Source organism: Choloepus didactylus (genome assembly GCF_015220235.1).
Source record: "Choloepus didactylus isolate mChoDid1 chromosome 11 unlocalized genomic scaffold, mChoDid1.pri SUPER_11_unloc1, whole genome shotgun sequence".
Taxonomy (NCBI): domain Eukaryota; kingdom Metazoa; phylum Chordata; class Mammalia; order Pilosa; family Megalonychidae; genus Choloepus; species Choloepus didactylus.
The window spans coordinates 4235109-4357004 of NW_023637577.1; the positions used below are offsets into that span (position 1 = coordinate 4235109).

General features: G+C 41.2%; 3 protein-coding genes across 20 annotated transcripts; 2 read left to right on the forward strand and 1 right to left on the reverse strand.

Annotated features, from left to right (window-relative positions):
- Positions 1-308: 308 nt before the first annotated feature.
- Positions 309-1286, forward strand: LOC119524405 (olfactory receptor 2L2-like). The gene has a single exon (XM_037823029.1). It carries the CDS (start codon positions 309-311, stop codon positions 1284-1286), a length of 978 nt encoding a protein of 325 aa, XP_037678957.1.
- Positions 1287-13301: 12015 nt separating this feature from the next.
- On the reverse strand, positions 13302-98140 carry LOC119524375 (olfactory receptor 2T33-like). Of its 13 annotated transcripts, XM_037822994.1 has the most exons (7): positions 97833-98139; positions 57217-57341; positions 36230-36363; positions 35201-35295; positions 31533-31628; positions 16410-16528; positions 13302-14334 (listed from the first exon to the last, which is right to left on the reverse strand). In XM_037822994.1, the coding sequence occupies exon 7, from the start codon at positions 14241-14243 to the stop codon at positions 13410-13412; it is 834 nt and encodes a 277-aa protein (XP_037678922.1). In that variant the 5' UTR covers positions 14244-14334; positions 16410-16528; positions 31533-31628; positions 35201-35295; positions 36230-36363; positions 57217-57341; positions 97833-98139; the 3' UTR covers positions 13302-13409. The 13 variants fall into 13 exon arrangements, 12 of the variants coding, with proteins under 12 accessions (XP_037678922.1, XP_037678925.1, XP_037678924.1 ...); XM_037822997.1 differs by lacking the exon at positions 16410-16528; XM_037822996.1 differs by lacking the exon at positions 31533-31628 and having other exon boundaries at positions 35179-35295.
- Positions 98141-98188: 48 nt separating this feature from the next.
- CLK4 (CDC like kinase 4) lies at positions 98189-120434 on the forward strand. 6 transcript variants are annotated; one of them, XM_037822990.1, is made up of 14 exons: positions 103027-103166; positions 104072-104154; positions 106347-106405; positions 107546-107768; positions 108868-108958; positions 109363-109429; positions 112884-113000; positions 113091-113257; positions 113462-113556; positions 113809-113938; positions 116573-116655; positions 118940-119019; positions 119776-119866; positions 119955-120434. In XM_037822990.1, the coding sequence occupies exons 3-14, from the start codon at positions 106353-106355 to the stop codon at positions 120093-120095; spliced, it is 1338 nt and encodes a 445-aa protein (XP_037678918.1). In that variant the 5' UTR covers positions 103027-103166; positions 104072-104154; positions 106347-106352; the 3' UTR covers positions 120096-120434. The 6 variants fall into 6 exon arrangements, with proteins under 6 accessions (XP_037678914.1, XP_037678919.1, XP_037678918.1 ...); XM_037822986.1 differs by lacking the exons at positions 104072-104154; positions 106347-106405 and adding an exon at positions 98189-98335 and having other exon boundaries at positions 103006-103166; XM_037822991.1 differs by lacking the exons at positions 104072-104154; positions 106347-106405; positions 119955-120434 and adding exons at positions 98189-98335; positions 118271-118314 and having other exon boundaries at positions 103006-103166.
- The last annotated feature ends 1462 nt before the right edge of the window (positions 120435-121896 follow it).

The following is a 121896-nucleotide window of genomic DNA, read 5'->3' on the forward strand; positions in this document are numbered from 1 at the left end:
GTCTCAATATGAGAACACTATTATTACCATCATTTTAAAGATTAAAACAGGTGCATAAAAATTAACTAATTTGCTCAGGACAGAGGGCTAGTTTACATTGAAACTTGATACTCTATGACTGAAATCCTTGACCTTTGTAATGCACTACACTATTTAAATACTAAAAAAATGTGTCTAGTCTAATACCTGGGTTTGACATAGAAATGCAGTAGGCTTTGATAAATGTATTTAAGAAGAATATCCAATAATAAGTGTCCATCCCTCACACTCTAACTGGTTTCCCAGGCTGTCTCAACTCTCACTTCAGCATGAGAAGAGGAAATGACACATCAACCACAGATCTCATTATCCTTGGACTCTTTCCTGATATGAGATATGTCAGCTTCCTTATCTCCATCATTTTCCTGAGCTACATCATTGCCCTCACTGGAAACTCCATCCTGATCCTAGTAATTTGGATGGAGTCCCAACTTCACACTCCCATGTACTTGCTTCTCAGCCATCTTTCTGCTATGGATTTAGTTCTCATCTCTAACACCATCCCTAAGATGGTCATTGACTTCTGGGTGCAGAGGAGAACCATCTCACAGATTGGCTGTGGAATACAGATGCTGGTGTATGTTGCCATGGCAGGTTCTGAATGTCTCCTCTTGACTCTGATGTCCTATGATCGCTATGTTGCCATCTGCAACCCACTGAGGTACTCGGTCATCATGAATTCCAGAGTCTGCCTGCAGATGTCTACTCTCTCCTGGGTGCTGGGGTTCCTAAATTCCTTGGCCCACACTGTGTATACCATGCACTTTCCACTCTGTGACTCCAGAGAGATTCACCACTTCTTCTGTGAGGTCCCAGCTATCCTGAAACTCTCCTGTGAGGATACCTCTACATATGAGATGATTATGTTTGTCACAGGAGTTGTGTTCATCCTCATCCCCTTTGGGATTATTCTGACCTCCTACAGCCTCATTTTCTTGCATGTCTTTCATATGCATTCACCTGAAGGGTGGAACAAAGCCTTGGCCACCTGCTCCTCCCACCTCACAGTTGTAAGCCTCTACTTGGGTTCAGGTGTCTTTCTCCTTATGATACCTCCCAAACTGTATTCAGCACAGCAAAGCCAGGCTGTCTCCCTTTTCTACAACACCCTCACCCCCATGTTGAACCCCATCATCTACAGCCTGCGGAACAAAGAAGTGTTGGGGGCTCTGAGGAATGTGCTGAGGATGGGTGTCAGTTCTCAAATTGCAGCCAGAAGACTTCAGAATTGTAACAGTATGTTTTAGCCAAGTCTTTCACAGATAGGTTTGATAGAATAATAGAATACTCAGGTAAACTTTTATTTAAAATCCTGAAAATCACTGGCTCTCAAATTAGGAATCACAGTGACAGATACAGGATACTGTTGTATTCAATAACATGCAAATATGGGAATCACAAGAAGATTTAGCCAACAAATGGCATGGTCAAGGAAATAATTCACAAGGATCACACCTTTATTTTGAAATGCAGTTATTTCATTTTAATTAATCTGCTTTCCATACTAACTGGGTAATTATATATTTAGGATACATAATCATAATTCAAAATTCTATAACCCACTCGGAATTAATTACTTTCAAATTTTGGAATACATACTTCCAATCAGGTTTGTGTTTCTGCATGTAGATATAAGTATAAATATTTGCACAACATGAATATATGCATTTATATGTATATATGTATGTTAGGGGTGTGTGTGTGTTTATATTAAGTGAATATGTACAGGATAAAGTTTGGAAAAGTGAAGGAGACAAAATTATCCAACAGAATGATAGTTTTTATACTCTATTTTTTGACTGGCCAATATTTTGTTAATAGCTACCTGTAAATATTTTAAACTCTCCCTCATTGCTGAAGGACAGTTTTGCTGGATATAGCCAGGTTCTTGGTCCACAGTTTTTCTCTTTCAGTACCTTGAATATATCACACCACTTTCTTCTTGCCTCCGTGGTTTCTACTGAGAAATCCAAGCATAGTCTTATTGAGCTTCCTTTGTATGTGATTGATTGATTTCCTCTTGTTGCTTTCAGAATTCACTCTTTGTCTTTGACATTTGGAATCTAATTAGTAAGTGCCTTGGAGTGGGTCTCTTTGGATCATCTTTGGGGTATGCTGCACTTCGTAGACCTGTAATTTTATGTATTTCATAAGAGTTTGGAAATTTTCATTGATTATTTCCTCTATTAGACTTTCTGCCCTTTTTGTCTTCTCTACTCTTTCTGGGACATCTAAAACATGTAGTTTCATGTGCTTCATGTTGTCATTTGTTTCTCTCAGACCCTGTTCATATTTTTTCATTCTTTTCCCTATCTCTTCTTTTGTGTGTAGTATTCCAGATTTCCTGTCACCTAATTCAGTAATTGTTTTTCTGCCCCTCCAACTCTGTTGTTGATTGCTTCCATTGTCTTTTTCATGTCTTCTATTGTGTGTTTCATTCTTATAAATTCTGCCATTTATTTTTTCAAGCTTCTGAATTCTTCCTTATGGTCACCCAGTGTCTTCTTTATATACTTCATCTCTTTTGTCACATTTTCTTTCAACTCATTGATTTGATTAAGAAGATTTGATTAATTAGTTGTTTCAACTCTGGAATTTCAGAGTTGAAACTTTGTTCCTTTGACTGGGCCATATCTTCAAGTTTCCTTGTGTGGCTCATGAGTTTTTGCTGTCTAGGCATCCGATTTTCTCAATTAGTTTATTCTGGAGGTTGTTTTCTCATTTTTGCCTTGGGTTTTCTTTGATCTCAATATTTCTTGCTTTCTCTTGCTGGCTGGTTGTCAGACTGGTTTTTCCACAGTCTTCTCCAAAAATCAGACTGCCACTGTGGTGAGCTGAAACTGCAAGGTGAGCTGACATTGCAGGATTCCTATGCCTTCACTTTGCCAGCTCAAATCTGGCTTGATGTTGTGCTATACCTGTGGCCAAATACTCCCTCAGCTGCCCCAGTACTCCAGACATCCACAAGGTAAGGAAGTGGCTGCCAGCTGCTACTTCCCTCAAGGGTGGGGAAGGGTTTCAGACCGAGGGCTGGAAACACAATGTCCACATTTGTCAGTCTCTTTGTCCCTCACTGACCTGGGGGTTGAATTGTTCTCTCCTATACCCCAGGTTTTTAAACAGTGGGATATGTCTCACTGCTGTGATAGATTTCAAAATCAGTGTCCCTGGTGAGAGATTTCCCATCTGTTATTCTGTGCCTTTCCCACACTAAGCCCAAGTGTGTGTGTGTGTGTGTGTGGAGGGGGGATTAGCTGGTCTGGGACACACTATTCCTACCTAGTATTTCTCTTGCTTCAATTTGACATCTGCAGGGTCTTTATCCAGTCTATATCTTCCTCCAGAAATTCAAACAATTCAGAATCATCCTTTTATCATTGAACCTCTGGAGAGTTGTCAGCAGCTGTTTATGTTGTTATGTTGATGATGTCACTCTTAAAATGCACTTTTACAATTGGTTTTCAACTCTGATTAGATTAAAGCACCAATTCTCTGTTTCCAATATTCAAGATGGCACTGATAGTACATGGTGTGAGTTAGCAATACAGATACAGAAAATATCAACTTTTGATTCTCCTAATCTCACTTTTACATGAAGCAAGCTCCTGACAATTCTTCCAGAATTTTCCCCTTATCCATTTTTAAAGTTGTTCCAACATACTTGGTATTTGCAAACTCAGCAGCACCCCACAACTCTGTTACCAAAATCTATTCCAGTTTCCTAATGCTGCCATTATAAAAAATACCAGAAATGGATTGCCTTTTATAAACGGGATTTATTAAGTTACAAATTTACAGTTCTAAGACCATTAAATTGTCCAAACTAAGGCATGAACAAGAGGATACTTTCACTAAAGAATGGTCAATGGCATCCAGAACATCCCTGTCAGCTGGGAAGACACATGGCTGGAGTCTGTTTTCCTTTGTTCCCAGGTTGTCTTTCAAAATGACTTTCTCCAAAAGGTCTCTCTCAGCTGCTATGAGCTCCTTCCACCTGTGAGGTCTCTCACAGGACTCTGGTGATTTGATTAAGACCTGCCCTGAATGGGTGGAGCATACTTCCATGGAAATTATTTAATCAGAGTTCTCACCCACAGTTGAGTGTGTCACATTTCCATGGAAACATTCAATCAAAACTTTCCACCCAAGAAGAATGGATTAAAAATCATGGTGTTTTGTGGTGGACATGGTTCTAGTTTGCTAATGCTGCCAGAATGCAAAACACCAGAGATAGATTGGCTTTTATAAAAGGGGGTTTATTTGGTTGAACAGTTACAGTTTTAAGGCTGTAGAGTGTCCAAGGTAACATATCAGCAGTTGAGTACCTTCACTGGAGGATGGCCAATGATGTCTGGAAAACCTCTGTTAGCTGGGAAGGCATGTGGCTGGAGTCTGCTCCAAAGTTCTAGTTTCAAAATGGCTTTCTCACAGGACATTCCTCTCTTGGCTGCAGTTACTCAAAAATGTCACTCTTAGTTGCTCTTGGGGTGTTTCTCCTCTCTTTAGCTTCTCTGGAGCAAGAGTCTGCTTTCAACAGCCATCTCCAAAATGTCTCTCATCTGTAGCTCCTCTCTCAGCTTCTGTGCATTCTTCAAAGTGTCCCTTTTGGCTGTAGCAAGCTCTCTCCTTCTGTCTGAGCTTATATAATGCTCTAGTAAACTAATCAAGGCCCATGCTGAATGGGTGAGGCCACACCTCCATGGAAACTATCCAATCAAAGCCATCACCCACAGTTGGGTGGGTCCCATCTCCATGGAAACACTCAAAGAGTTACAATCTGATTAACACTGATACATCTGCCCATACAAGATTACATTCAAGATGATGGCATTTAGGGAGACATAATACATTCAATCCAACACAGACTTAATATATCCAACCAGTACATCTGGGGAAAAAATTGTCCAGAGACTCATGGGAAGGCAAAAATGAAGCTCTTCTGTATAAGCACTGAAAATAAATGCAACTATTCCTTTTCTTTCCTGTGACAATTTGAGACTGTTGTGTACCTCAGGAAAGACTATGTTGTTTCAACTCACTCTGGGGGGTGCAGATTTATTATGGATGAGGTGTTTTGATTAAGTTGTTTCCATGGAGCCATGTGCCACCGAACTGTGGATGACACTTTTATTTAGATTATTTCCATGGAGATGTGGCCCCACCCATTTCAGGTGGGTCTTGATTAGTGTACTGAAGTCCTTAAGAGAGCTCAGGGGCTGACACAGTCCCAGACACTTAGAGATGCAGACAGAAAGATGGTTGGAGATGCTAAACTAAGAGATGAAGCCCAGAGTTTTCCCTGGAGAAGCTAAGAGAGGACCCACAGTTGCTTAGAGAGTAACACTCTGAGAGAACAAGCAAGGATGCACAGGAGCTGAGAAAGAGAAGCTAAGAGAGACAGAAGCCCAGAGACATTTTGCAAAAGCCATTTTGAAACCAGAATCCTGCTGGAAATAGGGACCAGCAGACTCTAGTCATGTGCCTACCCCACTGACAGAAGTGTTTGGACACCATTAGCCTTTCTTCAGTGAAGGTATCCTCTTGTTGATGCTTCAGTTTGGATGCTTTTATGGCCCTAGAAAACAATTTGCAACCCTTTATAAATGTCAATCCATTTCTAGTATTTAGCATAATAAGATCTGTGTGTCTTTTTATTATTATGGATGTCTATTATATTCTTATTATTTATATTATATTATTTTTTAAATATATTCTTATTCTTATTTTATTCTTATATTATTATTATGGGTGTCTTATTATATTCTGGCTGTCTTATTATTATTCTTTCCCTATTTTTCTCTCCCCAGTCTCTCTCTTCTGCTCACTGGGATTACACAGCAAATAAGCTCCCTGTATATATTTCCTTGAATCAGGATCTGTTTTGGGGATAAATCCACACAAGTTCATATGGCGACTTAATGAATACTATTACTTCATCAGATATTCTCATGTACTTTTAAATGATTCAGCATATCTATCCTGAATTATATCCAATCTACTCATAGGAGTGGCATACTTTTGCCCACATATCTTTAGGATAATTGACCTTAAAAACCTTGTGGGATGACCCTAAGTTTACCAAAGTATTAGTAATACATAATTTTAATAGTTTCCACTTGGTGTCCTCCACTATGAGAGCTTTTATGCCACAGATCAAAGACACAATCTAGGAGCTGTTCCAACTGGCAAGTATATTAGGTCCAATTACAGACCAAGGGAGAGGGGAAATGACCACCGAGTGGGCTCATAGACACAGTGGGCTGCATAACAATAGACTTTAGACAAAATTTCATTCATCTGGCCATTAACTCCCCACTGCAAGTTTCCACTCTACCTGGACAACTTGATGATGCTTTGGATCTCTGCTTATCTATGTCATCTCAAGCCCTGTGTCTAATAGTACATGAAATGTCTGGGTGTCCCTCATTCTCCAGAGCACAGTCACCCCAGTAAATTCCTCTAGGTCCATTTTGGGAAGGTCTAAGGGGGTGACCAAGTATACACTTGCCACAGTGTTTTAGTCCTAAGGATCCAACCACTTCTTGAAACAATGTGTTCTGAATCTAAACATTGCTTCATGACTGGGAAAAGTGTAAGGGATTATGACTTTCTACAGTGTCTACAACTTATCCTCTACCTCTTCCATTTGTCCTTTTGTGGTTGTAGATGTTAACTAGTGTCTTTATTGGCTTCATGCCTATTTAGCCCCTAAGATTTTTTTATATTCATATAGAATTTTATTTGCTGACCTCTTTGAAACATTCCAAAATTCATAAAGGCCAATGGAACTTTCCATGCTAAAATGTTGCTCAACATGACTAATTTCTAACAAAAAATATTTTAATGTATAGTGCTTTCATTTTACTTTTGAGGAATCAACAGGTGAAAATGACATTTAGGTGGTAAAACTCAGGTTACAAATACAAGATAAATATCAAATAATATCATATTTCTGATTTAGTGGAAAACTTAACAGTTTTGAGTCATGCTTAACACCTGGTTAAATAAAGAGATAATGGGCAGGGATGTCACAGAGGTATGCAAAGATTTTAACAGTTCAAATAATCCTTAGCTGTTCTGAGAAATTACAGATACGATATACGTAGTAAATATTTCTCTAATATGGTGATTTCAGTCACTAGTGACCATCATTCAGTTAATGCATTCAAAGTAATTGCAGTTATTTTTGAGTACTGAAAACTGGTTTCAAAAAATTATAACTCAGGGAGCCAAGAATACTACAAATACCTTACATTCAAAAATACAGTTTAAATTTGGGAAGTTTAAGTTAAGGAATACTTGTAATTCTTAGTTACCTTTAGATATTATTGAGACTACACTACCTCCTTAATTTGGTGTATTACTATGCATAGTTAATCTCAGTTACCATGTTATATATTTACTAGTCATCAACAGCACAAATTTTTATGCTCCAAAAGAATTATCCATCTAGTAAAATGGCTATATTTAATTTTCTTTTAAAGACAGACGAACTAAATTGGAGGAAGATTGGCTTCTTTTAATATCTTTTACAAATTACTGATACAAATTCACCAAAGAAGTAATTATATATTTTGCTTAACATCAAATAGTCTGCAGAAAGTTTCTGAGGTAGATATATGTCATGTTAAATTTCCAAAAATAAATACAGGCTTTCTAACTGAAAGTACCTACATTCCTAGCCCTCTAAAGTAAACAAACAAACAAAAACTACAAAAAATGATCTCTTGGCTTTTGAATATCCCATTTAGTTACACAAAGTGTTTTCTGTCCCAAGACTTCCTCAAATTCAAAAAAATATTTATTTACTTCATGAAAACATGACAGTCTTCATTTCAAACCATTCACTCAGTTTCCATGGCTCTCATAAGTCATATTTGTTGACTGTGGAATTTCTCAATCTTCTTTACATCTTGAGCTTGGTCTGTTCTATACACCAAACAAACTAAATCATCTGTTCTGTTAATACACAGACTCCCATCATAATGCCTATATTTGAGAACCACACGTGCCTTCATAGTGTCTGTGAGGTAGAGCTTCTTGGCCATGAGGGTGAAGCCCTCCCAGGTTTGGTGCTGCAGCATTGTGGGCACAGGATGGACAGGAAGGGGCAAGAGAGACAAGGCCACATGAACCTGCACACCCACCTACCTGCCTCCTGCAGCCACCAGACTCCGGAGTCAGCCCCTAGGATTTGAAGCCCTATTGGTTGTCTCCACAACTGCTATGGATCAAGTCCTGTTGTGATATATTTGGCTTTGATGCCTGGGTTAAGGAAGTTCAAGTCTACTCATTCTGGTAGTCAAATAGTGCCCTTTGGCTTCTGCATGGATCCAGCATCCTGTGGATATTAAAGAGAGCAGCTATGTTTGTACTTCTCCTATGATCAGTCCTAATCCACAGAGGAAGCCACCACTGACCTTCCTAGTGAGCCTGGGGCCCCTTTCACCAATGCATTCCTAATGGTCACAGTGAATGATGTGTGCTCTGGGTTCTCCCATAGAACATGGTCAGGTGATGAGACTCTTACTTGTGTAATATAAAAATTGCTAAATTCTCACTATCATCTTCTGGAGAAATAGTCAATTCTACCTCACAGAGCTTTGGCCATCATATTTTCTAGGCTTCTGAGAGCTGCCTTGATGTTCATTTGACATGTGGTCCTTAACTGGGTTCTAAATCCCATATCCTGAGAAAGTGCTTGCTCAGTCCAAAATTCTGCTTAAAAATGTTTGCTGATCCAGTCTTGCATTCAGGTCACCTTAATAAAGCACCCTTGAATTCACCCCAAGGATAATTCCCTGGACTTTACTGGCACATTCTGGCCAATTCTCAAGAATGATGGATGGTCTCATTCCTCCCCTATTAGATTTTTTTTTATTTTGAAATAAATTCAAACTTACAGGAACAGTAGCAAAAATAATACAAACCCCATACAAAGAAATCCAGCATACCCCAACCCCACTCCACCGATACCCAGATCTACCAAATTTAATATTTTGTCACTTTACCATTCCTTTCTTTCCCTCTCTCCCTCCCTCCCTATCCATCATCCATCATCTATTGCTCTGTCTTCTGAACATGAGAGCAAGTTGCACACATCCTTGAACAAATAATATAATTCACATATGCATTTCCTATGAACAAGAATATTCATTTATGTAATCACATGAAGTGTAGTTAAGAAGTTCAAGAAATTTAACATTGATATAAAGTTTACATTCTATATTTCATTTTTTTCTTATGTCCCAATTGTGTCCTTTTGAGCCTTTTCTCCTCTATTCTTAGATCTCACCCAGGATCATTTATGGCATGTAATTGTCATTATCTATTTAGACTGTCTTTTTTTTCAATTATGGAAACATATCCACAGCATAAATCTTCCCATTCCAACCCCTCCCAAGCATTCCATTTAGTGGGATTAATCACATTCACAATATTGCAATACCATCACCTTCCCACCTTCCATTACTAGAAATTTCCCTTCATTCCAAACAGAAATCCTACACTCATTTCTTATTAACTCCCCATTGCCCCTCCCCCACTTCTTGTAACCCATACTCTACTTTTCATCTCCATGATCATATTCTCTGATACTTTCTTTGTGTTTACCATTCCCCTGTTAGATTTAACATCTTCCCATGTTATTCTGGGACTTAACTTTTGTGTATGACTTAGCAGCAAGGAGACGGACATCACTTCAGGTTTTTATCTGTTGGTTTGTAGGCAAGAGTCCTCTACAGCATTTTCTACCATGGTAGACGTGCTCATCAATGTTAGGGAAGGATGAGCCATCTCTGTAAGAGCTGAGGGTTTGGGAAATTCCATAAAGTCAAGATATCCCAGGTCATCCATTAAGATGTCTGCATTATATATTCCATGTTCTTGGGTTTTTCCATGGTTAGGTCCTAACATTAGCAACAAATATACCCATACTGAGCATTCTAACACAGACTAGAGCTCAGTGACTTCATGAAGACATTGGACTCATGTTTAGTTATTCTTCTCTTCCACTAGGGGATATAAAGGACTCTTAGTGAGCTACCAAAGACCCTGTGGTTCTCACACGTATCCATTAACTGCTTATAAGAAGCCTTCAGTGGCTCATTATTCTTCTTCAGGATATCATAAAACTGAGCAGTAACCATCTAAATATGCTGCCTTCCTTTGTAAATATTGGTCCCCGCATATAATTCAAGTATCTGAATCATTACATGTGTGGTGGTGTTTTTTTGCTGAGATATTTTTCCAGGTCACCATGAGTAAAATCTTTAGCAATTAGGCCACCACCTTATGTGAGGGTCCTTCCATGCCCCTACTGTCAGTTAGCATGTCCTTGTCACTCAGCTGCTGGTGAGGGTGCTCACCCCAGACTCCCAGATTTTATTACCTTACATTCTTAAGGGTAGCACTTCTTTTAATCCATGTCTTCTAAGAAACAGACAAGATAAGATTAGACTTGCAAGAGATTTGTTGGGGGTTTGGACTCTAATAAGGGGAAAAAAGAGAAAGGATCCAGAATTGGCAAGTAGACTATGATGTAGGCAAAAATCAAGTTAATGAGAAATGGAAGGGGGATAGACAGAGTCCCAGGCTGCAGTGAAGTGCTCAGAATGTTTTGTCCAGGGAGATGGGGAATTCAGAGCTAAATTCACATTTTAAAGGAGTCCTAGGTCTCTGAACAAATAGCATCCCTTTCACATTCAGTCACTAGATTAAAGTGGCGTGCACAAAGTGTGGTCTCCAAGGAATGTAGTGATGGGTTCAGAGATGAAGCCTTGTGTTATTTACACTTTCTATTATGGGAGATATAAGTGCTGCATTTTCATGGCCAGGATGGGATCCATATATATATCAGGTTTAGAGTTGAAAAGTTTTGTAAGGTGGAATTGAAGCAAAAGCCTTACTCACATAAGCTTGTCATATGTTAAAAGACACACAGTTATGCCAGTGGGTTCTAGATTGTCCTTTTTCTTCAGTGACTCATGTACAGCTCTTCTCTATTAATTTCCCACTAGTATTAGTGGTCCCAGGCTACTAGGAGTCAGTAACTACAAAGAAACTTGATTTACTACCTTTATAATTGTTCAAACACCACATATATAGATATTTTGTGTTCTGCATCTGACAGTGTCAACATGTGCAGTCCTTGAGGATCTGAGTTTGCTTACCTTTTTAATGCTGACTCTTGGTCATTGAGAGTAATTTTCTTGCATGTTTGGTGATCTGGAATTATGAGTATGGGGTCCAGTGTGGCCTCAATTGAGGATTTAGAGGATTTATTGCAGAGAGGATTTAGTTTCTGCATATGCTTATGCCAATTTCCACGGGCTGCCATGAATCTGAAATCACTTTAACCCACTTTTTTGAGACTTTGTTTTGGCCTACTTTACCTTACAAAAATGGATGGCATTATAAACATTATTTTGCTTTTCTTACTCAACACAACTCATGGAAATCTGGTGCACTGGCAGTTTCCTAATGGGTTATTTGTAATGACTTTATAATGTTCCTTGCTATGGATATCATTTTTCTTTTGATTGGCTTCCAATTTATTTCCAAGTATTCTCTGCTAACATCACTGCTACAATATTCTGCCCTTTAAGGACAGATTTAATGAAGTTAAAGTGCTGACTCAGAGTGTACATGATTTGTGTTTCTTTTCTCCTATTAATTTAAATAGAAACTGCCATTTAGTTTTTCATTTGAAAAACATTAACTAACTACTTTTCTGTCCAAGATAATTTTATAGGTGCTAAAATAGAACAGTTAGTAAGCTCAGACTTCCTCTCATGGAATTTAAATCACCATATACTTACTCCATAATTCTGTGTCCTTTTTTATCCCAACACCAATATCTACAGAATATTATCTAATCATCTATCAGCATTAGGTGTCATTACACCTTTGACAGTGAAGATTGGCTACGTTATGATGCGCTAACAAACAAACCCTCAAATCTCAGAAGATTAAATAAGAAGAATTTATTTCTCCTTATGTGACATCCATACCAAGTTCAAATTAATTTCACCACAGGACCCAGAGTGAGGGAATATCCACCTACCTGAAATTGTCAGTCATTTTGGCAAAGCTCTCAAGAAGGGTTTCATATCAGTTATCAAACCTCAACAGAGCCATGTTACTGCTGGATACAGATATTGCAACTATACTTTAAGTTTTTATCAATCATACACATATAGTCTTTCATCTTGACTTCTATTTCCATGCTACTTTCAATGTCTTTGACTACAGTTATGTACTTTTCCCCTCTGTTTGGAAATATGTATATACACTGATATTTCTGGAATCACATTCTTGCTACTTATGATTCAGGTGAAAGAGAGGATCACCATTCCCATAGTTGGGAAATTCCAGGAAACTCCCAGATTAGGCTCATGAACTCAATACCTGATTTAGATGACTATAGCTGGGGTCAGAGGTTAGTAGAGTGTTGTATTTTTTTATTTTTAAATAGATCCATGCAGATGTGGAAAGAATCTATTCTCCAAAGTAAAGTATTCTGTGGTCCCAGAAGAGAACCTCTAGGATAGCATGCAGAGCAGATAAAAAGGAAGAGTTACCATATAAACAAAAATAAAGGAACAGTAAAATCATCATCCATAATGTAGGATATCTCATGCAAATAGTTCATGTTATGTATTGAAATTAGTCATGTATTTAACCTGCCTATTTTATTTGACATAATAGCATTAGCATTCTGCTATCTACATAAAGAAAATTATTCTTTAATAATACTCTATTTCACAATTAATAACAGGTCTTTTAGTTTTCCTTTTTTTAATTTGGCTATTATATACTGATATTATATTCTGCTGAGATTAAAACATTTTTCAAAAATGTGTCCATTATATTGTTTCCCAATGCAAAAATTCATGGTCAAATAATTATTAGCTGAAATAATGTATATTATCTGATAATTTACAAGCTAGGATATTTTATTAACCTTTTGTGTAGGAATTTTTATGTGCCCTTTTAAAATTTAAATACACTTGGGAGAGACAAAGTGCTAACAATACATCCCATCAGCTTCTGAAGTTTTAAACTCAGAATAAACATATTTAAAGAATGGTAAAAAATGAATGTAACAGAAATTTTTAAAATCATTTCTTACTAAAATATATGAACATTAATTTCACTTAGTAAAAAGTATGTGACATTTGTGTAGACTACAAACCATACCCAATCAAATCATATTAGACCACAGATATTTAGGGACAGAGAACTGAAAGATCAGAGGTATATATTGATATGTCAAACACTACAAAATATTCATTAGATGTGGTGAAATGAAAAGATTGGGAGTTTTAATTTTAGAAATGACACTTTTCCCATATCTTCCTAAATGCCCCCTAAACATCCTTGTTTTTCAGGCTATAATTAAAGGGGTTCAACGTAGAGGTGATAATTGAAAATAACACTGATACAGCCTTGTCTTGATTGGAGCTGTGTGAGGAGCCAGGAGTCATGTAGGTGAAGATGGCTGGTCCATAAAAGAGACTCACAACCATCAGGTGGGAGGAGCAGGTGGCCAGTGCTTTGTTCCTCCCCTTGGGGGAATTCATGTGGAGGACAGTGAAGAAGATGAGGGAGTAGGAGGAAAAGATGATAGCAAAAGGAATGAGGAGTAGCACAATGCCTGTCACAAGCATTGCCAACTTATACACATAAGTATCCTCACAAAAGAAACTCAAGATAGTCATTATTTCACAGAAAAAATGTTCTATCTCTTTGGGGCCACACTTAGGTAAGTGCATGGTGTATGCAGTCTGGACTAGAGCATTTAGGGCACCCCCAGCCCAGGACCCCAGGACCATCATCAGGCAGACCCTGTGGTTCCTGATGACTCGGTATCTCAGTGGGTAGCAGATGGCCACATAGCGATCCCAGGACATGAGAGTCAGGAGAATGCACTCAGCTCCCCCCAGCATCTGATATAAAAACATCTGTGTCCCACAGCCTGTGTTTGAGATGTTTTTCTTCCCTGAGAGAAAGTCAATGGCCATCTTGGGGACAGTGGTGGAGATGAGGAGCAAGTCAATGAGGGACAGCTGGCTGAGAAGGAAGTACATGGGCGTATGGAGCTGGGAATCCACCAGGATGAGGAGAATCAGGGTGGAATTCCCTGTGAGGGCAGCAACACAGATGAAGATGATCACAGCAATGAGGATGTCAGCGAGTTTCATGCTGGGCAGAGTCCCAGGAGAATAAAATCCATTCCTGTGGTCTCATTCTTTCCCATCATCAATTAAATCCAACTGCTTCAATTGAAAGGTACTAGGTAAGGAAAAGAAAAGCACCAATAATGAATTATAACTTAATTTATTATTTGTTTTCTTTATGTAAGTTTCAAATCCACTCTATGGAAATATCATTTCAGTGTATTATTAGAATTCTCAAGGTTAGCAATGTATCAGTTACATTTATATCTTTAATACAGGGTGAAAACCACAAAGAACATACAAATGTAAAAGTCATTTACTATAAACTATGTATTAAACTTGTTATATTTTTACCAACAAACTTCATTCCCTCAAAATGACTGTTCTAAATCCACTCCTGATTGCTGATTACACTTTGAACAGAGACTGATTTTTTCCCCCCTCAGGCCACTTGGCCCTGGAAAAAAATGTTCATTACAGTCCTCTCATCCTTACAGTTGAGTGTGGGCATATTTTCCCCTCCTATCTCTAGCAAGCTTGGAGGACAAGTGCTGACCATTGTGGGGCTTCATTGTGGAAGGAGTGTAGACAAGGAAACTACCATCATTATTTGTTATTTGTGCATGAACTCAGTTTTGTTTACATGGGTCAAGCACTAAACTTTGTGTGTTTTTTTATTATAGCAACTAGTGTGATCATAATACATAACATATGTGAGAGAATATATTTTACCCTGAAAAGGTACATGTGTGTGTGAGTGACTGTGACAATTATTTTAGCTTAAAATCAAATATGAATTCTTTCACTCAGTTTGCTATCACTGATGCCACCTTTTATCCCAGATTCAGCATCACGGAAGCAGACTTTTAATCTACCTCCCATATTAATCATTAATTTGCCTCCCACTTTCCAGGCTTTGCTGGTGTGCCTGGACTTGTGGTACCTGCCCACTATTTTCTACATCTTCACTGGCCGGACGTGCTCATCCGTGGTGTATCTTTTGTAAATTACCTAGATTGATTGACACCTGCTTGTGCAGTGAGTGCAACTCTACACTCATCAATGTGCAGATCATTCATCCATAAAAGAACATGTAAGTGAACAAGTTGACCTCGAGGCATTGCCTGCAGGTTGTTGGCTCTGATTTATACAAAGAGACATTAATACGACATTTAGCCTGGCACCCTAGATGAGAAAAGGGAAGTGTTAAGAATCAGAAAAGGATATGGATTGCTGGCTTAATTACAATTCAGTACATCTATTGAACAATCTTAAATTAATTGCTACTCATTTGGTCAAAATAAAATATCTTTCTCGTATCTATTTTTATATTTTATTGTTTTATCCACTGTCTTTCCTAACTTTCAACATATTTCTCCTTTCTTTTATATATTTCTGTAAAAATACAATATTATGAATACACAGAAAAACACCAATCAAAAGATGATGAAAATGTTCTGGAAACAGATAGTGATAGTGTTTGCACAACATCGTGATGGGCTGCAGCTATTAGTTTAGTCATAGAGAAGTCATAAATAATGTAGCAAGGTTGAATACAGTCCTAATCAAATGTATGCTTATCAATATGATGTAATGGCTAAACTAATTAATAGACTAAAATACAAAAACTATATTAACAAGTTAGAGACAAGTAATAGTAATCTCTTTCTAATTTTTAGTCTTTATACAAGTAAAAATATGTTATATTGCTCTTACAAAAATCATACCAACCAATGAAAGTACAACAAAGCTTTAGAGCATATGCATGACAATACACTCTCAACTCCACCAAGCTGACCCTTGGTTTATAATTCACTACTGCAGGTTTTTGTTGCCGAGAAGATGGGGTTCCCCATTCCCCAGATCTCAAGCTTGGCCAATAGTTTTCTGCGGGTAGGGCAGGTCAACATTTCCCATCACACCCCAGCTCCATGTTTCAGAAGCTCTACTCTAGGCAAAGGCACCAAAGACACCAGACTCACTTTTCTTCCACTTATAAGGTGAAATCTCTACCAAATCAAAGCAGAATTAGATGCTGAACACCTTTTGCATTCCTTTGCTTGTCATTCTAATATTCCATACCAGTAGAGGCAAGTTGAGAATTCAAGGTCCTAGCACTTTTGCCCAGCATCCATTTCATAGAGCAATGTTGTCACTCTGAAAGTAACTGTATGCTGTCTCCACACTCACCTCCAGAGAAGTGGTACAAAGCTTTTGCCTCAGTGGATAGGCTTAAGGTAAGAACAGGGAGTTCTGTGCTCTCCCAGAGAAGTGTATACTCCTTATTTGAAGTGTATGATAATTCAAACCTAAGGGTGCCACGAATAAAAGTATGGTTATTGTGGATAACAATTTTATAGTTTGGTTAAAAATTTGAGATGACTAGTATTCACATTTATCTGTATTTAAAACAAAACAAAATAATACAAAAAATTAAAAGCTTGTTAGAGACATACCATGTAGTGAAATGTTCTTTATTCAATTACACAATCACTACCCTTACCATATTTTAATGGGTTAAAACTGAAAATCATTATGAAGACTGAGACATAATGATAAACCATTCAAATGCTTTCCCACTTCCACTCATAAACAGCTAATGAACAGGGCTTCACTATTGGTAACAGAAGATCGCTACTGAAGTGTGAAAGAGGGATTTCATCTAAGAAGGTCTTAGGAAATGCAAAGACAACATTGAGAGACAAAAACAAGATGATTATAGAATTTGGAACACTCTGGAATAGTTATAGAAAATGTTAAATGCTATCAATATCCTTGCCAGATTAACAACAAGAAAACCTTCATATTAAAGGTCTATTTAACTCAATAACTGTTTCCCAATGCATCATGATTGGCTTTTGTCTTAGTTTACTACAGATGCTATGACAATACTACACAATGAGCTGGCATATAAACAAAAATTTATTAGTTCAATTTTAGAGGCCAGAATTCCAAAATCAAGGAGTCCAAATGGTGATGGTTTCAGCAAGAACTGAAGTGATAGCCAATGTTTCCCCACAACTGGGCCATAGGGACCAAACTCTTTGAGTACCAAGAGCTCCAAGCCTTTTCTCAGAACTCTGCTCCACAGGTCTGCCATAAAGTCATTTTTCCTTTGCTTTTTTCTATCTCTATCCCTTTCAGTCCATACTGGCAACAATCCTTTGCATAAAAATTCTGAAAATCCTTCATGGTTCTAATGAAAATTTTAATGGGTCCAAGCCATTGGACCAAAGGATCTTTCAAAGATCCTTCCTTGACAATTATATTTCCAATTCTGACTTCCTTTGAGAAGTTTGTCAGTCTTCAGAAGCCTTATACTAAATCTTCTTAGCAAACAGATATTCAGCCATACCCTTGCATTGTTATCCATTATCTGGGAACTCCCCTCCCAGACAGTCAGGGAAAGCCCTTATACAGTCACATCTTTCCAAGCAGCAGATTAGTGAAGCCATTATATGTGCTGCAATTTAAATCAATATGGGGTTCTTAAAATCACATGTGTACAACTTTCATCACCTCAAAATCATCTCATGGCATCCTTGGCTTTGTGATTCCTCAAGGTTTATATAAATTAGTTCAGAAAAAGTGTAGTGATGGTGTAGAACACTGCTACCACTTTGTCCTGTTCAATGGAGCATAAAGAGTGTGCTCTCATATAGGTGGAAAAAAATCATTCCATAGAATATACTTGCCAAAGCCAGGTGGGAGGAAAAAGTAAAGATAGACTTTTCTATACTTTATTTGAGCTCATCTGGAACACTACGTTGAACACATGGGAATAAGAAGCTAGAAAGTCCATGAATGATAGCAGCAAAATAAAGAGTCCACTCAAGAAGGTGTGTATAAATATACTGGGAACAGAACTGACACCAATGTCAATAGGGAGATGGAAATTCGTGAAAATAAAAAAATGGTTAATGAGCCAAGTCCTATAAAATACTAATTGAAATACATAAAAATTATGTATTAAAAATTTGATGGAGCCCACATATTTATGTCAATGAACAAACACTTCATTTTGCTTATGAGTACAGGATAGCATAAAGAGGGACAGACGGCTAAATATCAATCACAAGGCATGAAACCAAGAAGTGTTTTAATCCCACCAATGCCCAAAAATGAAGATGTTTAAATATGAAAATAATGGTCTTATTATATGAAAGAAAGTTTCCCTCTTGGGTACAGTGGTGGAGATGTACATCATGCTAATAAAGGAGAGCTGACTGTGTAGAAACTACATTGGAGTGTGGAGTTCAGTGTCCATTTGGAAGAGTTGAATTGGTAGGCTATTTTGCACCTGGATGACTGAAAAGAGGATGACAATAGCAAGAAAGAGGAAAATGTTCATTTGGCCATATTGAAAATGACCAAGGTGTATAGGATCTATCCCAAATTTTAGATTTTCTGCCTTCATGTTTCAAATAAAAATATCAAAAGTGGATAATTCCATGTAATAACATTGACTGTCCTTTTAAATTCAATTATATTGAGATATATTCACATACCATGCAGTCATATAAAGCATACATTCACAGTACCATAATATAGTTGTGCGCACATCACCAAAATTAATTTTTGAACATTCTCATTACCACACACAGAAAAATAATAAGAATAAAAATTAAAGCGAAAAAAACTTTTAAAGTAAAAAAGAACTTGGGTGCCTTTTTCCCCCATTTTTCTACTCATCCATCCATCCATCCATACACTGGACAAAGGGGAGTGTGGTCAATATATCTTCCCCAATCACATTGTCACCCATCATAATCTACATTTTTATACAATCTTCTTCAAGATTCAAGGGTTCTGGGTAGTAGTTTGATAGTTTCAGGTATTTCCTGCTAGGTAGTTCAATTTATTAGAACCTAAAACGGGTTGTCTATATTGTGATTAAGAGTGCTCACCAGAGGGGACTCTCAGCTCCTTTTGGAATATCTCTGCCACTGAAGCTTATTTTATTTCCTTTCATATCCCCCATTTCGGTCAAGAAGGTGTTCTACATCCCATGATTCCAGGTCTAGATTCCTCCCCAAGGGTCATTTTCCATGGTGCCAGGGAGATTTACTCCCCTGGGTGTCAGATCCCATGTAGGGGGGAGGGCAGTGATTTCACCTGCCAAGTGGGCTTAGCTAGAGAGTGAGGGACACATCTGAGCAACAAAGACATTCAGGAGGAGACACTTAAGCATAATTATAGGCAGGCCTAGCCTCTCCTTTACAGAAACAGTCTTCCCAAGTTCAAGTCCCATGATAGAGAGCTCAGCCCATAAAGCCACCAGTCCCTCATATCTGTGAGCACATTAGCAGCCATCAAGGTGGGGAAGCCCAACACCCCTGCATTCTACACCAGCTCCTCAGGGGAGAGCTACATATTGTTTTCATTGTTTTCTTTTAATTAACTCTTTTTTAAATTAACTAATAACTGTATAAAAATTTTTTAAAAACATGCAAAAAGACATTTCAAACAAGCCATAACAGGAGAGTAAGAAAAAGACAACTAACCTAAAATAACTATTTTACTTCCACATTGTTCCTACTCTACCCCAAGAAAATAACCTAACATAGGAACATTTCTGTGAACTTGTTCCTACCATATCCACCAGAAATTAACAAACTATAGTCATTCGTGGGCATTCCCAGAATTTAAATTTACCCACAATAGTTTATCTGTTCTTATTGGGTTATCATTCCCCCTTCATTAATTCCTCTCTATTGCTATGTCCCCTACATTCTACATTATAAACCACTAGTTTTACATTTTTCAATATTCACATTAGTGGTAGCATATAATATGTTTCTTTTTGTGCCTGGCTTATTTCACTCAGCATTATGTCTTCAAGGTTCATCCATGTTGTCATACGTTTCACATCTTTCCTTCTTACTGCCATGTAATATGCCGTTGTATGTATATACCACATTTTATACATACACTCATCTGTTGAAGGACATTTGGGTTGTTTCCATCTCTTGGAAATTGTGAATAATGCTGCTAAGACTGTTGGTGTGCAAATATCTGTTCATGTCACTGCTTTCAGATCTTCCAGGTATATACTGAGAAGTTCATTTGCTGGATTGAGGGGTAACTCTATATCTAGTTTTCTAAGAAGTGCCAGACTGACTTCCAGAGTGGCAGAAACTTTTTACAGTCCAACCAACAATGAATAAAAATTCCAGTTTCTCCACATCCTCTCCAGCATTTGTAGTTTCCTGTTTGTTTAATGGCAGCCATTCTAATTGGTATGAGATGATATCTCATTCTGGTGTTAATTTGCAACTCTCTAAGAGCTAGTGAAGCTGAATATTTTTTCATATGTTTCTTGGCCATTTGTATTTCCTCTTCAGAGAACTGTCTTTTCATAACTTTTGCCCCTTTTATAATTGGGCTATCTGTATTATTGTCATTGAGTTGTAAGATTACTTTATACATGCAAGATATCAGTCTTTTGTCAAACACATGGTTTCCAAATATTTTTTTCCCGTTGAGTTGGCTGCCTCATCCCTTTTGCCATATTCCTTTGAGGTACAGAAACTTCTATGCTTAAGGAGTTCCCATTTATCTACTTTTCCCTTGGTTGCTTGTGCTTTGGGTGTAAGGTCTAGTAAGTGGCCACCTAATACAAGGTTTTGAAGATGTTTCCTTTCATTATCTTCTAGGAGTTTTACAGTACTCTTTTAAATTGAGGTCTTTGATCCACTTTGAGTTAATTTTTGTGTAGTGTGTGTGGTAGGAGTCTTCTTTCATTCTTTTGGATATGGATATCCAGCTCTCTCAGACCCATTTGTTGAAAAGACTGTTGTGTCCCTGTTCAGTGGTTTTCGGGGCCTTATCAAAGATCAGTCAACCATAGATCTGGGGATCTATCTCCAAATTCACAATTTGATTCCATTGATCAATAAGTCTATCTTTATGCCAGTACCATGCTGTTTTGACAACTGTGGTTATATAATAAACTTCAAAGTCAGGGAGGGTAAGTCCTCCCACTTTGCTTTTCTTTTTTAGAGTGGCTTTAGCAATTTGAGGCATCTTCCCTTTCCAAATAAATTTGATAACTATCTTTTCCAAGTCTGCAAAGTAGGTTGTTGGAATTTTTATTAGGATTGCATTGAATCTCTAGATAAATTTGGGTAGAATTGACATCTTAACTACATTTAGCCTTTAGCCTTCCTATCCATGAGCATGGAATATTTTTCCATCTTTTAAGGACCCTTTCTATTTCTTTTAGTACAGTTATGCAATTTTCTTTGTATAAGTCCTTTAAATATTTGGTTAAGTTTATTCCTAGGTACTCAATTTTTTTGGTTGCTATTGAAAATGATATCTTTCTCTTGACTATCTCTTCACTTTGTTCATTTCTAGCACATAGAACATTACTAACTTATGTGCATTAATCTTGTATCCCTCTAATTTGCTAAATTTGTTTATTAGCTCTACTAGCTGTATCATCAATTTCTCAGGGTTTCCAGATATAAGATCATATCATCTACACATACTGACAGTTTTACTTCTTCCTTTCCAATTTGGGTGCCTTTTATTTCTTTGTCGTGCTGGATTGCCCTGGCTAATACTTCTAGCACAGTACTGAATAACAGTGGTGACAGCAGGCATCGTTGTCTCATTCCTGATCTTTGAGGGAAGGCTTTCTGTCTCTCAACATTGAGTACTATTCCAGTTGTTGCTTTTTCATATATGCTCTTTATCATATTGAACAAGTTTTCCTCAATTCCTACCTTTTGAACTGTTTTTATCAAAAGGGATGTTGGATTTTGTCAAATGCATTTTCAGCATCTATTGAGATGATAATTTGATATTTCTCTTTTGAATTGTTAATGTGTGGTAATACATTGATGGATTTTCTTATGTTGAACCATCCTTGCAGGCCTGGAATGAACCCAACTTGGTCATGGTGTATGATTTTTTTAATGTGTCTTTGGGTTTGATTTGCAAGTGTTTTGTTGAGAATTTTTGCATCTATATTCATTAGGGAGATTGGCCTGTAGTTTTCCTTTTTCGTAGCATCTTTACCTTGTTTTGGTATTAGATTGATGTTAGCTGCATAAAATGTCTTAGGTTGTATTCCATTTTCTTCAATGTTTTGAAAGAGTTTAAGTAAGATTAGTGTCAGTTGTTTTTTTTTGGAAAGTTTGGTAGAATTCCCCTGTGAAGCCATCTGGCCCTTGGCATTTATTTGTGGGAAGCTTTTTGATGACTGATTGGATCTCTTTGGTTGTGATTGGTTGGTTGAGGTCTTCTATTTCTTCTCTGGTCGGTCTAGGTTGTTCATATGCTTCCAGAAAATTTTCCATTTCCCCTATATTATCCAGTTTGTTGGCTTATGGTTGCTCATAGTATCCTCATAATTTTTTTTTTAATTTCTTTGGGATCTGCAGCAATGTCCCCTCTCTCATTCATTATTTTATTTATGTGGGTCTTCTTTCTTTTTGATTTTGTCACTCTAGCTAGGGGCTTGTCAAACTTGCTGAGATTCTCGAACAAACTTTTGGTGTTATTTATTCTCTCTATTGTTTTTTATTCTCTAGGTCATTTATTTCTGCTTTAATCCTTATTTGTTTTCTTCTACTTGGTTTAGGATTGGTTTGCTGTTAATTTTCTAGGTTCTTCATTTGCTCAATTAGTTCTTTGTTTTAGCTCTTTCTTCCTTTTTGATGTATGCGTTTAGTGCTGTGAATTTCCCCCTCAGTATCACTTTTGCTGCATCCCATAGGTTTTGATATGCTGTGCTCTCATTTTCATTCATCTCTATATATTTAGCAATTTGTCTTGCTATTTCATCTTTAACCCACTGATTGGGAATGTGTTGTTTAACCTCTAGGTATTTGTGAATTTTCTGTCTGTGATGGTTATTGATTTCTAATTGTATTCCATTGTGTCCAAAGAATATGCTTTGAATAATTTCATTTTTTTTAATTTATTGAGGCTTGTTTTATGTCCCAGCATATGATCTATTCTGGAGAAAGTTCCCTTAGCACTAGAGAAGAACGTCTATCCTGGTTATTTGGGATGTATTGCTCTATAGAATTCTGTTAAATCAAATTCATTTATCAGATTGTTTAGGTTTTCAATTTCCTTGTTGGTTGTCTGGTTAACCTATAGGAGACAGTGATGTGTTGAAATCTCCCACAATTATTGGGGAAACATCAATTGCTTCATTTAATTTTGCCAGTGTTTTTCTCATGTATTTTGTGGCACTTGATTAGGTGCACAAATATTTATGATTGTTATTTCTTCTTGTTGAATTGCCCCTTTTATTAGCATATAGTGCACTTCTTTTTCTCTCATAACATCCTTGCATTTAAAGTCTATTTTATCTGAGATTGATATTGCTACTCCTGCTTTCTTCTGGCTGTAGCTTGCATGAAATATTTCTTTCCATCCTTTCACTTTCAATATTTTTGTGTCCCTGTGTCTAAGATGAGACTCTTTTATGCAACATATTGATGGTTCATATTTTTTGATCCATTCTGTCAATCTATATCTTCTAATTGCATAGTTTAATCCATTTACATTCAACATTATTAATATTAAGCTATTCCTTGAATCAGCCATCCTGTCCTTTGTTCTGTCAGATAGATTTTTCCCTCTCTCACTTAATGTCCTTTAATGTACCCCCATACTGAATCTCTTTAGTACTGAATCTTTCTCCATCTCTGTCTCTCCTTTCTTTGTTTTTCTGTTGGTATGGCTCCCTTTAGTATCTCAAGTAGGGCAGGTTTTTTGTTTGCAACTTCTCTCTGCATTTGTTTGTCTGTGACAAATTTAAGCTCTCCCTCAAATTTGAAGGAGAACTTTGCTGGATAAAGAATTCTGGGTTGGCAATTTTTCTCTCTCACAATTTTAAATATGTCATGCCATTGCCTTTTTGCCTTCATGTTGGCTGTTGTGTAGTCACTACTTAGTCTTATGCTGTTACCTTTGTAAGTGGTGAGCTGCTTTTTTCTTGCTTCTTTCAGGTCTTTCTCCTCTTTGTTATTTGGCCATCTGATCAGAATATGTCTCAGAGTGGGTTTATTTGGATTGTTTCTATTTTGGAGTTCACTGGGAATTTATGATTTGTGTAGTTATGGTATTTAGAAGTTTTGGAAAGTTTTCCCCAACAATTTCTTTGAATACTCTTCCTAGACCTTTACCCTTCTCTTTCCCTTCTAGAAGACCAATGACTATTATATTTGGACATTTTATATTATCTATCATATCCCTGAGGTCATTATGATTTTTAAAAATTTTTCCCCCATTCTTTCTTTTGTTCTTTCATTTTTGATTCTGTCATCCTTCAGGTCAGTGATTCGCTGTTCAACTTCCTGTAGTCTTCTACTGTGAGTATACAGAATCTTTTTTATTTGGTTGACAGTTTCTTTGATTTCCATAAGATGTTCTATTTTTTATTTACTCTTGCAATGTCTTCTTTATCCCTTTCTATCTATCTTGTGTCATGGTTTCATTGTTTGTCTTTAGTACTTTGATTAATTTCTCCAAGAACTGTTTCTCCTCCGATCTTTTGATTTGGGTGTTTGGTTTTGGGTTATCTATATCATCTGGTTTTTTCACATGGTTTATAACTTTCTGTTGTTTTTGGCCTCTTGTCATTTGCTTAACTTGATAGGGTTCTTTTAGGATATGTACAAACACTTATCTCTAATTTGTCAGATCTACAGCTTCATGGAGTACACTTTAACTAACCAGCAGGTGACATCCACGAGCCACCTATCCCCCTCAAGCCAGTTCTCCCCAACTTTGTCTTTCTGGTGAGTGGGGGTCTGTGTCTTTTGGGGCTCCAGTTTGTGCACCAAGTTTGCATGTGTAGTTTGTGCTGTCTGCCCTGAATGTGAGGCATGTGTCTGAACACATAGGGAGAGAGTGCATCTTTAATAATCAAATCTCCCAGATGTTCCTGGAGATTTAGAGCTGTTGCAATAGTCTAATCCTTCACTTCAGTCTCACCACAGTTTGTCTGTGCCACTAACCCACAAGTCCTTGGTATTGGCATATGGTCCCTGGGACTTGTGAGTGGATCTCTGTTCCAAACTGTGTTTTCCTAGGGCCTCTGCTGAGGGAAGGCTTGCTATGTCACAGGTGAGCACCATCCCCCAAGGGAAGTTCTGGGCCACAGGGCCATGTAGGGTCTTTCCCAGCCTGCTGAAGGGATGGCTGAGTTGGGCATGTTAATTTCCCCCTTTCCACACAGCTCTGCCTTGCCAGCATTGGGACAATTAGCTGCAGGTGCACAAAAGGCTATTGTCCCTGCCAGATATTGTGGCATATGCCTGTGTTGCTGGAAAAACTTCCCATCACAGTGCGTTGTTTGGGGCAGCTCTGGGCTGTGGCACTGGCTCCAGACAGGGGCATTTGCAGCCCAGCAGGAAGACGGCTCTGAGGTAATGCCTTCCTTTTCTTGTGACGATATCATGTTTAGCAAATTTTCTCAGCCAGTGGGCTTATTGTTTTGTCCCTCAGAGCTATCTTAGCTGTGTGCTTGCCTAGACCCAAATTGCAAGTCTTTGAGGCTTTCTGTAATGGGCTTTTTAGAGTAATTGTTTCAGAAAAAGAAAGATAGAAAACAGAATTGCCCCCCTTGCAGATATACTTGGCTATTGAAATGCTCAGAGACAAGAAGATTTGGGCCATTAAGGAACAATGAAGAAAGCAGAGAAACTGGCTCTTCAGACAAGGGTCCTCACCCTCTGAATTTACATATACACCTGATTCTGTTTGAGCCTGCCCTTCTTAGTTTTATGTTCACTGGAACTCTAGAAATTCTCTGTTTCTATTTTGGGGTTTTTTTTTCTGTTTTGCTAGCCCTATATCCTCTCCACTGAGCTAACTGCTCCCAGATTCTCCAGTGTCTGGTCTATGTTTGGAGTTTTGGATCAGGAGTCTGAGTTTTCTTTCAGAGCTTCAACTGTAGTTCTCCATCCTGGTTCCCAGCACCAATGGCCCCTCCTCCCATGGGACTAGGCCTGTCAGGGAGGGGCACAGGTCCCCTGGCTATGACAACTTCCAGATTTCGCTAACCTCAGCTGTTCCATGCATTTGTGAGTGTTGTATGATGTATGCCCAAGTCAAATTGCTCTGTGGTGTCTGGTCCATGCATTTTCTGGCTTTCTACCTACTGCCCTGGAGGAGTAACTAAAACTCACAACTCAGCACTCTGCCTTCTTGCCCCACCCTCCTTACTGAATGTCTTAATAATTATTCTGGAATGTAATGCTTGAAGAATTTGTTGCAGTTCCTTGTGTATATTTTCAGTGTTTGTGAGGTGGTCTTGTATGTGATTGATGTCTATGGGGTATTTGTAACTATATGTTCATTTATGTAAATGCAGTTCACAAAGTATGTATTCTTGGACATGTGGAAAATTTATAACATGTATTGGAAAATACATGTTACAGGTACAGGTTTTGTGGCTCCTATGAAATTGTCTAACATGGGTGTACTGTGGTTGTGGAACTGCATGTAGGTCAATTATGGGGTGGTGCATGAGATAAATCTTTGTGTACTTGACGGTTTTAGAGAGTTGTGGGTATGTAGGTTATTTAGGGTGAGTATAGCAGTAGTGCATTTATTGTACATGTTTGTATTCAAGCAAATGTTAGGTGTGAATGCAGTGGTAAGAGAAGGATATGAGTACTCAGAATGGGAGATTTTGAGTGTAAATATTTAGATATAAGAGGCAGTATGACTGTATACTTTAGTGTATGGGCAAGATTGGGAATGTGTGTCAAGAATATGTGAGGGGTTGTGTGCTCTAGAGATATGTAGGGTATCTTGTATATGTAGAGTAGGAATTGACGGTCCTGCTCAAGGTACACATCCATCCAGTGCACATATTCCTATGAAAGAGGGACAGTTTTGTTGATGCTTCTGCATAGAAACATGGGATCAATGTTGGTGCTTATCTGTCTCCAGCTCTACTTTCAGTAACATTAGGTTGGTAGCTTGAAATCAGCTACGGTGGGAATATTTATTCCACAAACTTATCTCCTGGAGAGCAGATTACCTTTATTATACATTCACCTGAGAACCACTGTGTATGATTGTGGGAGTGAGGCTATGTTTCTGATCAGGATGTATGCATACAGCAAGAACATACAGGCAATATTGTAGCAGCTGAATTGGCAATTCTAAGTGAATTACAGTGGGTTTTGTAGGTTTTCTTTCCTTGTATGTGTGCATCCTTCAAACTTTGTTCATTCTGAATTATGGGTTTGCTCCTGATCAGGTTGGTCCATACTTTAGGGTGGAAGAGCCACCTTAAATCCTGATAATTTCCCACTGTTCCCCAAGCAGATGGGTCCAGGTATGTTAGTGTCTGTCTTAGGCAGGTGGATGTTCCATCCACAACTGTATGGGCCTGACATTGTTGGACCTAAGATGAGTGCAGTTGTTGGCAATATATATGTGTAGCAGAACTTCACAGGTACATTGTTCACGGGCCAATTAAACAGGAGGCTTCCTGAACAGGAGAACAGATAGGTCAAGTCATTTTCCAGGCAAGAAACCATGTGCCATTGGCTTCTCAGTGACACAAGTGGTGGACAAGGTTACAGTCCACTAAGTTTCCTAATTGGTAAATCTGAAAAGTCATGAGACCCCCATACCCATCACCTGCTCCCTGTGTATATTGGGTAACAAACAGTTCAGCTGTATCACCATTCCTCAATGAACCCATCTATGTGGAATCTAGAGGCATCAGGGGGAGACAGGATCTCTTGTTTCAGTGAACTGACATTTAGGGAACTGAGCCTCTGTCCCTAAGGTAGAGCTAGAGAATTATGATGGCTGAGATCTGGTGACACTGCAGAGGTCCAGCTGAGGAGATAAGGTTTTGAAACTCCTGAACCACTGATACCAGGACTGTTTCTTATCTAAGGCTTAGAATGTTCTTAGTCTTGGGAACCTCATCTCAGCTTCTAGCTTTCCTGATGGGGTTACTGGACCTCCTCTATTTTCCCTACTTCACATGGAGCTGAATCTCTTTGGAGAGTGCCAAGTGATGGTGGACTCCATCTGACCTCAGACCTGTATCCTGCCACCCTGAGACCCAGTGAAGGATTTCTGTAACTAGCTCAATTTTTTGAGTCTCCCTATGGTCCTTTGTCCCTTGGGATGATCCTCCTGACAGCAAAGACTCTGGCATCCCTTCCTTGAATTCTCAAATAAATGCTTCCATTTGGGATATTGATTCATTGTTGCACTCAGTTCCCCCTTCATATTCTAACTCTAAATTAATGGCAATGTGCTGTACTAATTATACAGTGTTGGTTGACTAAATGGTGTTCTGCTTTCTTTTACATTTTTCATATTTTTAAAGCATTTTTATTGAGAAATATTCACATGCCAGATAGTCATCCAAAGTGTACAATTAATGGTTCAGTGTCATCGTACAGTTGTGTGTTCATCACCACAATCAATTTTTGAGCATTTTCATTACTCCAGAAAAAAATCAAATTAAGAATAAAAATCAAATTAAGAATAAAAATAAAAAAGGAACATCCAAAACCTCCCCTACCCCTTATCCCCTGTATTTTCCATTTAATTTTTGTTTTTGTTTTCTCTTTCAAAAGTCCATACCTTGGATAAAGTGAGTGTCAGTTGTAAGATTTTCACAATTACACAGTAACACTGTAATAGCTATATAGTTTTATAATCATCTTCAAGAATCAAGGCTACTGGATTAGATTCAACTATTTCAGGTATTTCTATCTAGCTATTCCAATAAACTAAAATTTGCAAAGGTATATATATAGCATAAGAATAACCTCCAGAATAACCTCTTGACATTGAAATCTCTCAGCTAGTGAAACTCTATTCTGTTTCAAGTTTCTTCCCCCTTTTCATCCAAGAAGACTTTCTAAATTCTACAATGCCAGGACCAGGCTCATCCCCATGAGTCAGGTCCCATGTTGTTAGAGAGATTTAAACAACTGGGAGTCATTTCCTATGTAGTGGGGAGGGTAATGAATTCACTGACATTGTCTGCCTAGAGACAGAGGCCACATTTGAGCAACAAAAGAGGTTCTCTGGGAGTGGCTCTTAGGCATAGTCATAAGTAGCCTCAGATTTTCTTTTGCAGAAAAATGTTTCATAAGGGAGGCCTGAAGATTGGGGCTTGCCCTATTAAATTGGCAGTCCCCAATGCTTGTGAAACTATCAGGAATACCCCAGGTGGGAAATTTTAATATTTCCAATTTTTCATCAATCCATCAAAGGGGCTTTGCAAATACTTTTTATTTTCTGCCCAAGACATCACATTAACCTTAACAAACCAACAAGATCTTATTCCCTGTTCAAGGTTCCATGTAATTATGGTGTTCAAATAAAGTGACCATACAAGTTAAATTAGGCAGTGTGCTACAGAAAATATAAATTTTGCACAAAATACATATCTCTTCCTTTGATCTCGCACAGAAATTGAAATCTGAAAACACTGTCAATATCATCCTTTACACTTTAGTCTGATTTGCCTTAGTCCTAACTCAATCAGCTTCATTCATAACTCTAATTGAAGTGTGATCTCTTTTTCGGTTTTTTTAAAACAGTTACTTTATGCGGAAATGACTTTCATAGCTGCAGAACTATAGCTCCAAGTTCATGGTGTCACACAGGTACCCAAATTTCCATGGAACAACCAGGTTATACACAAAGTACCTGACATCTCAGAATTTAGAAATAACTGTAACAACTCAGGAATAGATGTGACTGCTGTAGGAGCTTACAATCTAGGAGGCTTTACAGTAAGGCTTCCCCTGATAACCTGTGCATTTGAATTCAATTCTCAGGGTTTGCACATTATATTTGATTCATATAATGAGGCTTTGTATTAGTCTTTCATGTCTGGTTTATTTCACTCAGCATACTGTTATCAAAATTCATTCATCTAATTCCTGACTCACAACTTCATTCCTCCTTGCAGCTATTCACTATTCCACTGTATGCATACAACACAGTTTGCCCTTCCATTCATCAATTGATATAACCTTAGGCCATCTCCATCCATTGCAAATGGTGAATACTTCTACCATAAACACCAGTGTGAACATGTCCATTCATGTCCCTGCTTTCAGTTCTTCTAAGTTTATACCTAATAGTGGGGCTGCAGGATCCTCCACCCTTCCTCCACTGTTGAGAGAAAACAAGACTGAATCAAACAGCGCAAACCAACCTTTAGGGACTGCTGGCTTTGCACAACAATTTAAGTCCTGACAAGTTTTGTCTTTAGATGCCCAATGCATCTTTCAGCCTCATGCAGAAATTAAAAGTTAATCCCAACCCACTTTACTCTCCCTCTTTATAAAAAAAAAATATTTCTTGACTTTGCAGCCAGGATAGCTGCAGAGTTTACTACAGGGAGATTCTGACAGTGAACAATGGGCAAGACACGTGATGTCAAGGAAAGTTGAGAGACTACAAAGCCAAGTGCAACTTGGAGAGCTTAAAACCCATGACACCATGACCACTACTTATATATCTTGTATCTTGAAAGCTGACAGAGAGAGTAATGACTTAAAAGGCTGTTGTGCTTTTCATTTTTCACAAAGCTCTCTGCCATGCAAACCTGGGCCTGAAAATAACTGTGCCTGATGCATCTGGCAGCTTCTCAGTGGGTTTCTTTGAAAATTTTCTCTGTAATATCAACATGATTCATTTTGTTGAATGTCCAGGATGATGCTGGAGGAAAGACAGAAGACATGCCAAAATCAAAATTTTTAGAAATTCCATGGCCATTGGAGAAATATTTGATAGTCTCTTTTACTGAGAGAGAATTTTAAAACAGAAAGGCACAAACAGGGAGAAACTTGATAACTCCTATGAAATGTTTCAGTGTCTCTTTGTGCAAAACATCATAGCCATAGTAAAAAATATAGTCGATTGTTTCATTTACTATTCTAAGAGGCTATTGTAAAAGGGAAGGCATGATGACAAAAAGTATTATGAATGATATTAAATGGTAATCATCACTGTTTGTGCAAAGCACAATTGCTAAAGGGAAAATAATTTACCAAAACATGATTTGGAGAACACATTTTAGATGCAAAGCACATGGTAAACATTGCCATAAAAAATAAAGTAGTTTCACTAAATAAAATATTCGAATTTCAACAACTACTGATAAAGTCCAAATGGTGGGGAAAATGCCCTGAAATTAAGATTTTAGACCATTCCAGAGGTTACCATGGGGAAAGTCTTACTCATATGTCTGTATATATGGTCACATGTGTCAATATATAGGGAAAGTTATGTCTGCCCAGTGGGCGCATCACTGGCAATACCCGTAGCTTTCCCAGTAAGCAGTACCTCCAAACTTTTAGCTGCCAGGCTGTACAGTCCAACTAACCATTCGATTTCCAACTGTACACTCTCTGACACTGAGAAACATTGCTCCAGTTTTCTCTGCAATAGAGAAAAAATGTAAACAGCCTAAATGTGCAGCAATGCTTTAAACTGAAGACTGTATTGCAGTTCATAGGTGCAAACTAGCTATATTACTCAGGGTTCTCTAGGGAAACAGAATCAACAGCAGATACCTATAAATATGGGATTTTATAAAATTATTTCATGCAACTGTGGAGATGCACAAGTCCAAATTCTGTAGGGCAGGCTGTGAGCTGTCCTCTCCTATGAAGTTCTTCAATGAACTCCCCAGGAGAGGCTGGCTGGCTGAAGAAGAAATGATAGTTCTTTCTCTTCTTCCTTCAAAGTCAACAACTGATTGGATTAAATCCAGCTGATTGAATTCTCTCACTGCAGAAGACACTCCCTTTGTTGATGCAATCAGCCACAGATGTAATCAATTGACTGATGATTTAATAAACCAGCCTTCTGGTTTATTAACCAGCCACAAATGTCCTTGAAGTAATGGTTAGGCCATTGCTTGCTTGACCAGACACCTGGGCACCACCATCTGGCCAAATTGGCACATGAACCCAACCATCACACTACTTATGTATTTGTCAACAAGAATAAATCTAAGAAGCATATATTTAAGTTAAACAAAAGCTAAGTAGCAAAAGCACATGCAAATATGTGTGTGAAGGATGATATATTATGATAAATTTGAAATCAAACAAGTATTTTACTTCCTTTAGGATCCATCCATGCATACATTTTAAGATTATTAAAATATTGATGGAAAAGGTACACACCAACATCAGGAAAGTGACAGTATATATTGGGATTATTGGTTGTAAAATTTTTGGATATATTTATGTAAAAAAATGATTTGAAGGAAAAGCAGCCTGATCTTATTCTCTGCACAATTTAATGTTTGAAATGCTTTATTAATCCTCTAAAATTATACCTAGAATGGGCAGGACTTGTTGAGAGAAAGCTTAAAATATTGTTGAAAAAAAATAGAAATAAAAGGGAAGTATGAAGATGATAGATATAGATAAAATTATAGACAGATAGGAAAGCTCTATATTGTAAATATGACAGATCTTCTCAAATCAAAGTCAATATAATCCTAAATGCTATATTAACCCTATCTTTTTATAAATCAACAAGCTATTTTAAAATTTATGAGGTCCAGAATATCTGAGAAAATTTTGAAATTGAAGAATAAACAGATGAAAATAGCACAAACTGCAAAATATATAACAGTTAAGTCTTGTGGGTATTGGCAAGAATTCAGTAAATACATCAGTGTTATTCTGAAATTACTATTGACACCATTTTCAAAAAGACAGGATAAGAAAGATATTATTGGCCAAAGAAAGAGAGACAAAATAAATCAAACAGCAAATTTAAAAAAGACAGAACATGCAGTAAGGTCAGCTCATAAAATGCAAAGTGAATTAAGAACATTTACTCCCCTCAAGCTCCATGGCAAAATGCATCAGAGATGACTGAGAAATTCTTGCATCAGAGATTTTGGCTTTTCAATTTGCATTACAAATTACCACATGCTGAGCGGCTTGAAATAACACCCTTACTTTAGCTCAGAGTTTCTATGGTCAGGGGCTCAGGCAAAACTAAGCTGGATCCTGTTGCACGACTTCAGTGATGGTGTCACTGCATAGAAAAGCTTGAGTGAGGATGGGTCCAGTTTCAGAAATTCATCTCCTTCGATGGTGGGACAGGGGCTGTGACCTGGAGGCCTCTCTTTGCAAACAGTAGCCACACAAAATCTGCAAACTCACAGTGTGGCCACGTGCTTCTCCAAAGTCAGCAAAGGAGAAAGGGAGGAGGACTCTAGAGTGAGCATGTTAGCAAGCTAGGATCTCATACTAGGTAATGATCACAGAACAGGCATCCTACCATCACTGTCATAAAATGTGACTGCTTCAAGGGAGTGGCATGCCAGAGCCTTTGCCGTATTTGTAATTGTTTCCCAGTCTTTTTTATAGGTTATTTTTACTTGGTGGAAGACAGTATGGTGGATTCTACTTTATATACATTTTCTTGTACTGTGTGTTTTTGAGAAATTTGAAACCATTAAAAACTTCTGAACAGTTCCAGATATTGCCAAAATCCTTAGCACAAATATTCAGCTACAGAATATAACCAGCTCTATGTGTGTCCTGTGAAAATAGCAAGCATATGATGCTACTAGATCCCTTTTAATTACTATATGAATACATGTGCTGGTTTGAATGTATTTTGTCCCCCAAAATGCCATTATCTTTGATGCAATCTTGTGTGGTGTCGGAAATAAAGCGGTACCTGTAAGGGAATAAACGCTCACTTGGTTTTGGAGGAGAAAAGAATTTATTTACGATCTTGCAAGATAGGGCGTCCAGCCAAACACGTGGAAGGCTGGTGCCCCAGAGAAAGAGAATGGCGATCTTTAAATCTCCTACTCCTAATTCGCAAGTCCCTCCCCTGTTTTCCCATTGACTGGGTACTACAGAGGTTACAGCCTATCCGAAAACACTAACTAATTCATCTTTTGAGATTTTAATTTGTACAGCCAATCCCAGAGAGCCAACTAGCTCATTATTGAGATTTTGAACTGATCAGCCTATCCTAGACAGTTCATTTAGTTTAAAAAAAAATTTTTCTTTTTGCTGTGAGTTCCCACCTCTGATTTTACCTCATATTTCTTTACATTCCAGTAACCATGGTTACTTTTTCATATAAGGGGCTGGCAGATTCTTTCTTCTCTTCATCTCGGGGCTTGTTTAAACTGGTTTTGCCTCCATTTCCCTTATTCCATGCTGTCTCTATGTGAAAACTAAACTTATTCCTTTCTTACATGTGGGCAGATGTATTATTGTTGATTAGGTTGTGTTCTTTGATTGAGTGTACCCCAGTCATTAGTACAAAAAAAATACGTTCCATGAAATTATCTTTCACTTTACTAAAATATGATCATTTACTTGGGACAACTAATGCTTGGAATACTTCTAATATTTGTTTTCTGATGTGTGGAAGTATCAGAGCCGAGATTTTTGAAACCATCTAAGTAATACCAATATTTCAGTCTTTGCCAAGAGAAAATAATCCTTCCCTATTGATTGCCATGGTTTCCTTAAGCAAATCTGATTTACTATTATAATAGTGATGCTCATGTAATAAGTAATACTCCCAATTTTTTCTTTTAAAAAACATGCAATCCATGTAACATTAAGAGGTAAATATGTTACAATGTGCAATTTCTGGACAAGGAATGACTGTTTTCAGAGCTTTCTGGGAAAATAAACCAAAAATACTGATAACGGCATTTACGATCTGTTTTATTACTGACGAGCTACAACTAAAATTCAAACAATAGATAGTTTATGCATGTCATATTTATCAAAAAATCAAAAACATTATGAGTTTACCTAAAGAAACTAAGGAAAAGATGTGAAGAAGATAAATGAGCACAGCCTAGGTCCTCAAGGTTATACTATGATAACAGGATTTTAAACATGAAAGGCATGCACATGCAATTTCTATGAGCATTTCTTACATTAAAAAAGATGAATTCCAAAGCACATGTCAGCTAGCTCAGCCCTACCTTGTCAAAGATGCATATTCACCTGAAAAGAAGCTGCATTTGCTAAAATGCATCTGCTGAAGAATCGTGCTGTCCAAGATTGGGCCCTCACTCTGGCTGATTTGTTCAAGGTCTGGGCTATTAAAAGAGAAACATAAAACCATGGACTTTTAAAAACTAAATATTTTGTACAGTGGACTATAGAAAAAATGATCCTAAGCATACCATGTTCTAAACCTCCAGAGACTAACATAACTTCATTATTTATAAATAGTGAAAATATAAAGGATCCATAGAAATTAAGAGTTGTATTGAGTATAGACTTTTACTTTAACAGTCACTCAAGGTGCTCTTAACATCCATATGAGAAAAGCAAGTTATTTTCCTCACATATTTTGGCAATGGATTCAAAAGCAAAAGTAGCAGGGCTATTGAATTCCATGAAACTTGTTTTTACTTTGAAGCAAAATTGTTCAATATCTTTATTGTAATTGCACTCATATATTGCCAGGAATACATTTACAGCAACTCAACAATAGTGATCGCAACAAAAGTAAGGTAAATAGGTTCACAAAGCACCTGATTTCCTTGATAAGAAAGTTTTCCTAGCAGAAATTCAAACTGCACTTCAAATCTGAGTATATAGGCTCAACCATTACTAACTTATCTGCTTTCCTGCTTCCAAAATTGTGCTGACATCTACAGTCTATGGTACTCTCCTCTTCTGTGTTTTGGTTGTTTGTGGTCTCTGCTTTTAACAAATTATTTATTATTTAGTGCTGGACTTAGAAGAAATCCCACTGCCCCATGCGGTCCAGGCGCTAGGGCCCCGCGGGCTCCTCGGCAGCCTCCCGCCTCCTCCTGAACCCCCCGCTGGCTGCTGGGAAAGGGCAGCCATAACCTCGGGGAAAACCCGACCTTTAAGGCCCAGGGCCCTCAGGGACCGGGGCATACGCCTTTATTCTCTATATAACTGATATATAAAACTGGGCGGGAGCAGCAGGACCCTGCTAAGAGGCCATCAATCCCTCCCCCAGCACTAATGTCCAAGAGCCCAAGGAGCTGTACTCACGTGACTCCCTTCAGGGAACGTTCCCAACTGGCACCTGGAGCCATTGGAGGGCTGGAGGGCGGGGGCCCCGCCCCCAGGGGCGTGCACGCGTGGGCGGGGCCAGGTCCTGCAACGACCGGTTCCTGGAAAGAGGTCTGCCGGAAAGGCGGGAAATGGAGCCTCAGGAAGGTGCAGTGATGGGGCTTCCGGGGCAGGTGATGCCTCAGCTCCTGGACCCCCCACAGCCATCCATCCCTCCGTAAAAGGGCTTGCAAGAAAAGATCATTTGTGATTTTTATAATTAGAAAACTGCAGAGCAGCTCTCTACACTTAGGATCCTCAGTGTTTTGGAAGAGGTCTCTCCTAAGGCAGTGTCCTCAGATTGGAAGTATTGCTGATACACGCCTGGATTGCATTTATTTTTTTCTCATACGTGGCCTTTCAGAAATCACTAATAGTTTCATAGCATACAGGGATCTCATGTAATATTTGGGTCACATATACAAAATATTATTTGTGGTTAACTGAATTCCAAATTTAACTGAGCATGATGTATTTTTCTTTCTTAACTTTGACAGCATTATTCTTAGGCATACCATAAAATCTAAAGAAATAGTGTGCTTGCTCATTTTAGCGATTGATCCTAACAAAATAAGGATATTACCAACCTACCAGTACAAAGACAGTAATCCCAATAAACTTGATAATAGAAAATGTAGAAACACATACTGTTTTCATAAGTAATAAAGGTGAAAAAGGTTATTTAAAATGAACTTACATTATATTTGCTTTCAGTTACATGAAATCTCTCTGAGACAATTAAAAAGAAGCAATTAACCTTGTGTCCTCTGGTGAGAACAGGGTTGCCAGTGGAAAGGGGCAGGGGAAGACATATCACTGCATATTCCATTTTGCAAAATTGACTTTCAAAGCATGCAAAGGTGTCCTATTTAAAAAAGAAAATTAAAATCTTTTAAAGGTAAAATTTAAATATTTAACAACAAAATAATACAAGGAAAAAAGCTATGATTTTTCCTATAATCCATAAGAAAACATGCATTTACCAGATTGTGTTCTGCTTTAAGTTCAGTAAATGAAGTTATTGAAGTAAATGGAAAACCTAGCACTATAGTTGAAGAGCAGTGTGTGTACGTGGCCATAAAATGAAGTTTACTGATGAAGAATCCAAGCATGATGAATCTGAGAATCTGTTGCTGTGAACCTGAGAAAGAATCCTCAAATGGCCCTAAAGAGGTACGTATCAACTGTGCTGTACAATTGTACTTTGAAGGGAACACCTACATTTTGCCCACCTGTCAGAGTCAGTCAGGAAATGTCTCCCCTCCCCCACCTGCCCTCTGCCCATCCTCCACTGTAGAATGTCGAGTCCTACATTCTAATCCTGTTTAGATACAAATTTCCTATCCTTACTCAGATTCATGAGAATCTGTTGGAAGGAGGATCACTCTCTGAGTCCTGAAATTGAAACTTTGTGTACCTGGAGCCTACCAGACACCAGTGGTCAGTGCCCACACATGTGCTGGTGACTTCAGAAGGAGGTAGGAATGTAGGAGAGTGGGGATGTTGCTAGAGTTTCTTCAACTTCTTCAAATGTCATTTCTCAACTCTAGGAAACTTCAAAATCAACCCATCCTCTTGGGAAAAACTTGAGCTGAATTCGAGGAAGGAGACAGCACTGGAGCAAGGTGCTATCCCCAGGGGGGTTGCGGTAAGGTTAGAAACATGATGCTGGCAGGTGAGAAAGATGTCTCTTTACAGTTGGATCTTGATTTCTGAGCAGAACTACTTTGGCTATAGACAAGGAGATAGATTGCCTCTAGAATAGAGAAAAGCCACAGGAAAGTTTTCAACAGTAGTGGGATATGTCGTGTGGGGGCATAGGGAGGCTTGGCTAGGCCCTGAGTCATTTCTTTAGGAACCTGGAAATTCTTGTATGACTTTAATTGAAGCATATGAACCGGAGTAAATGAGATCTCCATTCTGAATGGTACTCAGAAGCCATTGAACTAGGAAACTATTCAGAGGGGTTATCTTGGCCATGTCAGTAGGGAAAGATTCTCAAGGTGAGCTGGCTTGGAAGTTACTTTAACTGCCACAGCCCAGGGTCTCTAAGCTCCTACCAGTCCTGAGATATATTCACTTTAAATCCAGGAAGATGTTTTCTTTCATTCAAATGGGATATGGCAGTTGGGTATCTTCAATTTGCATTAAAAGAGGTCAGGCTTACCCAAACTGTGGATTCTTAGATCTTCAGAACAATGTCAGCTAGTCCAAAACTTCATGGTGAACCCTCAGCCCTGCATTTTTTCTTTTTTACATTTTTATTTTGAAATATCACATATGTATAGAACAGTGATAACTTTTCAAAGTATGATATAACATGTAGTTTATAGATAATTACAACAAACGGTATGGGTTACAATTCTACAATTTCACTTATTTCCTATTGTGAACTATAACATTTATAAAGAGGTGATAACTTTCAAAGTACAATTTAATGAGTACATGTAGAGAAAATTTCAGACTCTTACGGGTTACAGTTCCAGAATTTCTTTTCCTTCCTTCTAGCTATTCTAATAACCTAACAACTAACATATATACAAATGTTATATATAACCAACATCTTATTTTATATATAAAATCAATAGGGGGATATTTCCTATCCCAGAAGTTTCCTCATCCCTGTGCCTGCACACTTCTTGAAGTTCAGAGTTCTGATTTGCCAAGGAATAAAAGACTATCCCTGAGATCCTCAACACTGTAGCCTTTTGGCTACTCCATTCACCCATTTCCTTGTGTCCACAGAATCTCCAGTGCGCATACCAGACATGATGACAAAAGGATCCTCCATGTATCCTTTCACTGCACAGCTGCTCCCCTTACCCACTCCTGGCCCACCACACCCACCTCCCTTGGGGCAGTGTCCATCCCCTGTCTTGAATCCATCTTCCCCTCCTGGCAGCTCCCTGGTGCTGCCTGCATTCCCCAGGACACTGTTGGTGACAGGAGATGGGGGTCCTCTCAACAGTGGGCTTGCAGCCAACAAGGCCATTGTCCAAGTCAGGAAACAATGGGGATCAGCTGAGCTCCCTCAAACTCCGACCTTAGTCCTTCCTCAGATCCCCCATATTTCCAGTGCTCCAGGGATCCTCTGTGGGGGTGTTCAGCAGCCCCCTCCAGGGATCTTGACAGCCTCTGCTGTGGAGCCCCTTATCCCTGACAAGGCTGTGGGGGACACACAGGCTGCTGAGGGAGGTTGGTCCCCAGGCCTTCGTCCTCAGGCTCCACCAGCAGCCTCCCAGCTGACCCCCTTTGTTCCTCCACAGAATGCTTTCTCCATGCCACAGGAGATATCCATGGAGGAAGTCCCTGCCTCCACCAAAAGGAAGACAACTGTGGATGATGCCTGCCAACCTGGGAGTGCTTACGAGAACGTCCAACATTCGCAGCACTTCAAGTCCATGACCCATGTCCTGAATGACGAAGCTATTTCTTGCTTTTGCATGTGAGTAACTTCATTTTAGGGACATATTGATTGTCCTGGATTATTCCAATAAGGAGAGCTTGAGAACTGACAACTGTGATTAGGGCATTAGGGAACAACTGAAGAAAGGTCAAGAGGGCAAAGGGACATGCTGGGTGAAGATACATTCTCAATACCTTTACACAGGGATCCAAGTTTATAACTTACTTTCATGTGCCACACCTCAGTTGATCCTTACCACACTATTTAGAGTGTACATCCAGCCTTTAGTTTTCTATCATTATCCTAATAATCATTTATATGAGACAAAAATCAGAGCAGTTTCCCATGATACAGTGAGGAACAATTCTTTGAATTGAGGTGTCTAGGTAGAAACATCACCCTCTTCCCATTGTATTTTACCTTCCAGCACAAGACTTGAGCTTGTGTTTCCCAGGTGAAGTCAAATGCCCTGGAGAGAGGAAGGGTGCAAGGACCAGGCAGAGACTTTATTTTCCCTAGCCTCACTGTTCCAATTAGATCCAGAAGGTGGTAGAACACGTACACTCAAGTGCTTGGGCTCCCCTCCATTTGTAATCCTGGAGAGGTTATCTCACTGCATAGCATCATCTATAAGGGGTCTATCATATTTAATTCAGAGGATTGCTGATAGAATTCCATAAAGTAACATATGAAATCCTTGGTTGCCTGGACTACACATGCAACGGTCCATTAGGGGACATCTACTTTTTTTATTAGTAGTCTATAATAATTTTTGTAATTGTTATTATTATCATTATTATTTTGAAAGGACAAGGAAGTAGGCAAAACACCTCACAGAATACTTTTATACTAGTAAAGAGTGAGAGTGGATGCTTCAACAAGGAGTCTAGGACCATGGGCTGATTTGAATGTGAGGCAGAGATAGTGGTGGTTTTGGAATTTTATCTTTTTCCCAACTAGTTTGGCCAACATTTTCTACTCTGCACCAACCCCAGTAATTATGTGTGAACCACTGTCAGCACATGTCAGTTCTACAAGACAGTTGCTTTTCTTTCACATTATGAACCCCAATAAAAGAATTCCCTGATCCAGGGGATATTTTAATGGGATCCCCGAAAATTCCATTTCCAGACAGTCTTAATGATTCCACACATTCTTGAACTTTCAGGACTTTCTCCATTGAAATGGGCTCTGATAACCTTTGTTTCAGGCTGTGTAATCATTCTCCTCACACCCATGGCACTGGGTTTTGTTTCCCAAAGTATAATACCTCACCCTCAGAATCATCCAGGAAGTTTCTTAAATTGCTCACCTTTTGGAGCTCTGTGAATGGCACCTAGAAATCTGCTTTTAATGCACCCGCCTGAGTTAATCCATACCCAAAGATAATGAAGGCTCAAAGGCAAATCAGAATATACAACAAGTCTTTCCTTTGAGCTGGTGTTTCATAAAATGAATCCTAGTCTTGCTATATGATCTCTGACAGGGATGATGTGAGGCAGAAGTACTTAAAATCCCAGAGTAAACATTGGATGTCAACCATGTAGGGCAGACGACAGATTACATGTGATGTGGAGCATGTGATCCTCTAAGGCAACTGTATCCAAACCAAGGTTTCGAACCAGTTCTTGACAAATTCACTGTGGTGTGCTTAGTTCTCCAACTCTCCTTGCCCCAGCATCGTAACACACAGAGTCCAGCAACCACCCACTTCACCATCTCACTGCGGTCGCGGTTACTGCTTCTGGGGGGAGTGGCGGCCGGTAGCAGAGCCCTCAGCTCTCGGGGCTGCTTAAAGGGTACCGGCGGCGGGGGCTCTTTCCCGGAGGCGAGGGCGAGGCGGAGGACTTGGCCAGGTCCTCGGCGGGAGGCGTACAAGGTGTGGAGGGCGGCGATAAGGACAAAACACTCTTCATCCAGTAGGAGTATGCGCCAAAGAGAGAGATTATTTAGGGGTGATTACAGGTTATATAGGCTGGTAAGAAGGGTAGGGCTGGAAAGGAGGTGAAGTAGCCTTAAATGGCAATACTGAAGGGAGAGGGGCTAGGATTGGTTCTGAGAGGACGCAGGAGCCGTTGCAGCAGGCGGGAGTTGTTCTGGCCACGGTGCATGCGCGCTGGCGGTGGCAGGAGTGGCCTTGGCACAGGGGAGTGTGCGGGCAAGATAAGGAAGTGGGGAAAGGGCGGTTGGGAGAAAGGCGGTTCCCTCCGGCAAGCCTCCCCTGCCCGTGACATTTTGGGTGAGGAAAAGGGAGCTGCCTTGACCTCGCTCCCCAGGCTCGGGGGGGCTGCAGAGGGCACTAACGCCCGTACCCACTACCCTCCCCAGGGGGTGATATCAGGTCCCCTGGCCCAGGCCTGGTAAGTCGAGGTACAAGCTCAGTCACCCGCAATTCCCCTTTCTTTTCTAATTAGAGGAAGAGGCTTTACCGGAGAGGCCCGCTAAGGGTGAGGGAAGGGGGAGGTCAGGGAAGGGAAAAAGGGGTTGACGGTGGCTCAGCGAGGCTGGAGCTCAGTGTTGGTGTGGTGCCCGGGCGCTTGACAATGGCTTCGCTGCAGCGGGCTGGGCGAAGGTGAGGGGTTTAAAGTTCAGGGGTTCAGAGAAGCTGGAACTCGAGGTGAGAGCGATGTTCAGGTGATTGAGAAGGGCCTCGCGGTCGGCGAGTTGGCCGGTGGCGTTGAGGTCGTGGAGGGTTGGCTGTTATCTTGGAGTGGGGGGCGTCAGAGGTGGCGAGTCGCTGATACTGGATTTGCACGAACGAGGAAAAAATGGCATCCGTTTGTTTCCTTACAAGCTGGACAATTTTGCGGATGAGGCAGGGTCCTAAGATGAGAGCTAGAATAATTATTAATAAGGGGCCAAGAAAAGGAAGGATGTATGGGAGGATGGGAGTGAAAAAACTGGACCAATAACTGGTGGCTTCACGATCTCTTTTACGCTTTTCTAGTCCCTCTCGGACCCTTTTCAGGCTGTCCTCGACAAGACCTGTGGAATTGGCATATACACAGCACTCTTCTCCCAGGGCGGCGCAGAGGCCTCCTTCTTTGAGGAGGAGAAGATCAAGACCTCGGCGGTTTTGGAGCACTACCTCAGAGAGGGAATTGACAGAATTTTTTAGATGGTAAATAGCGTTTTGTAAGTGACGAATGTCTTCGTCAACAGCCGCCCTGAGGTGAGTTAGGGCGGAGCCTTGACTGGCTAGTGCAGCGATTCCGGTGCCAGTGCCGGCAAGACCTAGGAGGGAGGCAATTGTGAGGGCGGTGATGGGCTCTCGCTTTTGCAGAAGGGCAGGAGCTGCAGTTTTTTCTAGACGGAGGAAGAAGTCTTCTTCGCTGTGGTATAAGACCCTAGGGATAAGGACAATTAGGAGGCAGGTTTCTTTATATTCACTGATGATATTCGTGCTGAGACAGGGGGTAAGTCCTGTAGAGGAGCAGAGCCATTGGGAGGAGTTATGAGGAATGAGAAATTTTGCCGAGCTGCTGGGAGATGAGTAGCTGGCACAGGCAGTGAGGTCGGGAGAGTTACTGGAGCGAGGGCGGATGCACTTTCCCGTATAGGAGACTGAATGAAAGGTCAGGGGGACGGCAGAGGTATTCCAATTGCATTCCAAGGGGCTGTTTTCTGTGCTTTCTGAAAAGGAGAGGTTGGAGGCAACGGGCTCGTACAGTGAGGAAGAGGTGGAGAGGCAGAGCCAGCAGGATGAGGTAAAATTGGGGTTGGAGGAGTTCACTGAGGCAAAGGCGGCTTGGATGAGGCTGAGGAGGGGAGAGGAATAACGAGAAGGGGGCAGAGGAAGCTGGGGTGGTGGGGTTTGAGATGTAGTTGAAGTGCGTTTAGTTGGAGCTAAGGTGCGGCTGGAGGGCTGTGGGAGAAGAGGGTTAATGACTTTGTTGGGACCAATGTTAAAGGGCCTTTTTATAACAGTATTTTTCTTTGGTTGGTTTATAGCCTCCTTTCTTATGGATATAAGGGTTCCCCGATCGGATCCCGATAGCCAAATTCGGAAGCCCCAAGTTTTACCCAAGAGCCAAGACGTATCGGCAGGGTTTTGTATGGTGAGCATTAGTCTTTTAGGACAAATGTACTTGTCGAAATAGCGATAGCCTGAATTTTGGCAAGTATACGGGATTACTGCGAGGTTTAGAAATTTGTCAGGGACAGAAGGTTTCCAGCCAGTGGCTAATGTTTCACACCCCCAGTACGGGCAGTAATAGTTTTTTGGGGATTTGCAGTATGATTTATCAGGATTTGAAGATGGACACATACAATAATCTTGAATATTTAGGCTGCCTGGATAACCAGGAGGTTTTGGATTAGGAGGGACAAACAGATCAATGGCATTAAAGACGAAGGAGGGAGATCCTGCTGTGGTGTTGGAAAAAATTATTGTGGAGTCTTTCAAACGCGCAAGGGTCTACTTCCAAGGCTGGTGGGGATCGCCCTGGGTAGAAGAGGCAAGAACTAACATGACCATTAGAAGGGAGGTTATGCTTGGGTGAGGGTTGAGAGGGTGTATGACATTGGTTTTTGCCTGTTTATAGAGGCGTATAATTTCTCTAATTTCTCACCGCTGCTGCGCTCTGCTCGGACTGGGGTCCAGGCCCAGGTGTACTGTTGTCATCTGGTGCACCAGGCTGCGGAGACGACGGCGTTCCCGTCTCGTTGAACGCGTGGTTGCTGGTGGCGGGCCGGATTGCCCTTCCTGGGATCCATATTGGTTGTGCTGCATCATCTGGGAAAACACAAGCAAACCCGTACCCCTGGGCGAGAAGTGGGGAGGGACCTTTCCAGGTATTATTCTCCGGGTCCTTCCAGTAAACCATCGGGGCCTGGGTGGGCCTATACGAGGGCCCCCAATGTTTATGTAGGGGCGAAAGCCCTTCCTTATTGAATGTGAGTAGATTAAGGTGAATAAGGGCTGCTATAACAAGGTCCCCTGGAGTTGCCTGGGGGAGCATTGCCCTTTCTTTTTCAATTTGTATTTTTAAGCGGCGATGGATTGCTTCTACAATGGCTTGCCCCTGTGGATTATAGGGGATGCCGAAATGATGGGTGATGTTATATAAGTGAAGAAAAGCCACAAAAGAGGCACTGCGATAGGCAGGCCCATTGTCTGTTTTTAGGTCCCAGGGGACTCCCATGAAGAGAATTCCTTGTCTCAGGGCCTTGATACAATGTTTGGCCGTTTCCCCGACGAGGGGGACCGCATAACACATAGCTGAAAAGGTGTCAATCATTACATGTACATACTTGAGGCGCCCAAAGGACGGAACATGAGTTACATCCATTTGCCATCTAGAATTTGGTTTTAAGCCTCGTGGGTTGACTCCTTGAGGTTGTAAGGGGCCAAGTGGCGCAAAGGGCGCACAAGTTGTACAATTGCGGACAAGATGTTTACAGGTATTTAAGGGGAGGTCACATAGATGATGTAACGACGTAGCCGAAAAGTGAAACCTGGAATGCAATAACTTGGCCTGGTTAATAGCGTCCCCCGGAGGGGCCGCTGTGTTAGTTAGCATAGCTTGGGTAGTCTGAGCTGAGACCGCTTGGTCTACTATACTATTGCCATTAGTCAAGGGCCCCGGAAGGCCTGAGTGACTACGAATGTGGCTAACGAACCAAGGATCCTGTCTATGCTCTAAGATGCTTCTGAGGTTAGAAAGTGCTTTATCGATGGCCGAGTTTCCAGGGAAAAAGGTGGAAAATGCAAGGACTCGGCAGACCTGATACGTGTAGAGGCTGTCAGTGAAAATGTTTACTGGGTGGTTGCAGTGGGCGTTTAGTGCGTAAGACACTGCCAGAATTTCCCCCACTTGGACCGAATGAAGGTTGGCATAACTGAATAGGCGGGGTTCTGGATGGTCCTGCGAATAAGAGAGGAAGGCGAAACGGGTTTTGGAGGCGTCAGTAAAGACGGTAGTGGCACCCGGGATGGGTGCAGAGGAGGGGAAAGGATGGAAGGGGCTGCGGAAGGGAAGCTTGGCGAGTCCCTGTAACAGCCGATGGCTAGGATAGTGGCAGCTGAATTCCCCCTGAAATCCTTCTAAAAGGATTTGCATGTCCGGGTTGTCACGTATAAGCAGGCGAGTTTGGCCTGTGTCTAGGGGCCAAACAATTTTTTCTGGCGGCTCTCCGAATACATGAACAGCCAAGGTAACTAGATCTGAAGCTAGGCTGATCCAGAGCCGCACTGCAGGGCAAATCTTCTTAAGTCGACTTTTAGCGGGATGCGCCCAAAGTAGAGGGCCTTCCTGCCACAGGCAGCCCATAGGTGTGCCGGGCGTAGGGAGGATGAGTGCTATAAAATTGCCCTCTTTAGTGCTGAATCTGTTGAGACAGCAGGCAGCGAGTGCCTTGTTAATTGCGGCAATGGCTTCTTTTGCCTCCTGGGTGAGCTTAATGCGCCGGGAGATTGCTAGCGGCGGGGCTTCAGGGACACTCAGCAACATAAAGAGTGGTTGTAGCTGTGCTGTGGTGATCGGCAATGCAGAGCAGAGCCAATTGATCTGACCGCAGAGCTGTTGAAGCTCAGTGATAGTGACCCGGTCCGGTATGTCCAGCTGGGGAGCGGACGGAGCAATGGTTTTATCAATACTAAACCCTAAGAAGGCTAATGGTGGCACAATTTGAACTTTATCGGGTTGAATCGTAAGGCCGAGGTCAGCTAAATTGGTGATGAGGTCTTTGAGGATTAGAGGAAGCGTCTCGGCGTCTTCAGAGGCCACTAAGATGTCATCCATGTAATGGATGAGCATGGCCCGCTTTCGCAGGGGGGCCACTGCGTGATTAACATACATTTGGCAGATGGCCGGACTGTTACGCATCCCTTGAGGGAGGACTTTCCATTGGTACCTGCTAGTTGCGCCCGCGTGGTTTGGGACGGGGACTGTAAAGGCAAAGCGCGGGCGATCTCGCTCATGTAGCGGGATGGAAAAGAAACAGTCTTTGATGTCAATAGTGGCTACATGATAGTGAGCCGGGATGGCTACCGGATGGGGAAGGCCAGGCTGCGGGAAACCCATGGGAAGAATATGCTTATTGATTTCCCGCAAATCATTGAGGAGCCTAAATTTTCCTGTGGTTTTTTTATGAATAACAAATACTGGCGAATTATTGGGACTAGTAGAAGGTTCTATGTGGCCAGCATCCAATTGTTCTTGTACAAGGGCTTGGAGTACTACCAATTTATGCGTGGGAAGGGGCCACTGCTCCACCCATATAGGTTTCTCAGTATCCCACTGTAGAGGAACGGGTGCTGGAGGTGTTAAACGAGCAGTGGCGCTTATTATTGGGGGGGCTGCGTAGTAAGCACTGCCCCAGAGGCGGCGAGGATGTCACGGCCCCATAAAATTTGGTCTATGGTGTGTAGAAATAACGGGCGGAAGGTACCTGAGTGGCCTTCTCCATCCTCCCACTTAATGGGTCTTATGGCCTGAAGAGAAGTAGAGGTACCAGTGGTTCCCACTACCGAGGGACCATCAAGAACCATGCACATGGTGGCGTACTGAGCGGGCATGCAAGAGACTTCTGCCCCTGAATCGAGCGTGCCTGTGTACCATTGCCCCTCTATTCTTAACTTACGAGTAGGTTTTCCTGGAGTGATGGGAACTGTCCAGAGAAGCGTTTTATTGTTGGAGCATTGATTAGTTTTATTGGAACCGGCCGGCATGCTGCCTCTTAGGGGCGGGGCTGAGGCTTGCCCCGCTTGGAGTTTAAAGCCTGCTCAGTGCTCTGGTGTTGACTACCGCCAGGGCACCAGGGATAGCAGAATTTTTTTAAATCTTTCTCGTTAAGGTCTCTGTGGCTGCTTTTGCAATCGCGCGCCCAGTGATAACCACGTTGGCAGCGCGGGCATGGAGTGGGAGGGGGGCGCCCATTACGTTGCATGGGAGGCGGGCATTTGACCTCCGTATTGGGGCATTCCCTGGCAAAATGACCGCTTTGCCCGCATTTAAAGCAGCTGGTGGTGGCGGCTAAGGCGGCAGTGACGGCGCCAGAGACAGCCTGGGCTAGGGACGTGGCAGCTGGATCAAAAGCGCTGCAAGCGAGAACCCAGTTATCTATCCTTTTTTCCCGCAAGGGGAGAATGGCTTGCTTACAGGGGGGGTTAGCCCCTTCTAGAATGAGTTCGCGGGTGAGCGCTAACTGGGCTTGGGGGTCGGTAACTTTTCTAGCACAGGCCTCTTCAACCCTGGAAACGAAGGTGGCAAAAGGTTCGTTTGGCTCCTGGAGGAGCTTGGTAAATTTGTCAGGTCGACGGGCAGAGCAATTGGCAAACGCGCGTAAGGCGATGCCTCTGAGGACAGTCCAGAAGGTAGCAGGGACATTAATATAAGCAGACGCACTTAGAAACGCTCCAGTGCCCAAATAGGCTTCGGGGGGATGATAGACTCCAAGGGCTGCGTCTTGCTCACTTTGCTTAGCTGCTTCTGCCTGGAAGTGAGCACGCCAGTCAACAAACTGACCAGGGTTAAGAATGGAACGGGCAAGCGAGGCCCAGTCTTGGGGGATGCAATAGTCCATGCCGATATCCTGCAGTATTTGGGAAGCGTATGGGCTACCTAACCCGTCCTCCCTGACGGCCCTGCGAAGCTGCTTGATAGTATCTGAGTCAATGGGATACCAGTCATACGGTTTCTGTGGGGTGGGGGCAAGGTTAAGAGGAAAGCAGCGAAAAGCACGAGAGAAAGGAGGACGCGCTTGCAGAGGGCTTGGCGCGGGAGTGGGGGTAGGGGGAGCGTTGCCCCAAGGGTTGCCTTGAGGTGTAGAAGGCAGCCAGGGGTTGTTAGTCGGCAGGGTGGGAGGAGCGGCGGCAGCTGCCGGTAGCGGCTCCGAGGGGGAGCTCGCCGGAGGGGGAGGCGGGAGTGGGAGGCCCCAAGCGTCGCAAGATGGCGGCGCGGTGGGCGTGGCTAAGACACAAGATGGTGGATCAGCCCCGCCCTGTGAAAGGGCGGGGTTCAAGGCACAAGATGGCGGACTAGCTCCGCCCTGTGGAAGGGCGGGGTAAAGCGTATGCGGTTTCCGGCTCAGCTTAGGGCTGATGTCATCGCCGGAGCATTTCCTCCCCTCGATGGAAAAAGAAGGAGGAAGTTCGCCATCTTGGCGTGGCGCAGTGTTATTTTGCTTTTTGGGAGTCACCTCGAGCGCGTTGTTAATCTGCTCGACTAAGGACTCCGTGTCCGAGTCATGATTTGAATTAGTATTGCTATCTGAATCTGTTGGCTGGGTTGATAGGGCCTCCTTGGATTTAACGGGGCCTCGATCAGGGGGGAGGGAGCCTTGAAGGCAGGAGCGGATGGTTATCAAGGTGGGGAGCAAGCCGGGAGGGAAGCGCTTGCTCTCATGTTCCATGGCGTTAGTGACTCGATCAATAAGACGATCATAAGTAACAGGGTCCCAAAGATGGCAAGTGGTGAGCCATGGGTTAAAGGGCAGCAGGAGGTCCCAGTATACCTGCAGCTGCCGGACAGACACTTTACAGCGATGCGTGTCTAGGAGACCCGCTAGAGCACGAACTTGAGGTGCCTGGCATGTAGATAGACGATTACCCATAGCTGAGGGGGGAGGAGGGGGGGTTGTTTACCGAGCAGAGAGAATGAGATAAACCGTGGCCGCAAGGCCGAAGGAGACGGCGAGAGCGGAAAGCAGTGCCCTTTGGCAACGGGAGCAGTTGGGGGGGGGCGGTTGCAAAGAGGCACACGGCGCCAAATGAGGAAACAAAGATACAAAGAACCACGGCAAAGTAATGGAGGGGAAGAGGGAGAGCGTTAGGAGGAACGGGGGTCATAGAAGTGCGCATACAAGAGGACGAAGAGAGCGTGGGGGAAGGGAGGAGCGGCTTCGGAGCGGTGAACCTCACACAGCTCCGGAAGCGGCGAAGGAGAGGCGGCCCTTACCTTGCAGGCGAGGAAACGGGAAGCTGGAGAGGCGTCCGGGCGAGCGGGCGACCTGCCGAACTGTTGTGTGGAGACGTCCTCACACGGGGCACCAGTTGCGGTCGCGGTTACTGCTTCTGGGGGGAGTGGCGGCCGGTAGCGGAGCCCTCAGCTCTCGGGGCTGCTTAAAGGGTACCGGCGGCGGGGGCTCTTTCCCGGAGGCGAGGGCGAGGCGGAGGACTTGGCCAGGTCCTCGGCGGGAGGCGTACAAGGTGTGGAGGGCGGCGATAAGGACAAAACACTCTTCATCCAGTAGGAGTATGCGCCAAAGAGAGAGAGAGAGCGTTTATTTAGGGGTGATTACAGGTTATATAGGCTGGTAAGAAGGGTAGGGCTGGAAAGGAGGTGAAGTAGCCTTAAATGGCAATACTGAAGGGAGAGGGGCTAGGATTGGTTCTGAGAGGACGCAGGAGCCGTTGCAGCGGGCGGGAGTTGTTCTGGCCACAGTGCATGCGCGCTGGCGGTGGCAGGAGTGGCCTTGGCACAGGGGAGTGTGCGGGCAAGATAAGGAAGTGGGGAAAGGGCGGTTGGGAGAAAGGCGGTTCCCTCCGGCAAGCCTCCCCTGCCCGTGACATTTTGGGTGAGGAAAAGGGAGCTGCCTTGACCTCGCTCCCCAGGCTCGGGGGGGCTGCAAAGGGCACTAACGCCCGTACCCACTACCCTCCCCAGGGGGTGATATCAGGTCCCCTGGCCCAGGCCTGGTAAGTCGAGGTACAAGCTCAGTCACCCGCATCTCACTTCCCCAATAGCCACCCATCACCAATGCCAGGGCTGCCAGTTCATGAGGAATTAGTCTGTCTGTGCACAGCATGCTGCCAGGGACCCGATCCCAGGTTCCTGCATCTCCTACTTTCACACATGGAAGAAGCATCTGGACAATGCAGCATGTTGTTACAGCAAAATTAGACCATCCCTCTGTGACTTCCCTCCATGCCTCTGGCTGATGAGACCCAGAAACTCAGGCCGCAACTCCCAGCCCAGGCAGCTGAAGCATAATGTCCAAGGAGATGCTGGGACCTCAGCTGAGCTCTGGATCACAAGGCCTCTCTCAGAACATGAGGGATATTTTAAGTGAAAAAAGTCAAACAGAATGACAAATATTGTATGATTTCATGAATCTGAATTAATTATAATATGTAAACTCATAGACATAAAATCTAGGATCTAGGTTACCAGAAGTTAGAATGTGGCTAGATATTGTGGAGCCATTGCTTAATATGTGCAGGATTTTTATCTGGTTCCAACTTAAATGCTTGGAAATGTATAGATGAGCAGTAGCACATTATTTTGATTACATTTACCGGTGCTCAAGTGGAAGTAAATATGGAGGAAAGGGCAAGTTTAGAGTCATGTATGTCACCAGAAATTATGCTGGAAGTCCCTGCTTTCATCTTTTCATGTGTTGTCACCAGTTGTATTTCCTCTTTGGAAAAATGTCTCTTCGTGTCTTTTGCCAATACATTAATTGGGTTGTTTGTCTTTATTTTGTTGAGTTGTGTGATTTCTTTATATATTCTGGATATCAAACCCTTAACAGATAGATGTGTGATTTCCAAATATTTTCTCTTATTGTATCTTCTGCCCTTCCCCCCTTTTGACAAGGTTATTTGAAGCACAAGAGTATTCAGTTTTGAGGAGGTCCCATTATCTGTATATTCTTTCATTGCTTGTGCTCTGACTATAACTTGAAGATGTTTCCCTACATTTTCTTCCAGGAGTTTTATGGTACTGGATCCTATATTTAGGCTTTTGATCCATTTTTGAGTTAACCTTTTTATAGGGTGTGAATCTGGAGTCCTCTTTGAGTCTTGTGTGTATGGACACCCACTTCTCCCAACACCATTCAGAGAAGAGACTGTTCTGTCCCATTTGAATGGAATTGGAAGCCACGTCAGACTCAACTGACCATAGAACTGAACATCTATTTTTGAATTCTCAATTCAATTCCAGTGATTGATATATCTATCTTGATTTTTCACAACTGGGTCTTTATAATACTTTAGTGTCAGGAAGAGTGCAGCCTCCCACTTCATTCCTCTTTTCCATGTTATTTATGGCTAGTTGAGGCCCCTTGCCTATCCAAATGAATTTGAAAATTAGCTTTTCCATTTCTAAAAACAGGCTCTTGGAATGTTGGTGATTATTGCATTGAATCTGTAGATCAATTTAGGTAGAAATGATATATTAAGGACAGTTAGCCTTCTAATCCATGAACACAGGATGTCTTTCCATTTATTTCAGTTCTTCGATTCCTGTTACAATTTTTTACAATTGTCGTGTACACATTTTTTACATTCTTTAAGTTTATGCCAAGATATTTGATTCTTTTATTTTGTATTGTAAATGGAATTTTTTCCTAATTATGTCCTCAGCTCATTATTAGACTATAGAGACACCACCAACTTTTGTGTATTGATCTTGTATCCTGTCACTTTGCTGAACATATTTATTAGCTAAAGTACCTTTGCTATGTTATTTTTTTTCTGGGCTTTCTAAATATATGATTTTGTTGTCTGCAAATAGTGAAAGTTTTACTTCTCCTTTCAAATTTGGATGCTTTTTATTTCTTTTTCTGGCCTATTTGTTCTAGCTGCAACTTCTAGCACAATATTGAATTACAGTGGTGACAGTGGGCATCCTTGTCTTGTTCTTGATCTAAGAGGGAAAACAGTCAGTCTCTCACCGTTGGGTATGATGTTATCAGTGGGTTTTTCATATATGCCCTTTTTCATGTAGAAGGTGTTTCCTTTGATTCCTACCTTGAGAGTCTCACTGCCAGGCCTTGGAGATACAGACAGCCTGGCTTTCGAACACACTATCTTGTGTGGGGCTGAGTCTGGAGGACCTACTTTGGTTCCTCCTGGGGTACCGGGTTAAGTGGAAATGTCCTAAGAAACTATCCTCACGTTGCCTAAGTGAATGGAAGCAGAGGCCATCAGCAGGAGAGAACTATGGACTTTTGTCTCTTCCTCCCTGAGTACATACCAAATGTTCATGGGCCTTACTCTCAGCCCTGGGAGGCCACTGGCTGGTCAGCCGCTCCAGATGGAGGTGAGAGCCTACCATGGAGGAGGTGGGAGGGGAGCCTCATGAGCCTTGAACCAGAGGGACTTCAGAAGCCCAAACTGTGCTTTTGTCTGCCTGACGCAATGACAGGGTAGGTGTCAGGGCTTATTTCATTTCTGCCTGCAGTCCTGGGGAAAGTTCACCATTTCCAGTGGATGGGGATGGCAGGGTTAGGAGAATTATACCTTCTGTCCTCCCTGGAACTGGCTAGAACACGAACACTCCTGGGAAACCTGGGACTTCCATATGGGACAGAGGAGAACCCTGAAACATGTTTTCTCAAATATAAAACAGCACTCATTTCTTGTCCACTCCACGTCCTTCACCCTCTTCCCTCCCCAGTAGGCAAAATGGCAAGAGTGATTTGACCAGTATTCCATCAGCAGTAGATGACTCCCCTCCCCTGCACTGATCCATCAGATTTACACCTACCCAGCTCTTCCCATGGGGAAAAGGGAATAGGAGGTAACCCAAGAATTTTTCCATTTAGTGTCTGGCTCACCCCACTGTCTTCAAGATTTGACTGTTTCTTTCATCTTGGCTTGTTATTTTTATCAACTACTTTGATACCTGGCTCCATTCTACCAGCTCAACTTTGCTCTCATCAGTGGGAAGACATAAAGGGCCTGGGCTTGTGTTTGGTGCCTGAAAGAAAGAGGTTAGCAATGTTGGGCATGGATGGGACAGAATCCAAGATGGGAGACTTCAGCCCCTGCTCCTAGAGGATAAGGTGGCCAGGTTGTATAAACATAGGTGTCAGTATTACCAGGGCAGGTCAAAGTTTTGTAGTCTCTTAAGCTTTAGTCATTAAGGAGCAACCACTTTAATGAATGTAGTAGAAAATTACTCACGAAGAAATCCCTCAGCATCCGTTATTCTCACTGGGAATAGGTCAAGCCTTTGCCAGTCTCAAAGCCAACACCTCACTGATGTTCACTCATTTACACATCTCCCACCCATCACTGTTTTATTTGTCAAGTCTGTGTGCAAAGCACTCCTCCTCAGGGTCTTCTACAAACCTCAGACTCTGGCATCAGCTTCAATGAGTCTATCCATAACTTCAGCCCAATTGAGTCATTTGGGTCTCATTCTAATTATCATGGGAAGCTATTGGAAGGTTTCATGACAGAGAGTGATCATACTTGAATTCCATTTAATTTCAACACCTTCATGGTGCCAACCCAGAAATGAGACCAAGGTGGAAATTGGCTTCCACAAGATCAGGCAGCCAGCATGTAGCACTGTTGCATGCAGTATCCATGTTATGGGAGCCCCACTTTATAATTCTTCCAGCTCTGTTCATGTCTTAGCTAGTCTGACAAAAGCCCATGGTTTCTAAACTTATTGTCTCACATACACTTGACTACCCAGGGTGTAAATAATAGAATGATCCCCATTGTGTGATTGGGGAGGCTGGGGAGATGCTGAGAGAAATGAGAGTAACAATGACTACACCATGATCTCAAAACTGATAAGAAGGATTAGCAGCCACATCTGAATTGAGCCCTGTGTCCTTGTGTCATGGACACTGTAGGCAATCACAGCTTCCCAGGGAGCTGTATGGAGGGATGTGCTGTGGAAACTTTGTCCAGTTAACAGGATGACATGATTGAGGAGAACATGCAGTCAGGAGACCTCAGGGGTGTGCATGGAGGTCCTATCTGTTAGGTTTCAGTTAAGGGGACACAAGGAGGTGACCTCACTTCCTTGGAGACAGAGCCCAACAGAATGTGGAACCCTGCTAACCAGGGAGTGACACTCTACAGAAGACCCCTACCCGGATCAATAAGCCAAAGCCACTCAAGAGATGAACATATTTTCTTGTTGTGTTCACAGATCTGGTCTCAGAAAACCTGGAAATGAGAACTTTATGCGACGATGTAGATGTTGGTTCAACTGTCCACCACGAGGATGCTGTCCATTGACCAGGAGGTTCCCAAAAGTAAGTGAAGCTGGTGCAAGCTCAGAAATTCAGGAAATGCCAATAGTGTCACACTGCCTGGGCAGCCCCATAACCTCCTCCTCTCAGTGTGCAGGAGGCATGAAGAATGGGACCATCGATGTCAGGGTTTGAAAACTTGTGCTCTTTGTGTTCACATCTCAGGAGGTGGGTGGCTGGCAGGAAGGAAAGTGGTGACAGTGAGGCAACCATCATTCATCATGTTAATCCTGGACCCAAAAGTCATCTTCATTCAACATGTTAATCCTGGGCACAGATGTTGTCATCATCAAACATCCGTCTTTGCCTGATTTGAGTTGCAGCGATAGCATGGTGTGCTCCCCCTGTGGCAATGGCCAGGCAGCCTCCTGACACCTCCTGTGAGGCTGCTGAGCACTGTGTTTGCAGAGTTCCATGCAGGAGATTGGGAAGGAGCTGCTGGAGTGAGTCATCTACAGTGTATCTTTGCAGAAATTGCAGGGGCCTCCTGGCAGTGACCTAGGCCAGAACAGTGGGCAGGTGACAGTAGGTACAGTGTGGCCTCTGGCTCAGGGTCCTGAGGCAGATTGCATGGGCTGGAGGGCACGAATCCCACACCAGTGACTTCCTCAGGCATCCTCCCACAGTTTTACATCTGAATGGCCCAAATCTCAATTCTAAAGGCTTCTGGACCTCCACTCATCACCCTCCCCACAAATCCATGCATTTCTTGTCTTGGCCAGGTGGAAATTCATTTTTCACATATTTGTACTAGTATCTTAGAAGGGACAATTTGTTTTCACTTAGATTTAACCATGTGCTCCTTTGCATTTTGCTGCTCTCATTATTGTCACATCCAAAGGCCAGGTTTACCTTGAAGCAGTTGGCTGGACCATCCTGCATATTTTCTAAGCCTTACAGATCTTTACACTCTTGATGGTGGTTTTTGACTCCCAAGGAAGGGGATGACTCTTTGTCCATCACTCCCATTACAAAAGGCATGCTGACAGAACAAATCCCTTTGAACTTCCAGGCCAGGAACTGTGGCCTGATTCACCTGTGACACATTCCAGGAGAGAGGCTGCCTAGAGCAGCAGTTCAGCATTGCCCTGATTTCCATTCTTGAAAAGATTCCTTTCTGGGGCTGTTTGAGCAGTGCAGCAGAGGAGATCCTCTATTTTTGCTAATAAACTGATCTCCTTTCCTGCTTCCCAGGAGAGAATCCATGAAATGGAGTGCTGGCTCATAGCCAAGCTGAGAAAATTCAATAGTTTGAACCATCAATCTTCCAAAAGCCTGCAGCAGCTATGCAGCAGTGGTACAGGGGAGCAAATGGAATTGCTTTGGTTATTTGATTTGCACCCACCCCGAGAGGTGGAGACCATTCCAGAAGTCAAAGGGCCATTTGGGTTTGAGGCTTCTGTTCAGGTCCTCAGATCTGTGGGGCCTTTCTACCACCTGGATCCTCCTGGCATTTGCTGGTTTGCTGGAGCAAGGAACTCCATAGCTGCAGGTTCTCAGACATCCCTTTAAGGCAAAACACAGACAAATCAAGCTGTTGCTCTGAAATCACTAGTGGTCTCATAATCTCTGTCTTCTCTGTGCACTGCTTCCAAAGTGGGCATGGAATGAGATGGGGCAGACTTTTTCCCTCCATGTATGGAGCAGGCCCTGCAACCAACACTATGGAGGGAAGGTCAAGAGACCAGAGCAAGAGACCATGGCAGGTGGGGACAGGTGGGCAGGTAGTGTATTCTGAGGCTCCTGCATCTCCAAGCTTTCCACCTGCAACTTGACCAGTGCCCTGCAGCCCTGCTTGGCATTGCTGGGGAGGTTGCCATGGCCTTGGGAAGAATGGTCACAGAGCAGGGAAGTGCAGGTTCGATGGCATGCTGGGAGACCCTGTGGCTCAAGCAGTAGGTGGAGCCTTGGAGCAATGTGTGTGCACATGGCAATGCAGGGTCCTATCCATGCATCCTCCTCTGTTCCGTGCAGGCCTTGTGTGCATGCCCAGTTCAGTGCATAAGCCTGGTTGCCTAGCATGGTGTCCCCATTTCCTGTGCCTTGAAAACCGTATGCTTATGAGCACCTCTGATCTGCTGCCCTGTCCACACTCCACCCAGTGTCAGGAAGCCTGGTACCCTGTCCAGGGTGGGTGTGCCTTCATGCAATTCATTTCCAACACTTCAGTGAGCATTTAGGAAACTGGGGCAAGAGAGATGCAAGCAGTGACCCAGGGCAGAGTCCAAAGGACTGGAAGGTTCTTACCTCCTTGACAAGGGCTCAAGCCCTCCCATGGGATTTGCGTTGGAAATGAGAGCCCCTAAATCCCGGGGGACCCCTGCATGTTCCTGCCACCATGAGGCCATTTTCTTCTTGACATCCCTAGGAGTGTGGGCAAACACCACGACTAATGAGCGGTCTGGACAATGGAGGGTGGGAAGAGGAGGAGCTGGTACTGGACAAGATGATAAGAACAAAGGAAGTGGAAGGGGTTGGGGCAGCCCTTCTATGGGGCTGTGGACTGCAGCCTCCCAGCAACATGGCCACAGACCACAGCATGGGGAGGGGAGGGGCCAGACTGGTGGGCGGGGCTTACCTGGGATGCCCAGAGGTCTGCATGCTGGGTCCATCCTCACAGCAGTCTGACGAGGACTGAGCAGGGTCCTGTCTCCACTTCTCTGGGAATCTGGAACTTGGATGAGCCCATAGTGTGGAAGAAGGCTACAGAAAAGAAGGCCACAGGTCCCCTCAATACAAATTGGGGTGCTTGGAGTGAAGTCCCCAAGTGCTCCACAGCCATGGAAAAGTGTCTTTGGTCTTGGTTCTCCCTCAATGGCCTGCTCTGCTCTGAGGCCCTGGAAATTGCTTTCTATTCCCTAAGGGTCCTTATGAGCAGAGAAAGTCTTGCATTCTTGTTGGACTTAAAGGTGGGGTGACACAGAGCATGGCTGAGCCCTGGACCACAAGTCTGGGATCTGGGGACAAGACTGACCCATGGGAGCCTCCAGGTCCTCCTTTGGAGGTGGGTCAATACCATTGCCCTGACTGGGGTGAGGATGCCCATGAGAGAACTGGCACCTAGCATCAGTAGAGCCAAAAAAGAGGATGGGGAATCCTGAGGTCCTTCACATCCTCCAGAGGGCTTCAGGTCCTGCCACTTTGCTGTATGGGGCTGTGCAGCTAGAGTTGCTGCCTGGATGACAGCAAGCAAATGTGAGTGTTTTATTTGGGGTTATTTTTCCTGCCTGGGGCTGCAGTACTGGCACTGACTACCAGGGGTTGCAGTCTCTTCCCTGGCTGAGACTACAGGCTTTGTGGAGCCATAGGAGCAAGTCACCCAGCCCTTGCCCCTGCCTCAGACTTGTGCCTCCTATTATCAGCAACCCTCCTGCAAGCTGAGCCTATCAGAGGTGAGTATGGGGCCTGTGTGACCATCTCATTTTCCATTCAGCATCTACGCCCCTGTGAAAGGTGCCATGTTAGGCCTTGAGTCCAGTGCTCAAAATGTCCTGTCATCACCGCCCCCAGTATTTCACAGTCTGGAAGGGAGACGGGTAAAAAGCATGAAAACAAATATATATGGGGGAAAAAAGGGCAAGTGCTGAAGTGAAAATGAAGCATCCCATCACTTTGTTATATTCTGTTCGGAATAGAGTAACTCCAGTCCACACCCAGGAGAGGGGGATCAAACAAGAATGAGTTCCCCAGGAGGCAGGGATCCTTGGAAGGCATTTGGAGGCTGCCCACCACATAGGTTAAGAGGTCACACTTGGATCTGATTCTGAAGATAATGGGAAGCATTTGAAAGGTCTTTAAAACACATACTGATGATATCTGCTTTTTATTGAATTTAGTCTCTCATGGTGTGGACTGGGAAATAAAGCGGCAGAGAGGAGTTTCCCAAGATCACAATGCCAGAACTCAGCCCTGTTTTGAGTGATTCCATACTGCTTCCCACCCAATCTTGTAATTCCTCATTCTCTGTGTTCACACATTGCCTACAGGGGACACTAGCCCACAAGTTATAATGGTATTGTCACACATCCACCTGTTGATGTCCCTTGGAATACATGATCAAATGATCCCCTTGTGCAGGAGGGGAGACCTGGGGGCCCTTGAGAAGCACAGAGACTTGTCCAGGGTCATGCAGTTGGTAGAAAAAGAGCCAGGTGTGAATTCATCTCTGTCTCCTCAAATTAGATCCTGATATCACAATGCCTTGCGGGGGGTTGGTGAAACTCGGTATAGTTAAGGAGATGACCTGGAAGAGGAGGGTGACAAGTTTACAGCTGAGAGGGGTGTTTTTGGAGTGATATCGAGGTTTGGAACATAGGGAAGGGGACCCAGGAAGTGACCTCACTTCCTTGGAGATAGAACCCAAGAGAAATTCGAACCTCGGTAACTAGGCACTCTCATTTCAGACGGCCTCCTAACAGCTCACTCAGGCAGATACATTCAAGAGACCAAGATATTTTCTTCCTGTCTACCTATTTGCCAAGGCTCTGGCCTCAGGAATTCCTGGAGCAAGAATCTTTTTTTGAATCTTCAGACTTTGGCTCAGTCCTCACCCTCAAAGTCTCTGGCCATTTATCAGGAAGAAACCAAAGTTAACCCAGGGGGGACAGGGCAGGGGACTGCAGACAAAGCCATCCACTATGGTCCTGTGTGGACAGCCTCAACACCTCCCAGTTCCACTGTGTGTGTGCAGGGGAGGGCCATGAGCAGGCAGAGACCCTGGGCAGGAGCAGGTGGCTGGGGATGGAAGCCTAGTGGACTGGTCATTTCCCTCCAAGCTGATGGCTAGCAGAGCAGGACTGGGAGACCCCGGGGAAGAGTCTGCCCACAGGATGATCTACAGCTGTAGAGCTGTGTTCTAGTTTGCTAATGCTGCCAGAATGCAAAACACCAGAGATGGATTGGCTTTTATAAAAGGGGATTTATTTGGTTACATAGTTACAGTCTCAAGGCCATAAAGTGTCCAAGGTAACTGTGCCGGTTTGAATGTACTATGTCCCCCAAACGCCATTATCTTTGATGCAATCTTGCAGGGCAGACATTTTAGTGCTGATTAGATTGGAATTCTTTGAGTGTTTCCATGGAATGTGCCCCACCCAACTATAGGTGGTAACTCTGATTAGATATTTTCATGGAGGCATGGCCCCACCCATTCAGGGTGGGCCTTGATCAGTGGAGCTATATAAATGAGCCGACAGGCAGAGGGATCTCAATGCAGCTGTGAGTGATGTTTTGAAGAGGAGCTACAGCCAAGAGGGACACTTTGAACAAAGCACAGTTGCTGCAGATGAGAGACAGTTTGAAGATGGCTGTTGAAGGCAGACTCTTGCCCCGGAGAAGCTAAGAGAGGACAAATATCCCAAGTGCAACTAAGAGTGATATTTTTGAGGAACTGCAGCCTAGAGAGGAACATCCTGGGAGAAAGCCATTTTGAAACCAGAACTTTGGAGCAGACACCAGCCACGTGACTTCCCAGCTAACAGAGGTTTTCTGGACACCATTGGCCATCCTCCAGTGAAGGTACTTGATTGCTGATGTGTTACCTTGGACACTTTATGGCTTTAAGACTGTAACTGTGTAACCAAATAAACCCCTTTTTATAAAAACCAATCCATCTCTGGTGTTTTGCATCCCAGCAGCATTAGCAAACTAGAACAGTAACATATTGTGCCGGTTTGAATGTATTGTGTCTCCCAAATGCCATTATCTTTGTGGTCTTGTGGGGCAGACGTTTTGGTGCTGGTTAGATTTGCTTGGAATGTGCCCCACCCAGCTGCGGGTGATGATTTTGATGAGATGTTCCTATGGAGGCGTGGCCCCGCCCATTCGTGGTGGGCCTTGATCAGTGGAGCCATATAAATGAGCTGACTCAGAGAGAGGGGACTCAGTGAGTGCAGCTGTGAGTAATGTTTTGAAGAGGAGCAAGCTTGCTAGAGAGGAACGTCTTGGGAGAAAGCCATTTTGAGGCTAGAGCTTTGGAGCAGACGCCGGCTGCCTTCCTAGCTAGCAGAGGTTTTCCGGACGCCACTGGCCATCCTCCGGTGAACATACCCGATTGCTGATGTGTTACCTTGGATGCTTTGTGGCCTTAAGACTGTAACTGTGTAGCGAAATAAACCCCCGTTTTATAAAAGCCTATCCATCTCTGGTGTTTTGCATTCTGCAGCATTAGCAAACTAAGACACATATCAACAATCGGGTACCTCCACTGGAGAATGGCCAATGATTGGAAAACCTCTGTTAGCTGCTCCAAAGTTCTGGTTTCAAAATGGCTTTCTCCCAGGATGTTCCTCTCTAGGCTGCAGTTCCTCAAAAATGTCACTCTTAGTTGCACTTGGGATATTTGTCCTCTCTTAGCTTCTCCGGAGCAAGAGTCTGCTTTCAACAGCCATCTTCAAACTGTCTCTCATCTGCAGCTCCTGTGCTTTCTTCAAAGTGTCCCTCTTGGCTGTGTCAAGTTCACCCCTTCTGTCTGAGCATATAAAGTGCTCCAGTAATCACAGCCTACCCTGAATGGCTGGGGCCACACCTCCATGGAAATTACCTCATCAGAGTTATCACCTACAGTTGGGTGGGTCACAGCTCCATGGAAACACCCAAAGGATTCCAATCTAATCAGCACTAAAACTTCTGCCCCACAAGATTGCATCAAAGAATATGGCTTTTTCTGGGGGACATAATAATTCAAACCAGCACAAGCTGTCATCTCCTTTCCTCCTGTGAGGGGTCTGTGCAGAAAAGAGTCCTGGGCCTCATTTGGGAGCAGAACTTCAAGTGGGGCCATCCCCCTTGGCAATGGCTAGGCAGAGCCTTGACACATCCTTGCCTGGTCCAGGCACTTTTGTTGTAGAGGTACATCCAGGAGATCAGTGACAAGCTGGACAATGGGGTCATGGACACCACCTCCCTGATCAGGGTGCATTTGCACCACACCATCCACAAAGGCTGGAGCAGAGCCTTCTCCACACCCAGGTCCCAAGACCCCACCCTGGAGGCTCCCCCAGGCTCCCTCCCAGGGCTTTCCTGGAGTGGCCCACAGTCCCACCACAGAGAAATGTGGAACTCCTCTCCACTCCCTTCCCACCTCCAATCCCAAGCCCCCTGCAAAGGTACATTTCCACATTTCCCATATGTGCCAGTTTAAATGTATTATGTCCTCCAAAACACCATTATCTTTGATGCAATCTTGTGTGGGCAGATGTATTAGTGTTGATTAGATTGGAATTCTCTGAGTGTTTCCATGGAGATGCGCCCCACCCAACTGTAGGTGATAACTCTGATTAGATAATTTCCATGGAGGTGTGGCCCCACGCATTCAGCATGGGCCTTGATTAGTTTACTAGAGCACTGTATAAACTCAGACAGAAGGAGCGAGCTTCCTACAGCCAAAGGGACACTTTGAAGAACACACAGGAGCTGAGAGAGGAGCTGCAGCTTATAGAGAAACATTTTGGAGACACCCTTTGAAAGCAGACTTTTGCTCTGGAGAAGCTAAGAGAGGACAAATGCCCCAAGAGGAACTAAGAGTGACATTTTTGAGAAACTGCAGCCTAGAGTGGGACATCCTGGGAGACAGCCATTTTGAAACCAGAACGTTGGAGCAGACACCAGCCACGTGCCTTCCCAGCTAACAGAGGTTTTCCGGACGCCATTGGCCATCCTCCAGTGAAGGTACCCAATTGTTGATGACTTACCTTGGACACTTTATGGCCTTAAGACTGTAACTTTGTAACCAATTGAACCCCCTTTATAAAAGCGATCCATTTCTGGTGTTTTGCGAAAAGGCAGCATTAGCAAACCGGAACACCATATTTGTAGGACTATCAGGTGCTGGTGGTCTATGAAAAGGTCAGTGTGCCTGCCTCAGAGCTTCATGGTCATGCCCATCATGTACAGGTCCAGCATGAGGACCTGGAGCCAACTGAGGCAGAGCCAGAGGGTGAGGACCAGGGATGGGTGCTTGAGAGCCCATAGGGAAGAGGAGCCCCTAGAGGCTGGGGTTGGAGCAGGAGCAAAGAGGAGCCTCAAGCCTTTTCTCAGGGGGTCCTCTGTCTGTGAAGGCTTCCTGGGGTACATTCTTGGGTTTGGGTTCTCAAGGGCAGTGGGATATTTTCTGACATTGGAAAGCCACCTGGAAAGGCAATTGTGTTGGTGAATATTCTGCCCCTTGCAGCTCCAGGCCCAGCCACCTTGCCAGCAGTATCTCCAGCTCCAGCACCAGGACCAGAGTGAGCAACACTAGAAAATCCAGAGCTGCCACCAGCTCCAACTCTTGCGCAGACTCTGGAGCTGGAGCCACCTGCTTTACCAATACTAGAGCCAATGAAATTGTGCCAGCTCCATCTCCAGATGTCAATTTGGAACCAGGTTCAGAGCTGGAGGCCTGACAACACGACAGCCAGATACAGACCTGGCTCCAGCATCACCTGCCATGGTAGAGCCAGGTCAGGCACCAGATCCAGCTCCCACTTCTCAGCTCCAGACAGGGCCAGACCAAGAAATGGAGCCTTCCTTCCCCTGTGAGGGCATCTTCTTTCCAGTTTGCTGCTTTTTTCTTCATATTTTATTTTTTATATGGCTTGGCTTATATTTCCTTTAAAATTACCCTTAAATTAAATGTATGTTATTACCCTTTTGAAGTGTCTGTATCGGTGTCTTTAGGCACATTATGATGCTGTGCAATTGTCCTCTCTTTCTTGTTCCAGAACATTTTTTCTCCCCACACAGGACTCCCACACCCACTCACAGCCCCTCTGCATGCCCCTCCTGCACACCTGGGACCCAACAATCTGCTTCTGTCTCCTTTTCTTACTCTGCCTGGGCTCAAGCCTGAGCGTCTGCACAATCTTAGCTCCTGGCACAGTCGGGGAGCCTTTATCCTCATTTCACAGCTGGGGACACTGGTGATCTTTGGTCCTTAGCTGGTTGCATGGCAAGACACATGGTGGCCTCCCCCGGCCTCTCTCTTCTCTCCCAGGTTCCATTGACTTTCAGCTCTTGCTTCCCCTGGATTTCTCTCTCCATCTGAATTTCATTCTGCATATAAAGGATTCCAGTAAAAGGATTAAGACCCATCCTGACTGAGTTGGACCACATCATAACTTTGGTCACCTCATTAAAATGTCCTGCTTACAATGGGTTCATGCCCATAGGAATGGATGAAGTTTAAGAATATGTTTTTCTGGAGTGCATCCAGCTCCAAACCACCACACTTAGTCTCTCAAAATATAATATTCCTTCTGAGATTCAGAAACCTGCAATGACTCCCTTTTAGCTCTTTGAACAACATGCTTCCAAGTCACTTCCACGGCACACCAGAGACCACCCTGAGCTTACCCAGCCACCCACACTTCTGACCTATGAAGAGCCTCCACGTAGGAACACCCAGCATCGCCTTGTACTTTCATTAAGGTCAATTATTTTTCAGTACTCAGCCAATAAACTTTATACCTTATTGGAACATTGTTGCAAGTGTGTAGCAACTGTTGTTTTAAGGCTAAATAAATGTTATATTTTGTACTGCTTTAACCTTAAATAGAGAAAAAGTTGCCTTAAATTTTATGGTTTTCCCTAAATTTTAAAAGCAAACACCAGTATGTCCTCATTTATCCTTAAAAAGATGAACCACCCTAAATCATTTAGAAACCACCTCCTTTTAAATTCACATATCTCTCTTGGTAACATTCAAATCTCCAAAGGGTTTTCTAGATCATTCCCTAATCTTTTCCCCAGGCCTGAAGTGTCTCTGGGAGATGCCTTCATTCTGACAGGAAAACAAGACCCCTGACCCCTGGGCTCTTTTAAGAGTCAAGCTTCTCCATATTGATTGTGCCTTAGAACCATCCAGAACCTTCAGAACTACTGACCCTGGGGTCCCAACATGGATCTTTCCGTCTGAATCTCTGGCAGGGTCCCTCATCTGTATGATCACAGCTGTCTCCTGGTACATCTACTCTGCACCTTGAGTTTGGCTCACATTACTAAAGTCCCCAAGTCCCTAGAATAAAGTCAGGTGGGAAAGGACCAAGGAGGCCCCTTCAGGTGCAGCTCCGTGGAAAGCTCACCCCATCAGCTCTAAGGTAGCAGCTCTCAACCCAGGCTGCAGATTAGGGACATCCAGGGAGTTTTGTCCAAACAGGATGGCCCTGGCCTCACTCCCCGTGGTTAAGTCAGAGTCACTGGGCTCAGCCTGTGGTAAAGACTTCCAGATGATTGCTATTTAGAGTCATGATAGGAACATTATCCTACAGCTGAATTCACTTGCAGTCAGGTACATGATTTCACTAAGTGCCTTTCTTCAGCAATTGGACTGGGGAGAAAATTATTTATATATATAAAGTAGATTCAGCATCTCTTAGTTGTTTGCCACATTTCCTGGGACAAGTTTGTCCAAATGAATTTACTTCTCCCCTATGTAGATCCCGCATGCGCACTAGTCTTTCTCTTGAAAAATGTTTGTTTTCTACACTCACGTATCACTTCCTTCTTCACTTCCCCAATAATTATAAATAAAATGAGTCAAATGAAATCCGAATGCAGTCCTTTGTAGAATACAGCTTTCTCATGGAGAATACGCTTTTGTGAAAGTGAATTGGCTTCCCAGTTATAAGAGGACCCTCATTAACACTCCCCTGCTGCAGAAATGAACATTCACAGAGGCTGAGATCATCTGTCTTTTGTGTCAAACCCAGGCCAAGGGTCTCTGCTAGACCCAGTGGGAGTGCCGGGTCTGGACACAAGCACATCTGCCCGGGATTTGAGGTCCCCTACTTGGGCTTTGTGGCCCCTCCCAAGTCGATGTTGGTGCAGGAGGACACATTTGTGCCCTAAAGCTGATGCAGATGGGACCGAAGTTCCCCGAACTGACCTGACCCTTCCCATGCTCTCCTCCAGGTTGCAGAAAGGAAGCAGCAGACCCAGTTGCACCAGGGCTCGGCTTCCTCTCTCTTGGCTGTTTGGGGAGGCTTGGGCTGGGGCTGCAGATTAGAGACCTACTCTCCCACCCCCACCCCAGGACACTGGCAACAACTTCCTGCTGTCAGATATCATGGAGCATCTGAGGACTCAGAACTGAAAGTGAAGCTGCTTCGCTCCATCCAGGCTTGGACCCAATGACCCAGAAATCACAGCCACCTCTTCCTACCTTTCCCTCTGAAACCCACAGGGTGTACGGGCCTGGCCGAGGAGGACCCACAGGGAGGCCAAAGGGCAGGAGTTGTCTTGGGTGCCAGAGACAAGGCTGTGGCATCTGGGAAGTTGGGGATATCAGGCCCCAACTCAGCATGGAGGTAATCACTGCTCAGGCCCCAGTGTCACCCACCACCACACTCTCATCTCATCAATTAGGTAAAAAGTTGCCATAAGTTCTCTCCCTACATTTCTTTTTCTCTGTTCCATTCACTCTCTCTTTTGTTTTTTTCCTGACCAGCTCTCATAAAACATAATTTTCTTTCTGTCATGCAGGAGCATGCAGGGACCCCCTCATGCTCTGAAAATAAACTGCTTCCAAGTCACTTCCATGGAACATCAGAAATCACCATTGGCTCCCCAGGTCACCCCCATTCTGACCCTATGAAAACCTTCCTCAACCCAGGGCCACCCAGCATCACTGTATACCTTCATTCACTTCAACTAGTTTTTCCTGTGATCTGTGAACCCAGTGCAAATATGAGCTGAGGACCTTCACAAATTAACTTTTATATTGAAAGGGCTGTGTTAAATATAAATAACTGTATATTTTTATACTGAAAGCATTCTTTTACACTGAAATGTAGGAACAATTTCCCTTAACATTGATGATTTTCTCTAAGCTTTGTAAGGTAAATACAGGCAAATCACACATATTCTTAAAAAGATAAGTAGTGTACATGCATGAAGGAAAGTGTTTGAAGACCACTAATCTACTCCAAATAATTTTAGCCTATCTGCTAGGGCTGAAACAAAACTTCAGTTAAAGATGGACAGCAACTGAAGCAACAATGACAATTAAATCCATTATGCAATCCTGGATGGGATGTAATAATGGAGGAGAAAAGACTCAAAAGGATATTATGGGGACATTTGAAAAATTTGGAAAATAGACTGTAAGCTTTATTCCAATGTGAAATATCTTGAACTTCATAACTGTATTTAAGGTGGTTATATAAGTGGATATCCTTGTTCTTAGGGAATGTACATGGGAGTATTATGTGTTCAAGAAGCATGATGCATACAACCTATTTTCAAATGTCCAGAAAATGGATATTTAGATAGATAGATACATAGATAGATGATAGAGAGAAAGAGTGATACAGCAAATGTAGCAAAATGTTAACACTGGTAGATTTGGGTAGCTGGGGAAGGGGTAGGTTGGAGGTCCCTGTATAGGTTTTGTATTATTTTGCAACTGTCCTGTAAGCTTGAAATTATTTCAAAATAAAAGGTTTAAAGGAAAAAGAAAAAAGGTAAGCAGCCCTAGAAATATTTGAAAATCCCTTCAATTTAAATCTACACACACCTCCTGGGCAAATCTCAAGGTCACGCCCCAGTTGTACGTCCCAGGCCACAGACATTCTAAAAAAGGCCTTCAATCATTTTCTCAGTGGGGAGAAAAGCCCCCTGACCATCAGATGCACAAAACCAGCTTCTTAATCCCCATTGTCCATGAGAAGCATTTGGTACCTTCAGATCTACTGATGCTGGGTCTCAACCTGATGATTACTTCAGGATGTTTAGGGAAGGAACCCTCATCATAATGGATATAACCCTCTCCCAGTGCTTCTAATCTGCAGCCCGGATTTGACTCATGTTTGCTAAAACCCCTGCCTCTGTGGAGTACAATGTGGCATGAAAGGACCTGTCCTCTGGTTCAGGTCAGTAAAAACTCACCCTGTTACTCTAAGGCATCAGATGTCAACTCAGACTGCAGATTAGACTCACCACCCATGGAGGTTTTCGCAAACACCAAGTCCAGAGAATCATCACAGAACAGTCAGAGCTGAGTCATCAGGATTTGCCTTTTCAAGCAGCCTTCTGGCTGATTCCATTACGGAGTTAGAACTGAGAAACTGTTCTACAGGTGAATTCATTGTGGACAAGATCCATGATCTCCCTGAACTTATAGGCTCATGGGAAAGCTGTATTTGAACAAGGAGTGTTAATGAACTAGACTAAATGTTAAACAAGGTCAAGGACAGAATATGAAGGAGGCCCTATGAGGGGATGTCATTTCCTGAGAAGGCTTCTATGCCAAAGGTTAACCAGCTGAGCCCACAGTGATGAGAATGAGCCAGCTGATGAATGGTGTTTGTGGGTGATGGCAGAGAGCTGCTATCACAGAAGGAGCAAAGGCCCTGAGACAAAACTGTGCTCAATATGTTCAGGAAATGAGAGATCAGTGTGGCTGGAGCATGGATATCAAGAAGAAAATTAGCTTGATCTGAGCTGTCACATAGACACGGAATGAAGATTGTCTGCTCAGGAAAACCCTATATGAGTTTTGGTCTGAACACCAACAACAATGTAAACAGGGCTGCCCCTGAGAATCCTAATCTGGTCTGTGGGAGTGACCCTTGACACCTGAATCATTTTAATTCCAGTGTAAAAAAAAAGCCTGTTAGTTGCACATATATTTGGAAGCTAAGATTTCAAGACTTTCTCCTTGAGTAAGAAGCTTTCAGTGAGGGAGCAAAAGAATGCAGGAATTGCATCACATTTTTCCTTTGGAAACAGCCTGGGTGGACTTGCCATTCACAGGAGAGAAGCCCTGGAAAGGAGCTGGATTGAGGAAGGATGCTGGACATGGAGACTGAATGGAGGGTCCTGTTACATATGGAGGTCACCTGAAGCTTAAATCTGCCTGCATCAAAACAAAGGGCTCCTGTCTGGAGATGAAGATTGGGTGTTTACTGGTGCTCAGGAAGGAGGAGGGTAACATAGTCAGACTTTTGCACTGGGTGGTCCATAATGGATCAGCCTGGGGATGCATTGGACAGCTGTGAAATGGGGAGCACAGAATCCAGCTAGGGGATTTCCTAGCCAAACGGGCATGAGGAAACAGAGGCCTGGAATCTGTAGAAATGAAGAGAAGGTGATTTTTGGTGACATGCAAAGAATCAATGATTACTCCTGGGCCAAAGCATGTTGAGTTTGAGGCCGTTTAAGAGGGTATCCTTGAAAAGCCTCTTTCCATGTCTTCTTGGCTTCCACCATGATAAAGACCATAAATCTTAAGGATTATGTAGAGTAGGGTGGATGTTTCCCAACACTTGAGAATTTTTCTAGTAGGGTCCATAATAATACCCTGGACTACATCTGAGGTTCTGAAGACAACAAAACAATCAGTCCCCAACATTCTGGGCCACCCCTCCCCCTCCCCCATATGCACTCAACACCACCCTTCTCTTTCCTTCCATCAGCTAGGTTGTTCCATCCATTAACCCACTCAAATTCTCCCCTCTGCTTCCCTCTTTGGGCAGAAATAAAATTCAAGTCTGTTCTCTAGTGAGGGAAGAACTCTGTTCTCCCCCTCTCCTCCACTCCCTAAACTCTTCTTTCAACCTAAGCCTTTCAGACAGAGTTCTACACCCATCACCACCTTCCATGATCACCCCCAACCAGATGAAACCTCATCTCTTCTCCTAACCCTTCATTCAAAACACCCTCTGCAGGTCAAATAATCCTCAGATGCCAAATGCACAGGACATCACTGGTGCCTTTACCCTAACTCAGGACAATAAATTTGGGAGTAAGAGGGTGGTTCAACATAGGAATATAACAACTTCTCATATGACATTTGGGAATGTGGGACCCAGAGACCCTGGAATCACAGCCTAAAGTTGATCTCCAGCTCACCCTCTCCCAGATATTCAATCAAGCCCTTGTTTAGGTGCTGTGGTGAGAGGATTTTCCAGACGTATGAAAGTTCTAAATCAGTTTATCTCCAGCCATTCAGAAGGAGGCTACATGGGGTGGGTCTGATCCAATCACACCCAAGCCCTTAATAGGGGCTGGAGCCACACGGGGCTCAGAGACTCCACACAGCAGAGAGAAGCAAACAGATTTCCACACTCGGGGCCTCCGTACCTACCTGAATCTCTGCAACTGTAAGTGCCAGCTCTCCCCACCCCGGATTAGGCGCTATGGCTGCAGAGAAAAGACTCTCAGGAGAAAGCTCAGGGATAAAAATGGAGGTAAGTTTGGGAGGGAGGACTCCTTCCTGTGTGTTTATGGAATGATGGCTGGATTTTCTTTGTCTTTCATTCCTTTAAAAGCATGCCTAAAGCTCTTAAAATGTGTGCTGTACACTCATCTTCATACAAATAACTTCACTTTAATTCTCTGTGAACCCGACTCATTTTACAGAGCTGGAAACTGAGGCACAGGGTGGTTAATTACCTTGATAGGGACCCAGAGTTGTAATTTTCTTAGGAGAGAATAACAGAAAAAACTCTTATTCTGGCCCCTGAGAACTCCTCTCAGTGTTCTATGCTGCTTCTGAATGCTTAGTGGTACTTTCTTTCCAAAGTTCCTTATTTTAATGAGATTATGGGTCTGCTTTGAGTTGCTCTTCCTGGCATTGCATTTTGCATCTTTAGAAGTTCCATTTAGATCTTTTGTATGTATATATTCTGTTGGTCTCCTTTTGCTCGTGCTTGAACACAGGGAGCTCATTTATAATAGCCGTTTTAAAGTTCTTTACTAATTCTCATCTGTGTCATTTCCGGGTCTCCATTTATGAATTGTATTTCTCTGCTTTGCTATATCCCTGTTAATTTTGGAGAGGAGGCCAGGATTGTGAATTTTACTCTGATTATGTTGTGCCTCTTTAAATAATAATTAGCTTTTGTTCTGTGATGCTGCTAAGTCTAAGCTTTTTAGGATGGTTTTTGACCTTTGTTAGGTGAGACCAGAACAGGCTTGAGTCTATGGCTAATTTGGCCCCACTCATCAGGTCATTCCCTTCTCAGGGCCCTATTCTAAGCCTCTTGGACTAGATGGTCTTTCCTTTCTGGCTGCTGGTGCATGAATTCCTCCTGACCTGGAGTGAGCACCAGGGACCCTCCAGCCAGCTCCTTCCTGGAGGTTCTTTCCAGGAAGAACCTGTGCTCAAACAGGGGACCTCCTGAAGATCTTCAGAGCTCTCTCGCTCTCTTCCTGTGAAGCTCTCTCCTCTCTGGGCCTCTCCACTGTGATAGCCAGTAGACTTCACCTCCCTAGCTTCACAAATCCTCAACCCTGGGGAATGGCGGGGCTTGGCTTAGATTCCCTCCCCTGGGAACTCTGGAGCACTTGCAGGACCCACCTACAAGTGGTGGCCTTGCCTCAGATTCACTGTTGGGTGCTGCCTTTTGCCCAGTGTCTGAAATCCTTTGGGTCCTGTCAATCTTGTGACTTCTTTTGCTTGTTTAAAGCAAGGGGATAGAAAGGAAAGGAGAAAAGCTTTGCTTTGACTTTGAGGTAATTCCTTGATTAACAGATTGTGACTGAGATTTTCTCTTATTTCAGGATATCCTATTTTTCCAAGATCTGGTCTTAAGAGTTGATAAATTCAATTTCTTGGTCCTGTGATTGGATTAGCTTTAATCCACTCTTAGCAAGTTAGCAAGTCATTAAGAGATTATCCTCTATTTAAATATTCTCCTTGACTTATTTCATATTAGGAAGTGATGTTTCAGCCTGAAATTACTAGAAATCTCCAGGAAGTAGAGGAAGAAGACACTGAAGAACCAGAGAAGCTCTCAGGTACAGTTTTCTCTGTGTAATTTTTTTTATTTTCTCTACACTTTCTGTCCCACCTCAGTCATCTTAATGAACTCAATGTGCTCATCCCAGCCCCCAGAAGGGGCAGCTCCAGGGGCAACAAGGCCTGTGCATCAGCATTCTGGGAGCCCCCTGCCCTGACCACAGAACCCTGGGTGATCTGAAAGTGAGCCCTACATCAGCAGAGCCTTCTCAGTCTGCAATTGTGGACTCACAGCCTGGTTAATATCCTCTGAAATATATTTTATGGAAACCGAACCACCTCTGGATCATAGATGCTTCTTGACCTCTCCCATTGAGTGTCAGGTAGATGGCTGAATCCACAGACTTCACATTTAAAGGTTTATTATCTCATGCAAACTGGAATAAAGTAATGTTCGTACCCTATTGGTAGGAGAAAGAGCCTTCTGAAAACACACAAATATGCTTGTTAGTTATGCCAAAGTGCATCCACATTCCTCTCTTTCAGGCCAGCTAAATACTCCTTGGAGTGATGAGGAAATCAGGAGTTTCCTTCAGGAATGGGAATCCCTTGAACACGTGACATATCCCATTCAGAAAAAAAAGAATTACGTGTTGTCGAAATCAATTGCCCAGGGGATCAGGAAGAGGGGCATAAAGAAGAGCTGGCGACAATGTCTCCACATGTTGATAAGTTTGATGGACTTATATTGGACTATACATGAGGCCAACCAGAAGCCAAGGACTGAACCCCTGCCTTGTCCTTATGGAGAGGCCCTATACAGGATAATGGAGTATAACTGGGAGGACAGCATCTCCTCAGGTTTGTCTCCACCACGTTTGTCTTCGTGGTCCTTTAGTGATTGATGTCAGGAAGCCCAGCCCCTCCCAGTGTGCTCTGAGCAGGACAGAGAATTCTGGGACTGGTCCCTGCCCAGAGGATCCCTCTGCAGGTCAGCACAAAAGACCTGCCACTCTGAGGACTGCCCATGGCTCCCTTTCTGCCATTTGCTCCTCAGCCTAAAACAGTGGCTCTGAAGGACTTTGTGCCTTGTTCAGAATGGACACGTCCCCAGGGACAGGCTAGATCATAGGCAAAAATGCTGGAAGAGGGTGGGTGGTGTCTTCATGAGTTCTCAATATGTTCTTTTCTCACTCAGGTTGCCCCCATGCAGATGTGGCCAACCTTCCACCTCCTGAGTTCCAGCTCCAGGCCTGCACCATCCTCATGCCCCTTGAAGAGCTGATGTGGACTTTCCCACATGTGATCTACACGGAGAACCCTCAGGTACCAGGATGGGTGCCCTGGACCCCAAGCCCTCCATGGTCACCTCCATACCTGTATCCTGCCATTCTCCCAGAAGACCCCACATCCCAGCTGCAGTGGTCAACCGCCTCTAACTGATAAAGATCTTGGTCTTCAAGAAAACTTGAACTTGGATGCCAATTCTGTTTGAGATATAACAGAATATCGCAGATCCATGCATTCATTCCAGATTCCTTCCCTTCACCAAATCCAATGTAATGAAAATAAAATTTGAAGTTGAATGAGACAACCCTTGTCTCTTTAAACCTGGTGGCCAGGACATTGATGGAAACTGGAACTACAAAGAGGGAACAAGGGGGCCGGGGGGGGTATTCAGCTTCTTGGTGGACTTGTAATCTGTCATCTTTCTGTGTTCCTCTCCCCATCATTCTTCCTTCATTGAGGCTACTTTACTCTGCTGGGGCCACATGTAGATTCAGAGATGAAAGGGTCTGAATCCTGCCTTGAGCATTTCCTAGCTGTGGTCAGAGTCCTTCCATTTAATGTTTCTGGACCTCAGTTCCTCCTTTTAAATGTGTAGCTGATGCATCTTACTTCAGTAGCAGATTTATGAAAATAACATATATAGAAGAGTATCTTCATTTTTATTTCATACCACTATCTGGTTCTAGCAATATCTGCTGAAAAGACTATCTCTTCCACCATTGATTAACCTTGGCATTGGCTCCTTCTTCATAAATCAATTGACTAAAAAGGTGGGTCTATTTTGGGGCTCTCTCTTCTGTTCCACTGAGCTATTTGTATGCTACTATCACTCTGCCTTGACTACTTAAGCTATATTTTAATGCTGTAAAATAAGTTTAAAACTAGGGAATATGAGTGCCCCAAACTTTTTCTTCTACATAAAAATATTTGGTTATTTCAGATCCTTTTCTTTCCCAACTAAATTTAAAATTTAGCTTTTCAAGTTCTTCATAAAGCCTCCAAGGATTTTGATTGCGTTTGCAATTAATCTATATTTCAGTTTGGGGAGAATGGCCATGTTAGCTATATTCAGTCTGTCTATCCCTGAATGTAGTATATTCTCCATTTATTTTGATCTTTAATGTATCTCAGCAATGTTTTCTAATTTGCAGTATAGAGGCCTGGCATGTCTTTTGGTAAACTTACTCCTATATATTTTTATGGTTTGTCAATTCTGAAGGGACTGATATTTAACTCCACTTGCAGGCTAACAATTTAGCCTGAAGAAGATTCATGGTTGCTGTCAAACGACAGCATACAACTGCCTCAGAGGCAAAAGAACTCTTTAACTTACAGCACAGGAGGCAGCTTGAACTTCATGTCTGGGTCAGTTCTCCTTCCTTCCAAAATACTTTGAGCAGTCACACATGACCAACTTAGGAACATAAAATGATGTGCTCTCTTGTTTTTTCAAATCAAATCTGTATCCCTTCCAGACTATGGCTCCAGTGTTCCTGAGGCTAAGGATAGAAATTGAGTTTTTCTTTCGTATTGAATTAGTAAATTAGGGATTTGGAAATAATTTTAAACCTGAACTCCAAGTAGGCAAAATGAAGAAATTTTTAAAATTATAAGTAAAAATAAATACACATGCACTTAAACTTTATACATGTCTAATTTATTGATGCCATAATTAAACAAACCCAAAATAAAGCTCTGAGGTAGACTCTTTGGGAAATAATAGCCAAATAAACACATTTGTATTTTTTGGTTTTGATTACTATGTTCCTTCTGCAGTACTAAAATTAGTTCATATAACTAAATGAGTTTTTTCTTTCAGTCCTGTAAGTGGCCACTCAGTTGGCCTCAAAAACAAATGTTTAGGTTTTGTTTTTTTGGGTTTTTTGTTGTTGTTGTTTTTGTTTTTTTTAGAGCAGTGGCAGTTTACTGAATACTCATGCAGAAAGTACAGCGTTACCATGTACTCCAACCTAAATATTTTTCCTATTAGCATTTTGCTTTAGTGTGGAAAGTTTGTTACCATTGTGATAAATCAAAATTATTACAATTATATTATTAAAGTCAATAGTTTACATTAGGGGTCACTCTGTTTTACAGTTCTATGAATTTTAAAAATTTACTGTGGTAACATATAGAACATAAAATTTCCCATTTAACCACTTTCAAATACTATATACAATTCTGTCATGCTAATTACATTCATAATGTTGGGCTACCATCAACATTCATTACCAAAATGTTTCCTTCACTCCAAACAGAAACTTTGTACCAATTAAGCAATTAACTCCCCATTCTTCTCTCCTACTCTACCCCGGTAACCTGTAATGAATGAATTTTCATATTCTAATTATTTCATATAAGCAAGTTCATACAATATTTGTCCTTTTGTGTCTGGCTTATTTCACTCAACATGATGTCTTCAAGGTTCATCCATGTTGTCACATGTATCAGAACGTCATTCCTTTATACAGCTGAATAATATTCCATTGTATGCAAAATCACATTTTGTTTATCCATTCATTGATGGGCACTTTTGTTGCTTACACCTTTTGGCAATAGTGAATAATGCTGCTATGCAGATCAGTGAACAAACACCTGTTTGAGTCCTTGCTTGCAATCTTTTTGGGATTGCAAGTTCATACGGTAATTTTATACTTATCTTACGGAAGAAAGGCCAAATTGTTTTTGACAACAGTTGAACCATTTACACTCCCACCAACAATGCACAAGGGTTCCTATTTGTCTATATCCTTGCCAACAGTCATTTTCTGTTTTTTTAATAGTAGCCATTCTAGTGAGTATAAAGTGGCATCTTGTATTTTTTATTTTGCATTTCCCTAATGACTAGTGATGTTGAGCATCTTTTCATGTGATTATTGGCCATTTATATATTTTCCTTGTAGAAATATCTATTCAAGTCCTTTGCCCATTTTTAAACTGAGTTATTTGTCTTTTTGTTGTTGAGTTGTAGAAGTTTTTCACATATTCTGGATTCTCAATCTTTACCAGTTATATGGTATCCAAAGATGTTTCCCACTCTGGATTGTCTTTTTGGTTTTGTGGTAATGTCGTTTGGTGCACAAAAGTTTTTAATTTTGATGAAGTCCATTTTACCTACTTTTTCTTTTGTTGCTCATGCCCTATAAAAAGTCTAAGAATCCATTGCTTAGCACAAGGTCCTGAAGATGTTCCCTTTATCTTTCTTCTAGGAGTTTTATAGTTTCAGATTTTTAGGTCTTGTTCCTTTTGAGTTAATTTTTGTACATGCTGTGAGGTAGCGGTCCACTTCTAGCTTTTATTATGTGGATATCCAGCTTCCCCAGCACAATCTGTTGAAGAAATTAGTCCTTCCTCATTGAGTGAACTTGGCACTCTTGTCAAAACAATTGGAAACCCACATCTTCTATAATAAAGAAAAAATCAATTGGCCATAAATGTGAGGGTTTATTTCTGAACTCTCAATTAAATTCCCATTGGTCTGTAAGTCTTTCCTTGCGCCAATACCACAGTATTTTGATTACTGTAGCTTTGTAATAAGTTTTAAAATAAGGAAGTGTGAGTCTTCCAATTTTGCTCTTTGTTAAGATGGTTTTGGCTATTCATGGCCCCTCATCCTTCGATATGAATTTGATGTTTGTCTTTTCCATTTCTGCAAAGAAGACTGTTGGAATTTGGATTGGGATTGCATTGAATTTGTAAATGCTTTGGTTAAAATTAGCATCTTAACAATATTTAGTCTTCCAGTACATGAACACGCTCTTCCATCTACTTAGATCTTTAATTTCTTTCGGCAATATTTTGTCAATTTCTGCATACAAGTCCTTTACATCCTTGTTTAAATTTATTCCTAGATAATTTCATTCTTCAAGTTACTATTTTAATGGACTTGTTTTCTTGATTTCCTTTTTGGATTGTTCATTGCAGGTGTATAGCAACACCACTGATTTTTGTGTATGGATCTGGTACTCCAGCCCTTTGCTGAATTTATTAGCTTTAGTAGCTTTCTCGTAGATTCTTCTGGATTTTCTATACATATATGATCATATCATCTGTGAATAGGAATAGTTTTACTTATTCCTTTACTATTGGATGCCCTTTCTTTCTTTTTTCTTGACCAATTGCTCTTGATAGCACTTCCAGTACAATGTTGATTAGCAGTGGTGAGAGCAGGCAACCTTGTCTTGTTCCTGATCTTAAGGGAAAAGCTTTCAGTCTTTCAGCATTAAGTATGATGTTACCTTAAGTTTTTTTAATATATGCTCACTGTCATGCTCAAAAAGTTCTTTTCTATTCCTATTTCTCTTAGTGTTTTTTCAACAAGAAATGGTGCTGGATTTTGTCAAATGACTTATCTGCATCAATTGAGATGATCACCTTTTTTTCTTTCATTCTATTAATGTGGTATATTACACTGATTACTTACCTTATGTTGAACCAGCCTAGCATACCTGGAATAAATCTCACTTGATCATGGTGTATAATCCTTCTGATGTACAGTTAGATTGAGTTTGTTAGTATTTTGTTGAAGATTTTTGCATCTATGTCCATAAGGGATATTGGTCTGTAATTTTTCTGTTTTGATTTTGATTTTCCAAATATTACCTTGATGTGGTTTTCCTTTTATTTATCCTGCTTAACCTCTGGAATCTGTGGCTTAAAATATTTATTCATTTTGGATAATTTGCTGTCATTTCCTCTTCAAATTTGATTTTTCTGCAATGTCTATATTCTCCTTGTATTCAGCTACAAATGTTTGCCCTTTTAAGTGTTTTCCATATGTCTCTTCTCTGTTTATATCTATTTTTATCAAATTATGCCACATGAGATCAAAGGAACACCACATATTTTAAATTTTCGAGGGAAATGCAGGCACATCTGTTAGACATTGCAAAATTACTAGCATGAGGTAATTCATAATTTCATCCTTTGATAGTGCTACATTCCTTTTGTTGCTATCATGTCTATATAAAAGTAAATTTAGTGGTTGTTATGATAAAAAGAAAAGATGGATTTAAAAAAAAAAAAAAGAAAGATGCCTGCTAATCAATGTGGATCAGGAAAAAAGGTTGGTGGTACCTATTACTGTCTAACGTTTGAGGAGCTGTGTACTGCCCAACATGTACACTCATTCCATAACTAAATTATCATGGCTATGAAAGAATGAAATAAAAATATTTTTCCTATTTGTTTGCATTTTTTAAACAACTACAAAACTGTTAGATTATAAATACTTAATAGGTTGTTTGGACCTAACCCTTTCATAAACTATTAAGTATTTCTTTGGCCTAGGAGTACCATAAAAAACTTACTGAGCCACCATGTGGTACCATGAACTGAAAAAGTTTGGGGACCCTCTACTTTAGTTTCTTCGTCCTTTCATTGGGATACTTTCTTTTAGACAATTAGTCATTCTACTATTTGTATCTTTGGTCATGCTAAGCTGAAGTTCAACAACATCTTACTAAATTCCTAATTTCAAATGTATTTTTCAGTTTTACTTGTTTTCATTTGGTTCTTTTTTATATGGTTTTCTATTCTCAACTTTGTCTTTTATTCCATTAAGCAAATTAAAAAGTTTTTTTTTTGTTTTGTTTTTTGCTGACTGGATAGTATTTAATATGATCAGGTTTTAAAAAAGAAACATGAATATAAACATTTAAAACCAAGTGTACTGTGAGCAGCCACCTTCCGGATTTGGCCTAGTAGACAAGCTGCAGCCTGCCCTTGAGTTCCCCCCGCCCATCGAGTGGTGCCAAGATGGCGCCCACATCCTGCTTCCGGCTTCTGATGTATGTAACCACCCGCTGTATTCACCAATCATGCTTGTGTGCGTGGCGTTAGCCCATTGGATACACGCAAGGTTTATAAGAAAGTTCCCGGGCAAAGCTCGGGGAGACAGCCCACAAGGAGCCGTACCTGACGGCCGCATCGAGGTTGTTCTCCCCCGAGGTGTCTCGCCCCGGGTGGAACCTGTAAAGATGATGATTGCCTAGTCCCATTAAAAGTTTATCTGCTTTACCACCGCGAGTCCTGAGTGATCACAAGTGCTCCGGGTAAGACGTTGTCCGCACCCTCTCTCCCCTTATCTCTCTGGTCCCCATCGCCGGCCGACCGAGGACTCGAGGCGGGGCGGAGAAGCGCCGGACAAGTGGTGGCCCGTACGGGGAACTTCGAACCCGCAACCTCATTTGCGTTCCCCTCGCCCCGACGGAGACGTGCTCCCGGGATCCGTGGTTTGACCTCCGCGACTGATCACCGCGAGAAGGTAAGCACCCCCTTTCCATACGAGGACTAGGGCCCGTGGGCGTTCAGGTAGCCCCGGGGACTCGGAAGAGCTCTCCGAGTGATTACAAGACAGTGCCGGCTGCAAGCATGGGGCAGTCCGGGAGTTCACCCCTACTAACCCCCTTAAAGACCCTTTTGAAACAGTGGGGTATCTCAGTTAAGAGAAGCTCTCTCCAGCGATTTTTTGATGATGTGGCCACTTTTGCCCCCTGGTTTCCTTGTTCTGGCAGCCTTAATCTGCCCTCTTGGATGAAACTTGGTCGTGATATAGACCGAGCGCGCCAAACGGGTGTCTGTTTGGACCCGATTCTAGTCCTTATATGGGAGACTGTTCGTGCAGTACTTGAGTTAGAATCAGCCACAGGCCTAACTACGCCTACCGCCTTGTTGCAGGCGCGACATGCACTCCAAGAGGCTCAGTCTGTTTCATCTGCGGAGGGCTCCCATAAGGGCAAGCCGCCGGAGTCGAGTGCTAGTTCTGATAATTCTGACTCAGAATCTGAAAGTGAGGCAGATGAAGGGCCGGAAGCGCCTCCGCTGATTGACCTAGAGGGGCCTCCTGTCTCACCCACGCGGCCCTCCGCCCCACCAGCAACGGCTGCTGCGCCTCAGAGGATGCACCTGCATCCGGTGGATGGTTTCAGCGGTTCCGTAAAGGGCCCTTATAGAGGGCTCCCTCTGGCGGACATGCCGAGTACATACCCTAACCTTCCCGCGCAATGCCCAGAATCCCCACCCGACTACGCGGACCCTCCGCACCCTTCACCCAATAGGAGGCATTTTTGGAGGTGGAGCCCTTTTACCACATTCAGACCTTTTGGCGTTCTTGGCGGCTACCGACCGCTGCTCAATGAACCCGAACCAGCCTCCGAGATGTTCCCAGTCATTATCAATCAGCAAGCTCGTAATCATGAACCCTATGATTACAAGCTCTTGAAGGAGCTGAGGCAAGCCGTCCATCAGTACGGCCCTAACGCCCCTTACACCCTGAATATGGTTGAAAACCTCTCCGCCCTAAATCATACACCTGCAGATATCCTTCAGCTGGCTCGCTCTTGCTTGCCTCCTGGCAGGTTTATCGATTGGAAGGCGTGGTTTGAGGAGTTAGCTGAGGAACAAGCCGCAAGAAACGCTGTGGCAAGGCACGGCGGGTGGAATGCGGATATGCTTTTAGGGAAAGGTGCTCACGCCCAGAATCAGACAGGATACCCCCAGGAGGTTTATGCCCAAATTTTTCGCTGTTTCATAGGGGCTTGGAAAAAATTGACAGGGGAAGGAGAGGCGCAGGCTTCGCTTAGCGGCATACACCAGGGTCCCACAGAACCTTTTGTAGATTTTGTAGCGAAAATGCAGACTGCGGCTGAGAGGATTTTCTCAGATCCAATGGTTGCAGAAACTGTGGTTAAGCAGATGATTTTTGAGCAATGCAATAAGGAGTGCAAGGTTATCCTGGCACAGAATAAGGGAAAGAGCTTGACAGAGTGGGTTCGGCTTTGCAGGGACGGTGGCAGCCCGTTAACTAATGCGGGGCTGGCTGCTATGTTAGCCAGCTCCTTACAAGTAAACACAAAGGACCCCAGAGCTTTAGAGGTAAAGCCAAAAAGATGCTATGGCTGTGGCCAGTCTGGGCATTTTAAGAGAGACTGCCCCAATAAAGATCAACCGCCTGCCGTTCAGCACCTCCGCGGGCCACGTGCAGTCACTAGGCTGTGTGGCCGCTGCCACAAGGGGCCTCACCGCGCCGAGGACTGTAAGTCAGTCTTCAATGCGCAAGGAGTACGCCTTTCTGGTCGTCCTGAGCAAGATTCAAAAAACGGGCAGGGGGGGTCCACCCTTGCGGTGGGCCCCCAAACACACCAACGGACGATGCGGCCCCCATCCAGACCCGCGCATCTCCCGGATCAGCAGGATTGGACCTCCGTGCCACCTCCGGGCTCGTGCTAACCCCAGCTATGGGAGTCCAATTGGTGGGGACCTCTTTCAGGGGGCCCCTTCCAGTAGGAACCGTGGGGCTTATATTAGGGAGAGCATCCATAGCGTTAAGAGGATTAACAATTGTGCCAGGTGTTGTAGACTCAGATTTCACGGGTAATGTCCAGGTTATGGTGCAGTCTCTGCAGGGCACTCTGGTCATTGCAGAGGGCGATAGGTTGGCACAGCTTCTGCTCTTGCCCAGCCTGCATTCAGTCTTTCCAAGCAAGCCAGGACAGAGGGGGAATAAAAGATTTGGGTCCTCCGGAGAAGTTTTTGAGGGTCTTCAGATGTCCCTAGAGTCTCGACCCATGCTGACTCTTAAAGTACAAGGCCGAGCCTTCCTAGGTCTGTTAGATACTGGAGCCGATAGGTCGATTATAAGACAGCAAGATTGGCCCCCCGCTTGGCCAACGAACCAAGCGGAAGACACCATCAGAGGGATCGGCCAAATCTCAGCGCCCATGGTGAGCGCCATTACTCTCCATTGGGAGGATGAGGAAGGGCATCAAGGCAGTTTTCAGCCTTATGTGCTGGCCCTGCCTGTTTCGTTATGGGGAAGAGATATTCTAGCTCAAATGGACGTGACTTTAACCACTGGTTACTCTCCAACTTCTAAACAGTTGCTGAATAGAATGGGATATGTCCCGGGCAGGGGGCTGGGAGCCTCCTTGCAAGGGCGCGTGAAGCCCATTCAGGCTGACTCTAACCCCGGTAGACAAGGCCTGGGTTTTTCCTAGGGGCCACTGAGGGTGCATACCCGCCTACACCTATAAAGTTAACATGGAAAGTTAAGGCTCCAGTCTGGGTACCTCAGTGGCCCTTACCTCAGGAAAAACTTTCAGCATTGCATGCTTTGGTGTCAGATCAGTTGGAGAGGGGGCACATCGTCCCTTCCACGTCACCCTGGAACACCCCTATCTTCATCATCAAAAAGAAATCAGGTGCGTGGAGGCTTTTACATGATTTGAGGGCCATAAATAGTTGCATGGAGCCTCTAGGACCTGTCCAGATGGGGTTGCCCCTTCTCTCAACTCTGCCGGAGCGGTGGCCTGTTGTTGTCATAGACATTAGAGATTGCTTCTTTTCTATCCCACTTCACCCTGAGGATGCCTCAAAATTTGCTTTAAGACAGACAACGGCCCGGCTTACGTTAGCAAAGCTTTTCAAAAGTTTTGTGATGTTATGGAAGTTAACCTAAAACACGGCATCCCATACAACCCTCAGGGGCAGGGTGTCATCGAGAGAGCGCATAGGACCATTAAAGAACTATTGCAAAAGCAAAAGGAGGGAATAGGTCATGGTCTGTCCCCCAGGGCCCAATTGTCTGCCGCCCTATTTACATACAATTATTTAAATGAAAACGCATCAACCATGACGCCTGCCCTACAACATACCACCCCAGGTCCTCCGCATAGAGGCCTGGTCCGTTAGAGGGATGTTCTGTCGGGGCAATGGAAAGGTCCTGACCCAGTGCTCAGCTGGGCCAGAGGCTCTGTTTGTGTCTTTCCCCAGGAACCAGGACGCCAACCAGTGTGGGTACCGGAGAGATTGGTGAGAACCGTGCAGTCGCCTGAGAACACCAAAGAACTGCAGCCTGACGGGTCGTTAAACCCCCAATGTGACCTGTTGGATCCAGTCCTCAACTCGCGTGATGAGCGGTCAAATGATGTCGACGGTGTCGACCACTCCCCAGCAGACCGGGAAGAGGGCCAGGAATATTGACCTTTTTTCCCTCCTGGTTCTCTTGGCCTAATCTGACCAACTGGGTTCTTCTTGCTGTGGGGTTATTAGTAGGTTTGATCATTGTTAAGAGTTTGCTGGAGCGTTTGTTTCAAAGACAACAGCAATTACGTGTTACTGCCATGATGGCCATGTCCTCTGCCTGTAACCCTCCTGATAACTATAGTCCCTCTGCCCAGCACCCATCCCAACCACTCGAAGCTGGGCATTCGGGGGTAAGGTTCGCAGCTAAGTATATGAAAAAATCTCGTATATAAACATTCGGTACCAGTGGCCCTAATTTTTGTCTCAGGTGGACCTCTTACGCAGAGTCCTAGTTGTGGCCAGACGGGACCCTTGGCGTTTGCACAGAGGCTCCTAGTGACGCCCTCGGCACTGGCTACCTTCTCCTAATCCTCCTGTCCCCCAGTTGCGAGACTGAGTACTGCAAGGAGGGCCACGTGGTTTCCGGCTCACGGGTTCTCCGGTCTCTATATGAAGTGAGCATTCTGGTCGGTGCCAGAGGTCCCACCTTGGTATGGCCGGGACCTAGTCCAGACTCCCCAAAGCACCAAAAAATACGTTGTGGGCCATCTTGGTCCACGGGAGCACATTCATCACTGGAGACACTGGGGCATAAAAAACAAAAAAGGGGGAGATGTGAGCAGCCACCTTCCGGATTTGGCCTAGTAGACAAGCTGCAGCCTGCCCTTGAGTTCCCCCCACCCATCGAGTGGTGCCAAGATGGCGCCCACATCCTGCTTCCGGCTTCTGATGTATGTAACCACCCGCTGTATTCACCAATCATGCTTGTGTGCGTGGCGTTAGCCCATTGGATACACGCAAGGTTTATAAGAAAGTTCCCGGGCAAAGCTCGGGGAGACAGCCCACAAGGAGCCGTACCTGACGGCCGCATCGAGGTTGTTCTCCCCCGAGGTGTCTCGCCCCGGGTGGAACCTGTAAAGATGATGATTGCCTAGTCCCATTAAAAGTTTATCTGCTTTACCACCGCGAGTCCTGAGTGATCACAAGTGCTCTGGGTAAGACGTTGTCCGCACCCTCTCTCCCCTTATCTCTCTGGTCCCCATCGCCGGCCGACCGAGGACTCGAGGCGGGGCGGAGAAGCGCCGGACAGTGTACAATAAATAATCATTGAGTTATAATGTACATAATTCATATTAAAACTAAATTCTCAGATACGAATGTATATACAACAGAGCAATAATACAGAATAATAATGCTATAGTTTTATGTGTCCAAAGAAGACACCTTCAATTAAAATATATTTTTCCCTTGTTTCTGCAGTGTAAATAAATTATTTTAAGTCCATATCTTCTAATTCCATTTTTCTGGGCTGCCAACATACTTCTTTCCCATTGGCCTAAAACTACTTATCTACAGCAGGGGACCAAGAATCTTAGCCTTTTTCATTGTGTGTACTCTCAAAACTTTTGCTATACCTGAGTCATTCATATATTCCATGGACCTAAAATACACAACTCAAAACACAGGAAAAAAAAAAAATGGATTAAGCCAGGTATGTAGACCTAGTCACCAAATGAATGGAGGAAAGAACACAGGAACAAGAAACAGATGAAGATTAATGGGAGGGACAGCAAAACCAGGAGACAAAGAAAGACAACCTCAGTTAATAGTTCAAAAGTGCTCTCTTGCCTCCTTTCTCTTTAATAAATCTTTGTGTCTGGGTGAATAAATCTTTCATTTTCAACCAGGGGTGACCTCATACAGACCCTCTGCCTGGTACTAAGTCACAGATCTTTTTCGCTAAGCTCTAAATTACAATGGTCTCTTCCTCCATGCGTATGTCCAAGATCATTACTTTTGCTGCAGAACCTCTCTGAAGAGGAGGTGGAGCTTTTGGATTTTCCCTCTCCTCTCCAAGAAGTTTTTTTTTCTTTTTTTTTTTTTTTGTTAAATGGTGTGTGTGTGTGTGTGTGTGTGTATATATTAATTTTATTTTGAAATAAATTCAAACTTACAGGAACAGTTGCAAAAACAATAAAAACCCCACACACAGAACTCCAGCATACCCCAACCCCTCTCCCCCGATACCCCGATCCACCAATTTTAACATCCTGTCACACCACCATTTCTTTCTTTCCCTCCCTCCCTCCCTCTCTCCCTATCATCCATCATCTAATGCTCTGTCTTCTAACATGTGAAAGCAAGCTGCACACATCCTTGAACAAACAATATAATTCACGTTTACATTTCCCATGAACAAGAACATTCTTTTATGCAATCCCATTAAGCGCAGCTAAGAAGTTCAAGAGATTCAACAATGATACAAAGCTTGCATTCTATGTTTCCTTGTTTTTTTTTTTCTTATGTCCCAACTGTGTCCCTTTTTTTTTTAATCATCATTTTATTGAGATATATTCACATACCACGCAGTCATACAAAACAAATTGTACTTTCGATTGTTCACAGTACCATTACATAGTTGTACATTCATCACCTAAATCAATCCCTGACACCTTCATTAGCACACACACAAAAATAACAAGAATAATAATTAGAGTGAAAAAGAGCAATTGAAGTAAAAAAGAACACTGGGTACCTTTGTCTGTTTGTTTGCTTCCCCTACTTTTCTACACATCCATCCATAAACTAGACAAAGTGGAGTTTGGTCCTTATGGCATTCCCAATCCCACTGTCACCCCTCATAAGCTACATTTTTATACAACTGTCTTCGAGATTCATGGGTTCTGGGTTGTAGTTTAATAGTTTCAGGTATCCACCACCAGCTACCCCAATTCTTTAGAACCTAAAAAAGGTTGTCTAAAGTGTGCGTAAGAGTGCCCACCAGAGTGATCTCTCGGCTGGTTTTGGAATCTCTCTGCCACTGAAGCTTATTTCATTTCCTTTCACATCCCCCTTTTGGTCAAGAAGATGTTCTCCATCCCACGATGCCGGGTCTACATTCCTCCCCGGGAGTCATATTCCACGTTGCCAGGGAGATTCACTTCCCTGGGTGTCTGACCAACTGTGTCCCTTTGAGCCTCCTCTCCTCCATCCTCAGATCCCATCCAGGATCATCCTTGATATTTAATTTTCATTATCTATTTAGACTGTCTGTTTTTTTTTCAATTGTGGAAATGTATACACCCTAAATCTTCCCATTCCAACCCTTCCCTAGCATTCCATTAGTGGGATTAATCACATTTAGAATGTTGCAATGCTATCACCTTCCACCATCCACTACTAGAAATTTCCCTTCACCCCAAATAGAAACCCTACACTCATTCCTTAACTCCTCATTGCCCCTTCCCCCACTTCTCGAAACCCATACTCTACTTTTCATCTCTATGGTCATATTCTCTGATACTTTTTTTGTGTTTACTGTGGGGCTTAAATTTAACCTCTTAAATCTATAACAATCTTGTTTTTCTTTGATATCAACTTAACTTCAATAGGACACATAAACTATGTTCCTATACTCCTCCATTTCCCCACCTTTATGTAGTTCTTGTCAAAAATTACATATTTTACATTGAGTCCAAAACCACTGATTTATCATTACAGTTTATGTACAGTTTAGGAAGTAAATAGTGGAGTTACAAATCAAAAATACAGTCGTATTGGTAACGTTTTCATCTCCCCCTCATTTTTACTCTCCAGTTGTTTGTGAATTTTCTAAGTCTCTGATGGTTACTGATTTCTATTTGTGTTCCATTGTGGTCAGAGAATGTGCTTTGAACAAATTCAATTTTTTTTTTTTTAATTGAGGCTTGTTTTATGTCCCAGCATACGGTCCATTCTGGAGAAAGATCCATGAATGTGTGTCCCAGTGACCTGGGATGTAATGCTCTATATACGTCTGTTAAAATTCTCTATATCTCTCTCTCCTTTCTTTGTTTCTCTGTTGGTAGGGCTCCCTTTAGTATCTAAAGTAGGGAAGGCCTTTTGTTAGCAAAATCTCTCAGCTTTGGTTGCCTGTGAAAAATTTAAGCTCTCCCTCAAATGTGAAGGAGAGTTTTGCTGGATAAAGTATTCTTGGTTGGAAATTTTTCTCTCTCAGAATTTTAAATATGTCATGCCACTGTCTTCTTGCCTCAATGGTGGCCGCTGAGTAGTCATTACTTAGTCTTATGTTGTTTCCTTTGTATGTGGTGAATTGCTTTTCTCTTGCTGCTTTCAGAACTTGCTCCTTCTCTTCAGTATTTGACACTCTGATCAGAATATGTCTTGGAGTGGGTTTGTTTGGATTTATTCTATTTGGAGTTTGCTGGGCATTTATGCTTTGCATATTTATATTGTGTAGAAGATTTGGGAAGTTTTCCCCAACAATTTCTTTGAATACTCTTTCTAGACCTTTACCTCCAAGAAGATTATTTTTAATTAAATTCCTAATCTAAGGTAGGTCCCTAATAATCACATCCCATGTGTGGCAGATACTGGTTACCTGTTCACTAAAGTAGTTTCCTCTGACACACAGCTAAACAATTTTTCACAGCCTCTTTTTAACTACCCTCTTTGCAACCATATGAGGAAGAAATAGTCAATGGAAGGTCAGCAGAAGTAAAGTGTGCTCTTTTAGTCATAGGCATAAAACCTCTCCCTGCAACATCTTTGGTTTTCTTTCTTCTCCTGATGGCTAAATCAGAAAGATGAAATGACTTGGTATTTTAGTTTCCTGGACTGCTCAAGGCAAATACCATGCAATGGTTTGGTTTAAACAATGGGAATTGAATTGTTCATGGTTTTGCAGCTAGTGAAGTCCAAAACAAGGCATCATCAAGGCAATGCCTTCTCTGCAAAGACTGTGGTGTTCTGGGGGTGGCTGCCAGCCATCCTTGGTTCTCAGATTGTCACATGACAAGGCACATAGTGTCATCTCCTGTTGTCTCCCATCTCTTCTGGGTTCCATTAATGTTCAGCTCTGGCTCCTCCTTCTGTGGCTTTCTTTTTTCTGTCTGAATTTCATTCTGCTTATAAAGGACTCCAGTGACAGGATTAAGGCCCATCCTGATTGAGCTGGGCCACACCTTAACTGAAGTAACCTCATCAAAAGGTCCTACTTATAACGAATTCACACCCACAGGAGTGGGCTGGGTTTAAGAACATGTTTTTTTGGGGGGTACATAACTCCAAACCACCACAGGGCTGATACAAACAGAAAAGCTATGAGCACTCTTGTCTGTGTCTTTTGGTGAACACATAGAAATATTTCTATCAGATACAATTTCAGAAGTGCAATGGCTGGACTGTGGAGTATGCATATACTCAGTTTTTTAGTAGATGTTGCCATGTAGCAATTGACACTTCCACAAGCAATGTATGTTATTCTAAATGCTCACTAATACTTAATGACATCTGCTTATTATTAGTGTTAATGCATATCCCAGAGAAAAGTATCACATTGTGATTTTAATTTGAATTTCCCTGATCACTAATTCTATCTTAAGCCAGGTGTTTATATCCACAGGTATTCTTTATGTTCTTCCTTGATTTTGTATGTTTGAAATATTTAATTAAAAGCCAGTTCACCATGTTGTGGGGATGTATGTCAATCAACCAAGCTAGATGTTGTATTGCTATGGCAACAAAAGTCTTTAAAAATTCTCAATGGCTTTAACAGCAAATGTTTATTTTTGCTCAAACTATATGATTATTATGAGTCAGTTGCAGGTCTGCTCCATGTCATCTTCAGTCTGGGACCCAGGCTGATGAAACAGCGTGTATCTGAAACAATGCTAGCAGAGGGAAAAGAGATATAATGAACCAAACATTGGCTGTTAAAGCTACTTCCTAGAAGTAACACACAATTTTCTGACCAGATGTATGCAAATTGTCAAGCCTGATGTCAATGTTCAGGGAAGTTCAATTCTCCCAAAGGACAGGAAGATGGTGGCGGAGGAGGCAGCAAGTACTGTGAACAGTAACACAATTTACCACATGGTGTAACGGAAAATCCTCTATAAAGCATAATCTGGCAATATCTATCAAAATAGATATATCTATAGTAATATACTTGGACTTAGCAATTCCACTCCTAGGATTTATCACACATACAAACCTGCACACACGAATGAAATGGTATGCATCAAAGTTACTCATTGCAGACAATAGTGAAAGAAAAGGTACAAACTAAATGACCATCATTAGGAGATTGGTTAAATAAATAATGGCACAGTCATATTAGAATTCCATGTTATCGTATAACAAGAATGTTTTTTATGTTCTGATATGAAACAAAAAACCTTCAAATTATATCATTAAATGAAGAAAGCAAGAAGCAGAAAAAAGCAAGGTGTTGCCATTAGTATAAAAAAGAAGGGAGAGGAACCAAGCTGTAAGGTACATTTCTGGGACATTTGGAGAAACGAGACTACAGACTATACACTGCATTTCATGAACATCATAATCATATGGCAGTTATATATGAGAATGTTCTTGATCTTAGTATTTAATATTTAGTTGCAAAGGATCATGGTGTCTGCAACCAATTCAAATGATTCAGTAAAAAAGAATATATATATACATATATGTATATACATACGAAGAGATAAAGCAAATATAGTAAATTTAATTAATGAATCTAGGTGAATATATAAGGTGTTCAATGTACTATTCTTTTTTTTTTTATTGAAATATAATTTACATACCAAAAAGTCTTCATTGTAAAGTGTACAATTCAGTTATTTTTCATACATTTGCAAGATTGTGTAGCCATCACCACTCCCAAATGCCAGAACATTTTCATCACCCTCAAAAGAAATGCCATACTCATTAGAAATCACCCCCCCAGTCCCTCCTCTCCCCAAGTCCTGGCAACCACTAATCTATTTTCTGTCCCTATGGATTTGTCTATTCTGGACATTTCATATAAATGTAATCATACAATATGTGGCCTTTGTGACTGACTTTTCATTTGGTGTATTTTCAAGATTTATCCATGTAGTAGCATGGTACTTCATACCTTTTTTTGTAACATCTTTACTGAGATATAATTCACATACCATACAATTCACCTATTTAAACCATACAATTCAATGATTTTTAGTAAACTCACAGAATTGTGCAACCATCACCACAATCAATTTTAGAACATTCCCATCATTCCCCCAAAGAATCCCCATTAGCTCTCACCACTCCCATCCCCCCACTCCACCCCAACCCTAGGAAATCACTAATCTACTTTCTGTACAGATTTGTCTATTTTTGACATTTCATATAGATGGATTCACCATGTGGTCTTGTGTGACTGGCTTCTTCCACTTAAAGCAATGTTTTTAAGGTTTGTCCATATTGGAGTATGTGTCATTAGTTCATTGCTTTATATGGCCAAACAATACTCCGTTTTGTGGATATACTATATTTTGTTTATCCATTCATCAGCAGACAGGCATTTGGGCTATTTCTACTTCTTATAAATATTAGTACTATTCTTGCGATTCCTCTGTAAGTTTGAAATTTTTCCGAATAAAAAATCATGGAGGGTGGAAAGTGGTGAATATACATGTGTGTATTATTATTTGTAAATATATGGCATATTTTAGAAGATATTCAAGAAATTAGTAGCATTAGTTGTTTCTAAGGAGGGTTTGAGATGGCACAGGCATGAGAGTCTTCGCTCTGTAAACACTTTTTGTACCTTTAGAGTTTTACATCATGTTAATGCCTTGCTTTTCCCAAATTTAAAAAGTTTTAAATTTGAAAAGGAAATACACTGGAAGAAATAGTTGCAAAACACATCTCTGATGAAAAACTTGGACCCAAAATAGACAAAGAACCCTTAAAACTTAGTAACATGGAAACAAACAACCCAATTACAAAATAGACAAAATAGCTGAAGACACCTCACCAAAGAAGATATACTGATGGCAAATCAACATTTGAAAAGATGCTCAACAGCATGTATCATTAGGGCACTGCAAATTAAACCAACAATGAGATACCACTTCCCACCTATTAGAATGGCTAAAATCCATGCCCTGACAATACCAAATGCTGACAAGGAGATTGAGCAAGGGCACTCTCATTCACTGCTGGTGGGAATGCTAAAAGGTACAGCTACTTTGGAAGATAGTTTTGCAGTTTCTTACAAAGCTAAACATAGACTTACTATATGACCCAGCAAAGGAGTTAAAAACTTATGTCCATGCAAACACCTGCATGTGAATATCTATAGCAACTTTATTCATAACTGCTAAAAATTAGAAGCAACCAACATGCCTTCCATAGGCAAATGGATAAAAAACTGTGGCATATCCATACAATGGAATATTGCTTAGCAATAAAAAGAAATGAGATATCAAGCCATGAGAAAACATGGAGGAAGCTTAAATGCATAATGCTAAGTGAAAGAAGCCAGTCAGAAGGCTCCATATTTGTGCCAGTTTGAGACTGTTGTCTTTTGATCCACTCGGGTGGGTACGGATTTATTGTGAGTGGTCTCTTTTGATTAGGTTATTTCCATGGAGATGTGACCCCTGCCCATTCAGGGTGGGTCTTAATTCGTTTGCTGGCATCCTCTAGGAGAGGATAAAAGGCAGAGACATTTTGAAGAGAGCAGAGAGATGCTTAGAGAGAAAATGTCCAGAGTCATTTTGGAGACAGCCATTGAAACCAGATGTTTAGAGTTGCTAAGCTAAGAGATGAAGCCCAGAGTTTGTCCCCGAGAAGCTATGTGAGAACCCACAGACACTTAAGGAGAAAGCTACTGGAATCAGAAGCTGAAAGCAAAGCAACCAGGGAGCAAAGGACCAGCAGATGCCAGCCACTTGCCTTCCCAGCTTACAGAGGTGTTCCAGACACCATTGGCCTTTCTTCAGTTAAGATATCCTCTTGTTGATGCCTTCATTTGGACACTTTCATGGCCTTAGAACTGTAAATTTGAAACCTATAAATCCCCTTTATAAAAGCAAATCCATTTCTGGTATTTTGCATTCCAGTGTCTTTAGCAAACTGGAACAATACTGTATGATTCCAACTATATGAAATTGGAAAAGGCAAAACTATAGAGACAGTAAAAAAAAAATAAGTGATTGCCACAGATTGGGGGAAGGTTAGAGGGAGAAGGGATGAATAGGTGGAACATGGGGCATTTTTAGGGCAGTGAAACTATTCTGAATGATGCTGTAATGGTGGATACAAGACACTATACATTTGTCAAAACCCACAGAACTGTATACATAAAGGTGAGCCCTAATGTAAACTGTGGACTTTAGTTACTAATAATGTATCAACATTAGGTCTTCAACTGTAACAAATATACCATGCTAATGCAAGATGTTAATAAAAAGTGAACTATGTATGGGGGAGGTGGTATATGGGAGCTCTGTACTTTCTGTGCAATTTTCCTATAAACCTAAAACTGCTCTAAAAATAAAGTTTATTATCAAAATAAAAAATTTAAAATTTGTGATTGAAATATAAGACCAAAAATTGACTAAAGTCAAAGAATAAAAAGTCAAGAAATCATAAAAAGAAATATATTTGGAACTGTAGAAATTTCATATTTCTAAAAGTATATTACCTCACTAAAACAAGCAACCTAAATTACATCAACAAGGTCACTGTTAAAAAATGATATATATTGGGATGAGGTTCAGGTGGAGGAGAAGCATTGGTTTATGCAATAGCTGGAAGTACTTGAAAGTATGGGAGCAATTGTAATATAAGAATTATGGAGTTGTCTAACTTTGGCTGTCTTAAAAGCCTTGAAAAAGGAGAAGGACAAACTCAGGTCAGCCAACTGTCAACTGGAAGCACTCTGTAGTGAAGGAAGTCCTCCATTGCATTTAGAGATCCTTATCTCCTCTAGCCAAGGGGTTGACCTTATTGAAATCAGACCCAGGATTTAATTATAAGGAAAGCAAAGCTACAAAGGAAACTGAATTTCTAGAACATTTAATGTAAGTAAGTCCTTCCAATCTAACCTCAATTCATTTATTTAGATATACATGTATTCTTGAAAAATGTATAGGGTAGTCACAGTTTTTAAAAAATCTCCATAAATTATGTTGTTATGAAACATTTTGTTTGTTCACTCAGCTTTAAAGTATGTTTTAGATCTATTTATATTGCTATCTGTATATCTAGTTCATTGCTTTTAACTGATGAGTGGTATCCCTTTATATGCATATATCCATTTTATTTATCCATTCCCCTGGTGATGGATATCTATATTGTTTCCTTTTTTCTTTCTTCTTTTTTTTTTTCTTTGCTATCACCAAACTTCAGAGTGTCCTCATACATCCTCATAAATAGTTTCCTTATGGAGCTAAGTGAGACTTCCGGTTGGGTTTTGCCCCCTTCTGCACATGGCCAGTTTCTCCTCTTTCTTTATCCTTCAACTAAAATATCACATCTACCAAGGACCATTCTCAAACCATCCTATCTAAACTATGCCCTCCTCCCTAGTTTGTTTCCTTTGTAGCACATATAAAAAGTTGAGGTATTTCCTTACTGTTTTTTTCTCTCCCCCACTGGACCCTAAGTGTCCTGGGTCCAGCCACTTTACCTGTCTTCTGTGCTTTTATATCCCCAGAATCCAGGACAGGGTGTGGCATAAGTAGATACCTGATAAATATTTTATGAATGAATGAAGGAAGAAATGATGTCTAGAAAAAGGGAGAAATCTCTTTAGGGAAAATTTAAGGATGATACTAAGGAACTTGGGTGGTTGATATCTAAGAAATTATACCCTCACCAGAAATCAGCAGAATACTATGAAGAATGTTGTACTTCCCATAATTAAGTGGAATAGGACGTTGATATTTAGATTTTTAGGGAAAGAATAATACCAGAAGATTTGGCAAAAAATATATTTTGCATATTTTCATATTTAATGTAGGGTTCTTCAATGTTCATAACAATTTTAGGATTTAGGTAAAGATATTTTCCCTTCAGTGGTTTCCTTGGATGGTTGATAGTTGAGAATACTGGCAGTACGGGGGGTTGAGAACCTCTAATTTATTAACCTAGATAAGAAAATGTTTCCTTTAGCTGTAATGAAGGTCTCCATACATGTCTATCTAAGACAACTGCATTCAAATCCTCAGTCTGATGTCTGATTCCAAAATGATAACATAGTCAATCAAGATAATTTATAATACAAATTTAGAAATGCTAAGGAAATGTCAAGTAGATTCATTAGAGAAAACACAGCTGAGAAAAAATTTTAATTACTACTTTTAATCAGATCACTATGGGGGGCTCAGTGACCTATAAAGTGATATGTGATAGACATTAGTAAATCAATAAACCTTTTCAGTGACTGTCCTGAGACCCAGGGAATCTATACTAGGTTGACAACTGAAGCTGAGAAAACAAATCTCAGTTCAGTTCCTGATTTTCTGTACTAATAGGGAGAACTGATACGGCTAATTCACAAAAGCAAGAATCTAAGAATCCATTACTGAATCTGCTTATCTTTTAACTTCCTTTTTTATGCCAGTTCGACATATTATGTCCCCCCAAACTCCATTATCCTTGATGCAATCTTGTGTGGGCAGACATATTAGTGTTGATTAGATTTTGGAATCCTTTGGGTGTTTCCATGGAGATGTGATTCAATCAACTGTGGGCAAGACCTTTAGTTGGATAATTTCCATGGAGGTGTTGCCCCACCCATTTAGGGTTGGTCTGAATTAAATTACTGGAGCACTATATAAGTTCAGACAGAAGGAGCAAGCTTGCTACAGCCAAGAGGGACACTTTGAAGAATGCACAGGAACTGAGAGGAGGAGCTTCAGCTTACAGAGACATTTTGGAGACAGCCTTTGAAAACAGACTTTTGCTATGGAGAAGCTAAGAGAGGACAAATACCCCAAGAGCAACTAAGAGTGATATTTTTGAGGAACTGAAGCCTAGAGAGGAACGTCCTAGGAGAAAGCCATTTTGAAAGCAGAACTCCGGAGCAGACGCTGGCCTTCCCAGCTAACAGAGGTTTTCCAGATGTCATTGGCCTTCCTCCAGTGAAGGTACCTGATTGTTGATGCATTACCTTGGACGCTTTATGGCCTTAAGACTGTAACTGTGTAACCAAATAAGCCCCCTTTTATAAAAGCCAATCCATGTCTGGTGTTTTGCAAAAGGGCAGCACTAGCAAACTAGAACATTTTTCATAGGCTTTTGGGAATGAAATGGAAGCTTAGGGATTTTGGCAAATTGCTTATCTGTTGCAGAGTTTCCAGAACCAATGTCCTAAGGAGTCCTTTGGTTATCTCAGTTCCCCTGTGGCAGATGTACCCACAGGGTACATTCAGCTGTGAATCTGGCCATGAGCCTCTTTCACTGGTGAAAGTGGAATATGAAGAGATGGGAAAGACCAGCTGATCATATTCCCTAGAGAACCTCTGAATTAAATGGCTCCCCTCACCTCTCTGCTCCCCACTTCACACACACTGCAAAGTGTGTTCTAGATCAGAGAACACTTCTGGCACTGTTTGGTAGAATTGCTTAATAGCCTGCTCTGTGCATCTCCTCGCAACCAGTGTCAGTAAACACCGGAGAAACCTGGGATGTTATCTGTCTTGGGCAGTATGGGATGCAAGGAAGACATTCTGTGATTCGCTGTTCAATAGTGAATAAGGCACACTGTGACTTTTAATGACCTTGACATGCTGGAGATAAAGTGACCCATTGTTTCATCATGAGAAGCCTCTGGTGATATATTACCTTATAAAGTGGTTATTTAAAACAAACTCTTTTGGTCTTGTTGAAAGATGGACTCAGATCTTTTCGCCTGAATGACTAAGTAAAGTAAGTTGCTACGTACTTTGTTGCATGAATTGAAGCAGTTTGGTAAGACTGGGTTAAAAGCAAAACTTTGGAGCAAGCATAGTCTGGACTTAAATCCTGGTTCTGGCAGTTGATAACCATGATCTAGAGCAAATAACCAACTTTTGCTCTAATAATCTAACAGTTTGTTTAGATTATTAAATGAGCTCATGTATATAAAGTAGTTGGTATTCTGTATTTAATTGAGTATTAATTGATAGCTTAAAAACAAAAAAATATATATAATTGAATACAGATTGTTTATTAACAGTAATGGGTAACTTGTTGGCATGAAAACAACCCTTGTAAAAGTTTCTCTATAAAGATGATAAGCTTTTGTTAAACTTAATTTACACAATTTAGCCTTTTACTCTAGAACTTTGCTACCATAGATAAATGTTTTTAAGCATGTAAAATATATGTGCTAGAATACATGAAAAGAATATTCCTCTGGCTGCTCTTCAAAGCTAAGATTTTTCTTTAAACAGTGTTTTTAACACATGGTTAAATTTAGGATTTTCTTGGACATACTTTTTTTGTATTGAGGTCAAACTACCGGATTAGGCCATTTTTCCCAGTGTTAGTGGATTCTCAGAATTTAGACAGACCGTTTCACTGTTTTCTGACCCAAGGTGTTCATTTTCCAGGTAAGTGACTTAAAGGAGAAGGTTGAGGCTGCCTGTAAAAGTGTTAGGCTAACTGGAGCAGGGATACTAGGATCAAACCTTTACCTTTGACTTAGTTTGGAACTCAAACCAGCTGAGGAAAATGGTCAAAAGTAGCTTATGTCAACCTACAAATATTTACTGGGCTTTGGGCACTGAGAGGAGATACCAGAGATGATATAAAACAGGTCTTGGCCTCCAGTTGAAGCACAAAACCATAGAGAGCAACCAGGAGCATCACAGTGGTGTACTACATAGACGTATAATTGTTCTTGACCTCTTTCTGATCACCCCATTTTAAAACCTTAGACCTTTTGGTGACACACTTACATTAAAATATCAAAACAACTCTGAAACAAGAGACCAGTAATTACAAAGCAGCCTCCATTATTGGGTAATAGTACCTTGTAATGTCTATAAAAGCCTCCGCTGTTGGTCTCTCCACGCAGCCATGTGGCTGCCATTTAACCTCGTGTTGCTGTTGAGCAGAACTGTATGCTGTCCTGACCACACTCTAGTATAACATCATGAGTCAGTGATCTCTCATACTCCAGCCAACAGGGGACCTTTCTTCAGTGCCAGCTTGAATTTTCACCTTCATATACAGCAAGTTGGACCCCACTTTATCTTGTCAGATCACCCAATCCACTCAGGTCAACATGCCATCTGACAGATGTCTCTGAAAACGCTATGTATAATCAGTTGTAGAGCCAATACATTTCACGCTTTGGGCACAACTGGTTGGCATACCTGGATATACCTTTGTCCACTATCTGAGGTCCTCAGCTCTAACTGGAGTAGTTAAGAGCCGGGAAATGGGTGAGAATTAACGTGGTCAAGGACAGCATCTTTAAGGCACTGGACCTTTAAGGATAGGTAATATTGAAATCTGTAGATGCAGAGATGATGGGTCTGGAATAATATTGTCTCAGTTTCATTTTGGAGTAAAAAAGAATTTTTACTTCCAACTGTCTTTTCAGATAGCTTCCTTAAGGTGGGATACAATCCCACGGAAATTCAATTTACCCAAAGTAGGCAGTACAGGTTTCTACCATGTTAGATCACCTTCCTCTAATGAGGCCCAGGAGTCCAGATTTCCCACGTTTTAAGGACCAATGCCCACAAAAGTCCAACCTTACCCTCCCAAATTTAATTCCTGCCTTCCCTTTTATTCAGCAAATCCTTGTCAGAATACAGAATCCCCTGGACATTTTTCAGTACTAACAGTACCCAACCCCTTCCAGCATTTGGCACTGTCAGCCTTTTCCTCATTGAACTCTTTCTTCCCTTGCATTCTCTGACACCATACTTTTGGTTCCCGTACTTCCAATCCTTTCCTGATTATTCCTTCTCAGGCTTCTTTTCCTGTCCCCACGGCTCAATCTTTGGCCCACTTTTCCTTCTACACATTCCCTCAGGAGATTCTTAGAACTGCAAAATAACCTATTTGAGGTAAGCCAGACCTTCAACAGACGCTCACCAGCTTGCAGATGTTACTCTACCTTGGTTGAAAATAATCAACGCTCAGGGACAAATAACAGGGAGAACTTCGTTAGGGAAACTTCCAGCTGCCCTCTTTGCTCAGAAGGCTGGAATCACAACCGGAAGAACCTGGTAAGAAGTCTGAATATTTGAAACCTCCCTGATTTTTGTTTGGTCCTTCTGAGAAGGAGGACATGCCTTAAAAAAGATAAGCATCCCTGGGGTGGTTTTCTGAGTCAGCCTCTTTATTGATCGGAAACCATTTTTAGATTGGAAGCTCCAAGCGGGCAGGGACTCCAGGTATCTTGTTTACTGGACTAGCCCCTGTACCAGTCCCGGGCCTGGCACAGGGCGGGATCTGGCGTTTACCTCATGCAGGCTGTCTCTTCTGAGCGGTCCTGGGGCAGGCGGACGGCTGGCAGCCAAAGGGCAATGGCGCCGAGGGTGACGCACTCAGGATAGCTCCAACTTAAGGATCAGACACACGCACCATCGGCTGAGGGAGGGGAACAAGCGCTTCCTCCCGGCTTCACCCAGGCCCTCTGAAAACGAAAACATAAACCCGCCGGGACGCCAGAGACTTAAACAGGCTTCCGGGTAGGGAGGTTGGGAGGAAGAAGGATGCCTGGGACGCGCGGCTGAGGAGCGGAGTGACGTCACAGGAGCCCCGCCCCTTCAGGAGGCGGTGGAAGCGCGCGAGATTCTGTGATGCAGGCGCGTTCTCGTGGCGTATGTGGCGCTAGAGGCCGCTTGGGGGGTTGTAGTGCGACGGCGCTGCCGCCATTTTGTGGAGTGTTTGTCGCAGCGGCTGGAAGGGGAAGATGGCGGTTTGGTGACATTTCTCGGCCAAAAGGCCTTTTACTTTTGCGGAGGTAAGGTTTCTAGTGGGGTGTGCTTGGCAGGTCTCGAAGTCAAGTGTCAGAGGAACGACAGCGTTCGCGGCTTCGGCGACTGGTGACTGAGTTCCTCCAGGGCGCTGCCAAACCGGTGGCCTCACAGAACCTGAAGTTGCTTAGGCATCATGGTGGATTTAAGGTCCTGGGGTGAAAAGCCCGCGACTCTCTATGAGCCTCCTCTGAGAGCCTCGGAAGCTCGCAGTGCCCCTCCGGAGGTGCCGGGAAAGCTCGCCTCGAGGTTCTGGCGGACGAGCCGGGGCTCTTGAACCCTCATCAGGGCGGCCTCCTGCCGGCGAGAGCGAGGAGTGCCGGGGGTGGTGACCCAGCACTGTGGGAGACCCTTGGAGAGCAGTCCCTGGGGTTGGTGTTTACTGAGATCGAGTCCTTCCCTGTATTCTTGGCTTCTGCCGTCTGCAGCGTTTGGGAGTTTCTCTAGAGTCAGACGTTTGCCCCTGTGAGGACGCCAGAGGTCCTGGGCAGGTGCGGGGAATAAGGAAGCAGGGGATGGGGCCTGGGCGTCTGAGAAGCTGCAGGTCTGAGAGTCCAGGTGCTGGAATTTATTTAGCTCAAACTGGTGAAAGGTTGAAATGAGGGGAGGTTCATTCTTTTCTTTTCTTTTTCTTTTTTTTTTCTTGTTAGAGAAGTTGTGAGTTTACGAAACAATGAAGCATAAAATACAGGATTCCCATATACCACTCTTATTATTCAGGCCTTGTATTGGTGTGATACATTCGTTACAATTGATGAAAGCACATTTTTATAATTGTGTGATTTACTATAGTCCATGGTTTAACTTAGGGTTTACTTGTTTGTGTTGTGCAGGTCCATGGATTTTTATATTTCAATTTCTACTCTAGTACCATATATACCAATTCCCCTTTTAACCACCTTCAAGTATATAATTAATTCACTGCTGTTAATTAGGTTTGCAATGTTGTGCTACCATCACCACCATCCATTGCCAAAACTTTTCCATCATCCCAAATGGAGACTAAATTTTCAGCCTTAACTCCCTATTCCCTACCTCAGTTGCGTCCCCTAGTGAAGTATATTCTAGATTCTGACTTTATTAATTTTCTTCTAATTATTTTATATCAGTGAGATCATACAATATTTGTTCTTTTGTGTCTGACTTATTTCACTCAACATGTTGTCTTCAAGTTCATCCACTTTGGAGCATGTATCAGAACTCTATTCCTTTTTACGTCTGAATAATATTCCATTGTGTCTATATACTGCATTTTATTTTTTCATCTGTTGATGAACAGTTGGGTTGCTTCCATCTTTTGGCAATTGTGAATAATGCTGCTATGGACATTGGTGTACAAATATCTGTTTGCATCCCTGCTTTCAATTGCTTTGGGGTATATACATACCTAGACATGGGATTGTTGGATCTTACGGTAATTGTATACTTAACTTTCTGAGGAACTGCCAGTCTGTCTTCCATAGCAGCAGTACTATTTTACATTTCCACCAAAGACAAACGTGTCCTATTTCTCCACATAGTCTGGTTATTTTCCATTTTTTAAACCCTAGCGGTTCTTGTGAGTGTGAAATGGCATCTCGTTGTGGTTTTGATTTTGCATTTCCTTGATGACTAATGATGTTGAGCATCTTTCACGTGCTTTTTGACTATTTGTATATCTTTGGAGAGATGTGGTCAAGTCTTTGCCAGTTTTTTAATGGGGTGGTTTGTTGTTAAGTTGGAGGATTTCTTTATATATTCTGGATATTAAACTCTTGTCAGATCTGTGGTTTCCAAATATTTTCTTCCATTGGATACATTCTTTTACTTTCATAATAAAGTTCTTTGATGTGCAAAAGATTTTAATGTTGATGGGGCCCCATTTATCCCTCTTATTGCTTGTGCTTTGTGTTTAAAGTCCTAAGAAACCATTGCCTAACACAACGTCCTGAAAATGCTTCCCTACTTTTTCTTCTATGAGTTTGATAGTTCTGGCTCTTATTAGGTCTTGATCATTCCTCACCAAAGTCAATTTTTCAACATTTTCATTACTCCAAAAAATAAACATAAAAACAAGAATAAAAATACAAGTAAAGAAAAACACCCCAAAACATCCCATCTCTCCTATTCATTTAGTTTTTGTTCCCATTTTCTACTCATCTGTCCATACACTGGATAGAGGGAGTGTGACCCACAGGGTTTTCGCAATCACGTTTACACCATGTAAGCTACATACACAGTCATCTTCAAGAATCATGGCTACAGGGTTGCAGTTAAACAGTTTCGCGTATTTTCTTCTAGCTATTCCAATGCACTAAAAATTAAAAAGGAATATCTATATAATGCATAAGAATAACCTCCAAAATGACCTCTCGAATCCTTTTGAAATCTTTCAGCCACTGGAAATTTAGTATGTTTCGTTTCTCTTCCCCCTTTTGGTAAAGGCTACTTTCTCAATCCCATGGTGTGGGGTCCAGGCTCATCCCTTGGAGTCATGTCTCACGTTGCCAGGGAGATTTACACCCCTGGGAGTCATGCCCTACATAGGGTGTAGGGGGGAGGGCAGTGAGTTTACCTCCTGAGTGGGCATAGAGAGAGGGGCCACATCTGAGCAACAAAATAGGTTTTCTGGGGGAGACTCTTAGGCACAATTATAAGTAGGCTTATCCTCTCCTTTGCTGTAACAAGCTTCATGAGGGTAAGCCCCAAGATCAAGGGCTTGGCCTACTACATTGGTAGTCCCCAATGCTTGTGAGAATATCAGTAATTCCTCAGGTGGAGAAGTTTAATATTTCCTCAGTTTTCCCTAGTCCCTCATGGGGGCTTTGCAAATACATTTTTATTCTCTGCCCAAATTACTTTGGGGGTGTCGGGGTTTCACACTAACCTGTACAAGTCAAGCAGATCTCATGCCCTATTCAAAGTTCCATGTAATTATGATGTTTGAATAAATTGACCATACAAGTTAAATTGTTTAGTGTGCTACAGAAAATACAGATTCTGAGGTACATACATATATTTGTAAATTTATAATTGTTATGTCTTTTTGTTGAATCAACCCTTTTATCACTATACAGTGAGCATCTTTGTCCTTAGTAATTGTTTTGACTGATATTAGTATAGCTATTCCAGCTCTCTCTTGGTTACTGCTTATATGGTATAGCCAGAGCCAGCAATCCCTTACCCCACCCAGCCAGCACAATTTGACTATTCTCCATAGTGTTTGGTAGGAGAGTTCTGTGAACTGCCTTCAGGCAGGGTGTGTTCTGGGATGGTGAGTCCCTCAGGCCACCACCAGACAGATTGTGCCAGACATACAAACTCCCAGTATATACACAAGGGTTACTCTGCTCCTTCTGGAACTGGAATCAGGAATTGGTAGTGGGAGCATGGGCCAGCTCTGCACCAAGCAGGGAAGGAGTGAGGTAGAGGCCAGCCAAGGTTCCATGAGATTTATCACTTTTAAGTAGGTATTTTTCCTTGATTCAACAGTTACCCTGTTAGTATAATCCTTTAACTGTTTTCTGGAACTTTGAAGAAGATGTTTCTGCTTCTGTGGGGAAGGAGCCCTGAAGCATCTCACTACACCATCTTGATTGGTGTGCACCTCAAAGTGATTTTTAATCCACTTAAAATCATTTACGCTTTTATTTGTTTGTTGTTGTCAGGACATTTGAGGTTAACTAAATTGTTCCATTTTACCTTTTTCAGCTCTTCACAGAGTTGTGAAATTCTTCCCTTTTTACCTGTTCAACTTGTCCTTAGTATTCAGCAGAGAGTTTAGACATCGCTGTTAAAAACTCAATTGCTTTGGAAAAGAATTAAGATGGAGAGAGGCAGATAGGGATTGCGTTAGTTGAGCAGATACTGAACCTGAAATGAACCAATGCTGTGGGGTTTGTCAGTGGAGACAGGTCTTGTCACCAGCATTGTCCCGACTTCACTGTGCAGCCTTATAGATTGTTTTCTTTTTCAGTCTACAACAAACATGGTTTAATTTTAAGAGTAACTGTGGAACGATGTGAAAATAAGTTTACTGAGTAGCAAAAACGAGTTCATAATATCTGATTTTCTTATTTCCCTTCAGTTTTTTTTTTTTTTTTTTTTTTGAATACTGTATTCTGTCCACCATGGCTGTTTTTTCCAAAACCTAGAGTTATTCTGATATCTAGAGAAAAGAACTTTAGAATATTTGAGAAACAGAAGCAATCATATCAATAACTTACTTAGGAAATCAGTAATCACTTGTCATAAATAGAAAGTAACCATAAAAGGAAATTAAAACAACAAAAAAAAATGTTACTCATTTCCAGCTATGTAGGGTTAACCACTGAAGGCCCTAACCCTGAGCCCTGGCTCTTTTCTTTATTTTTATAAGAGCAGTTAGCAAGTGTTAGTTGAATATAAGTATGAAGCTGAGAATTTGTCCAGAATATATTCAGAAGGATTGAAAGAAAATGTATTAAGGTCCTGCGGTGTTACCTATCCTTTAGTACCAGAGCTGTATGCCACTTAAGAATCATAGGACATGCCTTGGGAAACATTACTTAAAAAAAAAAAAAATTAGAACCTTTATGACTGTGTGTACTACGTGTCTAAATAACATTAGTGTATAACGTTGTATTTATTAAATATAATCTCTGCACTCTGACCTCCACAAATCTCCATTTGTTAACAGATGCGGCATTCCAAACGAACTCACTGTCCTAATTGGGATAACAGAGAAAGCTGGGGACATGAGAGCTACAGTGGAAGTCACAAACTGAAGAGGAGGTCTCACAGTAGTACACAAGAAAATAGGCATTGTAAACCACATCATCAGTTTAAAGAATCTGACTGGTAAATTTCTCTTGAACTAGTAGCATTTTAGCGCTAATAGCTTTAATGGTTTGTCATTTGTGTATATAGCTTTCATCTGTCAATAGTTTTTGTAATTCAGCCAACAAATATTCTTTCAAAAAATATCGAATGCCTGTTACTGGTTAGACACTAGAGGTGCTAAGGCTACAGCTGTGAATAAAACAAAGTTCCTACCCTCGTATATCCATGTCTGTTTGGGAGTGGTGGGAGATAGTTGATCTTTAAGTGGATTTGAAACATACTGAATCCCAGCTTTGTGCGAGGTATAATGGGATATTACCAAAAAATGCTCCTACAATTTGGCTACCATAACATAGCTGGGGAGATAAGACACACAAAGTTAGTAGGAAACAACACCCAATGAGTGCCTTTAACTTGTATGTAGGAGGGAGATATATGTATGTTGGGGTGCTCATTTAGTGTTTCACAAATGAGATATGATCTGTGGGTGAGTAGGTGTTACTCAAGATGAGAAAAACAGCATGCACTCTTCGGGTATGCTAAAGTGTGTTGGGGATTAGTCATTTATACTATGTCGTATAGGTTATACTTACAGATAAGGACAATGGATATTTTCATTTGGGACTTTTAGTAGCTTGCTTCATTGACAAATCATCATTCCTTTATTCCTTTGTGCAGGCAGTAGCCAGTAATTTATGAAAGGAGCTCAATAAAAGTTACGAATAGTATGTGTCCTGTTTTATTGCATTCTTACTGGTATAAAATTTGAAAGTAATATATTTAAAAAGAATTAAGGGAATTTTAAAGTTTCTAAATGATTATAAAGAAAGGCAAGGTGGGTAGAATTTCTTTCACTTTGTCTTCAGTTAATTTCCCTTTCTCATTGTTTTGTTGGTGCTATGTTTTCTCCTTGTTTTGTGCAGATATTCCATTGTGCAGAAATTCAGTTGGGACTGTTTGCCAGATTGCTTTCTAAATTAGCCAACTGGGGTTACTTTAAAAAACAGTATGTAATTTTTTTTCCTTCTCCATGCTAAACAGACTTGTTCTGCAGAACAGTGAACTTTTAGTCAATGTAGACTAATCATTCATCACAGTGTTTTTTTAATTTATCATAAAATTATGGAGAAAATGCAGAGAATTATAAAGAAGTTTGTTGTAGGATGCTAGTCCCCCATTATTTGGATGAAAAATTATTTCTAATTATTCTTAAAAACATGTTTGTACACATAGCTTTGCCTTTGGTTGTTTCCTGAAAATAGTCTAAGAAGGGGCATTTTTAACTTAAAGGTTGTGAAATCGTATGAGGCTCTTGCTACATATCCACATTTTTTTTTCCTAGCAAGTCTGTACCCAGTTACACTAGCACAACATGCTCCTTAACTAGTTTTGGTTTGAGAGGGCTAAAATATTTTGTTTTAATTTTAAATTTCTGGTGAATTTGTCCATCTTCATATATTTATTGACCACTTGGACATTTTTTTTACTCCTAAACAATTTTTCCATAAAAGTGTTTGCATTTTCCTTACGAATTTTATAAGAGGTCTTTATTGTATACTCTTTTAACCCTTTAGTCATATTTACTGCAAAGTTTCTTTTCTTTCTGATTTGTCTTTTGGCAGTAGCTTGTAAATTCCTACAGGCTTTTATCAATCATTCTGCACACTATTTTAGAAAGACTGACATAGATGTAAACACCACCTTTATATACTGTGGTCAAAAGCCTTAAATGGCTTTGGGATCAAGTCTTAACCCAGTGATTCTCAGACTTTGGTATGAATAAGACTCACCTTGCAGGTTTGTTTAAAATACAAATTACAGATTTAGATTTGGTAAGCCCAGTGTACTTTGTTTTTAATAAGAAATTCCATTTCTGTTATGGTTGATAAACAGACCACCTTTTGAGAAACACTGTTTTAAACCTGGCATGTAGGGCCTGGCATGCAGGGCCTTTGATGATCTGTCCCATTTATTTACTTGCCTATAATCCCCTAAGTGAAAACAGCTCTTGCTGGAATTGTCTACTCATTGTCTCCTGAGTAATGCAGAGACAATCCATCTCTAAGCCACTGTGACAAAAAGTGCTCTATCGGTGTAAGATGGTGATTATGCCATTCTTCTCCCCTAGAGTTTCTTTTACTATCTACTTTGTCCAAGTCCTGGCTTCCCTTTACAATGCAACTCTGACCCCATCTTTTTCACAAAGTCTTCCCTGACTACTTTAAGCAGATTGAGTTCTGAGTTCTTTCCCTTCTGTGACCCTAAGCACTCCTGTGACTTTTCAGCATTTCCTGCATTGTTGGGTTTTGTTTTATTTTTGAGTAATCTCAAATTGCTCATTATTTGTTGGCAAGGACTTTGCCTCATACAATTTTTTTGTCTCCCACAGGACCTGTGTAAAAATACAAATGAATGATCATGCCCTCATCAGTCTTGGTTTTTTGAAAGGTCACAGTGAAGTATTCACTGGGCATTCAGTGAATATTTTTAAAAATGAAATCAATCTGTTCATCCTATCCACCTCGTCCGTAGCCTTTATTATTCGATAGTCTTCATTTATATAATCTCTAAACCTTGGTTGTTACAGACTGAAGAGCTCTACATCTTTTTAGTTATTCCTTCACCCCATGTTTTGTTATTCTGTAGGTTGTTTAAGGATTATCAGCAGCTCTAATTTCAAGTAATGTTCTAAGTGAAGAAGTAATAGTTAGTTAGGGTTAGTTTTTTTCTGATAGAAAGATTTTGGATTGTTCTGGGGAGGATGCCTTACAGAATTACATGGGAGGCTCTTACAGCATGTGGTAATTCCTAGCTGGGTGTTTTGCAGATCTTCCCCTGACAGCTCCAAGCCAGACAATGAATGAAATCCCTGACCTAGACCTATAGTCTTCCTCTAATATTCTGAGTTGTTTTTCCAATAGTTAGATGTTAAGGCTGGCACTGGGGAAAGGAAGGGATTTCCTGTATCTCAGCCTGGATTCGATGCCCACCCTATTGGATAGCAGTTTTATTGATGTTTCTTTCCTTTATGATTTATGGAGATAAATCAGCCACCTGGGGAGAACAAAATGACGGCATTTGCTGGGGAAAGGAAAGGGGTTGGTGAGGGCAATCTAGTCAACATCTGTCACTCCATTGCTTGTCAGGATTATTTTAGCTGATTTGTCTGACTGGGCAGGTGTCCCCTCTCTCCCTCAGTGCTCCATGTGCATCCCTCTTGAAGCTTCGCACTCTGTTGAAGAGGACCCTCATCCCAGGTAGAGAGGGGGATGGGAAATTGGGCCAATTTGAATCTTTGTCCTTTTCTTTCTGTCAGATCAGGCTACTTAACTGGGATTCATAGACTCCTAAAGTCCGTGACCTCTCTGAAAGTCTTTGCCAAGTTTCATTTATGCATTTGGCATTTCTTGGGGGGAGAGGATCCATAGCTTTCATCGATTCAGAAGTCAAGCACTATGGCACTAGGTGATGCTCTCTTTCATGTAGACTTCTTATGTATTTCTCGAACAGGAATGACAAAAAATTATAAAAATACAAAGGGAAATAGGGTGGTGGGATTGTAATACTAGGCAAGCAATTACAAGATCCCTTTCTCATTTGAGGGGGATGTATATTAGATGTCCTTGGCACATGAGGCAATCCTCAAAAGCTGTGCTGTCAGTTTCTCAAGCAAGAGGCCAGAAATGCAAAGGGGAAAGGAGACAGGATAGGTGATATGTGTCATAAAATTGACCTGCATAGTAGGAGTGCAAAAACATCTCAGTTTTTGTTACTAATGTGCTCTGCAACCATGGCAAATCACTTTCCTTCTCGGGACCTTAATTTAGTCATCTGTAAAATGCAAAGGCTGGAAAACATTTTAGGTTCATTCCAACTCTGATATACCTTTCATGAAAGAACTCTGTGTGCCAGAGATATCTAAAATACACTTACATCAAAAGGGAAAGGAAACCTGTTTTGCTTGCCTCTCATTGTGCATGGCTTTGTGACAAGAGAGAAAGCTTAGTTACAGCTGTATATATATCATAAGAGTGATGGATTCCAGAAGAGCAATTTTGGAATTTTTTGTTTTAACTTTCTCCAGAAGTTGAAGGAACGCTTAATCAAGTAAACACCAAACACAACAAATGAATGATTTGACTCGGGTCAGTTTGTTCCTTGGTGTGAAATGCTTAATAGCAATCTATATAATAGAGAAGTATGGACCCATTTGCTTACTGGTTAAAGTAAAATTATTTCTTAGTTTTATGAGCAAAGTATAAATTCTAATTCGTCAATTTGAATTTCCTTTTATTGAGTTAGCTGTTTAAACCAGGAATTCTTGAGAAAACGTTTTGTTTGAGCCACATTATTTTAGAATGAAAATAATAATTTGATATCCTTTCATGTGTTTGCAGTCATTATTTAGAAGCAAGGTCCTTGAATGAGAGAGATTATCGGGATCGGAGATACATTGATGAATACAGCAATGACTACTGTGAAGGATATGTTCCTAGACATTATCAGAGAGACATTGAAAGCGGTTATCGAATCCACTGCAGTAAATCTTCAGGCCGAAGCAGGAGAAGCAGCCCTAAAAGGAAGCATAATAGACACTGTTCAAGTCATCAGTCACATTCGGTATGATTGATTCTGTTTTTGTTTTGGGTGGATTCTTATTTGTGTGTAGAAGCTCAAAATGAGCTGATAAGTTTGGAAAAGTTTCTTTATATATACAATGCTACTTGGATATATTATAATTGTGTTTATATTACCTGAATCATTAAAGGAAACTTCCAGATTCTCAAAGCTGTATTAGCTAGCCCTGATTTGCCCATGTATACTCATTTTCTCAAGAAACCAGATCATGAGTTTGTTAATGTTAATAATAAAAGATATTATATTTTTCTGTTTTGTAGTAAGATGTAATGAAAGAATGAAGCACCCATGTTTTCTTTTATCTTAAAAATTCTTTTACTTTAAAAGAAACCCCTTTACCGATACTTGGAAACAATTATGGAAGTTTGCACTGGTATATATGTAAATCTTGTTAACCTATGTATAGCATAGTTCTGTAGCACAGTGCATCATTGGCTAAGCTAATTCTTTTGAAGTTCTGAAAGTGGGTGCTGAATGGGATATGTATTTTCCAAAAAACCTGCCGTTTTTTCTACTCAGACATCTTCACCTGTTTGATCAGTAAACTTTGAATTATTGGGTTCCTCCCCAAGTGTCTTTCCATAGAACTTAAGTACAACATTGACATTAGCCTTTGTTTTCCCCTTGTATTTTAACTATGTGTATTTAAAAATATTGTTAAATAAGACCAATTTCAACCAATCATGACATTTTAAAAACATTTTTCTGGCAAACTAGACAACTCACAGCATATGCTATTTATAGCAAGAGATTAGTAAATCATGACATAGCATTCTTTAAATTTCAGACTTCAATTAGATCAGTATTTTTAAGAGACAATTGTGTTGTTTTTTTCTATTGCCACTTTAAGTATCTTATCTGAAAATCTGTTCCTTGCCATGTTTTTCTTCTGTAACATAAACTGTGCCCTGTGAATTTCTGGGGACTGAATTTGAAATTGCTTCTGCCAACTGTTCGTGGCCTGGTGCTTATCTGAATGCCTGAATATCTCCCCGCTGAATGAATTGCGTATTCTGCCCTGAATTCACTCTGATATATTGATTGGCTGGATGATCTTGGTGCTGCCCACTTGCCGTTCCAGAAGAGCCACCGAAGGAAAAGATCCAGGAGTATAGAGGATGATGAGGAGGGTCACCTGATCTGTCAAAGTGGAGACGTTCTAAGAGCAAGATGTATAGAATATTTTTCAACACTTTTTAAACTTTGCAGACAGAATAATCTTTTAAAGAATAGTTTGTCAGCGGGGGGCTAAAAAACTCTTCATTGCTTTTTTGTTTTGTTTTTTTTTGTGGGTTTGTTCTTTTGTATTTCTTCTTTTCTATAGAATTTAAATATTTCTACTCTAAAGTTCCAAAATAATCAATGGAATTTGAGATTAGAGCAAGAAAGATAGCTCTGTCTAGTTGTTTTGTAACAGCTGAAAATAAAATAATTTGAGTGATGAAATGAAACCTTAGTTACACTTTGATATAGAGATCATTTGGAAATTTTCCACATTTAAGCATTCGTTGTTTGAATAACTTGCTATTTTATACTCGGGTATACCTTACACCTCTTTTTTCCCCCCTCACTTTAGATGAAATCGTGGATACTTTGGGTGAAGGGGCCTTTGGCAAAGTAGTAGAGTGCATTGATCATGACATGTAAGTTTTGTGGGTTTTTTTCCTTTTTTGACCACTCTGATATTTTTGGATGGGGTAGGATCCATAATTTAGATGAAATAGTATTTTCAGTAGTAGCTGTGTTTTTCTGAGAGGTATATTCAAGAGGATTTCTCAGACTGATTTATTTAAATTCCGTGAGTGTGGATTTTGATGAAGAATGCTGACAAATTTTAAATCAGATGGAGTTAAAATTAAAGCAGGTGTTCAAGTGAAGGCATGTTGATTCTTTCCCAGACCTTAGGCCCTTGGCCCTCTGTAAGAGATTCATAGTGGTTTCACTGTTATTTTTGGGTCTCAGGGACAATAGTGCATGTCTAATCTTCTTTGTTGAAAAACCTTTATTTTAAAAAGATAATATTTGCATGTTAGAGTTAGCTTTCTGTAAAAGAAATTGTATTACTTAAAACCTCCAGAAAAAAGTCCAGATTCTTTCATGAAGCATGGTAAGCTTTGTGATTTGACCCTCTGCCTTGTTTTACCATTTCCCTCCAGGACATCTATAGCTGCTTTTTACAAACTTTTTTGTAAGTAAACCTTTTAAAAGAATTTAGTGAAATGACACATTTCCAAATTGACTTCTAAAATTTTTCACCATAAACTAAAATTATTCAGAAGGATACAATTTCCAGCTTATTATCAATCTGTGGACAGATTCTTCTTGAATACTTGGAAATGTTTTATCCTTGAACTTATTTCTATTCCATTTTCCATCAGGAATATCATCCTAACAATATTAGGATTGTATCTACCATAAAAATGTGAATATAACTTGAAATTTTAAAAAATTTTGGTTTGAAATATTTTCAGACTAATCAAAAAATTGCTGAAATAGTTAAAGTAATTCCCTTATATCCTTCATCCAGGTTCCCATGTTAACATTTTACAATTTTGCTTTATCATTCTCTCTACACATTATATTTTTGAATTTTGCTACCTTAATCTACAGATCTTAGATTTCACTAGTTTTCCCATTAATATTCCTTTAAATATTCCTGAGATTCTAAGTCTCTCAGTATTTAATTGAGATATTCCAATTGCCAGTATTCAGTTGATCAAAACACAGATCTCTGGATTTTAATACTTATTAATGTAAGACCTAAGAAGTAAAATTTTATTGGAAATTTTTATCTTTTATTGGGATAGTTAGGTCTTTTTAAAAATGAGCATATGTTTCCATGGATGAATATCACTTAGTGTTTTAACATTAAGTCTGTTTTTCGTTTTTATAAATGTAAACACTGAGAAAACTTGGTCATATGGTTAAATAGATGAGACCGAAAATTTTTTTTTAATTTAAAATAAGTAATTTATTATGAGGGATGATGTAAAAAATAATTACATAATTAAACATAAATGGCAGGAAATAGGGTAGTTTTCTGAAGTATGGTCCCATCTTGCATTCATCACAACAATTTTTTGAAAAGTTATAGCAGCTCTTTTTTTTTTCTTTTTTTTATATTCATTTTATTGAGATATATTCACATACCACGCAGTCATACAAAACAAATCGTACATTTGATTGTTCACAGTACCGTTATGTAGTTGTACATTCATCACCAAAATCAATCCCCAACACCTTCATTACCACACACACAAAAATAACCAGAATAATAATTAAAGTGAAAAAGAGCAACTAAAGTAAAAAAGAACACTGGGCGCCCTTGTCTGTTTGTTTGTTTGTTTCCTTCCCCTACCTTTACACTCATCCATCCACAAACTAGACAAACGGGAGTGTGATCCCTATTGTCCCCCCAATCCCACTGTCCCCCCTCATAAGCCACATTTTTATACAATTGTCTTCAAGATTCATGGGTTCTGGGTTGTAGTTTGATAGTTTCAGGTATCTACCACCAGCTACCCCAATTCATTAGAACCTAAGAAGGGTGTCTGTATTGTGCATAAGAGTGCCCACCAGAGTGACCTCTTGGCTCCTTTTGGTATAGCAGCTCTTTTTTTTTTTTTTTTTTTTTTAACTTTTTATTTGAAATAATTTCAAACTTATAGAATAGTTACAAACAAAAAAATACAAATGCCATAAACTCCAGTATACTCCTCCCTCCCAGATACCCAGACCCACCAACTTTAGCGTTTTGCCACATTTGCCTTCTCATTCTATTTATCTATCAGTCTGTGAGTCCATCTACCTTTCTATCTGTCTGCCTATCAATCAGTTTTCTGAACACTTGAGTGTAGGTTGTATGTATACATCATATTCCTTAAGCACTTTAATACTGCCATGTATATTTCCAAAAAATAAAGATATTCACTTGTATATGTACTTTAAGTGCAGTTATCAAGATAGCAGCTCTTTTAAGTCTTGAGATATATGTCAAAAATTCTGTGGAAATTATTATCAAAAAAAAAAAAAAAAAAAACTTTTGATTTATCAGCTCACTTCATTGGGGCCTTCTTCAAAGCAGTGAATTGGAAACCACCAGGCTTGGGAAAAGGTTTGCTATTCAGCCTTTAGAATATATTTGCCACAAAGATTTTTTTTACCGCCTAGGGCATACATCTTGCAATGGTAATAAGGGGTGGGTAAAGTTTTCTTTTCTTTTTTAAGGTGAAATAGCCCTAGTAAGAAAGGAGGCTTTAATGCTAGTTCATCTTTAGGCAGATCAGCTTTAGAACGAGGACAAAGGAAGTTGAAGGTCTGGAAGAGTCCCTCACAATCATTCATGGCTTTGTACTTGCGAGAAGTGTTCTTATAAATGCCTCAATCTAAACACCACTGCCTTATAATGTTGCTATTCACATCTTCTTGTATTAATGAATTTGATAAGCATTTTCTTGACTCCGTGACTTACAGATGGTGTTTCCTTTGCCTGGATGTTCTATATCCCTCCCAAATTTGATAAACTCTTACCTGTCTTTCAGGGCACAGTTCTGCATGACCTCTTCTCTGAAGAGGTCTGAACTCCCCTAAACATGATGGTTAGACTTCTCTTCTGTACTCCTTAGTGTCTTGCACCAAGTACTTCTAATGTTATGATAATTTGTTCACTCTTTACCATTAATGAGGTCCATAGGGACAAGCCCTTTGTTTTCATCACCAACACCTATGCAGTATCTGGCACAGAATAGAGGTCAGGCCTGGTAAATGAACAAATGCCCAGCAGTAGCATATTCTATCTTTGGTTTGTGTTTTTATCTTATTTTGATTTTACGTTTGTTGTGTAAAATCTAGGTAAATTTAAAATTCTGGAAACAAACATTAAGATACATTAGTATTAAGGGAATCATTGCTCCATGTAAAGTATATTTTGTCAAAATGCTTTGAGAAGATGTTATAGAATCTGGTATACTATGCTCTGAAGTACCATTTTAGAAAAAGAGCATAGGGTGCTTGGGAATTAATAAGATTGTGCTTTACAGATTACATGGTTTCCAGTCATGCTTGTACATAAACTATTTTCTTAATTTTGTTTCTAAGGGATGGCGTACATGTGGCAGTGAAAATCGTAAAAAATGTAGGTCGATACCGTGAAGCAGCATGTTCAGAAATCCAAGTATTGGAGCATTTAAATAGTACTGATCCCAATAGTGTCTTGTAAGTATAAACTTGAACTATGAGCCATTATATTCTGTAAAATAATCAGAATTCTGTGAACTGAATTATATTTGTTTTGATGTATTTTAGCCGATGTGTCCAGATGCTAGAATGGTTTGATCATCATGGTCATGTTTGTATTGTGTTTGAACTACTGGGACTTAGTACCTATGATTTCATTAAAGAAAACAGCTTTCTGCCATTTCAAATTGACCACATCAGGCAGATGGCATATCAGATCTGCCAATCAATAAATTGTAAGTATACAGGATGAGAAAAATTTTAATGTTATAAAGTTTCTGTTATACAAGTGACACATAAACACATTGTCACCAAAAGGGCACGTATTCCACATAATGCTGAAACCCTTCTTGACCCCTATATCCATAATCCCAATCCCCTCCCCCCATACAAATTTAATTTGTAGTATAACTAATACTGTTTTTTTTGTTCTCTTGTAGTTTTGCACCATAATAAATTAACCCATACAGATCTGAAGCCTGAAAATATTTTATTTGTGAAGTCTGACTATATAGTCAAATATAATTCAAAAATGGTAAGTTAAAGGCTTGTCTTAAATTTGGTGGTTTTCTTTCAAATTAATTTAGCTTGGTGATTCTTGGATGAGGAATTTCACCTCCAAGGCTCATTATATCCTGACATATAACATAAAAAGGGTAATCCTACTTTTCTTTTCTCCTGGGGTTATGGTAAGAAGCAGAAAGATAATCCACGTGCAAGCTTTTTGACTAGTGCTGTAAAACATATATTTACTGATTTTCATGTTCACCCAACTGTGTCCCTCTAGAAACGTGATGAACGCACCCTGAAAAACACAGATATCAAAGTTGTTGACTTCGGAAGTGCAACATACGATGATGAGCATCATAGCACCTTGGTATCTACACGACATTACAGAGCTCCAGAGGTCATTTTGGGTCAGTAGACACCGGACTTCCTGATATTGTAATTGCAAAAGAGGTTTTTGTCTGTACAGCTTATAGTATACAGAAAATCTTTTCTATTTTCATGAAGACTAGACATTTGCTATAAATAATATTTTTCCTGAGAGGGAAAAAAAGTGATGCCATATGTGAAAAATATTCCAGATGGTGGTGATTTTTGATACAATTAATCTTAGGTAATTGTAAGACAACAGGCTTTATTGGCAAAGCACATCACAGCGATGTGATTTTGAAGTGGCATAGGTACCTATTTCTGTATCTTCACAAAAGTAATAGTACTGGAAGAGATAGCAGGGTTTGGTTGGCAGACATCTAGATAAAGGGTGGATGGCAGTCAAGGGAGGAAAGAGGGGTTTGGTCTAAGAGGAGAGCTTCTTTGGTAATCCTTGGCATAAGAAAGACTAGAAAAGAAAAAGAGATAAGTTGCAGAGTTTGGAAATGAGAGCAAACTCAGTAAGGGAGTATCTTATGCCTCAAAATTAAAAAGTTAGGGACTAGGTCATGTTAACAGAGCAAGGAAGTCAGAGATAGGGATGGGGTCTTAGAAACAGTGGGAAAAGTTCAGATCAGGTGCTCTTGGGAGAATTACATGGAATAAAAGTACTACTTAGCTAAAAGTAAGGTCCAGTTGAGGTTAAGTAGCGAAACATTTTTGTGAAATCAGTTATTGCCACTTTTTACCTTTTTTTTCCTCTACCGGGACTTGATAGGTCAGAATAGAAATGCAAAACTAATAAATGGTGTTTACTTAGAGTAGAAGACTGGCAAAGGAGTAAGGATATCAAGAATGTTACGGCACTCTGGCCCAAAGAACTTTCTCTGATGATGAAAATGTTCTATGTCCGCACTGTCTAATACAGTAGCCACTAGCCAATTAATTTTCAGTTTAAAGCGCCTCATGTGGCTAGTGGCTACTCTGTTGGACAGTACTGCTTTAAAACTTGTCTTTGAAATAAAAGATAATAGGATTTCTGCTTAGTAGTAATGCCAGAAAGGAGCTGCTATGTTGTGGTAGTGTAGAGAGGATGGTCATGGTTGAGGACTGAAGGTGTTAAAATAAGAGTAAAAGAGAGAAATATGGGAGGAGAGTGTGGACAGAGAATTATTTTCAGAACATAAAAGGAGATAAATGACTGGTTTTATCAATTTTAAGATGCAGATTCCCCCATCCCACCCCACCCCCACACCCACTTTTGACATCTCTGAAATCAGGACAGAGTAACTGGTGTTACTTCTTTGATAGTGGTACATGAAACTGGGGCATCTTATAGTTAATGACCTCCTAGACTGGGTAAAATATTGGAGTTATTTGTCTTAAGGCAAAGCAATTAGAAGACCGGGATGCTAGAAGGGTCCTTTGTGTATTTGCCTATGTTCTTGAGGATTAAGGCAGGATTAGATTGGAGAGGAAGATGTACTCCTGTGCTGCAGTTGAAGAGAGCAATTGGTCTCATGTTTCGGATGTTGGTAGTAGTAGGTAAGGTTGGGAGAGTGTGACAGAAGTGAAGGATGTGGAATTCCAAAGAGAATGAGAGCAATATGAGTGCTGCTTAGAGAATGGGGTCATTTAAAATGGTGTAGTGCAGAAGGTTACAGGTCACTTGCGGAAAAACTCAAGTGAGAGATGGAGTGATTGGAGAAGGAAATTTTTACCTGTGATCCAAGCTCTAACCTTTGTACATTGTGTATGTGCCACAATAAATAGAAATCACATGATGCTCATATGACTGGAGATTGGTAAATCTGAATTCTGTAGGGTAGGACACAAGTTGAAGTTTTTGATGAATTCCCCAGCAGAAGCTGGCTGGCTGAAATAGAGATAGAAATTCTTATTTCTGACTGCTGAAATAATCACTTATCCCTGTAAGGCCTTTAGCTGATTGGATGAGACTTCTCTCGTTGCTTAGGGCAATCTCCTGTGCTGATTGTAGATGCAATCAGTTATAGACACAGTCAGCCTATTGATGATTTAAAGCCACAAAATACCCTCACAGTAATAGGCCTAGTGCTTGCTTGCCCAAACAAGTGGACACCAGAACCGGTCAAGGTTGAAAACGAAGTTAACCATCACAGATGACTTTGTGATTTCTGCTTGTAGGTGAAACTGCATATGATTTCTTGTATAATTCTTCCATAATTTATGTAAAAACACGGTATTTCTTTTAATGGAAACAGAAAACTGAGGTACAAGCTAGTGATATTTGATAAAGGGTAGTAATTATAGTCTGAGGATAATTATAAACCTGTATTTGCATTAATAATATGTAAAAAAAATACCTGAAACACCATGAACTGGGTATAACTTTCAACAGCCATTGCATGAATAGTTTAGAGACTTTGGAATATTTATAGAAATTGGTGCTTATATTTAGAAAATGTTTGTAAGTCCCTCTTATTTTACGTACTCCTCCACCCCCATACTGTATTTTCATGTAAGGCCATGCACTGTGAGAGCACTCAATATAAAACTAAAAATGTAAACCTTGAATTTACTATCACATTCTCTCAAAAAGGCTCTGTAAAGAGAAATGCCCTATAGAGAAGAATTTAGTATTGGTGATTACAAGTTGCTATATAATTGAATGTTTTTGTTTTTGTTTTTAATAGCTTTAGGTTGGTCTCAGCCTTGTGATGTTTGGAGCATAGGATGCATTCTTATTGAGTATTACCTTGGTTTCACAGTCTTTCAGGTCAGTATGTAGTAAATTTTATTTACTAATTCATAGTAAATTTTAAATATTAAAGGCATGTTAAAGTTTTGGCTTCTATATGGGAAGTTGCCCTACTATCAGTATTCTTGAGATTAAATCTTACATATGCACAATGGTCATCATCCTCTAAAACTCCAGTTGAATGAAATAGTACAGTTAGTGAACCATCATAGTTCATTTTGCATGTTCATTTTTTAGAGGTTTTCTTTTTGTATGTACAAGACACAATACGTTAAAGTCAAGCATACAGTACAAAAAAAATTGGGGTTTTTAACACATGGTCCAGGTATGATACATATTGTCTAATATTTCCATTTTGTTATAGAGCTTCTTCTTAAATTCATATTAGTGTTAATGTGGCCAGTTTTAATTCAGTTCTGATTATGTGAGTCATCAGTATGACCATGAACAAATCACTTACTTCCTTTTTATAAAAGAATTCAGAAATAAGTTGTATTTTCTCAGTATTACGCACCTCTTAAGTACATTTCTAGGTATTAAGTTTATAAAGACATGCAAAAGATTCATGTTGGAAAACTTACAGTATAATGTGGTATTTGCTATAATGGAACAATGTAGAAAGAGTATTGGAAACCCAGGAAAGTTGAAGTTAAATTTCCTTAGAGAAGGCATCACTGAAGAGGTAGTGATTTTAATTAGGCCAATGCTAGAAGGAATAGTACACTTTAGTCAGAAAAGTGGAAAGTGCAATGGCCATAGAAGCAAGAGGAAATAATATTTCTTAATATGTAGGGGAGTTAAAGGGACAATAGGCAAGGAAGAATAAATAGTATTGAAGTGTCATGTTTAATGGGAGAATGATGATTGTATCATTCAAGGGAAGAATCCAGCAAGGACTGATTCATAAAGGACTTGTATCCACAGAAAGGTAATTGTTTTTTCTAAGAACTCGGTGGTTTCCAAATGTAAACTGGTCCAACATGAAAACAACATTGTAGGGTTGATGATCTGGCCTTTATTTAGAGATATCCATTTTATAAAATGATGGTAATAGTTTTGGTAAATGTTAGTTTTTAAATAGAAGTCCTTAGTCCTTATTTTGGCAAAAGCCTATTTTGGTGCATGTCCCGTCTCCTCTCCCCCTCACACCTACCACCCCGCCCCCAAATTTTACTTATATCTGAAATCTAAAAGTCTGGAAGGCTGTAGGTGATGGCAACTGTTGAAGAACTTTTAAGTAAGGTTGTGATATGATCAAGGGTTTGGTTTTGGTTTGGGTGAGAGGTTTGGGACATTTCCTGGCTCAGGAGGATTTCTGTGTCAGATCAATTGTGAAGGTTGATTTGAAGTATGGCAATGAAGGGTGGAGATGAAGCTATGAAGAGCTTAGATTTATTTATTCTTGTCATGAAGTGATTAAGGATTTAATGTATTGAAGGCAATGTGCTAGGTACAGATAGTTGAATGATTTCATAAAGGATTAGACACAGCCTCTGCTCTCTAGAACAAGGATCAGCAAATTGTGGCCCCTGGTCAATTCCAGCCTGATAACCTGCTTTTTAAAAAGGAGAGTATGCAACAGATCATTTGTGGCAAGGCAGTCCTAAAATAATTACTGTCTGACCTTTTGTAGAAAAAGTTGGCTGATCCCTGCCCTAGAAACATACAATTTCAGCTGTAAGTTTAACTTTTTTTCTCTATTCTACTTTAGCCAAAGCTCTGTTACCACGTAGTTTAAGAATCTGAGCTTTGACTTGGATTCATATCCTCATTTATGAGCTATTTGACTTTAAGCTAGTATTTAACCTCTTTGAAATTCATGTTCTCTCATATACTTCAGAGGCTTGTTGTGACAGTGGGACTCTATTTTTATTGCCTAGGATTAATAAATATTAATAAGTGGCTACTATATTAATGAATAAATGTGAGATTTTGGTATTGACAGTGTTGTGTAAATAGAGGTTAATTTTGGTTAAGCACCGGGTTAAATTAGGAAGAGACCTTTTTTTTTCTGGTAATCTTCCCTAGTCATTCCTCAGGTAAACATGTAAGAGATAAAGAAGTTATGCTTCAATTGATATACAGAACTTTACTGATTTCATCTCAGAGAGACTTTAATTTTATTGGGATTGCACCAGTCAGCACAGCTAATTCAGTATTATTCCATCTTTGAAGTGTGGTGCAATGTAAGTTGTGTAGTTGTCTACTCCAGTCCTTTTATGTCGGTATGATTTTCTTGTTTTCTTTTAATATGCATATAGGGAAACAGAGAATGCAAAATTTCTTTTTTCTACATTTTTAGACTCATGATAGTAAAGAACACCTGGCAATGATGGAACGAATATTAGGACCCATACCAACACACATGATTCAGAAAACAAGGTATGCACATGCAGTGGCCTATAGTCAATCTATAGAAAACCCAAATTTGTTGTATTGCTTGCTCCAGGAACTACAGATTATGGAATTTTCCTGTACCTAATGATAACTTTTAACTACATTTACATTTTTTTTTTGAAAAAGTTTTAAAAATTAACACAGTACTTACATTGTTCCCTAGTAAACAAAATGGCAGTTTTTACACTCAAGTTAACCTTTGCATAAATATAAGTTGATGTAAAAATAGTGCATAGGGTAGTAGAAAGAGCATGTTCTTTGGAGTCATAGATCTAAGTTTGAATTCCATACTATTGCTACCCAGCTGTGTGCCTTTGGGTGAGGTATACTACCATAGTGATTTCCAAACACAGCTTTACCGTAGAAGTCACTAGGGGGAGTTGAAGATTTCCAACCCCATTTCTGATTAGTGAAAGCAGAATTTATAGGAATGGATCCAGGAATCTGTTTTTGAAGCTGGTGTTTTCTGTGCATGGTATTTGGGAGCAACTTAGTTGGGATACTAAAGCCTCAAAGATTGGAAAATTAAGTATATATTATATGAGGTATCTGATATATAATTGTTGAGATTTTTAAAAAATTATATGCATTTGTATATGCATGTATATATAGAGAGAACAGTCTGTTTTATCTATTCCCACTCCACTCTGTACCCCCTACCCCCAACCCCACCCCCAGGGGGACAGCTTAGAGATGTGCATCTTTTGTTATTTTAGTAACACAGACTTCTTTTTCCTTTAGAAAGCGCAAATATTTTCACCACAACCAGCTGGATTGGGATGAACATAGTTCTGCTGGTAGATACGTTAGGCGACGCTGTAAACCATTAAAGGTAAAAGAAAAAAAAAGATAAAAGGTTGAAGAAACAAGTTTTTGCTGTTTTTAATATCTTTCTCAAAAACTTCTTTTCCCTTCTTCAGGAATTTATGCTTTGTCATGATGAAGAACATGAGAAACTGTTTGACCTGGTTCGAAGAATGTTAGAATATGATCCAGCTAAAAGAATTACTTTGGATGAAGCATTGCAGCATCCTTTCTTTGACTTATTAAAAAAGAAATGAAATGAACATCAGTGGTCTTACTATGTACTTCTCTAGAAGAGATTACTTAAGACTGTGTCAGTCAACTAAACATTCTAATATTTTTGTAAACATTAAATTATTTGTACAGTTAAGTGTAAATACTGTATGCTTTGTATCAACAGCATAATTTATCTTGTTAAGCAAATATGGTCTTGATATATAAAAGTTAAAATTAATTTTCCTTTTTGAGATTAATTACCATTTTTAAAGACCTTTGGAATATTCTTTGTGTCTAGTGATAAATGTGATTGATCTTGTTTTTTTGTACATGGCAGTTGACTCTTTGAAGTGATTTTTTGAGTAAAAGGAAGAGCTTGACTACTTTATTCCTTTTTTCTTTTTTTTTTTTTTTCTCTTTTTTATTTATTAGTGTTTTTGGTCTCTCTTTCTCCCAGGAGCTGGGCAGTCACGGAACACTGGGGAAGAGGGGGTGGCTTGGGTAGAGCCGGTCCAGGCAGGTCGGGGCTGTGTGGCACTGCCCCAAGCAAGCGTGGAGTGGTTCCAGCAGAGGTTGGTAGTTGTTGATGTAGATCCTGTCTGGGCTGTAAAGTTCTGCAGCCACCAGTCTTGCCAGTGCTGTGCAGGCTGCAGAGCACGCATGCCTCCATGGAGCCATCTAAGGCCATGAGCTTGTCCCAGGCCAAGTGCACCACAGTGTACCTGGCTGGCTTGCCTGTGGCCTGCGCCAGCTGCTGGATGAACTTGGAGGGAGTCCAGCTGATGTGGAGGTGTGGAGGCTTGGGGCACTTTGGCATTCATAACGAGGCATGATGGAGGATGGAAGGCAGGAATGGGCAGACTTCTGAACTGTTCTTAATTGATTATTTTTATATATGTCTAATTTAGAAATTTTTTTTAACTTTAATGGTTTTTCCTGTAATTGTTGAACAGATAATAAGTAAATTCTAGGTAGGGAGATCCTAGAAACCAAACCCATGAAAAAATGTTTACTATTGGGAATATTATTAAATTGGTTAGTATTCATTGTGTCTCATAGGCGATGTTAGTGGTGATAAGTAAGCATAGTGGAACAGCATTGTTTGTCCACTGTGGTTTTAATAAAACCACATACACACTTCATTTAAGACTAAAATTAAACTCGAAAGTCAGCTTGGAGAATCATATTTACTAAGGGTTGTTTGGTGAGTTACAAGCAGAAGAATAGGAGTTCTATTCGTATTTATTTTTATTTTATTTTGAAATAAATTCAAAGTTACAGGAACAGTTGCAAAAACAATACAAGCCCCATACACAGAACTCCAGCATACCTTGACCCCCCTCCCCCCCTGATCCACCAAGTTTAACAGGCTGTCACACTGCCATTTCTTTCTTTCCCTCTCTCCTTCCCTCCCTTCCTCCCTATCTGTCATCCATCATCTATTGCTCTGTCTTCTGAACATATGAGAGCAAGCTGCACACATCCTTGAACAAACACTATAATTCACAAGTAAAATTCCCATGAACAAGAACATTCTTTTATGCAGTCCCATTAAGCTCAGCTAAGAAGTTCAAGAAATTCAACATTGATACAAAGCTTACATTCTATATTTCCTTTTTTTTTTTCTTATGTCCCAACTGTCTCTCTGAGCCTTCTGTCCTCCATCCTCAGATCCCATCCAGGATCATCCTTGGCATTCAATTGTCATCTATTTAGACTGTCTGTCTTTTTTTTTTCTCAATTGTGGAAACATATATACAGCCTAAGTCTTCCCATTCCACTCCCTCCCTAGCATTCCATTAGTGGGATTAATCACATTTAGAATATTGTAATGCTATCACC

What these genes read in the sequence shown, in the direction of transcription:
- LOC119524405 (XM_037823029.1), top strand. Translation starts at nt 309, where the DNA reads ATGAGAAGAGGAAATGACACATCAACCACAGATCTCATTATCCTTGGA.
- LOC119524375 (XM_037823001.1), bottom strand. Translation starts at nt 14,243, where the DNA reads ATGAAACTCGCTGACATCCTCATTGCTGTGATCATCTTCATCTGTGTT.
- CLK4 (XM_037822986.1), top strand. Translation starts at nt 103,006, where the DNA reads ATGCGGCATTCCAAACGAACTCACTGTCCTAATTGGGATAACAGAGAA. An exon ending in CAAGTCATCAGTCACATTCG is followed by an intron (nt 107,769 to 108,867) that starts GTATGATTGATT and finishes TTGCCGTTCCAG; the next exon opens with AAGAGCCACCGAAGGAAAAG. An exon ending in GACGCTGTAAACCATTAAAG is followed by an intron (nt 119,867 to 119,954) that starts GTAAAAGAAAAA and finishes TCCCTTCTTCAG; the next exon opens with GAATTTATGCTTTGTCATGA.